At 43.7% G+C, this 143,690-nt stretch overlaps 3 protein-coding genes across 5 annotated transcripts; 2 read left to right on the forward strand and 1 right to left on the reverse strand.

The window, feature by feature from the left end:
• The first annotated feature begins 838 nt into the window (after positions 1 to 838).
• CREBRF (CREB3 regulatory factor) lies at positions 839 to 58,131 on the forward strand. Of its 3 annotated transcripts, none has more exons than XM_058723493.1 (9): positions 839 to 992; positions 21,624 to 21,840; positions 24,032 to 24,157; positions 25,837 to 26,923; positions 33,403 to 33,597; positions 35,405 to 35,594; positions 36,788 to 36,861; positions 42,495 to 42,617; positions 52,442 to 58,131. In XM_058723493.1, exons 2-9 carry the CDS (start codon positions 21,817 to 21,819, stop codon positions 52,555 to 52,557), a joined length of 1,935 nt encoding a protein of 644 aa, XP_058579476.1. In that variant the 5' UTR covers positions 839 to 992; positions 21,624 to 21,816; the 3' UTR covers positions 52,558 to 58,131. The 3 variants fall into 3 exon arrangements, with proteins under 3 accessions (XP_058579476.1, XP_058579479.1, XP_058579478.1); XM_058723496.1 differs by having other exon boundaries at positions 21,624 to 21,825; XM_058723495.1 differs by lacking the exon at positions 839 to 992 and adding an exon at positions 1,889 to 2,547.
• Positions 58,132 to 59,427: 1,296 nt separating this feature from the next.
• Positions 59,428 to 78,409, forward strand: BNIP1 (BCL2 interacting protein 1). Its single transcript, XM_058723499.1, has 6 exons — positions 59,428 to 62,702; positions 64,606 to 64,698; positions 68,424 to 68,515; positions 70,863 to 70,964; positions 71,722 to 71,840; positions 75,165 to 78,409. Exons 1-6 carry the CDS (start codon positions 62,619 to 62,621, stop codon positions 75,359 to 75,361), a joined length of 687 nt encoding a protein of 228 aa, XP_058579482.1. The 5' UTR covers positions 59,428 to 62,618; the 3' UTR covers positions 75,362 to 78,409.
• Positions 78,410 to 124,386: 45,977 nt separating this feature from the next.
• On the reverse strand, positions 124,387 to 127,627 carry NKX2-5 (NK2 homeobox 5). The gene is made up of 2 exons (XM_058723513.1): positions 127,084 to 127,627; positions 124,387 to 125,475 (listed from the first exon to the last, which is right to left on the reverse strand). Exons 1-2 carry the CDS (start codon positions 127,412 to 127,414, stop codon positions 124,835 to 124,837), a joined length of 972 nt encoding a protein of 323 aa, XP_058579496.1. The 5' UTR covers positions 127,415 to 127,627; the 3' UTR covers positions 124,387 to 124,834.
• Positions 127,628 to 143,690: the final 16,063 nt, after the last annotated feature.

Below are 143,690 nucleotides of genomic sequence, written 5' to 3' on the forward strand. Positions count from 1 at the left end.
CGGACCCAGCTGGTTCATTTACTAGCTGCCTGACCTTGAGCAAGTAATCCCACTGAGCCCTAATTTCCCCCTCTGCAAAAATGTGTGTATTACCATTGCGCGTCCCTGTAGGGTGAACTAAATGAGATGATGAGCCCACCACACAGTACACGTTCAGGTCGCTATTGTTATCAACAGGATTAGGGAGCACAAGAAAACCTCAGGCACATGTGTTATGAAGGTTTGTGTAGGCGCTTCTAGTTAGCATCCTGTTTGTACAGTCGTGTACAGGTATTCTCTCTCAAATGTGCACGCAATATAGTTGATCCCAGTGTCTGGGGCTTACGTACGCAATAAGTATTAGTTGAATGAACGAAAGACTAAAGGCAAGGTCAGTCTCAGCAAATTAAGAGGTTCAGATGTGGAGGACATACCTAAAACAGTCGATACAATTCCTCTCCTAAGCTTATGCCCCTATGGTCCCGGAGCCCCCTTCAAGTTTCACTGAATTTCGAATGTAAATGCAAATTGGCATAAACATAAATATAAACGAGTATACGTATATTCAGGCCTCACCGTGTAGCTGTGAGATCAGATAAAACGCTGGATGGGAAAGTCATTGTAAATGAACCTCCCCTACAAACGTGAGTGTGGCTGGGTATCAAAGTCGGCCCACGCCCACGCAGCAGTGGCAGGCGCCAAGCCCCCGCTCCGCCCCCTCTTCCTGGTTTTTCCCGGCAATCCGCCCCTCCGGCGTCATGTGACAGGGGTGCCCTGCCGGGCCGAGCTCCTGATTGGCCCGGCTGCAGAACGTCTCGCGATTGGCCCGAGGCCGGCGGGCCCCCGCCTCCCTCCTCCTCCTCGCCGCGGCCCACGTGAGGGGGGCGAGTCACGCGATTTCCGGGAACCCGTCAGGAAGGACATAAACAAAACAAACCGAGGCAGCATGGAGAGGGGCCGCGGCCCCTGCAGCGGAACCGGACCGAGCCCCTGAGCCGCCCCCACACGCACAGGTGAGCTCCGTTGCCCTCCGCCCAGATCCCACAGGGGTCTGGGCTGGAGGACTAGCCAGGCGAGGGGCGGAGGAGGGCCGCTGGCCTACGAGGCAGCAGCGCCGGGGCTCTGAGCCGGGCCGGCGCGGGGCGGGGGCCGGGACCAGGGCCGAGTCTGGGGGCGCGCGAGCTTCAGGCTGCCGCCTGCCGGTCACGGGGTCCCCGGTTCCCCTCCCCCACCCCCGGCCCGGGACGGTTATATAAAAGCGCGGGGCGGCGGTAGAGGGGACCCACGGGTGGGCGGCAGGGTAGACCGGGGGTGGGCAGCTCCAGGCGTCTGTCCTGCCAGGCCGCCCGGCCCTTCACTGTTGCCTCCAAGCCCGGGGCCGTGGCTGCCGGCAACCGGCCTGTCAGAGAAGCGAGCGGGTGGGAGGGGCCGGAGAAGGGAGGGGAGGCGAGGCTGGAGGGGGAGGAGAGAGAGGGGCGTGTGAGGAAGGGCCGGGTCCACGAAGGTTGGAACCGTGCAGGCAAGAGACTAGGAAGCGCGAGCTGGAGGTGGGGGGGCTCCAGGCAGGGGTGTCTCTGGGGTAGCCGCTCCCCCTTCCCGTCTCCGCCCCAGAGACGGGCGAGAGGGGCCTCCCTCCCGGGATTTGTTTATATGTCTTCTCAAAGCAGCTTGAAGCGGCTCGTAGGCGGAGCCCTCAGCGCGGAGTGGCAGGCCGTTCGGCCCAATGGGGCAGGCTGACGGAGACTGCCGCGCCAATGGGCTTGGGGGAGGCGGTACCGCGGACCCCCCCCCCCCCCCTCCCCCCCTAGTTTGTTAGGCTGTGCCGGGGGGGTGGGCCGGGTGGGGCGGCCATGTTAGATGGGAGGGGACCGGTGGTGGTGGGTCACTGAGAGGGGAGGAGACAGGGCAAAGGGCGAGGGAGCCGGGCCGGGGGCGTTTCGGGTGTCCGAAGGCGAGTCCGATCGGACCAGGAAGTAGCTCAGGGGAGCCAGACCCCGACCCACCGCTCTCCCCTCCCGAGCAGAGGAGGCAGGGAAGTACCGAGGGCAGTCTAGCCGCCCATGGGGGTGGTTCCTGGGACTAGATGGAGCTCAATCTCTGGATTCTCCCTCTTTCTCTGCCCTACCCTTCCTGACAAACACGGCCGCCAAACCCTGTAATTGCTCTCTTCTAATCCAAGAAAGCAAACCTTTTTGCTGTTTTCTGAGCGGGCTTGAGCCTTACGACTACCTTAAGAAGGTACTTGGATAACTAGCGGTCTGAATTTCGGCACAAGGCCTCAGATAGAGGCAGGCAGTGAGGAGGAAGTTCTGCTTCTCTGGATTTTGCACAGAAGCCGGGACTAGAAAAAGCCGAGAAAGTTAAGAGCTGGGTGGGGTTTCCAGGTTTTCATCAGGGTACCTTCTGAAGATCGCCCCCGCACTTGCTTGTCCAGTCTTAGGAGTAATTTGCCCCTCCTGCTAACATAAATCCGTAGCTCACGTGAATCAATTTCATGAGAAAACAGCCTTCAGAAAATTATTTACATTTGAAGGCTCTTTAGGAGTTTGTCTTGTGAATATCCTGCAGGTGAGGAATAGGATCAAGATCTGACTTAACTTCCTTTTTAAAAAGCAGAAGGGAAGACTTTTGTGTAAATCTGGTCATCTGTGGTAAACTGGTTGTCACTTGATTGTACTGTTAAATATTTCCCCCCGTTTTCTTTTTATGCACAATAGCTAGGAAAGCACCAAAGATGAAGGGGGGAGATGGTATGAGTAGTTAGAAAATCAGTTATTTTACTTTGTTTCCTGGTTATTTTGGCATCCCGTCGCCTTATTAAATGCTTGATTTAGCTTTATGTTCACGTCACCTTACAACCTGTAACTGCACTGGTATTGTCGAGGGTACCAGGCTGCGTGTTGATGCATCTTTGGCTAAACACTTAGGGTATTCAAGCAGAGGCTATTCAAGACTTGTCTGTATTTACGAATAGGCGTTGTCTCCTATTGTAACTGGAGAATAATAATAATCGGTAAATAAATGATTTGTCAATTTCTGTATTAATTAGACATGGTAGACTCAGTACTGTTAAGAATGATATGTAAAAATGTAATCCCTGATTTTTTAACAGACATCAGTTCTTAAATACAACTTTTATAGCAAAAAAAGTATTAGCTTTTTTTTTTTTTTTTTCTTATTTGAAGAATGGCATAAAGAGGGGTGCCTGGCTAGATCAGTGGGTAGATCATGCCTCTTTTGATCTCGGGGTCAGGTTCAAGCACTACATTGGGCCTAGTGCTTACTTAGATAAAATAAATGAAGAATGGCAAATAGATCCAGCAGGACTTACTTGACTGTAATTCTTCCCTATGACTTACATACCAACTTTGGGATTTTTAGACTAGTAAGCATAGAAGAGGCTGAATACATCCAGAAGAAGAGATTTTGGACGTTCCACTTACCATCCCATTCTCTGTCGTGACAGGTGAAAGCAAAGTTAGAAAGATTATGGCCTACTTTGTTTACTGGTTCACTGTGTGTGGGCTCTTGGATGCCAGCTTGAGTAAAAGAATAACTTGCATGGTTCCCTGGTGGTGGTTAACTATACAAGTGACAGTGAAAGTCAGTAAGTTTGTATGTTTGTTCTTTTAATGTAACACAGGTTTTAAAAGATTAAGAGTTGAATCCATTTGCTTTGAAAGTTTAGTTTTTAGTCACGATTGACAATTATATGACTTGGAATGAATCAGCAGAGGTTTGCTTCCCTGTGGGTTTTGACTTGGATGTTTTGGGGAAGAATTCTCTTTCATTGTATTCAGTAGTTCATCATCCAGGCTAGGTAAACTCTTAGGCGACATAATTTGTCAGGTCATTAGTCTGATGATTTTAAGATAGGGGTTGACAGACTTTTTCTGTTCAGGGTCAAATAGTAAATACGTAGGCTTCGTGGGCCATGTAGTCTCTGTCCCAACTACTCAGCTCTGCAAATTGCATGAACAGCCATAGACAATTTGTTTGGGGCTGTATTGTAATAAGATTTATTTACACGAGCCGGTTGTGGTTGAAGGTTGTAGTTTGTCAACCTCTGTTCTAAGATATCAGTCACTGGGTTTTAATTACTTACATGTCTAGATATTGCAGCATATATGAACATGCATCAAAAGTAGTAATTGGAACACTTGTAGAATGTACGTATCTCTTGAAGAACTTTTAGAATAAGAGCACATGGGAGCATTGTATTCTATATTTTTATATCATTTGTGGATAGATGTTTTCCTGAAAAGACATTTTAAAGCAAATGTTGGAATATTAAGTCCTATTTATTTTAGAGATGCATTCTGATTGAAAACATTTTGCTTTTTAAGATATGATACCTAAGAACCTTAATACAGTCGAGAGTATGGTCCTGTTGATACCTAAAAGTGCATTTAGGTGATCATGCCTAATAAAACTGCGTATAGCTGTTTGAAGAGATGTCAGTGAATCGTCCACACACTTGGCTCTTATATACATCATGCAGTTAATTTGGAAGCCACACTGATAGTGCCATTGCCTGAGATGTTTGTGAAATTACCTAAATAGGGTTGGGTACTTTTTCACACAAGACCCCAAAACGTACAGATTGCTACCCCTTCCCTTCCTTGGAAAACGTCAAGTGGTACTAAGTGCCCACTGAAGCCGAGATGCCGAAACGTAAAAATACTACACAGGCATATACTTAATTTTCTCATGGGTGGCTTTTTGCTTAGTTTCTGTGTAGTATTTCTCCAGTTTTGTTGACCTGAACTGGATTTCAAGTGCGAACATGACAGTTGAGAAAGGAGAATATATTGATCTCTTAAAACTGATAAGCATCATGTGGCCTATAATCTTTTTTCTAGTTAACCTACTGTTTGCCTGGGTGACTGTGGCTAATCCAGTTTATTAATTTGTGATGGGAGAGATTAATATTTTCTGTCTCACCGTGGGATTGGGAAAGTGTCAGTTACTCTATTCCCAAGCTTTTCTACTTTGAATATGCTAATACTTCCAGCTGCTTGGAACCACCTCTCAAATCTCTCTTCGGTTTTTTTTCTCATAGTTTAATTGCCTCTCAATTTATCTTTATTAGTACTTGTTCTACTCTACAGTATTTATCTACTCATTTATCTCATCTACCTGGTGAGCAACTTGAGATCAGAGTCTGCCTCTTTATTTCTATATCCCCAGTGCCTCACCCTGTGCCCAACATCTTTTAGTGCTTGTGAACTGTTTAAATAAATGAGTAAATCGGCACCTGGGTGGCTCAGTCAGTTAAGCATCCGACTTCAGCTCAGGTCATGATCTCACAGTTCGTGGGTTTGAGCCCCACATCAGGCTCTGTGCTGACAGCTCAGAGCCTGGAGCCTGCTTCGGATTCTGTGTTTCCCTCTCTCTCTGCCCCTCCCCGGCTGGTACTCTCTCTCTTTCTCTCTCTCTCTCTTCCTCTCTCTCTCTCTCCCTCTCCCTCTCTCTCTCAAAAATAAATAAACATTAAAAAATTTAAATAAATGAGTGAATTGCTAAAGACTGCTTATCTGGAAGGCAGTAAGTCAGTCTGCTATTGGTAGAGATGTTGGGCTTAGTTGGAAGGGAGGAATTAATCACCATCAATTTCACTTAAAAATTGACCTTTTAAGAAAGTTTATGTAAAAGCTATTTTGATGATGTCTTAAAATCTCTTGAATTCTTAAAAAATTTTTTCAGATACATTCTATTAGTTAAATTTGTTGAATATTCCTTCTCGACGCATGCATACAGATATGCACGCGCACACACATAAAACCCCTGTGCCTTGTCCTTTGGATTTGTCATTAGCTCTTGGCACACTTGGTCTCTGAGTGTTTGGCAAATGTGAGTGGAACCTCTTATTTCTTAGAGGTTTGTGATAATTGTTCATCTGTATAGCAGTGTTCCTCGTCTTGGGGAAGCACTGTGAAATCGTTCTTGCTACTAAGTCTGGTTCATCCCAGCGGGGACAGTTAGACTCAGAGTTTGTTGCAGGGGACTGCAGTGCTACTTGGTGACTGCAGTACCATCCCGTTCCACTGCCAGCCAAGCCTTACATGCTTTTTCACCAGTTCATGACCTTTCTTCCAAAACGGAACTTTCCTCCCTAAACGACTTTCTAAACCGCTCATCTCCCCACTGATTCCCAGCAATTCTGATCATCCTGCTATTCTGTCCATTTTTTTCCCTCTGCTATTCTGTCCTCTTAACACCAAACCCACTTTTACATATTTTGTTACAAAGTCATGTTTTACTCATTTATCCTTGGGTGTTGTTGACTTTGACAGTTTCCCTGTGAAAGCATTATGAGCGTGCTGATTTTGTCTCCTCCAGTTTTCTTCAGATTCTTTTTGTACACTTATTTTCTTTAGTATATGATGTTCTGCCTTTGAGGGTTTAAGGTGCTTTTTTTTTTTTTTTTAATTTCAGAGAGGAAATTCCTTCTTTGACTACTACACACTATTCCTGATGCAGTTTGCCTTCTCTTTAAGTTTTTGCCATTCACTGGAAATTTAAAGCATTACAAAAATAAAACTTTAAGGGGCATCTGGATGGCTCAGTCTAAGTGTTCAACTCCTGATCTTGGCTTAGGTCATGATCTCATGGTTCGTGTGATCAAGCCCTGTGTCAGGCTCTGTGCTGACAGCGTGGAGCCTGCTTGGAATTCTCTCTCTCTGCCCCTCCCTGCTTGAATGCTCTCTCTCTCTCTCTCAAAATAAATAAACTTAGGGGCGCCTGGGTGGCGCAGTCGGTTAAGCGTCCGACTTCAGCCAGGTCACGATCTCGCGGTCCGTGAGTTCGAGCCCCGCGTCAGGCTCTGGGCTGATGGCTCAGAGCCTGGAGCCTGTTTCCGATTCTGTGTCTCCCTCTCTCTCTGCCCCTCCCCCGTTCATGCTCTGTCTCTCTCTGTCCCAAAAATTAAAAAAAAAAAAAAATAAATAAATAAATAAATAAACTTAAAAAAATATATTAAAAAAAAAAGTTGACCATGGGCGAGTTAAAAGAAAATAAAACTTTGCAAAAGGGTCCTTTATGGTATGGGGAGGAAGTAGGGGTAGGCCATGTGGGCTCTTGTTCAAAAGATTCACTGTAGAATTCCTTTAAACAGCAAGGCTTCTAGCTTCCTACTTGTGATGTATAAGATGTATAAAATTTCCTACTTGTAAAAAGACTTCACAGTTTTTTAAAATGCTTTTTAGGGGCGCCTGGGTGGCGCAGTCGGTTAAGCGTCCGACTTCAGCCAGGTCACGATCTCGCGGTCCGTGAGTTCCAGCCCCGCGTCGGGCTCTGGGCTGATGGCTCGGAGCCTGGAGCCTGTTTCCGATTCTGTGTCTCCCTCTCTCTCTGCCCCTCCCCCGTTCATGCTCTGTCTCTCTCTGTCCCAAAAATAAATAAAAAAAAAAAAATAAAAATAAAATAAAATAAAATAAAATAAAATAAAATGCTTTTTAGTAAGGGTTTTCATCCTTCCTATTGAATGCTCTACTGGAGTTGCTCATAGACTAATAGAGGAGACAGACATTGCAGTTCAACAGGATAGCATTTAGAACAACATGTTCTGAATATATGGAAGAGGGACTACTAACTGCCTGTGAAAGTGGGAGAAACTTCACGGAAAAGGACTATTTGAACTGGGTTTGGTTTTTTTCAATACTTATTTTTGAGAGAGAGAGTGCGCACGCGAGCAGGGGAGGGGCAGAGAGAGAGGGAAACAGAATCCCAAGCAGGCTCCAGGCTCTGAGCTGTCAGCTCACACAGGGCCCGAACCCACAGACCACCGTGAGATCATGACCTGAGCCGAAGTCAGACCCTTAACCCACTGAGCCACCCAGGTGCCCCCGAACTGAGTTTTGAAGACCAGCAAAGGAAGCATTCTAGTCCAGTCAAGGAGGTATAAAAGGGGTATGCGGGGCACCTGGCTGGCTCAGCTGGTAGAGAATGTGACTCTTGATCTTGGGTTCAAGAGTTCAAGCCCCACGTTGGGTGTAGAGCCTACTTAAAAAAATGAAAGATGATGTATGCAATTCGTGGGATAGGCTTGGGTATGAGAAGGCTTCGCCTAAGGCAGGGTCATGGAGAGGGGATAGATGGAAGGGGAGGAGACTACTTGGTGAGATTTAGGAGGAAAGTGCTTTTTTGTTTTCCCCTTGTTCTCTACTTCTCCTGGGCCTGCTCTATACTGCCAGGTCTCTGGTCTGTTTTCTCTGTAGCTCTGACTTTGATTAGATGTTCTCTTTCCCCATAGTTGTTAGTTTTTCTTTTAGTCCTTCATCAAGATCTAACATATCTCCTTTCTCTCTTACAATTTGTCGGTACCAACATACCTTTTATTCTGACCAAATGTGTCTCTTGCCTTTATTTTACCTCCTTGCTTGCATCCCTTTCTTTATTCCCTTTGAGTTTCTTTTCACCTTTTTTTGACTCTTGCTTTTTCTTTTCATTTTGCTTTATTTAAAAACAAAAACACTTCACACATTTTCTTTCTGCTTATTTTGCATTTGAGCAGTAATATATGTCTGAGTTGATTTCCTTTTGGGAAGTCTTGTGAAATCAACTTGTCTTTGATACCTATCCAAGTACTGATTATCCATCTCTATGAATTTCCTTTTATGAAGCATTTTCTTTGTATTCAGAGATGCCATTTCTGATAGGTTACAATGCAGAATATAATCACTTACAGGTTTTGTTTTCTATCTCTTATGCACCTTAAAATTATTCTATGATGAGATCCAATTCATATATCACCTTTTCCTGACGTTTTCCCGAAAGTACCCAAGTAGAGATGGTAGTACTCTTCTCTGTAGTTTTATAGTATTTTCTAAACACCTCTTTTTAAGTCAGCTTTATTGAGGTATAATTTGCATAAAATAAAGGTCACCTAATTTTTAGTTTTGACAAATGTATGCAGTCATCTAATTACCTCTGCAGTCATGATAACAGAACATTCCCAAAAAGTTCCCTCATGACCCTGCTTCACCCCTGGCCCCAATCACTGATTTACTTCCTATCACTATAGTTTTCTCTTCCTGGAATTTCATTTCATTTATTTATTTGTTAATGTTTATTTTGAGAGAGAGTGTGTGCGCGTGCGCGCAGAGGGGGGAGGGGCAGAGAGAGAGGGAGACACAGAATCTGAAGTAGGCTCCAGGCTCCAAGCTGTCAGCCCAGAGCCTGACATGGGGTCGAACCCACAGTCCGCAAGAGTGTGACCTGAGCTGAAGTGGGACCTTTAACTGACTGAGCTACCCAAAGGCCCCTCCTGGAATTTCATTTAAATGCAGTCATAGAATGCGTTGTCTTTTGAGTCTGTCTGCTTTTCCTTAACATAATGGTTTTGAGATTTCATGTCATTTCAAGTATCAGTTGAGTACTTGTTATTGTATGGATGTACCACAATCTGTCCATCCATTTTGGGTTTGCTTCCAGATTTTAGGCCATTGTGAATAAAACTGCTATAAACATTCATGTGCAGATCTTTGAAATACTTCTTTTATCATTAATTATCTTTGATTTGGAGGTCCAGTTGCAGAATGCTTACGAGTAAAAGTCCTGGAGTTAACTGTATTCACAGACAGGCCTTTTGCTTGTGCTGTGGTTTTTCGCAATGTGTTAGCTTAGATACCTCATCTGTAATATGCAATTGGTAGAGATTGGAGCAAGCTGGAGAGCATAGACCAGTTTAAAGGGATAACTCATTTCAGTTTGAGTGATTCAGTTCAAGTGATCTTGCTGGAAATATGTACCCAATGACTCCCCCGCCCCCCAAGAGAGTGGCATTTGTTAACAGGATTCAGAAATTTTATATGAAATTTCCAATTTAAATGCTGGTAGTTAAATTTTTTTAAATAATTTTTTTCATTTTAATTTTTTCATTTTAATGTTTTCATTGTGTGAGCCGAGCAAAACCCGTATGTAGGCATTGATTTGTGGCTCCAGTTCGAGACCTTTGTTTTAAATCTTCAGTTAACTTTGTATTTTGTTTTAAATTGTGTATATTCCTGGTAGAGTGAACTTGGTAGGATCTTGCTCCCTAGTAGCTTAGCATAATAACTTGTGGTTGTCCAACCTCCCAAGTGAAAAACGAATGAATTACTATAAATGAATTTCATTCTTTTCTCTGGTAGGAGGATTATCAGAATTCTGAGTGTCTGATGGGAGGGTGGGATCAGATTCTTTTTACTTTTGGTACTTCTTTGATAGTGGCTGATTCTATTCAAAGTTCTGTTTTCCTGGCAATTGAGATAGTCCATCTCCTTTGGTTTATTCTGAACCCTATTGAGACAATTATAATATAAACTGTGTGTATTTATTAGGAACTGTGTAAGGTATTATGGATATAAAGATAAGTTTTAAATGTTAAGTCCATTCTCTTGAGTTACCCATAATCTATGGTGAAGCTAATAGAACTATAAAAAAGATAAACTGTATGTAATTGGACAATTAGAGCTATAATCTCTCTGAAGAAAGCCTTTCCCTCTTGTAATTTTCTTGCCAGTTTTTTTTTTTTTTAAGATTTTTTTTAAGTGATCTCTACACCCACTGTGGAGCTTGAATTTATAATCCTGAGATCAAGAGTCACATGCTCCACTGATTGAGCCACCCAGTCACCCCTACTTGCCAGTTCTTTATTGTTGTGTTGTGTTTTTCTTTTCTTTTCCTTCTTTATTTTAACTGTTTATTTTTGATAGAGCACGTGTGCACACGGGGGTGGGAGGAGGAGGGGCAGAAAGAGGGGGGACAAAAGATCCGAAGCAGGCTGTGCTGACAGCAGGGAGCCCAATTTGGGGCTCGAATTTGCTAACGGTGAGATATGACCTGAGCCGCAGTCGGCAGCTCCACCGACTGAGTCACCCAGCTGCCCTTATTTTATTTTTAAGTAATCTCTACACCCACTGTAGGGCTCAAACTCACAACCCAGAGATCAAGAGTCACACTCTATCGACTGAGCCAGCCAGGTGCCCTGCCAGCTCTTTATTGTGTACAGAGATGACTAGCTGGCAGCTTTATGAATTACTTTGTAAATCCAAAGATTCTTTTGCTGATTAAACCAGCATAATTGACACTGACCCTCATAAGCCAGGACAAGGATGTTAAATGACCTGTGTTGCCTGTGTATACCTTATACATCCTAGTGCCAAGCAGTTGAGTTTTTGTGATCATTAAGTGTGGAATTTAGACAATCTAGGACTCTGAGTTGAGTTTGGGTTTATACCTTAAGTAGCTGCAACGCCCCAGGATTATTTTATAACAAGGAAGAAATCTTAGGATAAAAAATAGCCACAATTTATTGAGTAGCTATTTATCTGTTTTGTGCCAGGGCATATATTAATGTGAATCACAAAATCCCTGCAAAGGAGATGGGGAATTCTTGTATTTACAAATAAAAGAAGCCAAGTACGAATCTAGAATGAAATTCCAAATACTCATAAAGCAGAAACTTTTATTTTGAATCTAGAGTTTGCTTCTCACAGAGCAAGCCTTTGGAGTACTAGAGCCAAAGAGCCAGCCTTTCTCAGTGTTGAAAGAAAAGACTGCAAAAAACTATTCACAACCTCTTTGTAGCCTTATGCCCATAACCCCTGTACCTGCTGTTCTGTAGTCTTGTGCCAGTGGTGTAGCTCATTTCACACAATAGAATTTGAAGAGGATTTCAAAATTGTTGTATATATTTTGAAAAGTGTCCAATCTGGGAAAGGAGGGAGGAAACGAAGTTTGAAGAAGAGCCCAGATCACTGATAACGAGTGCTGAAGTTGTTAGGGTATGTCCAGAGTGTCTTGTGATGGTTATTCTGCTGGAATCTTGCAGGATGGTTCAAGCGTGTTTGCTTACACCACTGTCTGTTTCTATGCTACGACCTTTAATCCTGCGGTTTCCTTTTTACACTTTGTAGTTCTGCTGAAGAGCTCAGAAGACTAAAGGATTCTTTAAAATTTCAGCGTTTAACCTGCAAAAATATCTTGTTTTAATTAAAAATGGGAGTGGGAAGAGACAGAACAGTGTAACATGTATCCGTCCAGTGCCTTAATTCAGTTGGTTTAAATAAAATTTAATCCTACTCCTTCCTCTTCCCTCTCCTCACTAAAGAAGAATTCTCTCTGGTCTTCAGAATTGACTGGAATTCAAACAATACTTTTTCTGGTTGTGTAAAAGAAAATTCAGGATACAATTTAAAATATTTTTATTATATGACACTACAGTGATTCAAGACTCAAATTAACAAGCTGCTACTAGATAACTTCAGAGCACATACAAGATGATCAATAAATATACAGTGCCCTTGAATATCATGTGGGTCAGGGGCACTAACCTTCCCCTCCCATGCAGTTGAAAACCATGTGTAACTTTTGACTCTCCCAAAATTTAACTATTAATAGCCTGCTGTTGACAAGAAGCCTTACCGATAACATAAACAATTGATTAACACGTATTTTGTATGTTGTATATATTATATACTGTATTCTTACAATAAAGTAAGCTGGAGAAAAAAATGTTCTTAAAATCATAAAGAAGGGAACATACTTTTACAGTACTGTACTTATTGAAAAACATTTATGCATAAGTAGACCCACACAGTTCAAACCCATGATCCAAGGGTCAATTGTATACTAAATGACTGACTTCTTTGTATTTAAAGAAAGTTGCACCTCTGACTCCTTATCCAGAAAGACCTGTGATCTTAGGGGATTTCCCATTCATTGTCCGTCAGCTCTTGTCTGGATGCCTGTCCTGGGAAAGGCATTGCTTTTGGCACTGTTGTGAAATAGAGATGGTCGTTCTCAAAGATTTTACGATCTGATAGTGGAGACAAGGGATTGAGGAGGAGGAAGAGAAAAGCCATTATGAGCAAAGGCATAAAAGGCCAGAGCCTTACTGTTGGAAATTCCTAGTGGAGTGAAGTGAGATTGTGTGTACCTCAAGGGTTTGATGGAATTGGAAGATCAAGCTAATATTAGTGTTATAAAATGGTAGTGGAAGATGGGATTGGAAAGGTAGTTTCATTGTATCTGAGTATTTTGAACATTATCCAAGACATTTCTGGGAGTTGATGAAAATTTTTGAGCACAATGCTAATACAAAGTGGTGGTTTAGGGAGAAAATACAGTGGGACATAAGAACTGGAGAGAGGGGGGAAGGTCTCTAGGGCAGCAGGAAGGTCTGTAGGGCAACTATTGGAATGGTAAATATAAAACGATGAGGCACAAGTAAGAGTTGAGAAAGTGGGAAAGGCAAAGATGAAGAGATGCCTGTGTGCTGGGTACAAGGTAAGTTGTCCGTGTATCTTTGTTAAGGGAACTGGCATGATTTAACAAAGACTTGAGGAGGAAGAAAAGAGGGTTGAGATCAGTGTTCCATGCCTGGATGTCTGAGAGTGGTAGTACTGCTGACAGAATGGAAATGTTTGGATAGGAAGGTGACATGCTCTGTCTGAGGTCATGGGATGTGAATGAACATGGAAATACCTGGTTCTCAGAAGGTAGGGCTCGTGCATTCACATATTTAGGCTGAAGGTGTGGACTTGGAAGTCTTCTGGAGGTGCACTGAACAAGACAGTCTCTATAATGATAGGTTTGCACAGAGGCATTTACTAAATGACCTCAGATAAATCCCTTATCCTTGCTGGACTTTTTTTATTAATGTAAAAATGGTTGGACAGAGGTTAGGGCATGGCAGTGATGTTAATATGTACCCTAACTACTTCACCAACTTGTTTTATCAAATGACAGGGTATAGCAACGTGCCTGTTGTCTGTAAACAGTGATACAGGTATAAACTTGTGAATATTTTGTTGCCAGTGGTAACCAAGTGTGGCTGGGGTTAGAAATGCATTCTTTAGTTCTGTCAAAAACTGTCCCATACTCTTATTCTTGTGCTCTGAACAACTTAATTGACAGGTTTCAATGCTTCAGAAGGCCCCTAATATCTTGTAGTTAATAGTTTTTAGAAACAGAAAGTAGCTCTTCCTGGGGGCGCCTGGATGGCTCAGTCGGTTAAGCATCCGACTTCGGCTCAGGTCATGATCTCACGGTTCATGAGTTCAAACCCCACTTTGGGCTCTGTGCTGACAGCTCAGAGCCTGGAGCCTGCTGCGAATTCTGTGTCTCCCTCTCTCTCTGCCCCTCCCCTGCTCACACTTTGTCTCTTCTCTGTCGCAAAAATAAATAAAGATTTAAAAAAATTAAAAAGAGAAATAAAAAGTAGCTCTTCCTGTTTAACTCACGTCGATCCAGACACCTGCTTTAACGGTCTTTCTTTTTGGATCCCAAAGGGTTTTAAGTAAGCTCCCATATGTTTCTGTAGGTCAAAGATTAAAGTTGGGCAGGAGCCTTTGGAAAGGAATTGAATAAAATTCTGAGAGGTCTTGTGTCTTCCTCCAAAACTGTATTTCAGGGAGAGATCATTTTTGAGATGTAATATCTTTTCTTAACTCCTCAGGATTCTCGGTAAAATGTAATTATTTTAATTAAAATATCCGTATTTTTAAAACTCTCTGAATGTGAGGATCAAAGGGGACTATCGGATTTACCCAGGAATAAAGAGTTTACAAAATGGGGCACCTGGGCGGCTCAGTTGGTTAAGCATCCGACTTCAGCTCAGGTCATGATCTTGCGGTCCATGAGTTGGAGCCCCACATTGGGCTCTGTGCTGACAGCTCAGAGCCTGGAGCTTGCTTCGGATTCTGTCTCTCTCTGTCTCTCTCTGCCCCTCCCCTGCTCGTACTCTGTCTCTCTCAAAAATAAACATTAAAAAAACAATTAAAAATTAAAAAAAAAAAGTTTCCAAAGTGTTACGGTAGGAGGATTACATCTGCTTATATAGGGTCATGATAGGTACTACGTGGCTAGGAAAATGATCTTTTCTCACTCAATATGAGGGAAAAGATACGTCTTCTCTCTCTTTACCCTGCTCTTTTCCTTAAACACCAGCAGCAGCAAGGTTTGGAAAATAAATAATGGGGGTCTTTTGCTAATAATTCCAGACATAAAGTATAACCATTTAGTGTGAAGTGTTACCTGTTTTCTATAGTTTGGAGTCCAGAGAACTGCTGTTGAAAGGTAGAGAATAGCAGTTCACTTGCAGTGTGTTCATGGGATTTATATTACATAATAAAGGGAGAATGTGGCCACCACCATTTGCCCGATGTGTTCCTTGCATAGGCAGTGTATGCTTCCTTAATGGTTTGGAGATTAGTGGATCTCTGATTTCTGCTGTGCCGTGAAACAGGTAGTGACTTGATTCAGTAAGCATCTGAAGAACTGTTTTGTTCCATAGAACTATTTTGTTCACTATTCTGCATAGTTTTCAAAAGGAATTGTTGAGTGGGACATATGAAGTATGGCAGGATGGATGGAATGTGGCTCATGGGTCCTGGTCTGCTAAGGAGCTTGGGCAAACTGATGAACTGTCCCATGGGGAATCCTGTGGGACATACACACTGTATAAACTTAAATTACCAAGTCGGTGGTCCTTCTTTCCTTCCTTCTTCCCTTTCCTCCGCTCTCCTTCCTTTCTTTCATCTTTACTTGGGGATTAAGCTTCAGGAAAAATGGTTTATTTAAATTAGGGGGTCAGGACAGTGAGCCACATCTTAGAATTGTGGATCTAGTACAGTTGAAAGATAACAGAGAGAACCCAGAAACTCTGCACACATGAAAGAAATGATGAGCATGAACCAGCAAAGATTAGGAAATATTAAAATAAACCATGGTACGTGAATTACTTAACAATGTAAATGTGTTGGCATTTCTTACCTCAAAAAATTTTTAAGTATTTTTCATAAAACAAATTTGGCCATTTAAACCATTTTCAAGTGTAGAGTTCATTGGCATTCAGTACATTGACATTCTTGTGTAACTGTTTCCAGAACATTTTCCTCATTCTAGATAGAAACTCTGTACCCATCAAACAATAACTCTCCCAGCCTCTGGTAACCTCTATTCCACTTTCTGTTCCATGAATTTGCCCATCCTGCTACCTCATATAAGTAGAATCATATAATATTTGTCCCTTTGTGTCTGGTTTATTTCACCTAGCATAATGTTTTCAAGGTTCATCCATGATTAGAACTTCATTCCTCTGTATGGCTGAATAATGTTCCGTTGTATGTATTACTACGTGTGTGTGTGTGTGTGTGTGTGTGTGTGTGTGTGTGTGTGTTACCGCATTTTGTTTATCCAGTCATCTGTTGATGGCTGGTAGGGTTGTTCCCACCTTTTGGCTATTGTGGATAATGTTGCTGTGTAAATGGGTGTATGTGTATCTGTTTGAGTCCCTGCTTTCAATTCTTTTAGATATATAGCCAGATGTGGAATTCCTGGATCATATGAATTCATGTTTAACTTGGTGAGGAACTGCTAGAGATTCCCAGCTGCACCACTTTGCATTTCTACCAGCAATTACACAAGGGTTCCAATGTTTCCATATCCTCCTCAATATCCTCCACTTGTTATTTTCTGGTTTTTGGGTAAATAACCATCCTAATGGGTGTGTCAGAAAGCTTTTGACCTCTACTCTGATGAGTGTTGGATAACTCAGAAATGCTACCTCCCACGTGTGAGGAATCAGTTCCCTCGGGTTAACTAAGAGGGAGCAGTGACCTAAGTTAGTGCCATAAAAGGGGAGCTCTAGGAATTCTGACCATCACATATAGTATCTGCTTTTTTATAAGATATTTTCATTTATATGTTCATTTATATTTTTAGCCTTTTAAACATATGTGGACTCTCAGGAATCACGTGAAACCCTCAGGTTCAGAAGGGGCACAGTTTAGGGGCTCTTGGATATGTGTAAGCTGCCTGGGCCCCTGCAGTCAGCTCTTCAGTTTGGCTTTTTAAGTTTGGATTAGTGGTTTGAGCAATCCGAGGGATGAGCTTTTGTAAAAGTCCTTTGGCCTTACCTATCATCTTACTTCACATTCACTTTTTGTCTTGCCTAATGTACATAGTAAGCCTCAACGTATTTTCAAGTGGAGTACTGAAAAAACCTAGGGAAGGACTTGGTAAAAAGGGCTATGAAAGATACTGAGCTGTGGTTGTCTTCGATAAAGTGGTAAATGCTCATAAATCAGTCATGTGCTCCATCTCATTTGTAGGGGAGGGAAACTTTTTCTTTCTTCCCTTGTAGGTTCTTTGGCTGGTCTTATGTAATTAAATTGACACAAGGCAGATTAACAGGAGAAAAAAAATTAATTTCATATGTATGGGAGCTGAAAGAAGCAAGAGATTCAAAGAAGTGACCAAAGCAGGCAGCTTTTATACCTTTTAGACAAAGGAACAATAAATCTGTTAAGAGTTGATAAGACAAAGATGGTTGGGCTTGGTATAGCAAATTAATGAAGAGATAACAAGGTTTATTTATACAACCTTCTTGGCCCTGAATTGCCTATCTCTGGCAATAAGTATGCCTCTATCTCCCAGGTGCAGGGAGGGTACCTTCCACACGAAGACTTTATTTCCTGCTTTCAGGGGGACAGAAGAGGGTCCGAGTATCTTGTACTGGCTCTTTGTTGAGTAACTTTAATTAAAAATAATATACCAGGGTGGCATATTTTGGGGTGGCCTGTCCTGGACCCCATCACATTGCTTCAGAGAGCTAATTTTCTGCTAACGGTATCTTCCTGTGCCTAGAAGATGTTGTTGAATAGTTCCGAACAGACCCAGGTACAGGAAATGTTGGCGAATGCTTCTTTTTAAAAAAAGTTTATTTATTTTGAGAGAGAGGGAGCAAGTGAGCACAAGTGAGGGAGGGGTAGAGAGGGAAAGAGAGAATCCCAAGCAGGCTCCAAGCAGTGAATGTGGAGCCCAGTGCCGGGCATGATCCCATGAACCATGAGATCATGACCTGAGCCCAAACCAAGAGTCAGATGCATAACTGACAGAGCCACCCAGGTACTCCTACTGGCAAATATTTCTGATGGAAGACAGTCTTCTCTCCCTTGAAAAGCCCACAAAACTATATTGGGAACTGGTGAGCCAGAGCTATGAATAAAAGGAACTCATAACTAGGGGAATTAATTTAGCCTTTTCTTTAGGGTGGTGGTGTTGTTTAAGAAGCTCTAGTCTTGAGGTCTCCTTGAGTGCCGGGTAGAGGATTTTAAGATCAACTAAGTTTGGGAGATATCTGCTCTATTCATCTATTGGTGATTTATAATGCACATTAGCACCTAGCACCTTAAAGTTCGCAAGAAGTCCTACATAAAGGTAGTATTAACAGTTTTATTTAATGTTGTGTTTTCCAAACCTCATAACCCTTTTGTTGAGTAACTATTCAACATCTTTTGGAACAAATACTCCTCAGGTCACACGTTGGGAAATTAATTGCTTTTAAAGTACATAACTTTAATATCAAAGCTTTGAGTAAAATAGTGGGTATTCTTGAGAAGTATGAAGGCCTCCTGAAAAGCCCATTGTTACACTTTTCCTCTTGTTACTTGCTCATCTAAACATTAATGTACCCTCTGTATATGGCTCCCCAGTATAGAAGATGATTTGGGAGCAGTGTATCGTTACAGAAGATTCCGTGCAATGGTAATTGGTGTAGAAATCTTTATTCTTTTTTTTCCCTTCCACTTTTCGGTGGGGAATTTTGTTGTTTGTAGTTGTTTCACAATAAATGTTTGGAATGGTATGAAGCATTTGGAAAACCTTGGGAATGAAGATAATTGATTGTGACCCTGGATCATTAGTTTTAGAGACTGAGAGAGTTTATTACTAAAAAGAGGTTCTGCTGCTTGGGGTACAATTGGCTCTTCGCCCATCCTGTTTGCTGCCACCTGAGAGACTGGGAGAAGCACCTAAGGACCTTTACTCCAGGAGTGCGTGCTCAACTCTTTACATGATGGATACCCTCTCTTTGGGAATTGGTGTCCTTAAAACATTCAGCCTTGCTGCCAATAACTGTCACAAATGTTGAGCTTCTGAGATGGACTACTGTGCAACAAAAGAAAGCATTGGCAAAATATACCTGCTGATAATAATCACCTTTCAGATTTATTTTATTAGTACATCCTAACTTAATATCTCATTCAAGTCTCATAACATTCCTGTTACACAGTTAAAGGAGAATAATTGTAATTCCTCGGTCTGGGTGCTCAGTCATAAATTTAAATAACTTGTTCAAAGTCATAAGACTGTTTAGTTTTAATTATGGGATCAAAACTGGAATCCAGGTCTCCTGTCAAGTGCTCCAAACAAGTGGTCTTTTTGCTAATTGCATTGACAGCCTAGTTTTGATGTCCAGTGTTTAAATAAAATTTTAAATAAAAAAAGGTTTCTCCTGCTATGCAAAACTAGAACGCTCTTCTGAAACCTTTCGTAAGCTGAAATGTCATAAGGCGGAGAAGCAATTACCATTAATTATGAGGAAAAATTTTGATCATTCCCAGACCCAAAAAATAACCTCTCCTAGGGTTTCCTGATAACCTTAGGATACACCTTGCTAACACATGCGCAAAATAAATGTAGATAAAGCACAGATGCTCACAGACACTGTTCAAGCTGTGGCAGCTTGATGCTGAGATGCTGAATGTTGTTCCCAGGGAAGGAGCTGGTGAGGCTGCTCTCGCTGCCCTGCTTGTGGTGTGCCACTGCCTCTATAAGGGCCCAACAAATGCTTAACACTATTTTCACCTTTTTTCATAAAAACAAAAGTTTGCTCTGGATTTCTTTCAGTTAGCAAAAACTGGTACTGATGTAGGTCTTTTGTAAAAGTGAGGTGGCATAACATGAACTTCAAAAAGTGGGATATACCTGTATTTGTATCTGTACATGGTTTTGTGGCTCGGAGAATTCAGTGGCCAGGAAACTAGTATTTTTAGTAGTAGTGTTTCTTTCTAGAAATGAGAAACATGAGGCTTAGAAAGATTGACCTACTCAGTGTTGTATAGTTTGCAAGTGAGAACTGCGACTAGAACTTGGCCCTTTTTTGGTCCAGCGTTTCCCTGATAAACCAAGTTGTTGGTAGCTGGTGTCCTTAATAGACGTCAGTAAGTATTTGTTGAATAGAACTTAGTTTTTCTTGAGTTCTTCAGCCCTGTTGCTTAGTAAGGGTAAACTTCAGGTTTTAGAGTATCAAACTTGTCTCCCAGGTCCATACTAACCCAGTTTGTTGAATGCATCACTTGAATCATATTCCTTTTTGGAATCTAAAGCAATAGGTCTAGAAAAGGCAACCGACCCTGTTTCTCACAGGAATCAAGGGAAGAATTTGGACTGAGATTATATATCAGCAGTAGGACCAAGGCAGAAGGAAGGCTGCATTAGGAGAAGCTGGACTAGAACTGGCCTTTGGCAGGAGCAGGGAATAATCTGGTTGGACTGTAGCATTGGATTGAGATGCGTAATTATTGAGATGTTAATTCTGTTTCTAGGCCCAGTCTGGGCACTCGATGGTGTTTCCTAGGCTAGAACAGTAGCGTAAGAATGAGAGCCCACCAGAGGGGAGAGCCCAGCAAAGATCCAGGAAATACAAATGGTTGTCAATTTATTAATCTAAAAAGTGGACCAATTGTTGAATCCCTTGTTGACAGTCTCTGATTTGTTCAGCAGAGGCCTTTGAAATTGATATAATGTACTATTCTAATCCTCTAGTCCAGATGTGTTAACTATGGAGCAGCTCAGCTTAAATTGGCTCTTTACATCAATCCAAGAAACGATACTGCAACTAGGCAGAAATGAGAGCAAAGAGTTGAGTGTAGAGCCGTGGTTCTCAAATTTTAGGGAGAATCAGAATTGCCTAGAGGGTTAAAGACATAACTGGAAGAAACACTCCCAGAGTTTCTGCTTTAGCTGCTCTGGGTTGAAGCCCAAAATTTTGCACTCGTTAACACATCTCTAAGTTGATGCTGATGCTGCTGGTCTTAGGATCATGCTTTGAGAACCACTGATAGGAAAAGTTGATGAAGTGGGTATAATTAAGGCCTTCACAGAGAAGGAAAAAGGGAATTAATCCACCATAGTCAAGACACTGTGCAAGGTGATTTGCAATCATTACTTAATTTAACCCTTGAAACCCCACTGCAGAGTAATCCTTAATCCCTGTTTCCTCCCCGGATAAACATGTTGTTAAATAAGATATAAAAAACTTACTGGAATAATTCTCATTTCAAGGACAGCTTTCACTTATAACTCAAAGAATAATGTTGCATATGCTGTTATGAATGTGATTTTATTTAATGCAGAGGATGATGTGTTAAATTCCGTTGTTGACTGTATTTATTCGTTACTCTTGTAGATTTATAAGAGATATAAAATGTAGATCGGTTTCACAGTAATAATTACACAATAGATGGAATTAAATGTTGAGACATTATCGTTTCTCATACAGAACATAAAGTGAATGGGAACTTTATTTAACATTAGGTATCTTTCAAATCACAGGAAAAGGTAGGCCTCAGTTAATTTTGTCAAGGTGGTTTTTTTTTTTTAATGTTGCCAGTTGGTTATTGACTTACCCTGTTTTAGAAACAAATAGAGGGATGGTGAATTTCAGGAAAGTTACTACCAAGAAATGACCAAATTCTTGAAATTGCAACCCTAAGACTTATTCCTTTAAAATGTTCTTTGTTAATGTCATTTTTGAAAGGTCAACTTGTTTTTAATGGCACTCAGTAAAGTTACTTTGTGTTGTTGTTTGACAGATTCACACAGAATTACTTAAAAAAAAAAAAAAAGCAGTGATCCAAGCATTGAAATTGAAGGCATTCTGGGAAAACCTGGCATTTATTGTGAAAATCGTCTTTGATCTTGAAATTAAAAGTAAAGCTGGAAAGGAATTTACAAACGAGGAAAAAGAAAAGTTTGCCATCGGACTCACAGGATCTGGGCTTGGAAATGCCTCAGGTAAATTACAGCAGAGTAGGTACAAAGTTTTATATTTTCCCACTGCAGAAAAGTCCATACCATTGATTCTGTAAGTTCTCTGAATCTTAACACAACTTGACAAACACTCTCTTTAAGACATTTTACTTACTACCTCAGCTAGTTTTGAATACATGTCCTTCCTTCCATTGCTTCTATTTCCTCCTTTGCTACCACTTTGAAATGTAATGAGCTTGACATGGGAAACGTGGTGAATGAAAAGCTGGTTAGAAGGGGGACAGGTCTGCTGGCTTTACGGAGGCTAACCCAACTCCCCTGAAAATATCAGTCTGCCACAAAAAGCCCACTTCCGTCTCGGTGTCTACTTCCTGATTCCCGTTTGTTCCTTTGCATGTATGCCTGCTGAATTGAAAAGTAGTTAAGAGGAAATGGTGAGATATTTCAACCTTTCTCTCTTTCATACACACACTTATGTTCCCATATATGTGTGTGTGTGTGTGTGTGTGTGTGTGTGTGTGTGTGTGTGTGTGTGTACCTCCCAGAAAACATTTCTGAATGATTATATCTATTTATATTATGGTAACTACTTAGAATTGATTAGCTCTGGTTTGGGGCGATTTCTGAAAAAACTAATGAAGCCCCCCCTTTTTTTTTAATGTTTATTTATTTGTGAGAGAGAGACAGTGTGAGTGGGGGCAGGGCAGAGAGAGACAGAGACACAATCTGAAACAGGCTCCAGGCTCTGAGCTGTCAGCACAGAGCCCGACGTGGGGCTCGAACTCACAGACCACGAGATCATGACCTGAGCCGAAGTTGGAAGCTTAACGGACTGAGCCACCCAGGTGCCCTGCCCCATGAAGCCCTTTTAATCCCCATTGCACATCCATACTTCTTCCTGTCCCCTTCCAGTGGTTAGTTCTTACCCCCTTACCTCTTTCTGTTTGTTCAGTGCTGAGGAGAAGCCTAGAAATAATGAGAGGGCAGGGACTCTTAGGTGGCTTTATGTGGGGCCAGGCAGAATTACACCTTGAACACAGAAAATAAGCAACTTGGTAGGACTGTCCAGAGGCTCAGAGGCAGGCAGCAGAGGCAAAGAAAGGGGATTTGCTGGTTGATATTAAAACCAGGGGCCTGTCTCCACCCCAATCTCTGTGCCAAGTAGACTACCTGTACTTGTTTAGAGTTCTTTCCCATTCACAGTTTCATTTGCTCTTTACTGAATACTTGAATTTAGAGCTATAAAACAGTTACTTTGAGCATGTGGCCTGGTAGGGTTGGGGAAAATCAGAGAAAGAAAAGAATGGGTTGGGAAGTGCCAATGAAGAAAAAACATGATAGGAGAGTGTGTAAAAAGGCCAGTCCGTGGTAGGTAGACGCTATATGAATAGAGAAATACAAGCAAATTGGCTAATATAATTTTTTTACGTTTCAGCAAAAACTTGGAGAAGGACAAAAAAGAGAGAATTTTTATTCTTTCCCATCTTCTTCCTTCATCCAAGTTAGATTTCAAAGTTTGGCCATTCACTTGTTTGGCCACTTTGGAGTGTGAGTCCTCACTTCACTCTGGAGTGATTTATATAGATGTTGAAATGGAAAAGGGGGATGGAGAAAAGGAGCATCAACTCTGGGTGCCAAGTTTTTTCCCGCTAATTTTATTACAGAATGAATGGTACCCTTTTCTGGAATCAGGATTTTTTTTGGCAGGAGGGGGTGGGGTATCAGGATAAAGGTTACTGAGCTCATGCCCAAGTGTCTGGTCTCACCAGTAGGATTTTTGGATATTTGGCTGTTCCTATCTTCATCACGTTCCTGGATGCACTTGTTGCACTACAGATGCCAGAATTCTCTACTCTTCTCTCTAACTCGGGGAGTTAGAAGAGGGAGTGTTGTTAGAGATAGATTTGAAGAAATGTCATATAGCTGAATAAAAGTACTCATTAAGTAGTGTAGGCTGATTCCAGTGGCTAAATAAACTTCAGTTTTTAGAAGTTAGATATTATTAACAGTTGCCACTATTTCTTTTTCTGTTTTTAATGCATCTTCATTATTTTCCTAGTTTAAGGTCACAATTTAATGCTAATTAAATCTCTTAGATGCACTAAAAAGTAGAAAATATACAAAATTCTGAAAATAATAAGTTAGTAGGCACGGGAGTGGGGTGTATGTGTGATAAATTGGCCTTGGAGTAGTCTTTAACTTTTCTAAAATTAAAATCACTTTGTTGTAGCCTAGTGTAAGCGGAATGGATCCGCCTTTTGGGGATGCCTTTCGAAGCCACACCTTTTCAGAACAGACTCTGATGAGCACAGATCTCTTAGCAAACAGTTCAGATCCAGATTTCATGTATGAACTGGTAAGTAACACTTTCTTGGATTCTGCTTTAATTGATTTGGGGTAAAAATGTTGTGGTATCTTTTTTTTTTTCATTTATAAATGCCTGAAAAGAAAAAGAATGTCAAGTTTGATTCTCGTGACTGTCAGTCTAGTAATTGTAGACGGCTAAAATTGAAAAGAGTAAAAGGAAGGCAGGTGGGTGAGGGGATGGGTGAAATAGGTGAAGGGGATTACCATGAGGAGCACTGGGTAGTGTATCGAATTGTTGGATCACTGTATTGTATACCTAAAACTAAAATAACACTGTATGTTAATTATACTAGAATTTAAAAATATGCATTATAATTATAAAAAAATAATTCTATACATACACACATGCACACACATAAAAGAAAATAGAGGAGAATTTACCTTTAGATAAGTCCAGCTTTTGTTGATGAGGATGGGAAGCTTTTTTGATATGCCTAACTGCTAATGGGCTCTTCAGCTGGGATATTTAGGAATGATAACATTGAGCAAAGCATCTGATGCAAAGAATGTGAGGTAAAAATAGCAATTCCAAACAGTATACTTATTACTTATTCTCGAGGTAAATAGACACCTAAGAGTACTAAAAAAATTTTTTTTTGAATTTTAATTACATACCATTTAAGCAACATGGAAGTATATAAAAACTGAAAAACTAAAACTAAGTACACAAACCAGCTAATTTACTACAGATCATTGAATTGTACACTTGATATAGGTGAATTTTGTGGTCTGTAAGTTGTATTTCATTAAAGCCATAAAAACACGCAGAGACACACATATAAAAGCAAAAACAAAACAAGAAAAGCCCCAAACAAATGGAAAAATCAAAACAGAACAAAAGCACGCCGAAAAAGTGAAAATTTCCTTGTTTCCTTCCTGAACCTCCCTCCACCCTCCAAACTTTCCTCCCCAAAGATAGGTACTCCTAACAGAGTTTTTCTGCTTATATATAAACATATGAGTATTTTAAGTTGGGTGACATATTCGTAGATACGGTATTCTGTAACTTAATCCTTTGAACATAAAGACTCATGGTGAGCAGCCTTTTGTGTTAGTACATTAGACCTTAACTGCATTCTTTTTAATGACTGCATAGTCTCACTGACCTATTTTAAAAATCCTATGTCTGTTCATGAGGAGTATCATACTTGTGAGAAGTAATATAGTCCCCATGCGCAGGTGTTGTTGTTAACAAGGTCTTACTGAAAATCGTATCTTTCTGTGGCTGAGTTTCAACTCTTCTTTGGTTTGCTCTTTGTCTCAATATTAAGTTCTCATTTAAGAAGACAGATCCTTCTGTGATGAAGGTAAGGTCTTCATTATTTGCTTTGTAATTGAAGCTCGTTTCTAAGGAGTTCCTCAAATCCTAAGTCAAAGATCAGGAAATGTAAAGCTTTTTCAGGAAGAGTGTTTATAGTAAAGTTCAAGAGCCCTTGATATTTAGACCATACCTAAGCCTCCCAAGGGGCATATTTTCCTTTTTTCCTTGCGCCGGGAAATGATATTGTATGGAATGGTAAAGTGACCTGTAAATAGCCTTTATCTTAAAATAGAACAGACCAGAGGTCAAGTACTGATTTATCAATTTGATATATGGATGTGAGGATGGAGGTGAATGTTTCTTTCCTAAAATGTGGTGTGTGATTTTTTTGTTTTAACTTTTCTCAGGATAGAGAGATGAACTATCAACAGAATCCTAGAGACAACTTCCTCTCTTTGGAGGACTGCAAAGACATTGAAAATCTGGAGTCTTTCACAGATGTCCTGGATAATGAGGGTGCTTTAACCTCAAACTGGGAACAGTGGGATACATACTGTGAAGACTTAACAAAGTATACCAAACTAACCAGCTGTGACATCTGGGGAACAAAAGAAGTGGATTACTTGGGTCTTGATGACTTTTCTAGTCCTTACCAAGATGAAGAGGTCATAAGTAAAACTCCAACTTTGGCCCAGCTTAATAGCGAGGACTCTCAGTCTGTTTCCGATTCCCTTTATTACCCTGATTCACTTTTCAGTGTCAAACAAGCTCCTTTGCCCTCTTCATTCCCTAGTAAAAAGATCTCAAGCAGAGCAGCTGCCCCTGTGTGTTCTTCTAAGACTCTTCAGGCTGAGGTCCCTTTGTCAGACTGTGTCCAAAAAGCAAGTAAACCCACTTCAAGCACACAGATCATGGTGAAGACCAACATGTATCATAATGAAAAGGTGAACTTTCATGTTGAATGTAAAGACTATGTAAAAAAGGCAAAGGTAAAGATCAACCCAGTGCAGCAGAGCCGGCCCTTGTTGAGCCAGATTCACGCAGATGCGGCAAAGGAGAACACCTGCTACTGTGGTGCAGTAGCAAAAAGACCAGAGAAAAAAGGGCTGGAGCCTCTTCAGGGTCACGCCACTCCAGCTTTGCCTTTTAAAGAAACCCAGGAACTATTACTCAGTCCCCTGTCCCAGGAGGGTCCTGGGTCAATTGTAGCAGGAGAGAGTAGCAGCCTTTCTGCCAGCACATTGGTCTCAGATTCATCCCAGAAAAAAGAAGAGCACAATTATTCCCTTTTTGTCTCCGACAACTTGGGTGAACAGCCAACCAAATGCAGTCCTGAAGAAGATGAAGAAGACGAGGAAGATGCTGACGATGAGGACCATGATGAAGGATTTGGGAGTGAGCATGAACTTTCTGAAAATGAGGAGGAGGAAGAGGAGGAAGAGGATTATGAAGATGACAAAGATGATGATATTAGTGACACTTTCTCTGAGCCAGGTATGGTAATGCTTGGAGGCTTACCAGAATGACCTTTCTGCTATCTTGAGATACGGGTATTTTCTTTGTCTTAGTTTGGGGATCAAATGACTTACTATCTTGGATCAGATACGGAATTGCTTTTTTCTATTCAAGCGGTTCTGAAATAATCACTGCTGCTCTTACAGGCTATTCTTCAGGAGCTTCTTCTTAATTTATCTTCTGTTAAGGGACCTACTTTGTTACTCTCTTCAGCAGCTGTGCAAAGATACCAAGAATAGATTGACTTAAAAATATTCCTATTTATACACATGTACTTCTGTTACAGTCGAGGCAAGTTAGGAGGGCCCACAATGGTAAACCAAGTGACGATGGTTTGTGTTACTTATGCTTGTAACCAGCAAGGCCTCCTTAGTCAATAATGTAAAAAAGAGCTTTTTCTTTGTGTCTGCCCCATCTTTCATTCACAGTGTTTTTCCATTTAAGAAAAATACATGCTGTAATTTAAGGCGTATGCAGGCTACTCTGCTTTATTGATGTACAACACATATAAATAAATGGGAGAAAGAAAAGAAACCTGTGGGAACTGGTTCCCTTCATTCAGCATTTACATGCTCGGGCTGTTGCCACTGTTGGCTTGTATAGTATTTATGAAAATGGTATTGCCAAGTGGCACACAGTTTAAACTGCACAAAGAAGTGAAGGTCTTCAAATTTAAGCAAAAGTTATTTTCTTCAAAAATAATGTTGATACTAGTACATAAAAAAACGAAGTTAGTTTTTAAAGTTTATCAGTTGTCAGAGAGAGCCCTTTTGTTATGACTGCTGGAATTTCTAGCAGTATAAACATTAATATTTAATTTTCAAAAAGGCTTTTAAGCCACGGTAGCTGTATGGTAGCCCTTGAAGCACTATTATTGCCGAAAGACTTTCCTTTAATGAAATCTTTCTATCGTAACAAATGCTTAGGTGTGTGTGTTTGATACAACCCAGTTGTTTGACTTGGGTGGAGTTTCAAGTGAGGAAAGGGTCCTTTAAATTTAACGTGGAGGAAAAGGGCTTGTGCCTTTTTTTGGTTTGCTTTAGAACTCTGTGTCGTCTAGATAGAACACTTGTTTTTCTACTTAGCTGGAAAACTTTCCTGTCAACAAATTAATGAAATCTGCTTTGAGGGTCACCTAGCTGGCCAGTTGGTAGAGCCTGTGACTCTTGATCTCGGGGTTGTGAGTTTGAGCCCCAGGTTGGGTGTAGAGATTACTTTAAAAAAATGTTTTTAATCTTTTTTAAAAAAAAATCTTGCTCTGAGATGTTTCAGGGAAAGTTGTCTTTGTAGCTAGTGGTAAGTTATATAGCTCCCTCCCATGGGGACACCAGAGTGCTGTTTATGAGTGGTCATCAAGGTCTATAGATCAGGCCTATTGCTTTGAGTTCCATACTTAGGATCAGGGTAGGAGAGTAGGTGAAGAGTGAGATAAAGAGATGAGTAATAACTAAGGGAAATGGAAAGCGTGGGGAAGGAGAGGCCTTTGCCAGTGGGTACTTAAAGGAAAATATAAATCAGAGGGAGTCAGTCAATCCCACCATCACCAAGGACTGTACTGTCTGTCTGACTTCTGGTTGTAGTTTTGCTTTTCTTTGGCTTTCAAGTCCACTTTAAATTCACCCTTTATCTTTTAATGTGGTTTTACCTGGATAAATGCCTTGAGAGATGAGTAGGTCCGCAAAGAGAGATCACTTGATGAGTTGACCCTCGTTTCCATTTTCTCAGCCTTTTGACTCTCGTAGGGAGGGGGGACCAGTGTTATAGTTGGTGTTGCCCTCATGCCACATTCTCTTGCCCTGTCTCCTGTAGAATTATCCTGATTTGTGAGCTTGCTGGTGTTAACCAACACTACTTTGAAACAGAAATGCTTTGGCTGGCACTCAGCAGGGTAAAACTGTCCTCTTGGCTCTGTTTAACAATGCTAAATGTTTGGATGGCATTTAATTCACTCATTTCCAGTTGACTTGAAGTAAAGCCTCTTTGGTTAGTATTACTTGGACAGTTCTCACAAATGGTAATGAATGACATGATTTAACCACATAACCAACACAGTTTTGTGGTACTATTTGGGCTTTATTCACATTTGCTAGTGAAAATTTCCCTTTTTCTTGGAAGAAAGAGCTAAACAAGTGACTTCAGGAATGCAAAAGTGAGTTACTGGTAAGAAGCAGGAAGACATTCTTTGAAGCAGAAAAGTGGGGATAGTTGTAGTTTCTTCAGAGTGCTAGTTTTAGAGTGGGTCGATTGGTTTAATTTGCAGCAGACAGTTACAAAGGCCCTTTTGTGATGACTAGCTCACTTGATGCTGTTTCTTGGCAGTTGGCTACAACAGTGCCTGAGCCTACAAAGCTCCAGGAAAGGTGTAAAATGGAGTTCCAGTCCCTACTTTGGCCTTGCTCCCAAGTTTTAATAGAGCCTATTCTGTGGACAGGCTGTGACTGTTTGGGGTCATTGGGATTACATGGTTGTAATAATAAGAATTGGGCCCCCAGAAAGAAAGTTTATTTTGTAATCCCTCCTAAACATTTTCACGATTGACTTTACTGGTAGTCTGCACTAACCAACGATGTGTGATTAGAATTTTACAGAATAAACGTGGCCTTTTGGATTTCCATCTGATAATCCTGTCAGGAAGGAGTGAGTCAGATCAGTATGGTGATCCAGCAAATGAAAAGAAAAGGGAAAAGGCTTCATGGAAGTGTTGCATTAAACAAACACTTGATTTGTTAAAAGAAAAATATTTCTGAGTGCCTACTTTTGTGTCAGGCACCGTGTGTATTAGGTATTGGCTATCTAGAGATGAACAAGGGAGACGTGATTCTTACCTTCATGGAATTTAGAGTTGAGTGGGTTTGTTTACTGTTACGATTTCTCAGTCTTTTAATCCGCTTGTGTGTAGTGTGACTTGGCAAGAGAGAGATGCAGGATGAGGGTTTCTTAAAACTTATTTGACCACAGAACTCACTTGGGGATGAAGGCCTATCTTATGGTAATAGTGTTTCTGAGAACATACTTTGAGAAATATTTAATTACCTTAAATGCTAGACCTATGATCTGGGAATACAATTTTTCTGCATTCGACTTGCTCATGGTGGTCTCTGTATTGCAAAGTGGCCATCTTTAAGAAATCCATTGTGTATGTATGACTGTGTGTATGTATGACTGTGTGTGTGTGTGTGTGTGTGTGTGTGTGTGTGTGTGTGTGTGTGTTATGGTGAATTTGTGGTGTATGTTACTAGAAAATGTTAATACGTTAGGTCAATACGTTATTGATGGCCCTTCAATGTTTTTTTGGAAAAGGCTGACCGTATATAAATAAATAAAACTGGTAACTAATTTGAGTGGACCGAAGAAATGGAAATCTTCATCATTCTTTGAATTTAACACAGGATATATGTGAAGAAAAATCCATTGAGACCGTTTAACTAGACAGATAGGAAAAGAGAGAAGACCAAGAGGAGCTAGACTCCTTGAGTCACGGGACTTGGGTCACCAGTTCCAGGTCTGCCAAGTCACTTAAAGCCTCTATGAGCCTGTTTCTTTGTGTAAATAGGGTTAAAAATGTCTTTTTTTTTTTTTTACCAGGCTCTTAGAAGTCTCAAATATCTGTAAGTGAAATGTGTAGGTACATTAAATGAGATAGACAGTGTTTTGCCAGAAATCCAGGCCACCTGAAGAGAACTGCTAAGTAGGGGAGAATATCAGATAAATTGCCAGAGGGATGGGTTGCCTGAGGAAGCTGTATAGGAAAAAATTTCTTTTCTACTTTGGGCTAGGGTAGATTTCAATATGGAACACTAGTTCTTTCATTTTTTTTATTAAAGTATAGTTGACATCCAATATCCTATTAGTTTCAAGTGTGCATCGTAGTGATTCATTATTTTTATATATTACAAAAAGATCTCCATAAGTCAAGTCTGTCACCATACAAAGGGTGTTTTTTTTTTACTTATTTTTTTTTAATTGTATTTATTTATTTATTTATTTATTTATTTATTTATTTTTTAAACGTTTATTTATTTTTGAGACAGAGAGAGACAGAGCATGAACAGGGGAGGGGCAGAGAGAGAGGGAGACACAGAATCTGAAACAGGCTCCAGGCTCTGAGCTGTCAGCACAGAGCCCGACGCGGGGCTTGAACTCACAGACCGTGAGATCATGACCTGAGCCGAAGTTGGACGCTTAGCCAACCAAGCCACCCAGACGCCCCTATTTATTTATTTTTAATGAAAGTATGGTTGATATACAATGTTAGTTTCAGGTGTATAATATAGCGATTCAACATTTATACACATAAAATGATCCCCACAATAAGTCTAGTTACCATCTGTCACATACAGTTATGACAGTATTATTGATTATTCCCTAAGCTGTACTTTATATCCCATGACTTATTATAACTGGAAAAATATACATCATAATCCCCTTCACGTATTTCACCCACCATCCCGTCCCTCTTTGTATCTTGTATACGGTTTGTTTCTTGTATCTGTGAGTCTGTTTCTGTTTTGGCTTGTTTGTTCGTTTGTTTCGGTTTTTTGTGGAACACTAGTTCTTGACATTGGTAGGAAGTTGGGAGTGTTTTTGTTGGTCCACCTGCCTGTGTTGAGGTGTTCCCAGCCATACTAGGTTAATACCTATGGGCTGGTAGTTTGTTCGAGCCGGTAAGCTTTTCTTGGTGAAAACACCATTTCTGGTGGCACAGTATTGCCCTTGCGCCTTTTCCAAAACTAGGTTGATAACTGGAACGAGATAAAATCCTTTAATTTGAAGTGTAACGGTGGCACAAATAAATAGACCAAAGCCATTGCTCTATGTATCTAACACAGTTTTTAAAAATCAGACTTCTAGGAATGATTGTGTGACTCAACTTCTGGATCATGTCTTAAGAAGAACCTGAAGTTCACTGTCACATCCCTTGCCATATTGTTTTAAACTACCACGTGTGCAACTCTCATGCTGTTAATGCTAGCAGTGCTGCAGAAGCTTCTCTTGATTGTTGCCCTGAAATCATTCTGGTCTCCAAATTGATTCTTTTTTAAAAGGTCATGTTTATTGCAGTGTTTATTTTATGTATTGTCATACATAAAATTCAGCCTTCTTTAAGTGTACACTTCTTTGAGTTTTGACAAGCGTATGTACTGGTGGTTGTGTAACCATCAGGATATAGAAGAGTTTGATCACCCCCCCAAATTTCCCTTGTGTTCCTTATAGTCAGCCCCTCCCTCCACCCCCAACACCTGGAAGCCACTTTCTAGTTTTGCCTTTTCTAAAATGTCATATAAATGGACCATATTTCTGATTAATCTTTTATTTATTTATTTTGAGAGCAAGAGAGAGCAATTGGGGCAGGGGCAGAGAGAGAGGGAAAGATCGAATCCCCAATGTGGGGCTCAAACGTAAAAACTGCGAGATCATGACCTGAGCCAAAATCAAGAGTGGGATGCTTAACCAACTGAGCCAGCCATGCACCCCTCTGATTAATTCTTAATCTGAAGGAAACCTGGTAAAATTCTCAAATTCTAACTTTTTTCCAAAATGTGCAAATGTCATCACTTTCTAGTGTCAGTTCCAGAGGAGTGATGATTTTAGGAGGGAGAGTGGTCATTTTGCTTGGCCACAAGTGCCCAAGTTTTCCTGGCCACGTTAGGGTTGTATGTATCTTGTGTGGGGCCCATCTCCACTCCCCTGCATATCTAGAAGTAGTGATGTGGAATACACTGAGATGGACATTCTCTGAACGTATTTTAGATTTGTAGGTCATTCTGCGTGAGGTCTGACCAACAGTTCCAGCAGCTCAGTGTTAAGTATGTTCTGAAACTCCCCATTAGTAAGGAAAATAACGTCTTAAAAAGTGAAGTAAATGCAAATTTCTTCCAGTAAAATATTAGACTGTGCATATATGTTTTTATTTGAGAGTCTATGCAAGAATTCTCATTTTTGTACTTTTACAAAAAGGTTAGGGTCAGAGGTAGGAAGAAAACCACTCCTGCCTTACAAAATTGTGTCTAGTAAGAGACCATCATAGAAATGCACACCTGTCTGTCTGGGAATGTTTTGGATGCATAAATTTTAGGAGAAAGACATTAAAAATCACAGTGTCATGTCTTAGTACCATTATCTAATGGTACATTTGACATTCCTGTAGCTATATTTCATCATTCTCTCAGAGCCTATGTGAAGATACAAAAGATGTCATATACTAACTTATAAGAACCAAAGAGAAATAGAAGGCGAGTGAACAGTATAGTTATCTGTGTTTATTAATCTCAATATTTTATGAGTTAGAGATTTCCATATTAAGTTATTTTATATGGTCTATTATCTTTGACACACCAGTGATGTTTTCAGATGAAATGAATCAAGTGACAAATAGATCTTTTTATTTGCCCCTATTGCTATATTGAAAGTTATGGAACTTAAAAAATTGGGGGTGGGGGGGATTTTTTTTTTTTAAGGTTATGAAAATGATTCTGTGGAAGACTTGAAGGAGATGACTTCAATATCCTCTCGGAAGAGAGGTAAAAGAAGGTACTTCTGGGAGTATAGTGAACAGCTCACACCATCACAGCAAGAAAGGATGCTCAGGCCATCTGAGTGGAACCGAGATACCTTGCCAAGTAATATGTATCAGAAAAATGGCTTACATCATGGTAAGACGGAATTACAGCCAAACATTTTGTGTCACTTTATTTTTTTTTAATGTCTTTATTTATGTATTTTGAGAGAAAGAGCGCTCAGAGGAGGGGCAGAGAGAGAGGGATAGAAAGACTTATAAGCAGGCTCCATGCTCAGTGTGGAGCCCAATGCGGGGCTTGATCTCACAACCAGGAGATCATAACCTGAGCTGAAATCAAAAGCTGGATGCTTCTGAGCTACCCACGTGCGCCTCGTGTCACTTTACATAGAGACCATAAACCATAATGCTTACTAAGTGTACCTGCGTATTCAGCCATTCCTAGCAAAGTGGAGAGGGGAACAGGAGAGCTGCTATATTTACTTATTACTGCAGAGACACTCGCAAGTAGCCTTTACCAGTTGTGAGAGCTGTCACCTAAACGGAGGAAGGCCTGTGCAGAAACAACTTCTAGTCATCTCCTGTTCTATTTATGCTACTCAGGAAATGACCAGGAGACTGCCGATTCCTGACCTGCCACGGTTGCTATAAACCAGAAGGGTTGGGGAGAAAGGGGCTGGGCTCCCAGCATCTTTATCTTCTGTTCTTGCCCAATCTCCAGGCTGAAATGTAAACAGGGAGATTGGAATCAAAATGGTAATAGGAAGGGGCGCTTCACTGGCTCAATTGGTAGAGCATGCAACTCTTGATGTTAGAGTCATGGGTTTAAGTCCCACATTGGGTGTGGAGCCTACTTTAAAAAAAAAAAAAAATGGAGGTGGGAAGAAAGGTGGGAAAAGAAAGGAAAGGGAATAATTGTAGAGAAAAGCACTGGAGAGAGGAGAGTTGAATAGTAGGAGTCAGGAGAAACTTATAATCATAGGCAAGCCAAATTTCCAATGGTGAACAAAGGAAGATGTAGTTAAGTAGAATTTCTTCTTTTATTCTGTATGATCTAAAACCTGTACTGAAAACGGGGAGGGCACTAGTAAGTTTGGCTCTCAATAAACAGTTTTAGTAATCTCTCATGCTACAGATTTATGTTGCTAAGCAATTTTGACAACAGGAATTATATCAAAAGTGTATCTGTGCCTCATTTTCCCTTTCCACTGGCACTCAGTCTGTATTCTACTGTTTGTCAGGGAATATGGGCTTCAGATCGGTTTTCTACCAGAAATGAAAAGACAGGTCCACTAAGTAGCTCTAGGTAGCATGTGCCGAGTACTAGGAAAAGTTCTTTGGTGTATTGTAGTTCACCCCCCATCACTCTTGCCTGCAGTGATAGGGCAAGACCCCTGAGTCTTCTGTAATGTTATTTATCGAACTAACCAAGGAAGAGCTTTCAAAAAAAGTGGTCTTTATTTGCTGGCCTTTTGAGTCCAGCAACAAGGTATACATGTCTGAGAATTTTTCAGTCATAGCATCAAAATATCTTGGTTTGAGTAAAGTCTCCAGAGTCTTTTCTGGGTGTATATTCTACCCTAGCCCTGATTTTTGGGCTTGGTGAACTTGCCCTCAAGTCCTGAGGTTTGAGATGCTTATTACCACCATGCATATAATTAAGATTCTGACACACCAGGGCTAGAAACTCTAAGGTGCATAAGGACTTGGCGAAGACTGGCTCTGTGCCATGTTTCCCCCATTTCTTGCAGTTACAAGGTGGGAAGGAGAGGAGGCTAGCCCCTTTAGCATAGGCTGTTAACACGCTGAGACTTCTGAAACATGCCAAGACTTCTAAAAAAGAAAAAAGGTGGAGGGAGAAATGTGGATTTAAAATATGGCTGTAGAATGTGTCTTTTGTTAAATACAATGATCTAACTTAAATCTCTTTATACCATCTATAGGAAAATATGCAGTCAAAAAGTCACGGAGAACTGATGTAGAAGACCTGACTCCAAACCCTAAAAAACTACTCCAGATAGGCAATGAACTACGGAAACTTAATAAGGTGATTAGTGATCTGACTCCAGTCAGTGAGCTTCCCTTAACAGCCCGGCCAAGGTCAAGGAAGGAAAAAAATAAGCTGGCTTCCAGGTAAATGATAATCATGTTCACCTGTGTGAATAAAGTCTAGGAGGTGAGGTTATAGATTCTAAGTGAGCTTTTATGGATGACCGTCAACCTCTTATTCAGATATATGTTTTTATAAATACTACAATAAGAGTATTATAATTTTTCCTTTGAAAATAAAAGATGGTATTCATACTTCATTTATGCTTCATAGTACCAAGAGATGGTATTATGCTTTTAAAGGGGAGAGGTGAAAGGACTCTCAAGTGCATTATATTACAGCAAGGAAAAGTTTTGTCATAATTTTAATTTTTGTTTTGTGGTAAGTCAAATTTTTTACTGGGATATAATTTACTTGAGGTAAAATATATCCCTTTTAATGTACACTTTTTATGGGTTTGACAGACACCCAATCACATAAACACCACCACAATCAAGATAATGAATATTTTCCATCACCTTAAAAAATTTCCTCATGCCTCGTTGTAAAGCGAACTCCTTCTCCCACCCCTAATTCCTCACAACCACTAATCCGTTTTCTGTCCCCACAGATTTGCCTTTTCTAGAATGTCACATAGATGGAATTATATGTAGCCTTTTGAATCTGGCTTCTTTGATTTAGCATGAGGAATTCGAGATTCATCCATGTTGCTGAGTAGTATTCCTCTGTAGGGATACACTGTAGTTTATCCATTCCCTAATTGAAGGGGCATTTGGGTTGTTTCTGCTTCTTGCCAGTAATGAATAAAACCACCATAAACATTCACTTACAGGTGTTTGTGTGAACATAAGTTTGCATTTCTCTCTACATGTTCAACTTCATAAGACATTGCCAAACTATCTATTTCTGAAATAATAAAGTAAATTTTACAAAACTTACTGTTTTTCAAAGTAGCAGTAAGTAGTGTTTACATCCCAATTAGCAATATATGATGGTTCCACTCACTTTACATTCTTTTGGTATTGTCAGTTTTTGTTTGTTTATTTTAGTGTACTGATCATAGCTTTATTTTTGGATGTGTGGTAAAATTTTTTAAAAATCAGTTTGGATTAATGACTGTATTGTGTGTTTTTTGGAAACTGAGTTCCTTGATATAAACATCAGTAGGCAGTGATTCTCGGTTGCTATTAGAAAATAGTTTGACAGCAGCAAAAAGAAGTATATTCTGAATGTTCACTTAAAAAATAAGTGAACTAATTGCTCCTTCCTTTCACAGGGCTTGTCGGTTAAAGAAAAAAGCCCAGTATGAAGCTAATAAAGTGAAATTATGGGGCCTCAACACAGAATATGGTAAACCTAAACTTTTAAGAATTTAATTAACCTCCTGTTATTTTGCCAACCACTCTCTTTTTCTTCGGTTTTGTTATTTGCTTTCCCTGTATTCTGCCAAGTTTTAGGCCAGCCTCCTTTTTGTTCATCCATTCAGTAAGCTACATACTCTTATTCATTCATGTTCTCCTTTTAGTGAGTGTATCTGTGGCTCCCCATGCCAAATTTCCTCTCTACCCTAGAGAGCTTGTATACTTGTGACCACAATAATCTCCTACTTCCATTTTACAATCGTATTGCTGGGTTAGCCAGTTTTATTGACTAATGTCTATTTGAGTGGATAATTGAGATCTGTGTTTTACAAATTTGATGGCTCCTTAAAAATCATCTGGGTACATGTTAAACTATAGATCCCTAGGCTTCTCCCCAGATCCAATGAATTGGAGTCTGTGCAAGTAGAACCCAGGAGTCCATATTTTTAACACTACTCCAGATTACTCTAGGCAACTATCTTAGCACATATTTGGGAACTGTTGGCTTAGATCAGTGCCCCCCCGTCTTTTACAACATGGCACATGTAAAAAGTTATCATCTCTAAGACATCCTGGAATATAACAGAGTAGGCTGCTCAAGGGAGGGGAAGCCCCTTATGGACTGAGAGGATTATTATTTAAAACACCTGGAACCCTTTTTCAGCACTCTAGAGGTTTGTAAAGCTCTGGTCTTGATCTTCTGTAATAAGAACCATTCTTCCCTTCTTCCTTGCTCTGTTACTAGTCCTTAAGGCGGGTATCATAAGAGTTTGTATGTTCTTTTGCCTCTAAAATTATGTTCTTCACCGGACAGCTCTTGGGCTACGTTGTATCTGAAAGTGGATCAGTGGCAAAATGACCAGTTGTTATTTGTTTCCAGAGATTTTCTGAAGTCAGCACAATGTCTGGCACATAGGTGCTCACTAAACTTTGTGCAGTTTTCTTAATCCTTTATCTTGATTATCTTGCTTCCACTTGTGAGGGCAGAAAGAGGATTTCCTACTGTGAAGTTTACAACTTGTGAAATGAGCTGATGGTTTTATTTATAAATGGCCACTCAGGAACTCTCATCAGATAAATGAGTTAGGTAAAACAATAGTTGGTTTGTTAGAAAAGAAATCTACTCATTTTCCTATTATTCTTTCTTGCTGTTGAAGCATTCTGACCTTGAGCTCTGTGAGTACATATACACATAATTATTACAATACCATAGGCATTCATATTTTCATTTTGGAACCCAGATGACTTACACTGCAGGGAGATATGATGGGCCATTTGGGAGCCTTCTGGCTCTGTTTCCTTGGACACTTGTAGGCATCTATCTGTGTGTTGTTCAGTTTATGTATTTAACTATAAGTTTGTGTATCTGTGTGCCTGTAGATTTGTGCATTTGTGTATATGCTAATTTACATCTCTGCACACATGCTTTGGGTCTGTAATGTAAGTATATTCTGGATTAGGGAACATCTGGGGAATTGCTAAGGGCCAGTTGGAGTGTTTCTGGATGTGTTCTATCTCATTGATTTTTGATAGCTGCCTTAAATTTTTCTTATTTCCAAAACTAATAAACCCTCTGTTTTCATGTAGGAATAGGCCTGTCTTTAAAGGTTATCATTTTCTTCTCAGTTAGTCAGCATGGAGGAAGAGGATCTTCTCATTCATTTATTTCTCTTCCCCTTCTGCCTTCCTTCTCTTCTCCAGTTTCTGGGAAAGAACAGCCAGCTGTAACTATTGGATTAGAAGTCATTTCAGAACCCCATGAGATGCTCTCATGTAGTCTGCCACATGTAGTTTGAAAATTCTTCCTAGGGTTTCTGGTTCATCCCTCAAGAGAGTGGTGCCCTTGATTCCTTGAGATATTTGTCGGTCAGTCAGTTAACTGTTTTGTGGAACACTCATTACTCCCCACCCACCTATTAGCTGAGTAGTTCCTGGAATTTGTGATTCAAAAATCTGTGACATTTGAAAAAGAATTTGGGATTTGGAACTATAGGTTGCCAACCTTAAATTAAACTTTATGAAAAATATATTGCATTATCCTTATCTGTTTTTATTTATCTGTATTCTGAAGGTCTTAGTTATTCTGCATTGTATGTTTTGTACTACATAGAATTAAGCACAGCACAGAACCCTTCCTTCATCTTCCCTAGCCCCTTTATTTTAGGATTCAACAACTTATACACTTAAGATGTTAAAATGGAATTTACTTGGCAGTTAGAGGGAAAAGGATTAACAATATCTAAACACAGGAGTTAATGAATTCATCATTTCTGCTAAAGATCAAGCACCCAAATATAAAAGACCACACTGAGAGGGACATCCCTAAGACATCCCCAAGTGGAAAATGAACCAAGTCATGGAAAACTGAGATAGCCCCAAGAGCTAACAAAGAGCAAAAAATTTTAATTTTGATGGACTCCCAATTTGCCAATTTTTCTTTTTATATTTTATATTTTTTGTGTTCTGAGAAATTTAGCCAACTTCAAAATGCAAATATTTTCTTGTATGTTTTCTCCTAGCATTCCTATAGTTTTAGGTTCTACATTTAGGTTTATGGTCCATTTTAGGTTAATTTTTATTTATGGTGTGGAGTGAGAATTGATGTTCATTTTTATCCATATGAATATGCAGTTGATCAAGCACCATTCATTAAAAAGATTTTCCTTTTCCCATTCAATTATTTTTTCATCTTTGTCAGATCAGTTGACCCTATATGTATGAGTCTGCTTCTGGACTCTGTATTCTGTTCCATTGATCATTTGTCTACCTTTATGTGAATACAAACTATTTTGATTTCTGTAATTTTATAGTAAATCTTAAAGTCGGGTAAGTTTAAGTCCTTGTTAATCCTACAATTTTGTTTTTTCAAAATTATGTTGGCTATTCTGTGTCATTTACGTGACCATATACATTTTGGAATCTCTTTTTACAAAAAAGCTTACTGAAATTTTGATTGGGATTGCTTTCAATCTGTAGATCAATTTGCAGAGAACTACCATCTTAACAAAATGGAGTCTTCTAATCCATGGACTTGGTATCTCTTTCCATTTATTAGGTCTTCCTTAATTTCTTTGTGCCTTGTTTTATGGCTTTCAGTGTAGAATGCGTAACATCTTTTGTTCTGTTACTGGCTATTTAATATTTTTTGGTGCTCTGTAAATGGAATCGTTTTTGAAATCTATTTTCTTAAATTTTTTGTTTTAATGTTTTATTTTTGAGAGAGAGGGAGAGAGAGTGCAAGCAGGGGAGGGGCAGAGAGAGAGGGAGACACAGAATCCAAAGCAGACCCCAGGCTCCCAGCTGTCAGCACAGAGCCCAACACGAGGCTCTCCGTGAGATCATGGCCTGAGCTGAAGTCAGCCACTTAACTGACTGAGCCACCCAGGTGCCCATGAATTTTTACTTTTAAAACTCTTTGCTGCTAATATATAAAATGGATTTTTATATATTATTCTTGTATCTTGTCATCTTGCTAAATTTATTAGTTCCAGTGTAGGTATGTAGATGCCCTGGGATTTTCTTTTTTTTTTTTTTTTTTTTTTTTCAACATTTTTTATTTATTTTTGGGACAGAGAGAGACAGAGCATGAACGGGGGAGGGGCAGAGAGAGAGGGAGACACAGAATCGGAAACAGGCTCCAGGCTCCGAGCCATCAGCCCAGAGCCTGACGCGGGGCTCGAACTCACGGACCGCGAGATCGTGACCTGGCTGAAGTCGGACGCTTAACCGACTGCGCCACCCAGGCGCCCCTGGGATTTTCTGTTTAAGGAGTCATCATCTGCAAATAGGGATGGCTTTATTTTTTCTTTCCTGTGTGTGTGTGTGTTTTTTTTTAATGTTTATTTTTGAGAGAGAGAGTGAAAGCAGGGTAGGGGCAGAGAGAGAGGGGACAGAGGATCTGAAGTGGGCTCCATGCTGAGAGTAGTGAGCCTGATGTAGGGCTTGAACTCACAAACTGTCAGACCATGACCTAAGCCAAAACGAAGAGCTGGATGCTGAACCGATTGAGCCACCCAGGCTGTTTTTTCTTTTTTTTCTGATATTTTTTCTTTTTTTCTTTTCTGATATTTATGCCTTTCATTTTCTTGCCTTATTGCAATATCTAAGACATTGGATAGACGTGGTGATTGTCTTGTTTGCAATCTCAGGGAAGGGAACCTTTCACCTTAAAGTATGATGTTGGTGGTAGGCTTTTTTGTAAGATGATACCCTGTATCACTTTAAGTAAGTTCTCTTCTTTTCCTAGTTTCATTTATCTTGAATGGTGTTGAATATTGTTATATGCTCTTTTTTGCATCTATTGGAACAGTCATGTTGTTCTCCTTTATTCTGGTAACATATCATATATTTACCTCTTAATATGGTGAATTACATTAATTGATTTTTGATTATTAAACCAACCTTGCATTGTTAGAATAAACTCTACTTGGTTATGATTTAGTTTCCCTTTGTATATTAGAGTCTACTACAAATATTCTATAAGATTCTATTACAAAACTTTAAGTTGGATTCTGTTGCTAATATTTTGTTAAGAATTTGATGTCTATATTCAAGAGGGACATTGGTCTGTGATTTTTTTTGTAATATCTTTGTCAGGTTTTGGTATTTGGACTATTTTGTCTTTATAGAATGAATTAGGCCATGATCTTTCTTCCACTTTTCTGAAAAGTTTGATAAGATCAATTTTGTTTCTTCGTTGTATATTTGATATAGTTTTCCATTAAAACCCTCTGGGTTTTCTTTTGGGAATAAATTTTGGATAAATTAATACTTTTACTACAAATAGGGTGTTCAGATTTTTCATTTCTTCTTGTGTCAGTTTTGTTAAGTTGCATTTTCAAGAAATGTGACCATTTTTTACCAAATTATTGAATTTGTTGGCATAGTATTTTCTTATTATTCTTTCAATGGCTCTAGATTCTTAAGTGAATGAATCCCTTTTTCATTCCATGTCAATCCAAAAGGTGGAACCCCTTTTTCATTCCAATCAATCATATAGGTGATTGATCTATTTAGCTGGGGTTGGTTGGGGGTGGGAGTGGATATCAATTTTGTTGATCTTTTTAAGGAACCATTTTGGGCTTTGTTACTTTTCTCTCTTGTTATGTTTGTGTTGTTTTATTGATTTCTGCCCTTTATGATTTCTCTCCTTCTATTCACTTTTGGTTAACTCTTCTTTCTTTCTTTCTTTCTTTCTTTCTTTCTTTCTTTCTTTCTTTCTTTCTTTCTTTCCTTTTTTCTTTTAAAGCTTCTTAAGGTGGGGATATTTGTTTTTAAAGTTTTGTCTTTGGAGGACTTGAAGGACTTCATTTGATTTATTTAATAAACATGTATTAACATCTATGATTTGATATACAGGCACTATCATAGGTCTTAAAGCCATGAAGACAAGTAAGGAAATTGCTTATAGGATAGTAGACATTGATACATGTCTACAGTGTGTTATCGAAAATGGCATATCATTTGAAGTTAGTCCCTTTGGATAAGAAAGCTTATAACCATTACTACTTAATATTTTCTTACACATTTTCCATTTTTTAACCAAATAACTGTTACTACATAATAAAAAGCAAATTCTTCCATGTCAGTGACGTGTTCCAAGTGTCTTGTTCTGTCTTACAGATAATTTATTGTTTGTAATCAACTCCATCAAGCAAGAGATTGTAAATCGAGTACAGAATCCAAGAGAGGAGAGAGGACCCAACATGGGGCAGAAGCTTGAAATGCTCATTAAGGATACTCTTGGTAAGAAGAATATTGGAAAAATTAATAACAGTAACATGTAGTGTAAGATACATGATTTAAGGAGATACTAAGTTCTTTTAAGGAAAACCCCAAATGCTTTTATTGTAGTTACTTTTCTTTACGAGTTGTTTTGTCTTTTGAGATTTTGCATTCATAAACATGTATTGCTGGTTACCACAATTTGTTATTTATACTTCATTACTGAACTATTTTAACACTTAGGAAAGATGAACTTCTAGCAACTTTACCTTTTGTGAGGAAAGGAAAGATCCCTGAGCTGTCAAGCCTGTAATTTGTACTTTGGTGGAGGTTCTTATCTGTACATTTACTCAGTAGTACATTTCACGGGATTCTAATAAGCTTAGTTGTGTGGTTTTCCCTGGACAGATTATACAACATGGGGAGGAACAGAGAGGCAGGCATCCAGAAATCAAGTAGAGGAATACCTGATGGAGGAAAGAGGGAGATAATACAGACATGAGAACTCTAGAGGTGCTGGAGCTTAGGGGCCATAGGAGCAGATCACCTTGGGAGTAGCATCCCAGGACACTGCAGCATAGTGCAATCTGTGAGAACCTTGAAGCATCATAAACTTGGTTCAGCTGTTTCATATGTTCTTTAACAGTATTTATTCTAGGACGGTCTTTTAAAAACTGGTTCTTATGTAGTCATTATGTAGAGTGACATACTTCAGCTATCTGAGAATTTTCTTCCAGTTCATTTTTCCCCAGGATGCTGATTGTGTATTGAATCAGGTCACTCAAAAGAATTAGAGCTTACTTGTTTTTTAAGTTTATTTATTTTGAGAGAGAGGGAGAGAGAGAGCAAGCAGGGGAGGGGCAGAGAGAGAGAGAGGAAGAGAGAGTATCCCAAGCAGGCTCTTCACTGTCAGTGGGGACTCCAGCTTGGGGCTCGAACTCACAAACTGTGAGACCATGACCTGAGATGAAACCAAGAGCCGACCGTTTAACCGATTGAGCCACCCAGGTGCCCCTAGAGCTTTCTTTTTAATAATTATTTAGTTCCTTATCTGAATTCTAGAGTAACAAACACTATAAATCATTCTATTTTGTTAAAACTGTAAATATCTCAGAATTTTTTTACATTTCTGTTAAGACAATTTTTCTTACTTTTAGTTACTATAAATTCATTCAAAGTGTTTTCAGTGCCTGCTCTATGGCCCAGTGTGGGGGGATATAGGGTTGAATAACAGACTTGGTCACTAGTCTAAAAATGGAAGACCAAGAATAAACAGAAAAAAATAACAAATTGTGGCAATCGCTGTGAAGAAATCAAGATGTTTCCATGGAGTGAAGTGAGCAACAGTTTATTTCTATTTATTTATTTATTTAATATAATTTATTGTCAAATTGGCTAACATACAGTGTGTAAAGTGTGCTCTTGGTTTTTGGGATAGATTCTCATGGTTCATTGAACAGTTTATTTCTATTTATACAGAAATACTTCTCACAGCTACCAAAATGATTGCATTTTCTTTGATTAAAAATAAATGCAGATTGAATGCTTCCATGCATGTGTCCACAATGCATGTTTCTGATGGTCTTTGAAATTATTAGTTTCTCTTTGTCAGCATTGTGTTCATACTGAAGGTAAAATATTCTAGTATATTTGAAAGGCAGTTTGGAAATCATTGGTAAAATTAGCAATGCATATAGATATTAGCAAAATAGCTTCATAAAGTTTGGCAACATTTATACTTGAAGGCCAAAGGAGAAGGTTTGTAAGTGAGATCAAGGGCCAGGAAAGAGGGCTTCCTCGGGTGTTCGGAAGGGATAAACAGCTAACATTTACTGGGTACTTACTATGACCTAGGACCTGTCTGCTAAGGTTGTTTAGTCATTTACTTTCACAGTTCTGTGAAGGAGGTATTATTACTCTAGTTTTACAAATAGGAATTAGAAAACACAGCAAGGTATTAAAGTATCTTATGAGTCCCACAATCAATAAGTGGCCGAACCAGGAGTAGAAGTTCTTTGAGTTCCAGTGCTCACACTGCCTCCACATACCGTCATTGAGCCCTATCATCTGACTCTCATCTCTGTAGTCTGACCTGAATAGTTTATCATTGGCCCCCTAATCGCTTCATCCAGTAGGCCTACTTGAGAATTTCTTTTTCTTGACACTCATTGTAACATTTGGCACTTCTGAATATTTTTCTGGAAACATTTTCTTTATTTTAAGATCTGCATGCCTTGTTTCCTATCTTTTTACCAAAAAAAAAACAAACAAACCAAAAAAACCCAAACAAACACTAGTGGTGTCTCTGTGGCTCTGGCAAAACCAGTGGTCTGAAAATTAAAGTCATGTTTCCAAAAAACAGAAGTTTGTTTATTGTAGTGGTTAAAATCAGAGTATTTGAAATCAGTTCTAGATTGAACTCCTGGCCCTACTACATACTACATGAGGACCCTACGAAAGTGACTTCACTTCCCTCAACCTAATTTTGTTCATCTATAAAATATGGACAATTGTGTGGATTAATTGAGAAGAGTGCATATAAAACACTTAGCAACCTGCTGAGCACATAAATTCTCAATATTCCATAAGTGTTAGCTGTTGATGTTACCATATTACATCTTAACCATTTAGGTTTTTTTCTTTTTTCTTAAAAGTTTTATTTCCACCTTATTCCTAAAATCCATCATTCATATTTTAGAAAATTGAAGAATTTTTTCATGACAAAGTCAATTAAAATTAGTCAAATGCTTAAGTTGCATGTTCACAACATATTAACCTGATAATTATTTGTGATATAATTGGCTAACAAGATAGATCTAATTTTTCTATTTAGGTATTCCAAACAGTATAACATTTCAGTGATTATTGCTTATCAGTAATTAATAATTCTTTTTGCTAAGTTTTAGGAAATGACCTATAGTTACTAGATAAGTTCACAGAATAGTAAAATGAATATGTAATTATTATATTTACAGAATTACCTTTTCAAAAGTAGAGTTGTACATATGTATCAAAATAGAGTAATGCAAAATGAAACAAAACTAAGAACTGTATATTTATACAGAAAATAAACAGTAAAGGGGTTCTTGGGTGGCTCAGTTGGTTAAACGGCTGACTTCAGTTCAGGTCATGATCTCGTGGTTTGAGTTTGAGCCCTGCATTGGGCTCTGTGCTGACAGCTCAGAGCCTGGGGCCTGCTTCCGATTCTGTGTCTCCCTCTCTCTCCACCCCTCCCCTGCTTGGTCTCTCTCTCTTTCTCTCTCTCAAAACTAATAAACATTAAAAAAAAAATTTTTTTTAAAACACAAAAAACCCAAGATCACCTCAATTACCCAAAATACAAGATGAGATTGAAAAACTACCATTCATTTAAAAAAATAAAAAAATAAAACAGTATGAAAGATCAGAAGTTTATTTTGAACAAAACTATATTTATGTAGAAAACACTTAGGTGAAGAGTGGATTCTAACTATCAATATTTTCCTAAACAACCAGTTACTTTTTACCTCGTGTAGATTAATTCAGTATGCAAATAGGAAGTCCTGGTGAATTTACTTGACTTTTTCTTCAAATGGATTGATGCTGTTTTAAAATTTTATGTATTCTTTCAGTGCATTTCTGTCTTTAATGTTCTTTAAAATAATTTTCAGTTCTTTTATTAGGTAGAGGGAGGAACTTAATATTACAAGTGAAGATTCTTTTTACCTTTTTAGTTTTTAATTTAAAGGCCTTATATGTTGATAAATGTGTATATTCTCTTTACATCTCAAAGGTCAATTTCAAATTCCTTGACTCACATTATCTTTCCTTTAAAAAAATTTTCTTTAATGTTTGTGTATTATTTTTGAGAGAGAGAGAGAGAGAGAGAGTGAGCACGAGCAGGGGAAGGGCAGAGAGAGAGAGGGAGACACAGAATCTGAAGCAGGCTCCAGGCTCTGAGCTGTCAGCATAGAGCCCCACGTGGGGCTCAAACTCACAAACCCTGAGATCATGACCTGAGGCTAAGTCGGATGTTTAACCAACTGAGCCACCAGGTGCCCCTTTCCTTGAGTATTTAAATATGCTTCTCCGTTTTTTTGGTTTTTTGTTTTTTTTTTTGGCATAAAATGTTTCTGTTAAAAAGCTATTAATTGCCCTAATAATTGCCTAGTTTTTTTTTCTCCTTATAGGTCATTTGCTATTTTTGCCAAGTTGTCAACAGGATTTTTTCTTTTTTTTTTCTTTTTTTAATGTTTATTTTATTTTTGAGAGAGGGAGACCACTAGTGGAGGAGGGGACAGAGGATCCAAAGTGGGCTCCACACTGACAGCAGTGAGCTCCACACGGGGTTCAAACTCCCGAACCCACGAGATCATGACCTGAGCCAAACTCAGATGCTAAACCATCTGAGCCATCCAGGCACCCCATTCTTTTTCTTTAAATCCCAGTAATTTCACTAGACTTTGTCTTGGAGTTGGTCATTTTAGGTTGATATTGTCATGTGTGTACTGTGCTCTTTCAAACATTACTATTTGACCTGTTTCCTTCCTTTGTTTTGTTTTTATTGTTCAGGGAATTATTATTTGTGGGTTGGACCTTCTTTGCCTAGCTTCGGTATTTCCTATGTATATTTAGTTTTTTATCAGTTTTTTGCTTCTTAATTTCTTTTTTTATTTTAAAATTGTTTCTTGTTTGCACCTCCATGTCTCTTGAAAGCATTATTGTTGTGTTTATTTGCTGCTCTTGTATTTTTTTTTGTTTTTTCTTAATTTCAGAAATTAATTTTTCTTCCAGTTTTTTTCTGAGTTCTGTCACCTTATTTCTGAGTTTTTCTGTTTCTGATTTATGTTGTCCCTTCATGTAACATTTTCTCTAATGTGTTTTAGTTCATTTTGAATATCCTTGCGTTCGTTCTGAAATAATAGTAGGGTCTGACCATTTGGGATAATAATAAAGGATATATATGGTCGTTTTGTGGTCATATCTGCTAGGATATTCATTGTTTGTAGGAATATTCTTCTCTTTTTTCTTATAATAACTTTATATGGGATTTTTGACCTTGATATTTTTCTATTCATTTGTATGTGAATTTGGTTTTTCTGAACTTTGAAAGTTTGGTTCACAATAGCTTTCCTGACTTCAGGCTTTACAGAGTCCTCTGTTTTTGTTAATATAAAACTATGTTTTGTATTCATTTATGAGATGGTGTATAGTCTAGCCACAAGAAGGGGACACAGGAGAGGAGCAGGAAGAAAGCTTATCCTAGAGAAACAAAGTCACCACATGCCACAAGGGGGCCACATGAAGGAAGCACTAAGGGAGAAGACTCAACAAAGCAGGTAGGGAAGAGACAGAGAAGAGAGAGAGACATGGAGTGGGAGAAAAACAAAGGAACCTGGGGACAAGTGCCTTTATTGGATGCTGAGGTGATATGCAAAAGCAAAGGGTGGGAGGCAATTTTTTTGGTACATTTGTGTGTCACTAGCCCACAGTCAAGTGAGGGCAAGAAGAACTTGTGGCAGGGCAGGTGCACAGGGCAGCTTGCTTTCTGAAATTTCTTGTTCTCTGCTCCTCTCCCATTTTATCTGCACCGTCTCTTTCTTTCATATCTATTGTTCCTGTCTTACTCAATTTTGATTCTTACCAATCCTGACTCTTCTCATGCAAGGGAGTCCTGGTTGGTCAGTTTTTAGTTCACAGAGGCTAGACTGCTCCAGCCCCTCAACACCTTACTGCGGGCTCCTTGCACTCACCTTGCACTCACTATTCATTTGGACAAAAATCCCTCACGGCTTCAGCTGTGTTCTCATGTTGGTTTCCTGTGGCTTCCAGTGCATACATAACCTGTTGGCTATTTTATGCTTTTGTTCTCAGGTCCAATTACTCCCTTTTGACTCATCCTACACAAATGTTGGTAATGTTAATACCATGGAGGTCTTGTCACTTTTGATAGTTTGTTTGAACCCTTTTGGATTTTGGGGTTTGTGGAGATAACTTGTCACTTGTTAATGTTTTCCATGGTTTTTCTGCTTAATCTCTTTATATGGGGAACTGAGGAGATTAAAAATCTATACAGCTTTGTAACAGTCTTTTCAGAATTCCCCTCTGGAGCCGTTTAAATAAATTGGAGTTTCTTTTTCTTAAAGATTTGGTAGAATACTCTTTGAAACTGTCTCATCCTGTGTGGTTTTTTGTGATTAACTCTTTGAAAACTTTCTGTGTTCTCTCTGATAATTTGTATGTCAGATTACAAGCTCTTCTGGAGTCAGTTTTGATAATTTATATATTCCTAGAAAATTACCCACTTCCTCCATGCCCTCAAATTTATTAAAATTATCTTCATACTCCTCTGTATCCGTGGCTAGTGCTTCATTTTCATTTGTTTATGTCTACTGTGTTCACCTTCACTTCTTGAATTGGTTAATTACAGGCGGTTCTGCTCCCCCACCCCACCCCACCCCCGCCCACCCAAACAAACCAGCTCTTGAATTTGTCAGTTCTTCTTATTAGATGTTAGTTGCTTAATTCACTTCTTTTTATTCTTTCTTGTTCATTATATAATTAAAAACCTTTGAAATTTCTTCTGAGTGCTGCGTTAGCTATATCCCAAATTCTGATGTCATATTTCATTGTTTTCTGAATACTTCGAAATTTTATGCTTGATTTACTCTGTGACCCAAGAATTGCTTGAGAGAGATTTAAAATTTTCCAGAAGGTAGATATTATTATTTTCTAGTTTTGTTATTAACTATTCTTTTTGTGTGTGTGATTTAAGATTTTTTTAAGCTATCTAACATATGATTACATTTATTTATATTTGTTACATTTATTACAACCTTTTTAAATGTTCTGTGGGCACTTGAAAAACAGATACATTTATTATGTTAAGACTCCCATTATATTGGGGCACCTGGTGGCTTGGTTAAACATCTGACTTTGGCTCATGTCATGACCTCACAGCTTGTGAATTTGAGCCCCACCTCTGCTGTCAGCACTGAGCCAGCTTTGAATCCCCTACCCCTGCCCTGCTCATGCTCTCTCTCTCAAAAAATAAACTTAGTAAAAAAAAGACTCCGTTATATGTTGGTTAGGTCATCTTAAGTAGGTCTCTTTTTCCTTTTCATTTTTGTAGGGGTGTCCATTTACTCTATGTAAAACTGAGAATGAGCACCCACCACTAATGTATTTCATTTTTTCTCCTGTTTTCCGAGGTTTTGCTTTTGAATGCTGGAGTGCTTGAATGGGAATCCTTACCAGTAGATCTTTATTATGAATTGTAATCTTTACATCATGAAGCATACTTCTTTTGTCTTATTAATAGCTTTTTCTCTGAATTCAGTCTTGTCTGATATTGTAATCATAAATACAGCTTTCTTATTATTTATATTTGCTTAGTATACCTTTGCCTACTCTTTTATTTTCACTTTTTCTGAATCACTTCATACTAGACACATCTCTTTTAAAAACATTTAAATTCAAATTTAATTTTGATAAGCATATTATAAAATTCACTTTTAGATTTTTATATATACCATATAGTCCTTTATTTGTCAGACTGGGAGTTTTTCTTTAATAGGTGAGTTGAACTCATTTTTTATTTATTGATACATGTTTGATTTTAGTTTTCTCATCAAAAACTCTGTTAGCCTTTGTTCATATGGCTTTTGCCTTTTTATATCATTCACTATATGATCCATTATTATAGTTTTAGTATGTGTTCTTTGATAATTTGTAAGCTCTGCATTGTTATCTTGTGAGTTGACTTTTTTAGTTATAACATATATATTTTTTCCCTTAACTTTTCATTTAAGAAAAGTAGAAATAGGACACTGAACATCTGCTTATCATTCAACTAGATTCACCAGTTGTTAATATTTTGCTGCAGTTGCTTTATTTGGATATCTACTTATTTTTATTCCTAAGTATCTGAAGGTAACTTCTAAACATACCCTTCATCCCTAACTACTTCAGCGTGTATTTCTTGAGAACAAGGACATTTTGAGAATAAGGCACAATACCATTTTCACATCCAAGTACTTCAACATTAATATAATATCTATATGGAGTCCATATTTAAACTTCCCCATTTGTCTCAATAATGTCCCTTAGAGCCTTTTTGGTTTTGATCCATTAAGTATCATGCATTACATTTATTTATATCATTTTTCTCCTTTAATCTAGATCAGTCTCCCAGTGTTGTGTTTATTTTTTCCTATGAAAAATCTAGGTAGCTGTTCTTGTAAAATGTCCCAACATCTGGAGTTGTCTGTTTCCTCATGATTACATGCAGTTAAATTTTCTTGGCAAGAATCTTCATAGGTGATTATCCTTCTCATTCCATCAATCAAGAGGCACATATATCAGTTTGTCCCATTATTGGTCATGTTAGATTTAGTCACATGATTGAGGTAGTGTCAATTGTCTGGTTTTTTTACAGTATCTTTTGACTTCTTCCTGGGAGCAGTGACTAGATATTTTTCTATTTCCATCTTGTTTTAATCATTTATTTTCTCATTACTTTTAAAACGTGCTTATACCTCTGTTATTTGACTTATTATTTTTTTTTTGAGTTTTTTTTTAATGTTTATTTATTTTTGACAGAGAGAGAGACAGAGCATGAGCAGGGGAGGGGCAGAGAGAGAGGGAGACAAAGAATCTAAAGCAGGTTCCAGGCTCTGAGCTGTCAGCACAGAGCCCGATGCGGGGCTCAAACTCACAGACCACGAGATCATGACCTGAGCTGAAGTCGGACGTTCAACCACCTGAGCCACTCAGGCACCCCTGTTATTTGACTTATTGATTTGAAGTATCTTTTGACTTCAGCTGTAGGAGATGAGGAAGATGAAAAACTCAACATACACTGTCTTCTACCTTTTTTTCCCTCTTCTCTTCCAACTTTTGTTTATTCATTCACTTCCTTTAAAATGAAGAAAAGTTGGCAGGGGCACCTGGGTGGCTCAGTCGGTTAAGCGGCCGAATTTGGCTCGGGTCATGATTTCGCGGTCCATGAGTTCGAACCTCGCGTCGGGCTCTGTGCTGACAGCTCAGAGCCTGGAACCTGTTTCAGATTCTGTGTCTCCCTCTCTCTGACCCTCCCCCGTTCATGCACTGTCTCTCTCTGTCTCAAAAATAAAGGGTAAAAAAAATTTTTTTTAATAAAAAATAAAATGAAAAGGGAACATAAACTTAATCCAGTAGTTCTAAAAATTACTGAAAACATCCCTCAGATCAGAGTTTTCAGTTACATGGGTGAAATCCATCCATGGGATGCACAGAGGCTGGAGAAGTTGGAAGAGACTGGCTGAAAAAACAGAGCAAACATGCTGGGCTGGGGAACAACGCTTGTTGGTGGGTGTGGGTTTGGGCTTGGACTATTTTTTGGAACCTATTACCTGTCATCTCCACCACTTAAACATGGTGATTAACCATTCTTCATTATTGGTTTGACCTTTCTATTCTAAAAATTATAGGCTCTGGAGCACCTGGGTAGCTCAGTCAGTTAAGCATCTGACTCTTGGTTTCAGCTCAGGTCATGATCTCATGGTCTTGGGATCAAGCCCTGTGTTGGGGTCTGTGCTGAGCATGGAGCCTACTTGGGATTCTCTCTCTCTCCCCCCGCCCCCGCTCCTCGCCCCCCCCCCGCCCTCCCCTCCCCCCATCTCTCTCAAAATAAATACACATTTTAAAACTGTAGGCTCTAATCTGATGAGGAGATTGAATTTCTATAGTAGCAAGCAGCTGAGTACTCATCTAGGACTGGTATCAAGCTGGGGGCCACCCCTGACCCTCAGATCTGCCTACTTCTCACCTTCCATCTATGCCATCGCCATTTCTGTGCCTAAGTGTGCCTTATTTCTTTTTCCTAGGTCTCCCAGTGGCTGGGCAAACCTCAGAATTTGTTAACCAAGTGTTAGAGAAGACGGCAGAAGGCAATCCCACTGGAGGCCTTGTAGGACTAAGGATACCAACATCAAAAGTGTAATCAGCCTCATTGGACCACTGGTCAGAAATGTCTGTGTTTGTCACATTATTCATTGTAAATTTTCATTCTGTTTTGCATGTCAGTTTAGCATTATGTAAACATTGATTAGGTTACATTGTTTTAAGAACTAAGTAGCATAAGTGAAGCATGATCCAAAATACTTGATTATTGCATTTTCAGAGCATAAACCATGGTTAAAACTGCTACTGGCGTCAGAATTGGAACGTGTACATTTAAGTAAACGTTTAGATACAGATTGCAAAAATCTGTTAAAGTCAAACAAGTTTTGGAGGAGTGAAGATACTAGTAAATGCCAAATACTGTGGCAGGTTTATGCTCTGAACCACACAAAAAAATTGAGGAAGCATTTTTTTAAACAGTCCGTTTAGATTGTTTTTAGAATTATTCCTTTTGTTCTGATTTTTCCACAACCATTAATCTCACTTGTACATGGCACAACCCAGCACTCATGCCCATGTGCCATATTAGAAGTTCATTTTCCGAGCTCAATATGGTATATATAAATATATATATAGATATATATATAATGTCTGTGCAAGTAAGAAAAAAAAGCATATTCTTTGTGCCTTGTATTTTGGGGAAACTATAAAACTGGTAATATTTTGTATGATGAAAACCCTACTGAGGAGAAACAAGATATATAGATGGAGAAATTATGGGGTTTAAATGTTTTTTTGTTCCAACTCTTTTTCAAATTTTTTGAATGTATATAGGACTATGTTGAAATGTAGATATATGCCACAGAGTCTGTGTATTGTATAAAAAACAAAACAAAAAAACAAACAAAAAAAAGATGGCTCTAGAAAACTCCTATTTCGGTACTTGACCGGAAGAAGACAAATACTTGCACATTATTGCGATTGTTTTATTTTTTGTACCAAAGACAAATGCAACTGATATGGCAAACTGCCAGTCTAAGTAAAGTTTTGCACAGCTTACATGATACTGTATGAATGTATGAAAAACAAAGGAAAAAAAACCCAGAAAAATGAAAAGGTCAGGGTTAGGGATCTTACTGAACTGTGAATCTTATTTCTGTTTGGGTCCAATTATCTACAGAAGGAGCATCCACACATACAGATATTATTTTGCCGTTCCTCTCATTCGCTTCCATAGTAGATAAGTTGGTGGCCATTTAGATGTCTGTAAGTCTTTTTATTTCTGCACTTATTGTAGGAAATTTTAATATATTTCATTTTAGTAAGCTATTGGTAAAATAGTTTTTGACCTTGAAAATTAAAGTTTATTTAGCTTATTGTAGTATACTTCCACCAAACAACCAAAATACAGATTATTTTTATTGTATTATATATATATATGTAAAGAAAGAAAAAAAAAGCTAAAAATATCTAATTCTTTAGTTGCCACTTTTCCAATCAATGTATTATTGTGCATGTAATATTTTCAAAGATCAACACAAGCTTAAGACAAAAACAATTTATAGATTTTTATATTTTTGTACAGGTATTTTCAAACTAGCTTCTTCAAACTTACATGTGACTTCTTCTATGTTTCTAGAACTGAGAAATAATTAACACGTTTAGTTTTTAGGTGCTCTTTTTTGCTCACATAAAACAGCTTCATTAGTCAGTGTTTTAACTATGTTAAAGCTTTACCTCTTGATGAGAAATTTCTTGTGTCAAGGCAGCATTATAAACCTTCCCCACAGATCTTTCCATTCTGTCTCTCTTACTGTTGATTCTCAAATCTTGTGTTTTGAAGTCTGAAAACTGGTGGCTTAAAAACTATACTTAAAAAAAAAAAAAAAAATCCTATCTAGCCCAGAAAAAATACCAAAAATTTCAGACCTAGCTGCTGGGAAAGTATCTATTTCTCCAACCATTTCTCCGTTACTCCCTGGAGAATTTATTCCTTAATTATATTTTGTTTTTACAGTGTGTTTCCTTTTCTTCTACTTTATTCCCCCAATCCTCACCGCTATTTCTAAGCTGTAGCATATGAAGCTATAGCTTATAAAGGCTTGATTCTAAAACACACAGTAACAACTGAACTATGTCCTTATATGCTTCTTTGACATCATGAAAAGGAAACTCAGAAAAGGATTAACACCTTAGCTGAACTGTGATACACAAGATTTTCCTGTGTGCTTGGTGGAAATGTACCTGGTCAGTGCATTCATGCTCAACAGGCGATAAGCTCAGATCTAATGGTTTAATAGAACGTAAGCTCATTGTTTAAAGTTTTTCCTCTTCAGGTGGGAGAAGGCAGAGCACAGGCTTATAACTTGGAAGTATCTGAAGTTTTGACAGAGTGTGTTTAGTAGATTGAAACATGTTCCAAAATATGGCAGTTTTGCAATCAGGTGAAAATCACTTCATGATAGAGATTCAGCTGATGAGGTTTATAAAATTGCCCCTTTCTAGCTGCTCTGTTAGGAATTCTGGTTTTTGATACTTTTTTCCTGTCTGCAAACCAGAATTTGATTTTTTGGTCTTGCATTTCAGAAAAAAAAAAAAAAAAAGACTTTGAATCTGTTTAGTAGATTCCATATCCTTGCATTTCAGTGTTTTATATGTACTACTTAAGTTAAATAGTTTAAAAGCTTTTAAATAGTTGAGCTTTTTAATGTTGACACTTTATTTTGTACCTATTTATATATGTATGTATATCTTAGAAAAGCACTTTGTTAAAAAAAAATTGCATTTTATATGATTCCTGCCATTTGCTGCTAAATCTGGGCTGGTCAGAATGCTGCAGCGATACTTGATCTAAATAAAAAAACCTGGCAGTAAAATGTAGAGTGAAAGTTAAATCCTCTTGCTGTTTTAACTTTATCATAAAGATGACATAGGCAAGCTGTGCAGCTTTACATTTTAACCAGGGGACTCTGTGGCATTTAAAACCGTCTAGAAATGGTTGTACTTTAATGCCAGTAATAATCTGCTTCCTCTATTGTCATTAAAATATATACGTTTAGTGTATCACACAACAGATCTTATAAGGGTAACGTAAAAACCCCAACAATTGTACATGTTCTGTTTTTGAAAATTGTGGCATGTATTTTTGGGCGAAGATCATTAGAGAAGAGCTCTCTAAAGGTTTTCTGTGTTCATACATGGTATACAGATAGCTCATAACGAAGTCCAGAATCTTACTTTAAGTGAAGGCATTGTGAATTCACCTCAAGTAAACCCATTGTTCCAAAAGCAATTATAAACTTTGACTCGAGTACTACTATGATTTAAGAAAAAAAATACAAAAAACGTTCTTCCTCGTTTCAGATACACTGGATTCTTTATAGAGTTTGTCTCCATATGAAAGCATGCTGTCCAGTTGTTCTTGTTAAGATCTTGTCTGAGTTTTGAATTGGGTGCCACACTTTTTCAGTCAATATGATTGCTTGTCCTACTGTACCATGTATGATTCTTGTCCTTTCCTATATCCTTCATGACAGATTATGATGTGGCTTTATATTGTGCCTTACTTGTACATTGAAACTGAACATCTTCATTCCCTTCCACTTCCTAAATCTTTCACTTTGACCTTTTTGGTAAGAGAATCAGAGCAATTATAAACACATCGTGAAGGATTTCAGATGGGTATGGTTTCAAATTCCCTCTCTTCACAGTTATTTTATATTTGTATGGAAGACCAGTTTTGAATGGTCTTTAAATATGAGAGGGAAAGACTTAGCAGTAATTTCACTACATCCCTTTTTTCTGACTTTCATGAATTTGTCCTACATCTTCTTTCTGATGCTTGACTTTATTTGCTCCGTAGCAATAGTCTGCATTTAAAGAAAGGTGTGTTCAGTTCATCAGCTTGAAATTGACTATTTCATCTTTCCAGAATTTTTTAGGAGAAGAATACCCGTTTTGTTTGTTTTATAAAACAGATGACAAGTCTCTTTAAAAGAAACAGAAGTACAGTACTTTTGAAATACAATGCTGTTAGTTTGGATTTCTTTTTTTATATATACTATTCATACAATTATCTGATGTTTGCCTTCATTAATAAAGCTGTTAGTTTATTCACCAAAATGTCAAGAATGGATGTGCTTTTCTTTATTCCATACATTTAAAAATATTTTAGCTGCTAAGATTTAGTTAACTTTCTAAGAAACAAATTCAAGTTGCCTTCAGCAGGAATTAACAAAAGCTTATGTTCCCTTTCTTTATATAGTCTTCCTAAAATTCTGTTCAAGTATTTTCTAGTTAATTATGTAAGAGAATGTTAGCATCTCTCCAAATCTTGAAACTTGAATTTTGAGAATGCATTGAATTATGCTTTCAGTGTTAAAGTAAAAGGTTTCAATTATCCTTCTAGTGAAGTCGATTGTGGAATACCATTTCCCATGGAACTGAGGCCATTTCCACAACTTTGCACAGAATTGCAGTCTTGTTCTTCCCTTGGATCATGACAAATAAGTCTCACACAGTGCCGTAATACTTGTGGATTCTTTTGTAATCTTTGTAATCTTAATAAGGGCATTATGAGAAGATGACTCCATGTTTTTTTAATATTTCAAACACATTGGGATGGAACAATGAACGTCCGCTGTAGGAACAGTTGTTTCGTTTTAAGGAATAAGCATGTTGGGAAAAGATGATGAAAATGTACTACTGACAGTTTTACACTTCCATAGGCGAGTGGGATTATGTGTTGAAGCATAATCCTCATGCTTAGTAAACTGACTGAAATTGTAGAAATTACACCTAGGAACTGAATGATGCCAAATTGCCATTTTTCTTTAGAAAAGAGAGGTTTGGGTGTAGTAGTGAGGGACTAGAACCTTAAAACTGCTTCCAAACAGTTATCTTGGAATCGAAGACTTGGTGACTAGCGAAGAACACGAGGGTCCGGTATCTCAGTGTGCCAAGTTCAGGTGAACTAGGTTTGCCTCTTTCATAACCATGTAAACACAACGGTGTGTAGGTAATTAAATTCTGGGTGTATGGGAGCGGGACGGACTACTGTGTCTTGCCCTTCGCCCTTTGTTTTTTTCGGAACCAAATAACAGAAATGTGTATGTGTGTACTGTATCTGCCTTCTCCACCGCATCTTTATGACACTGTATTCCGCTGCCTGCTTTTTTTTTTTTTTAAACTTCTTTCCCTAGGATTTGTCCTCCAACTTAGCATTTGTGATTAACAGTTGATACTAGGGCTGACCGCACATGAGAAGTCACAAGAGAAGAGCGGAAGGGCAAGAATTCAGAGCATTCGTTCATACAATGTGGCAACCTCTTTTGCGTAGTGGCGTAGGATCCTGTTTGTAATGCTATCATAAATATTCTGTAGTTTTGTTTCCCCATTCCCCCAACTGGAGCTATGAAACTTATTGGATTCAGTCTTGTCTTTTGTCTAGAAAGAATTTTATCTTGTTGACGCATGAGCTGTTTAAAAATTATTCTATTAAATGTTGGTTAATAGTTGTGCAGTTTTTCTTTTCAGAAGAAGAGGCAATTCAAATGTTGCCTTTGTTTTCTGTCACCTTCCAACCCCCCAGCACTTCTAGTCAGATACAGATTCATCAGTGTATGCAACATCCTTTGTAATTTAAAATAAAAAAAAAAGATGAAAAGGTTTTGAATTGTTTGCCTCATGTTTTTGCCCTTCCCTTCTCTGTTGCTTTTCTCTGTCGTTTACCAAGGTGGCTAACCATCTCCTTGTCTGCAAAGAAATTGCAAACTAAAGACAGCAGTGAACTGTGGATTGTGCTGCCCCTCTCTTGGTGTAGGGCATAAAGAGCTAACATTTTGGACACTTCGGGCTTTTTCAGTACTCTAGTGAAAGTTAATTATTATGGAAAATTATTTGTTGATGAAAACATTTGCATTCTTCATAGTTTGGAACATAGTTTAGTTTACATGTATTTTTCGTCTTTGATTCTTCAGGCAAGCAAGGGAAATAAAATGTTTCAAGTCTCTCCTGACTTAAACATTTGTATGTGCTTGTATGTTTAATCAAAGTACGTCTCTGAGATAGGCTGGGTATATACACAGAGCCTTAAGTGAGGGGACCTGAGTGAACACCACCGTGGCACTGTGTTCCTTCAGCCAACAAACATTTGTTTAGCCCATGCTCCGCCAAGACTTGTGCTAGGTACGGACTGTAAAGAGATTAGAGAGACATCCAGGAACTCCTGAGGTTGCTGAGGGGAGGCAGCATGTGAACAGGATCGTGGAACAAGACAAGAGCTGTTACAAATGGAAAGGGTTCTGGGTACGTTATTGCCGAGGTACTTGCAAGGATGCGGGTACCACATCCAGTAGGGTATGTTAGGGAAGAATTGACAGGCTTGTGTTCGTGATATCCCAGGACTCTTGAAAAAAGCTCTTTTTGCTTCATTCAAGGGATATTGGGGCCATCAGAGAGCAAAGTGGACGTGGCCTCTCAGGGACTGGTTCTGCTTCAGGACTTGACCTCCATCCCAGGAGCCTCTGTCATGGTCTGGGAACTTTTAAGGAGTTGGGCGAGCCAAGTCAGTATAGTCCTTAGGAAACCAAACCTTTTGTGGGTAGCACCTAGTTAAATGGGTTGTTCAGTTGTCCCTCCTCACCCAGTGATTTCAGAATCAGGAGAGCTCTTTAGCAAGCAAGAAAGACATAAGTTGGGAAATGCTTTAATATTCCTGCTGAAAGGTTTATAATAGGAAGAGGGTGTTAGGCTGGGAGCACCTCAGTGACTCTGTTGGTTGATTGCCCAACTTCGGCTCCAGTCATGATCTCACAGGTCGTGACTTTGAGCCCCGCATCCAGCTCTCTATCAGCCTGTCAGCACAGAGCCCGCTTTGGATCCTCTGTCTCCCTCTGTCTGCCTTGTCCCTGCTTACGCTCTCCCCAGAATAAATATTAAATTAAAAAAAAAAAAAAAGTCTAGAATGCTGGGGGTAGCATTCATTAAACCCCTGCCAGGTGCTTTCCTGTCAGGTAACTCTGCTCTCCATGGCGCAGTGAGGTGGGTGGTTGTGTCCATCTTACAAAGGAGAATAAACTCCGTTGAGGAGACTCACCTCACACCCAGCGTGTGTGATGGCCCCAGTTCAAACTCCTATCTGCTGACTGCACTGAGAGATGATCCGTACTCCTGAAGGGCCAGGCCAGGTTACAGGCAGTATATAATAGTATCTGTGTAGGAGGGAGATAATAGGCATAGAATCTGAAGCCAGAAAGAACTAAAGCTAAAACCAAGCAAATGTAGTAACCAAAAGTTAGTCTCAGGATGTGTGGATAGAGGTGATAGCAAAACAGTGTTGGCCAAAGCAGCCTGTGATCGAGAGTGTGGGTCACCACACTGTACGTCTATCCCTCAAAGATGGCCTCTAGATTAAGGGCTTAGAGTTGGGTCTCTTCGTTAGAAGGGAGCATGTTGGAGGTGGAGAAAAGGGGATCTGTGTTTTCTTCTCTAATTGCTATGTAGAGAATTGCATGGAGACTGTCAGTTGCATAGAGGCCCAAGGTCATGCGTCCTAAATAGGGAGCTTCTATTTGAGGATCCAAAACTTTTGAGTGATCTGAAAAATGTCAGTTTCTTTAAAAGATTCTAAACTTAAAACATCACCAGGAATGAACTTAAAATGTACAGGGTCTAGATAAAGAAAACTTTAAAATAATATGAAGGACATAGAAGAAGACATGAACAAATGGAAAGAAAGACCCAAGTTTTTGAACTGGAGCAGCCAACAACATGAAGCTGTCAGTCCTCAAAATTAACAAATGTAATGCTATCTCAATAAGACATACCAATGGGGTTAAAAAAAAACAAAACACGTAAGTTCATATGGGGAAAAAAATAATAGCTGGAAGATGATGCTGGGGGAAAAAAAGATTGGGTGTTTAATCCAAACATTAAAACACATAAAACTATAAATAAAACTAAAAAATTTTGGTGCATAAATGAATAGGCCAATAGAAGGAAAAGTTTAGAAACAGATTCAAACATAAGAATTTATTATGGTAAATGTGCCATCCAGAACCAGGAGAAAAAAAGATGGATTCTTCAGAAAATAGCGTTGGAACAACTGGGAAACTCTGGAGAAAGAAAAGTTGGCTCTGTATCTCACACCATATTTCAAACTGTATACATAACAGGAAATGTGGGCAATTCCTTTAAAATCTGTGGGAGGGGGTGGGGAGAATGTTCTAACTTGGATCCCAAATTCAGGAGTCATAAATGAAGATCGACAAATTCTATGTGAAACAAAAATAAAAAATTGAAACCTTTTTAAAGTCAAAAACATCATAAGCCAAGTCAAAATGCTATAGACTATGAAAAAACTCATCTCTAAGGGCTAATCCTCCTAATACATTAAGAGCTCCTGGAAACTAGTATGAAAAACCAACCACCCAATAGAGAAATGAGTGAAGTAACTACAAATAGCACACAATCTCATTCATAATAAGAGAAATGCACATTAAAAGATGGCATGTTTCACTTAATCAAATTGGGAAAAATCCTAGCACACCATGTTGGTGAGGCCATGGGAACGCAGGCATTTGTACCACCTTGCTGTGGAAAACTGACGTAACCTCTATGAAGAGCAATCTGGTGGTTTGTATCTAAATTTTAAAATGCACATATCCTTTCATCTAGCACTTCCATTTGCCCTGGGCAGATCATCCTGTGCCTGTTTCTTCATGTGTAAAATGCAGACAATTCTACCTCGTAGGGTTGTTGTGAGAATTGTTAGATAAAACACATTAAGAACTTTGTACAAAGTGCCTGGCACATAGGAAGTACTCCAAAAATGTCAGCAATGTAATAGCAGCTAATGCACGTTGAGTTTTTAAACATATGCTGCATTTACTACACGGTGCTTGGTGCTTTTCATGTATTACCTCATTTAATGCTCCAGCCATCCCTGTGATTATCACCAGTTAGCCTCAGGATTCTGAGGCACAGAGATGTGGAGTGGGTCGTCCCGCAGGATTCAAGCAGGGTTGACTCCCAAGCTTCCCTTAAGGGAAGGTGCGCGGAGCACTGGAGTAACACAGATGGGCAAGCCATGTGTTGGTTTTTGAGGGAAGATGTGGCTCTCAGTTAAGGCTCTGCCACTCTCAAGTTGGGTAGCCTTGGGGCAGGATGTTCAGTTTCGTTTCACTTTTGACCTACTCTTAGTCCATCTGCCAATCCGTAAAACTGGGGTATAACTATTTCAAGTGTGGTTGAGAGGATTAAACTAGGCATTCAGGTCTTCCTAATTCATGCTTGCTGATGTGAACAAAAGTACGCAGGGTGGGAGCAAAAGGGGAAACGCATTCTGAGAAGAGGGAACAGCACATTCCAAAGCTACAGATCTAAAAAGAGCCTGAGGAATCCAGGAGTGGGATGAGATGCGGTGGCTGATGGCCTTGAAGACCAGCTAAGAAACTTGGACAATTTAATAATAAAAATAAAACAAAGAGCCACCATTTTCTGAGAGTCTGCTCTTAATTATTTCCATCAAAACTACTTCAGCGAGGTAGATTTAATAAATCCAACTGTACACAAAAGGGAACTGCCAGGAGCCACAGAAGAGGTGTAAGCTGGGAGGTGGCTTGATCAGTTGTGATTTTAGAACCCTTAGACCAACAGGAGGTGCTCTAAGAGAACTGCCTTGAATCCCACACATTAAAAGTATTAATAACATTTATCATTTTTGCATTTATTCCACAATTTATATTCACTGTAGAACATATGAAAAATACAAGAAAGTTTAAAGAAATATAAAAAATTGTTAATTCCACCCTCTAGAGAATCCCAAGTGATACTTTCCTTCCAGTCTTCTCCCCCCGCCCCCACCTTTATGCAAAAAATATGTAGTGATTAGAATGGCTCTTAGATAGAAGATGTGGAGAGGTCAGTGTTAAAACGCCCTTGATACTCCTTCTCTTCTTCCTTTTCTTAGGACCACACCAAGGGGAGAGCAGATTCCCTCCGCGTTTTCAGGGATACTCCCCAGGACTCATCGCCGCCACGGTCGCTCGCCTCAAGCCGGTCTCTAGGGGGCGCTGCTGCAAGACCTGGAGCGGAAGGAAGGCGATGCTGAAACGCGGTTAAATTTGGGCACCGCCGCCGCCCGTAGTCGGCGTCCTCAACATGGCGGCTCCCCAGGATGTCCACGTCCGTATCTGTAACCAAGAGATTGTCAAATTTGACCTGGAGGTGAAGGCGCTTATCCAGGTACTAATTCCCGGGACCCCTGTCGGGCCCCAGCAGCCCTAAACCCAGGCTCCTCTGGCCTCCTGTAAGCTCGGCGGTCTCACTCCCAAGCTTTCCCCGCTTGGTCAAGTCTCCGAGGTCGTTGGCCCAGTCCCAGGGCCGGCTGCTCCCTCCCTCCCCCTTTGGTCCATCTCCTCGACCATTGGCCTTGATCCTCTATCCAGTTGCGGTTGTCTTGCCCTCTTCTGGACACTCTCATGCTCCCCCATCCTGACCAAGCTTACCCTTTGTGACCCCCACTGGTCCCTCCCACTCACACTTCTCGACCCGGACCGCCACACAACATACCTGTCACCTTGGGTGGCCCCGCCTTCTGACACCGCCCTCCCCACCAGTTGGTGGCGTCCTGAGAGCCATTGGCCCCGCCCACTCCTGCTCCTCTGGGTCTGGTGCCCGGTGACACCAAAGGCCGCCTGACACGGGAGGCACCAGGTGAAATGAACGTAACCTAGGCCGTAGTTGTGACTCTGTAAATGAGGAAATCAGGTAAAATGCCAAGGCCTGGGGCAAAACTGCGACCCGGACGAGGAAAGTCAGCCTAGAGAAGGGGCTTAGGGAGTCTCTACAACTTTCTTTAACTGATGGGGTAATTGAGGTGTTTTGCCTTAAGCTATTTAAGGTAGAAGGCAGCAGAGCGATGAACCAATTGGCACAGGCAAGAGTTAGGAATGTAGAAATGATCCCTTGAACTTAGCAAAAAGAAACCAAGAGTTTTAAACCTTGGTTTCAGGCAAGTCATTTCCATTTCCAACAGATGCTTTTAAACATTAGATGTAGACTCAGAGTTTGCAAGTAACTGTGGCAAAAACTGAAGGAAAGTCGGACTCCCCATGGAAACCAGATGCAGGATAAACCAAATTAGTGCTTTATCATGGTGCAAGAAGTGGGGTTTAATAAGTCAGAGAACAAGTGAGGAAACTTGATGCAAACATTTAAACTTCTTCAACTTCACTTCTTCTCCATACACACTGCAGTACTTCTGGGCTGACTCTGGAAAAATAAGCGTAGGATTCATACAAATAAAACATTTTCACATAATCTAAATTGGGTAAGCCCCTCTTGTACTGTCTGTGTTTGGGTTCTCATGATTGCAAATGAGAAAGATTGATTATACGTAGATGTACTGCACTCTTACTGTGTTCCAGCTCCCCTGCAAAGTGCTTTACATACATATATGGTTTATGTGGTTGGTAATGTGGTGAGGAAACTGAGGCATGGAGAACTCAATGACTTTTTGTTACACAGCTAAGAAATTGCTCCAGCCAGAATTTGCATCTGCATACTCTGGCTCCAGGACCTGCTCTAAAACCTGACCCCAGGGCTTTTGGATGCCCAGAAACCAATTCTAGATTTCCCCTCGAACATGTCTGTAGAAACAAATTCTAGATCTCCCCTTGAACATGTCTGTAAACACCGTGATTTATATATAATAGATGGTTTGTAAAATCAGGGTGAAGTTAATCTTGTCCTATGATGCCAGGAGTTGATCCTGATTTTCAAGTTGGAAAGTTCTAAAGTTATAGTGTCACTTTTGGATGTCCGTTCTTGTTGGACATACAAGCTGCTTTAAGCCATTTATCCTGATCCTGTGATGTTTTGTTGAAATCAGGAACTAATAAGTCAGGACAGCTGTGTTTCTTTTTATACTTTTGTATTACCTGCTCAGAATTACAGAAATAGGAGAGAAATGTAAATGATAATGTTTTTGCTTGTGTTGCTGAGGTAAACAGCAAAGATCAGGATGAATTAACAGTCAGTAGGCCAGCCTTAGTTGTGGTCTGAGCCAGTCTTCTCACTGTACAGATGGTATCATTTCACTTCATTGCCTTGAGAAAGTCCCTCTCACCTTTTCAATGTCTCCTAGGATATTCGGGATTGTTCAGGACCATTAAGTGCACTTACTGAACTGAATACTAAAGTGAAAGAGAAGTTTCAGCAACTGCGGCACAGAATACAGGTGAGTAGCTGCAGAAGTAAGATATGGAGAATGCGTCACAATGAGGGGGCTCCATCCGGGAGCCGCCTGAGCGCTGTCGGGTTTCTTCAGTAGACATTTAGACAGTGAGGGTAACTGTACTAACTTGCTCTCAAGGTAAAAGTGAAGAACTTTTGAATGTGTTGCTACTGTCTCTTGTGGTGTTTTGTTTGTTTGTTTCCTGCTGCTCTTTGCCCAGCCTCTTCCTCCCTGTTTCTGAGGTCTCCAATCACATCATATGCACATATAACACTCCTGAATCCAACTATGGCATATGTGCAATCTCAAAACCAGTGGAGCGAGAAGGACCTGTTTGCATAGCCTGTTTGTGCTGCTGTGCCCTAGAGAGAATAACATGAGTACATGGGCCTGCCCATCGCTGGGTGGGTCCTGGGGCCCTTGGTCTCACTCTGTGGTACTGGAGTTTAGAGATCTGCGCTTTTCCTGTGACCTGGCCCCACAGGCCAGCCAACAACTCTTGTTGCTTAACAGAGGATAGTCTGTTTCAAAGCTGGTAGCAAAACTGGCCATTTGGACCTGAGAAATAGTATGTCTGGGCCCTGTGTATTGCTTTCCTAAGGGATTTTCAAGGGAAGTTTTGAAAATAAGTACTTTCTGCCATAAGAGTTCACTTTAGAATTTTAGCAAGGTCACTGAACCTAGCTGATCTTTTTTTGCCTCCGTCTGTAGCACTGATTTATAATTGAATTTTTATTTTTGAAAGGCTGTTACTTTCTCATGTATGTGTATACATTCGATGTATGTATGCCCATGGGTGAATATGGACACTCAGTGAAAAGTCCCATGTATGAGTGTTATTATTCTCTGTTCCTCTCCTCCACACAGGTAACCACATTTGTTACTTAGGTATCTTTTTATGGTGTATCTACTCAAATACTAAAAAAAACCAAATATATTTTCTTATTTCCAGTTTCTCCTATAAAAGGTAGCATACTAAAACACCACTTTTTAAAACTTAACAATATCTTTTGGAAATCTTTCCATATCAGTATTAGAGTGCTCCCTCGTTCTTTTTTTTTTTTTTTTTTAATTTTTTTTTTTAACGTTTTTATTTTTGAGACAGAGAGACAGAGCATGAACAGGGGAGGGTCAGAGAGAGGGAGACACAGAATCTGAAACAGGCTCCAGGCTCTGAGCTGTCAGCACAGAGCCCGACGCAGGGCTTGAACCCACGGACCGCGAGATCGTGACCTGAGCCGAAGTCGGCCGCTTAACCGACTGAGCCACCCAGGCGCCCCTCGTTCTTTTTTTATAGTCCTAGTTTTCTAGCCAGTTCTGTATCAAAGGGCATTTTATTTGGACTACTTCTCTGCTTTTTGGTTTTTCGTTTGTTTTGCTTTTTAAAGCTAATGCATTCCCTGAAAGACCTTTCTTCGACTCTCATGATTTCAACTCTGCAGCCACACCCACCACCCTAAGTATTTTCATGTTCCTTCTGTTTAAGTATCTGAGTGCTCAGTGCTTATTTCCTTCACTAATTGAAATTACTTCACTGATACATTTACATATTTATTATGTCCCTCTCTCCCATAATCACCTCCTTGAGCACCAGAATATCCTGGCACCTAGTAAGGACTTAATAAGCACATGGTCAGTGAATGAATAACCCCATCCCAGTTTTATCTGCATTTCCTGAACATTTATACCAGGAAATACATACAAGATTCCTGTTTGACGTTTTTAGCTCTTTATGAATGACTACTTTGTGTATTTGCAACAAGATTGTGTAGTACTGGGGAACTGGCCTCATATCCTCAACATATGCCTCAGCTGGGCATCGACTGACTATGTGTAAATACCTGTGTGAATGTCTTTGTGTATGTGGTTCTCAGACTGGAATTTGAGAACTATTTTACCCCTTTCTTTTCTTCCACAACTATTTGGGTCTCTATGACAGAACTCCCTTTTATGAGGGACTCATACTATATAAGTATGTATAAGAAACTATACATTTCTTCCTTCTTTCCTTCCTCCCTCCCTTCTTCCTACGCATCCATTCTTCCATTCAGTGATTTGGTGCCTAATAATGTGCCAGGCACAAGGAATATATATAATGAACACTAGATAAAATCCTGCTTTCCTGGAGTTCACGTTCTGGTAGGGAATCTAGATTTTTTTTTTTTTTTAATGTTTATTTATTTAAAAAAAATAATGTTTATTTTTGAGAAAGAGAGACAGAGTGTGAGCAGGGGAGAGGCAGAGAGAGAGAGAGAGAGACAGAATCAGAAGCAGCCTCCACACTCTGAGTTGTCAGCACAGAGCCCGACATGGGGCTTGAACTCATGAACTGTGAGATCATGACCTGAGGTGAAGTTGGACACTTAACCAACTGAGCCACCCAGGTGCCTGGGAATCTAGATTTTAAGTAAATAATTAAGCGAGTAATTTACTGGCTACATTCACAAAACTTGCATTCCTTTACATTCTTTTTTTTCTCTGACTCAGCAATATCTGGGACCATTAACTGGAAGTTATCTCTGAGCTAGTGAAATGGTGGATACAGACACGTGTTCCTGACCAGCATGTGCAAATTAACACATAAATGAGTATATAAATAAATGCGTATATAAATGCACTAAAATGTTGATGTTTTTAGCATCAGTAGCTTGATTGGAACTGGAACTTGTTTTAATCTGTAAACAAAGAACATGGCTTGATTCTTGAGGTATAATGACATCTTTCATTAGAGTCTGCTACTTCCATCATGTGAAGTTCTTGGGGGGTCTCAGACTGCCAGTTGTTGTGTCCACTGCCCCTCACTGAGGTGGACCGTTTGTCTCCTGGTGTTTGGTGATTCTGGGTTGTGAGCAGTCCTCTTCAGCCGACCTTATCTGTGGGACTTTTGTACAACCTGGACTGAAGGCAGGTCTTTTCAGAGGTTTTTGGATTTGCTTTTGCTATGTCTCCTGGGGTCGTAAGTCTGGAAGCACTTTGTATGTTCATTTCTCCTCGGTGAAGATTCCCAAACCATTCAGAGAGGAGGAATTGTTACTCCAGATCAGCTTGAGTGTGGCTCCATGCTTTTAAATTCTCAGGAGATATTTTGTATCCTAGCCAGAGCCCAGGGCAGAAAAAGGGACAAGCTTCCATGCTGTCTCTCGTGCTGGTTGACAGACGTTTTCCTAGTTCACCTTTTCACTGGAGGGATATCCCTTTGTAGGTCCTGGATTTGTGGCTCCCTGCCTCAGATAGCTCAACGCTTTGTTTGGCTGTCCATATATGGGCTTTAAAACCTTCAAATTGTTTGCTACCAGTATATTATGAAATAGGTACAGAGATGGAGAATGAACATTTAGACACATATAGCAGTTTGATGTTTGCATGTATCTCAAAGTGGGACCAAGGGGCTCCTATTTAGTAATTTTTCCCCCCTTTTGATTCCAGTCATGGCCCGGACGACAGGAGTAAATGTCCTATCCCAGGGCAGTTGTGCCTCACTCACAGTCTGACATCTCTGGCTCTTAGTTTCCTTCTCACCTTGGGGCCCTGGGGATTGTCCTTACTTTCTTGCAAACTCAGCTCTATATTTAGAAGGATGTTTGTTATATGTCACCTGGCATTCCTGAGTGTTCTCTTTTAGGAGTGTTTTTAAGTGCTATCATATAACCTCCCTAGAAAGAGAAGTGCTCTTTGGTTTTTATACTGGCTTTTAAAATCATTTTAACATAGAGCTATTTTCCCCAAAGGAGCTTGAGCAGTCAGCTAAAGAGCAAGACAAAGAGTCAGAGAAGCAAGTTCTGCTCCAGGAAGTGGAGAATCACAAGAAGCAGATGCTCAGGTAGGTGGGGCCTGTGCTGGGTCACTTGCTCTGTGGGAGGCTTGTGCAGAGCTTTGCCTAATAAACCTGGCTTCGTGATTTAAATGTGTCATTTATACACAGACTGTCCTCTCTAGATGAGTAATTCTCAAAGCAGGGGCAGGTAGGGGCTATTGGTAGGTCGAATTGTGTATAGTTTACAAAAGCGTGTTTAACCATATACTATATTTTACGTTTTTAACACAAACCCAAAAAATGGTTGCTCATGTAATACAAGGTCCTTTTTCTTTAAGGATAATTGATACCAGAAAAAGCCCACCGAAAACGAACCTACTTAAGATGAAACAAAATTTAGAAAGTTTTAAATGGGACCTTATCTTAAAAATGAAACCAAAAAGATGTAACTAAGGTGATGTTATGTTAAATAACTTGGAGATGATCGTTATAACTCATGTGCTAACCTTTAATTATATTACTGAGGTATGTGCTCTTTCTTGGTATTGAGTTGGGGGACTGTCCAACAAAATTGTCTGATGGCATGAAACCGTACCTGTCCCTTCACATTTGACCTTGGTACCATATCATACAGAGGATTATTGTTGCAAAAATATCGGAGGGCTCCATCATCTGTCCCAGTCCTCTGGTAGCCAGGTCATTCTCTTGAAGCCTCTGCTGGTCATCGCCCTCCTAGGTGTTCTCTTCCTCCTTGTTAATTGCTCTAACTCTGCCAGAGCTGTATTTGTCTGTGGTTTTGCTTCTGATTTGGATAATTATCCAGCATTATCCTTGCTGAGAGCAGCTATGTTTATAATACCCAGCAATCAGGAGAAGACTGTCTGACAAAGATGTGGGCATGGTAGAGACTGGTGTAAGCAGGGAGGGATGTGTGCGTGGTGACCGGTGTTAAAGTGCTTGGCTCAGTAGTAGCACTGTGTCATGATGGCATTTGCTTCCCTTGGCCACCAAGGATACCCAGGTTGTAAACAGTGAGTAAAGAGGACCCTTGTATAAAGTATAGTAAATTACACGAGGTGAAACAGGCTCAGCACGGGTCTGAGAATGGCCATCCATGATGTGGAGGTACAGGTAGGGAGAGCAGGCAGTAGATGAATACTTTGGCAAGCCGTGTTGAGACAGCAGTTGTGCTTGCCCGCGTTATTGTGCTTATCACACCGGTCAACAAATCCTTTGTTTGCTTGTCTTTCTCCCCAAGAAATGTGAGCCGCTTGAGGGCGGCCACTATGGCTCACTCATCTCTGTGTCACAGGGTCGAGCAGAGCTCCCTTGCCCACAGTTTGAAAATGTAATTGATTCTTTTTAAATACCAGGTGTGAAATGGCATAGCAGGTGCTGTTCAGGTGACAGAGAACTTGTTTTAATGTTTTAAGCACAGAGGTGCTATTAGAAAAACACCCTCTCAGTTCATGTGCCCCATGCTTGACTTTGTAAATATCTCAGGGGTTAGCAAAACTGATGTGATCCAGCTGCCTAAGAGTTCCAGTGCTTGAGTTTGATTCTCTGAGGGGCCCAATTAACATTTTTATAGTCCATCAACAGAGGTTACACTGCTAACCCCAGGGAGCTGTTCACCAAATTTGAGTTGTCTCTCACAAGGGAGATCAGGTAAAGAATGTAAATAAATCGTGTCAAACTGGGCTCTGCTAATACATTGTGTTTGTATTGTTCATGATCGGTCTGGGTGTGTAAAAGACAGCACGTCTTAAAGAAATACCGAGCAAACCCTAAGTGCTGAATCACTGTATTGTTCACCTGAAGCTAATATTACACTGTATGTTAACTGGAGTTTAAACAAAGCTTGGAAAAGAAATACTGGGGAAAACGGTCTTTCTATGATTTTTCTACTTCTTATAACACATATTAATTGGCTAATGGGCCAGAAACTGTTGTTCTAATTACTGGTGATCCAAAGATGAGTGAGACATGGTTCTCAAGGAATGGAACTAACCAGTTCACCACAGGAAGTGAACTAACACTTCAAGACGGAGCCTTGAAGTGTTACAGATGTGACTTGACAGAACAGGGCCTTGTATGTCCAAGGTGGATTTGAACTCTGAAACCCTTGCTGGCTGTAAACACAGAAGTGCCATGGCCAAACTCTTCCCTCTGGCTGCCCTGGAAGGAAAGGGACAGCTATGGGCAGTAGGGCAGTAGGGGGACATCTTGCAGGCAGCCTCCAGGGTCCAAACCAGAGGTGTTGGAGCCTTAGCTGGGGCAGCTGCTGGGGCAGCCAAGAGGGAGAAATGTCGGGAGGTGGAGATGGGCTCTGTGGGCCAGGCCTTCCCCATCACTCACTTGCCGTGACTTGATCTGACTGACAGAAACTCATGCGAGACCCTTCTGATTCCAGCAATCAGACCTCATGGAGGAAGGCTAATCTCACCTGCAAAATCGCTATTGACAATCTAGAGAAAGCAGAACTTCTCCAGGGAGGAGACCTCTTAAGGCAAAGGTATCTTTCTTTTTGTCTTTCTGGGCCCTGATAATGGAATTGACAAGGTGCAAAACCCACTGTAGGCAGCCCCTTCTTGTTTTCAATGTAAAACTGGTACTTAATTTTATTATATAAGTAGTATTTTTTAAAGTATGAAAGAAATATATGCTTACTTGTAGTAAATTGATAAAGAAAAATATGAATTATAAAATGAGAATAAGCTGTAATCGTGTTACAAATGTTGTGATGTATTGTCTCCTCCCATTATTTTTTTTTACAAAGTCAAAAATCGTACTGTATATAAAATTTAGTATCTTGCTCTTCTTCACATCATATAACACAAAGACTTGCTTGTTGTTTTAGAAAACTCTTTAAACGAAGTTTTAAGAGTCCGTAGTATTCTCTTGTATTAACTAATCCCGTTTGCATGTGTTTACATTTCTAGTTTGTCAGTATTATAAATAATACACAAGGGCACGTCTTAGGACATAAGGCTTTGTCCACATTTTGGATATTTCCTTTGGAGAGATTCCCAGGGATGAGATTATTGGGCAAAAGGCACGAACATTTCTAAGGGTCCTGATACCTGTTGCCGAATTGCTCTCACAGAAGGGTAGCAGTCTTCAGCACATCCTTGGTGGCATTGACTGCGATCATTGATATTTAAGTATATATGGTATCTTGATAAATAAAAAAATGGGATCTCATTTGAAAATGGGGTTTTCTTCGCAGTCAGGCTTTTGTTGACATTCCTCCTCCCACTGTGGATTTTTAGGAAAACCACCAAAGAGAGCCTGGCCCAGACGTCCAGTTCCATTACGGAGAGCCTCATGGGGATCAGCAGGATGATGTCCCAGCAGGTTCAGCAGAGCGAGGAAGCCATGCAGACGCTAGGTAAAGCCAGACCTGGAGTTAGAAGCTTCTCCCAGAGACACCAGCTCCAGAGCCTTTGCCTTGGCACCTGCCACCAGGCTCTTCCACCTCTGCCCCCCACCCTAGTCCCGAAGCTGGCTGACGTGGTGGCTTCTCACTTCTTCGACAGCGTGGTCTTGCCCAGAGTGGGATGTGTTGCTCTTACTTCTCTTTTTGGGTTTCATGGTTGTACTAGAAGATCTGCACACCACTGTCAAAATGTTTCCCCAGCAGAAGCACTTCCAGGGTCTCATGTGAAAGGCAGAGATCTCCAGGCCCTCTTCTGGAGAGTGGCTCCCAGCAGGGCCAGGGAAGGGGCCTGGGAGTCTTGTATTTTTTTATCTGGCATTCTGTGGACCCGTGTGGCCAGGCAGGCTTGGGAATCACTGCCTAGGGAGATGTTTAGTGTATCGGCTGCCGACGAGGCTGCTAGGTCCTTGGCTTACAATTATACCCCCCAGTGTTATTTTCACTGTGAAGTGCTTTTAAAAGATACAGTCAAAGGCCATAGAAGAAGCTGCTGGAGCATCTGGTTCTCTCCCAGCAGCTTTCCCATAGTGCCTCTCTTGTAATGCAGAAGAGAATTGGCCCTCTTCAGGGTCCTCCATATAGGAAAACAGAAGAAGAGAGTTTACACTTTGAAACACTTTTGGCAGATTTCACAGAGACAGTAGAGAGCATGGTGCAGAGGTCCAACGGACCCATTCCCCCAGCTTCAGCAGCTGTCTGCTCATGGCCAGTCTTGTTTCGGCTCCGCCCTTCCGTGCCCTCATCTGGATTATTTTGAAGCAAATCACAGACATCATCTATAAATATCTCAGTGTGTCTCTCTGAAAGATAAGAGACTCGTGAAACAAAAAACAAACAAAACCAGAGCACGATACCATTATCACCCCTAAACAGTATCTGTCATTTTGAGCCACATTTTTTTTTCAGTGCACTATTCAGTGCACACACAGGCAGAAAAGCACAAGGAAAGCAAGCAGTCCCCAAGGTCAGTCCCTCTGTTTGAAACGTATCTGGGCATTTAGGCTCAGAACCAGCCGGTCACCTCCTCTACATGTGTGCTGGGGGTGGGGCTCAAGCCTTGGTAGAGGCCTTGGAGAACATGCCAAAGGGGGGGCTGCCTGGCCTTGTTAGTTGAGGGCTTTTCTGCTTTGATGCAGGTGACGGACTGCGCATGCACATACCGGAAACAGATAATGTAGTTAAATGGTGAGAAGGGTACAGAGATGCCGATGGCCTCTGGGGTTTTCAGGGCTGTTCTTGGGGCCCATTCTCTCCTACCAGGAGAGAAGCTGTTGAAGAAAAAAGAATCCAATGTTTTAATTTTTTTTTTAATGTATTTATTTTTGAGAGAGAAAGTGCATGCTCGAGAGCGAGTTGCGGAGGGTCAGAGAGAGAGGGAGACACAGAATCTGAGGCAGGCTATGGGCTCTGAGCTGTCAGCACAGAGCCCAGTGTGGGACATGAACTCACGGACTGCAAGATCATTACCTGAACCGAAATCAGATGCTTAACCAGCCGAGCCACCCAGATGCCCCAAAAGAATGCAATTGTTAATCCTTTCGTTGTAGCTCAGAAAGTCAGCTTGATTTAAAAGCCTGTTAGGACTACAGTTTTGTTTTGTTTTGTTTTGTTTTGTTTTGTTTAAAGCATATTAGGGATATAATGGAATTTGCTGAAATTGAGTGGGGTAGTAGTGTGGGGACAAGAGTGCCAGGGAGTTAGCAGTTTGGGGTATGGGTGATGGGCACAGGGCATGTCATGATACTATTCTGTCTATTTTGGCGATGCTTTAAAATCCTCTATGATTTTTAAAAAGAAAGGCCTACTAGCTTTTTTTCTGAACAAGTTCTTAGTTAGGTTTTTAGAATGGCAGCAGGCATAGAGAAAGAGGACCAAGAGGGATTTTTGATATCTGAGTGTTTATTTTCACCCCTCATCTGCCTGTATATAAATGCTTCTCTGTTTCCTCTGGTAATTTCTTTTACTTACTTATTAACTTTTAATTTTGTGAGAAGGTAACATATATTACATGATTAAGGAGGAACCTCTGGGCCAGCACTGTCCAACAGAAACACAATGTGAGCCACATATGTAACTTGAAATTTTCCAGTAGGCACATTAAAAAGGTAAAAAGAAACCTTTGAATGTATTTAACCCATTACATATAAAATATTACCATTTCAGTGTGCAATTAATATGAAAAATTATTGATACTTTACCTTCTTTTTTTTTTTTTTTTTTTTTTCATGCTAAGTCTTTGAAATCGTGTGTGTTTGACACTTAGGGACGTCTCAATTTGGTTTAGCCACATTTCACATGCTCATATGCTGCATACGTCCAGGGGCTGCCGTGTTGGGCTGCCTCGTAGACACCAGGTCTACTCCCCAAGGGCAACCACTGTTACCACTTTCTTTTATATCCTCCTGAGGTCTTCCAAGCGTGTCTAGCACAAGCAGATTAAATACTGTTTCTACTCCTCTCTCTTCCATAAGTGGAAATTTTCACATATGCTCTTTCACACCTCACTTTAACAGCATATTTTATTCTGTGGATGTTTTGATGATGCCTTGCTAGGCTTTGTGGGAGAACCTTGCCAGGTATACTCAAGTGTCAGGCCCAGATACCCATACTCAGAAGTAAATTTGACTCCTGGATACAGTGAGCCTTCAGGGACATGTACCTCCCCTTAGATTTCATACAGTGGCCAGAGCACAGGTGCGTCATCTTTAAAGCTACAGCAGTGTCTCAGGACTGAAGGACTGGTATGTGTGTGTGAGGGCTTGTGGCAAGGCCCAGCCCAACTTCTTCTGATCCCACAAAGAGCAGATCTGACTGTCAGGGGTGCGGGCGGAATGCACTTTGGACAGTCTTGGTGACTCCCAGCTTCTGCCCCCGTACCATACATTGCCTGGCCACAGTCACCCAAGTTCGTTTTGGGACTGGTGGTTCACAACACCTCCCTGCTTCAGAAAACTGAAGTTGGTGGTCAGGAAAGGAACTCGCTTCTGCTTTTTTCCCTGGTGATGTTCATGTTGGAGAACACCTAGTTATGGCCCTGTGACATTGTATATAAAGTCACATCGCTCTAAGCTGGATGAGACCTAGAGAAGTGCTTTCCTTGTAGTATCCTTATTCTTTGCTCCTCTGGATTGTCTCTGCTCACATCTTTGCTTCTGGCTCAAGGGAACTTGCTATAGAGTGCAGTGTTATTTAGTGGTAACCCAGCCAGCAGAGCAAAGTCTTTGGTTTTGGTGCTCTACAGTCTCTGAGTCAGGCTTCCTCCCTCTTTTGTTTCAGCCAATTCTTCCCGGACTATCCTGGATGCAAATGAAGAGTTTAAGTCCATGTCAGGGACCATCCAGTTGGGACGGAAGCTTATCACAAAATATAATCGCCGAGAGCTGACGGACAAACTTCTCATTTTCCTTGCCCTGGCCCTTTTCCTCGCTACGGTCCTCTATATTATAAAAAAGCGGCTCTTTCCATTTTTGTAAGATAGGGAATTACCAGCTTTTGCCCTTTAAAGTCCGGTGTCAAGATCTGGCCATGCTACCAAGCTCTGGTAAACCAGTCCATGCCTCCACAGTCTGCTCCAGTTGTTCTGCAGGTTGGATAGAGACACAGAGTTCCCCAGGTTCCTGCAGGTGGCTGGCTGGCAAAGGGCGAGCAGACCAAGGTGTCATTGAGACACCTACAGGGACACAGGGACTCCACAAGCCGTCGCAACAGTGCTTATGGCTGTCGCATGGGGCATTCAGAGGCCAGGCTTCAGGCTTTGATCCTCCTGTCTCTCCTTCTCCTGCTGTGGCCTTAGTGCCAGATCTGGTAGAAGGAAGAGAAGGGGGGGGGGGGGAAGGAGGATAAGGAAAACTCACGTCCATTTCTTGAATAAACTTGACTATATTTAATAGAATGAAACGCATTTGGATTATAAGGTATCCTTCTGGGAATTTGTGTCCTGCTTTTGGTGTCCAGATTTCTAGGACATGAACTTAGATCATTTATTTGTTCTCCCAACAAAGGATTATTAGGCAGCAGTCATATGCAATGTATTACAGACCCTGCCGACTGTTACAAATAGATTGGTAAAGCAGCTGTGGTTCCTCCCTCAGGGAGCAAGGAGAACAAGATCTCATAGGCTCTAAAAAAGTAAGTTACAGAAAGCCCCCACCGGAGGTGGCTGACCCATCTGAAAAGGCTGAGGCAAACAGTCTTTTCTTTCTGTGTACAGTGGTGGGCCTGGCCTCTCAGTGTGCAGCGTCTTGGGGGCTGGCGCATGTCTTTCTCTTTGAGGTGCAGAGCTAAATATAACGATGAGAGGGAGGCTAGTGATAAGCGGAGTCCTGTCTGGGCCTGAGTTCTGTCGAGGCCTGGGGGATCCTAGGGCTCAGGCTGGGAGATGTTCGTGTCCTTGTGCTATAGGCCTGGCTGGCCTCACACATGAAATCCCAGCCTCCCCACTATTTATAGCCCCAGAGGCCCTGGGATGTGTAACATGGAGGCAGAGGGGAAAGTGAGAAGAACATGGACTTTGAACCTTGGTTTTGAGTCTTGGCTGTTTAACTAAAGGACCATGTGACTCTGGGCAAGATATCTTATGTCACTAAGCCTCAGTTTCCCCACCTGTACCATGGGGGTGATAGTCCACATAGACATTTGTTTAGTCAACATGAGACTCCAACAAGAATGTGAAGTAACAAGCGCAGCTTCTGTCTGACTGAGCGGTGGGCTTCCCAAGTGGGGCCACCTCCAGGGCTCTGGACCCTGAGGTTTCCTGCAGCAAACAGGGGCTTCGGTGAAAGCTGGCCTGGGCATCACAAGTTCTGTTTAGATCTGTTTGAGCAGAGGATGTCAACAGTTAAGGCTTTGGCTTCAGTTACGAACTGCCAAATCTTCATGGGACCAAGTACTTAAGAGATTGGCTGCACACCTCAGACTGACTAGTTTAATGAGTAGGTTCTAAGTTAAAGTGCGTGCGTGTGTGTGTGTGCGTGTGTGTACACACTTCTATATATACATATATCATACTTAAACGATTTCTGGCCTCAGAAGACACTCACTGCAAATTGTGCATGCATGTGTCTTATTTATAGTCAAATTAAAGCTGAGAATAAAGCACAGATGGGAAATTCCCACTCAGATTCCAGCTGTAAGTGCAGCAGATGGATGTTATCAATTTAGGATTTTCTTGTCTTAACATTTTTCTTTACCACTTCCCACTAATTGTCAACATCCTCCTTCCAATATGGGAATGTGTGGGCGCTGTACTCCTTAAAAAATCTCCCTTTGACTTTATTCTTCTGTAACTTGCTAGGTTGAATTTGAAATGTCATCAATAGCATTGTATCTTGGAACCGCATTCAGCCACCGGGATTCAAAGTCATCCCCTAGCGGGCTGGCTGGACGGAGAGCAACCATCTCCATGTTCAACCATGAGGGGGCAGTGTTCACATTTGCTCTGTGGTCTGGCTGTGTGTATGGCTTCATCAGTCCATAGGGAACGCTCTTGCGGATTTTTTTTTCCACGTACCAGACTTTAAAAACAAACAAACATACAAATGTACAAAGTTTATAGTTTTTAGAAGATGTTTCATAGATGATTTTCATTTTCACTGTGAAAAGTAAGGCCAGCTTGTGTTCTACAGTTTGGTTAGGTGACAGTCAAAGAATTAAAAGTATAGAGCAGCTGTCAAGAGGTCGTCCATTCAAGTATTTACTGAGCACGTACTTTGTACCAGGCACTGTGCTAGGTATAGGCAGTGAATAAAACAAAGATTCCCTGTTGTTGTGGAACTTACAATATGTGAGAGAGGGCAGGCAGATGATAAATAAGCCATTCATTCTGTTAGACAATAAGTGGTCTAGGAAAGAGGGAAGCCCGCCAATGGAGACAGGAATGTAGGTGTGGGGATAGGTTTGCAGTATTAAGTAGGGTGGTCAGAGCTGGCCTCACTGAGGAGGTGAGGTCTGAGCAAAGGCTTGTTGGGGAGGGAGACCCCTTAGCCATGCGGACTGCTGGGGGAGATGGGCTCCGGCACAGGGACCAGCTGGGGCTGGAGCAAAGGGCTACAGTGGGAGCACCTGCGATACTGTGGTTGATAGTAAGAAATATATATTTGATAGTAAGAAATATATATTTGGTGTCCCCAGTCAGGGACACAGAGCTCCTAAAACCCTTGGACTTCCCTGCAGTGAGAGCGGTAAAGGTTTCTTTTGTTACGTGCATGAGGCGACTTTTGGAAAGCACTAAAGACAGGGCTGGTTGCCAGTGGACCTCAGAGGAGGGGAGAGGGGTTGGAAATTAAGTTCAGTCACCAGTGGCCCATCATTTAATCAATCATGACCGTCGAATGAAGCCTCCACAAAACCCAGGAGGACTGTGTTCAGAGATCTTCTGGGTTGATGAACACGTGGAGATTGAGGGAGGGTGGCACACTTAGGGCATGGAAGCTCTGCATCCTTTCCTCGTGCCTTGCCCTATGCGTCTCTTCCATCTGGCTGTTCTACCCTTTCTTAATAAACTGGTCATCTAGTAAGCAAAATGTTTCTTTCATTTCTGGGAACCTCTCTAGTGAATTAAGCAAACCCGAGGAGGAGATAGGTGTTCATGGGAACCTCCCATCTACAGCCTGTTGGTCAGAAGCACAGGTGAGAGCCTGGACTTGTGGTGGGCAGCTGAAGTGGGGATTTGGGGGGAAGTTTGTGGGACTGAGCCCTTAACCTGTGGGATCTGATGCTGTGTCCAGATAGTGTCAGAATTGAGTTGAATTCTAGGATACCCAGCTGGTGTCAGAGAATCGCTTGTTGGTGTGAGGAAGAAACACACACATCAGAACTGGGTACAGAACTGGAACATGACTGATGTTTTGGAGAATAGCAGGGAAGCTAGTATGGCTAGAGCAGGGTGTGAGGAGTCCTAGAAAAGTAACAGGAAATCGGAGATACTGGGGGACAAAATCATGAAAAGCCTTATAGGTCATCAGAATGACTGTCCTTGTACTCTGAGGGACATGAGGAGCCAGTGGAGCAGGGGAGTGACTTAATATGACTTACGTGTTGATAACAAAGTGAACGAGACAAGTGCAGCGCCAGGAGGCCAGCTGGGGGGACGATCGCAGGTGTCCAGGTGGCAGATGATGGTGGCTTGTACCTTGCTGAGCAGGAGAGGCAGTAAGAACTAGTCATATTCTGGATATATTTTGAAGATAGAACCAACAGGATAAGATTTCTTGAAGGAACCAAAGCAAAAAACTATGAAATTCTTTTTTTTTTTTTTCTTTTTCTTTTTAAGAAATCTGTGTACCCAGCATGGGGCTCAAACTCACAAACCTGAGATCAAGAGTCGTGTGCTCTACCAAGTCAGCCAGCCAGGTGTCCCAAAACTATGAAATTCTTGGCCTAAGTAACAAAAGGAGGAAAAGATCAGGAGTTGGGTTTTAGACCCATTGGGCTTGAGATGATCTATTAGACCCTCTAGTCAAGACGTCAGATACACACGTAGCTATGTGTGCATGGGGTTTGGGAGAGCAGTCAGGGCTAGCTGGGTAATTTGGAAGAGGCACGTAGATGGGATTTAAAGCCATGAGGTTGGATGAGACCACCCAGAGATTTGAGTATAGACAGAGAAGTAACAACTACGAAAAAAGAGGAACCTGCAAATAAGACTGAGAAGGAATGCCCAGAGACAGAGGAGGCACTTGTACTGGTTAGACTTCTTAGGGAGTCTGTTCATCATTTAATCCCCCAAACAAGGAGACTTCCCGATATACAAGGATCTGTGTTTTTCATCATCATCTTCATCGTTATCATTGTGGCTGCCATCATCATCAAAAAGCATCTGATATTTATCGGGTTCCCGCCGTGTGCCAGGCACTTGAGGACCGCACATAAATGTAGCCCCCCTGCCTTTAAGGACAACCCAGAATGACGGTGGTGCCTGTGCACTGGGGACCTGTGGAGGGACAGAGTGTTCCCCTGGACAGGACATGGAAGAGCATGCCATCCCCCTGAGCCACTGCTGTCCTCTCCCCTTTACCACCCAACTTCTGTGACAAGCCTCCATTTCCTCATCTCCCACTCCAGTCTGACCTCTGCTCCTATCACTCTCCCAAAAACAAGCCTTGCTGAGGCCTCCTCCAGACTGTTCATCTGAAGGATGTTGGCCTCCACCTTCTCTCATCCTCAGCAGTTGTTGACCAGTACCTCCTGCTTCTGTGACTCCACACTTCCGGTGTTCCTCTTGTTCTCTGAGAACTCCTGTTCATTCTTTTTTCTTCATCTCCCACTCAGCCTTAAGTGCTGCTTAGAGCTTCTGCCCTTGCCTCCCTCTATATATTCTCTCACAGGCAAGGACCTCCATGTCCCCCACGGTTTAATAATCATCAGGAGAATCACTGTCAATAATTCCAAAGTTATTTCTCCACCACAGACTCTCAGGTGAGCTCCAGGTTCCTCTGTCGTCTCCATTCCTCCACTCCTCCGCTTGAGCTCGACCCTGACCTCTCTCTCCCAGGCTCTTCTCCAGCCTCCCAGTCTTCCCGGACACACCTCCCATCCCCCTTCCAGGCTTCCTGTTCCCTTCACCAAGGCCATCTGCTTGACACCTCTTCCCACCCGCCCAACGGAGGAGACTTCATTCAACGGTCAATATATTGTTCTGAAGGAAGGCAGATATCTTGTGTTGGCAAATTTAGGTGGCCAGAAACTCTCTGCCGGAGGCAATTTGGCAGTGTGACCCAATTTGGATATTTGTCTAAGGAAAACTGTAGTCTAAAAAAAAGATAGTAAAATGTAAAATAGGCTCAGTTTTCTTCCTTGACTAATGGTGGTCTCCCCTGGGGCCCTGCCTGAGGGTTTGCCCAAGCTGTGTTTCTTCCCTAAACAAGGGCAGCATAAAAATAGCTGGGGGCTAATCTAAGAGATACCAGCCAGGAGTCTCAGCAGTTGTCAGGAATGAAGGGCTGCAGGCGGGTAGGGGGGGGAGAGAAGGGGTGGGTGTTATCTACCCCACCAACCCCCCCCACCCCAGTCCTCAACAGCAGAGCCCCAAGGGCCCATGGTATTGGTCACCTTGCATTTTCAATGGGCTACAGTGCACCAGCCCAGAATCTAATTGCAGTCCTCCCGGCCATATGCCCCTGGGCAGGGATTGCCCCTTTGTCATTTCCTCATCTGGAACACAGAGGCAGCCAAGAGCATTGACCTCTTAGGGGTGCTGGGAGATTGAAGGACAAAAGTCCCCCGAGAGCTCACACAGTGCCTCACATGGTGCCTCTCACACTGTCACTCTAATGGCCACTGCATTCGTGGCATGACCTCATTCCCCTTTCTCTTTGGGGCTTTATTTTGGGTAAATGGTGGTTAGGTGAAGAGGATGCTGGGATAGGCAAGGAATCAGGCCCAAGGATGGAGTAGAGTTTCTCAAATGGCAGAGAGCTAAGTGGGACAGAGCAGTCTGTGGCAAATTGGTCGTCTTTCCCAAAACATCAAAAAAAAAAAAAAAAAAAAGTCAGAAGAATTAGCTCAATGTAAAGTGTTCTGTTTTTTATTAATATTAAATCTTTGCTCTTCTCCCCCCACAGTCTCATTCACTGGCAAAGAATGCTCCCAGATAAAAATCCATAATGTAGCAAGTTAAATATGGTCTGGAAAATGAGGAAACGGTCAATCAGTTTTAATCCTGACAGCTTGACTGGTGTGAAAAACAAGAGGGTTCCTGACAGAAATGCTCTAGTTTCTAAGAAAGGAGTTTTTAGTGTGCAAGAGATGGCTGTGCCATTGCCACCCTCTGAATAGGTTCGCAAGCCAGTGGATTCGAGGACCAAGGGGAGGTGCGTTGTTAGACTGGGCAAGATCCTGGCTGCCTCCCTGAATGACCTCCACCCACTGCACCCCCAGTCCATTCCAGAGTCCTACTGGTATGTGCTTCAGCTACACTCTGTGCTGGGCACTAAGGATAGAAGCATAAGATTCCGCCTGCCTTGCGGAACCCACAGCCTGTTAGAGACACAGCTGGAGCTAGATAGTCACCCCAGAGGTGGTAAGTGTGCCCTGGGGAGCACAATGGGACAACCCCTTTAGACAGCTTAGAAGCAGCAAATAGTAGTTAAAATAAAATTAACAATGGAGCAATCATAATGAAATCCAAAATGAGGTTAATGTATTGAGTGCCAGGCACTGTGCGTTATTTCCTTTAACCCAGGAATTCTACCCATAGTTGGTTGTTACTACCGCTGAGGCAGTTGAGATGCAAAAAGGTCCAGAAACACACCCAAGGTCACACAGCTAGTAACTGGTGAATCTAGGGTTCAAACCCAGACAGCTGGGCTCAAGAGTCTCTGGACTTCTCCCAACAGTAGGCATAAGAGAGGCCAACAAAGTTGTAGGGGCAGAGACCCCTCAATACACATCCCACCCAGCAACCAAAATGATGTAAAGGAGAGGGTAGAGATGGAAGGATTTGAGGGCGCAGGGTTCGCAGATCCCTGTGTGAGGATACCTGCTGAGCCTGAGGTCGGCACTAGGGGTTCAGGAACAGGACAGTCACATAAGCAAAAGAAAGAATTGACTGGTTCACGTAATGGTATGTGGCTTTCGGCACAGCTGGATCCAGGTGCTCTACCAAAAATGTTAAGAACTCGTCTCCTTCCGTCTCTTCTCTGTTTCCCACCACTTGGCTTTCTTCTGAGTGGATTCTGACCAGGTATCAAGTCTCCCCCTTCCTCCATGGGCAGCTTCAGACTTCCATCCACTTAGCTTGGGATCCCTAGAGAAAGAGCCTTTCCCCTATGAGTTCCTAAATATCCCTTGGTGGGACCCTGCACTAGTCCCTGTGGTGAGAAGGCCGGGATGTCCTGATTGGAGAGGCCCGGGTCACGTGCCCAACACTGGGGGGGAGTCAGCCCCTCTTTGACCAACAGCAGAGCCAAATATGGGAGGGGGTGGTTCCAGCTGCCTTTCTGCTAGCACAGTGGTGCACGTGCAGTAGGCTTTATGAAGGTTGGGGTTACTTCCTTTGTAGGAGGAAGCATACTTGGGCCAGAGGATTCCCCTTTATGAAAGCATTACATATTAATTGCAGTGAAATTAGAAAACATATTTAACCCATGCAAACTCCCCCTCCCAAAGACAGGAATTTATAAACCCATCTAGAGAGAATTGCTGGAAACATTTGGGAGGGCGTTCTATGTCTCTTTTTCTTTCTTCTTTTCTACCTTCAACAAATACAGGATCATCTGGTATAGCCTGTTCGTTTTTTGTTTTTTTTTACTTTAAAAATAATTGATGATGATATAATTTATAATAAACTGCACATAATTAAACTGTACCATTTGCTGCATTTTGATGTGTGTACCACCACAATCCAGGTAATATCCATGAGCCCCAGAAGCGTTCTGGTGACCTTTGTAATCTTTATTATTATTTTTTTTCCTTTGTAATCTTTAATGCAGGTGCTGCCAAAGCGAACACGTGACTCTTTGTCACCTGTTGGCCGGCACTGCCCCCCCACTGCTCCCGCACTTTGTCCAGATGACCGCTGATCTGCTTTCGATCACAGTAGACTAGTTTGTACTTTTCATCATGTTACATGAATGGATCATATCATATATACCACGTGGGGGATGTGGCTATTGGCTTCTTTGCCCCAGTATAACATTTTGAAGTTCATTTGTGCTGTCAAATGTGTCGATAGTTCATTCCTTTTTGTTGTCGGGTACGATTCCATTATATGGGTGCGTCACGGTCTGTTTATCTGAGCCGGATAATGGACTTGCACAACCACGTTCATAGCAGCATTATTCACGGTAACGTACAGGTGGAAATAACCCAAGTGGCCCACCGATGGAGGAATGGATAAACAAAATGTGGTAATACATACAATGGAATATTACTAGGCCTTAAAAAGGAATGAAATTCTGCCACGTGCTACACGGATGACATACTTTGAAGACATTATACTAAGGGAAATAAGCCAGACATGAGAGGACAAATATTGTGTGATCTCACTTATAGGAGCACCTTTCCCAAATTCATAGAAACAAAGTAGAAGGGTGGGGCTGTGGGCGGGGTGGGGTGGGGGTGGGGGAAAAATGAGAATGGACAGTAGGGAGTTACAGTTTAATGGGGACAGAGTTTCAATTTAGGAGGATTCAATTTGGGAAAAGTTCTGGAGATGGATGGTGGCAATAGTCCTACAATGGTGTGAATGTGCTTAATGCCACTGAATTTTATACTGAAAAAGTTAAAATGATAAATTTTATGTTATGTGTATTTTACCGCACACAAAAAATTGTTTTAATGGCGAGGGTGGATTTCCTGGGACCCCAGTGGAGCGCCTCCAGATGTGAAGGTGAGCTGTCAGAGCCTGGACAGCTCTGGGACTGAGTCCTGAACAAGTCCTGAGCCCAAGCACTCTGCCCCTGCTGCCTCCCGTCTCTGCTCTTCTCTGGAAGCCTTCACCCCCTCAGCCTTTTCTTGGCAGGACACGTGACCACTCACTGCTCTGGCATTTAAGAAGACGGAGAGAACTTTCCCCCATCTAGGAAGAAAGATACTAGGGAAGGATTCATGGAACGCAGACACCGGAAGCCTCACAGTCATGTTTAAAAACTCCCTCGCTTGCCCCCATATTATCACCTCCAAGGGCATGACCATTCTTTACCAAAGTGAAATTTCCTTTGTCTCTCCCTTTTCCTACTGCCACAATTGGGCTTTACCTAGTTTATTGGAATAACTTTCTGGATGGTCTCCTTACCCTAGGCTCTGAGGGCTGGGCTTATTTAAGGTGAAGAAACTTAGCACATTTCAAGAATATGAGGGTGAATGGAGAGGAAGGTACACAAGGTCATGGAGGAAGTGAAAAGAGAGGGTTCACCTTGGGAAGGGGGTTCAGGTTCTGCTCTAAGAACACTTTGAGGGAGTATGTGCACACGTGGAGACATCTGCTGTCTCTGGTTTCTCTTTCATGAGGGTTCAAGGTGGGCTTAGGGGTGCTGAGGAGATGAAAAAGACAGGGACTCATGGGGTGGTGGGTAGGATGGCTGGTGGTATTGGAGCATTGCAGAGGTTCTGGGAACTTTGGTTCAGGAAACCCCTGTGTAATCACTTTAAAAGATGTTTGCAAATTTCTTGACATTCTTTTCATCAAGAGGTATAGTCTTAAGTCCTCACCTCTTGAATATGGACTGACTGTCACGATGTGCTTCTAACAGTACACTGCAGTGGCAGTGAGGCTGTGTCATGTCTCAGATGTGACAATATAAGGCAACATAGCATCCATCTGGCTCTCTGGGGACACTCACCCTTAGAACCCAGCCACCATGCTGTGAAGAAGCCAAGGCCAAACAGGGAGGCCATTTGCTAGTGTTCCAGCCCAGCTGAGGTCCCTGCTGACAGCCAGCATCGGATGCCAGGCACGTGAGTGACTAAGGCTTCGAAATGACTCCGGCACCAGCCACCATCTCACTGCACCTGCGTGAGAGGCCCCAAGGAGGAAACACCTGGCTGAACCCCACGGATCCCCGGAACCCCGAGAGGAAATAACAATGGGCGAATGCTGTTGTTTTCCGCCGCTGTGTCTGGGGCGATTTGTTAGGCAGCAGTTATTACCTGGAAAGTGCTGCCAGATCTGCTTCCCTCGCAACATCGGTTCCTTTGGTTGATTTTGTCCCTGTTGGATGAACATTCATCTTGTGATGGTGAAGTGATTCATCTGATGGTAAAAAGTGGTACAGGTTCATCTGCGAAAATTTGGAAAAAAGCAACAAAGTCTAAAGAAGAAAAAAAAAATTACCTGAAAACCCTGCTAGCCAAGATACTCCCCAGCACGTAATAGGCATATTATGTAAATAATATGTAAAATTATGTAAATAAATATTTCCTGAGTAAGTGAATGAACCTGATGATTTGACCCCTCTCCATTTTTGGGCATTTAGGTTGTTTGCAGGTTTTTGGATGGTAGGTTTCTTCCTTTCTTTTTTTTTTTTTTTTAGTTTATTTATTTATTTTGAGAGAGAAAGAGAGCAAGCAAGGGAAGGACAGAGAGGGAGAGAGAGAATTCCGAGCAGGCTCCGTGCTGTCAGCACAGAGCCTGACCTGGGGCTTGAACTCACAAACTGTGAGATCATGACCTGAGCCGAAACCAAGAGTCAGAAACTTAGCTAATAACCCAGGCGCCCCCAGAATGGTAGGTTTTTGACCTCTGGAGTTTCCTGTGCCGAGCAGGTTGGAAGCCAGGCACAGTGAACTTGTTCGGCAAGCCATTCTAAGGTTTGCAACCTCAACATTTGTCTTTCCCAGGTAGAAAAGCATTTCCTGGAACCTTCAGCTTCCTCCCATCTAGGGCATTGACTCGCCCCAGCTTGGAAAAGAGATTGCAAACATCTTCCTTCTGGAAAATGGATTTACATAGGAAGGTGAGCTTTCAGGGGTAATATTTATTTCCATCTTTCAGTCGCGCTGCTCATGTTCCTCAGCGTCGTGCTGACTTCAAACACTTTATCCAGCAAGTATAGGTATTGCCATCAGCCACTCTCAGGAACAAATGTGGTTGTGTAATCCCAGGGCCTACGAGCAATGTGGCAGCAACTGAAACCAAACTATTAACCACTTTCTAAACCAAAAACTGAAAAGCAAATAGCAGAGGTACTTTTGAGCAGATAATATTAGTGATCCAGAATTTTATCAATCTTCTAACCAAAATTCACCCAGATCCTTCTAACTTAAAAGAGTCCCCTCACAAGGTTAATGTGTTTCTTTGTGTATTTAACACACATAACATTGCTTTCTTCTCTAGTGTTCTTGCAGTGATGTAACTTGTAGAAACAGAATGGAGTTTAAGCAGGGGGTTGGGGGGGCTCCCCAGGTAACCAGGAGTATTTCCCTCCTTTCCTTAGGGACTGGGGAAGTAGGTATAGCTAAGCACAGATGAAGTTATTTGGTTGTAGTAGGGAATAGTCTGGGGGAAGGACCCACACTCTTTTCCTTTGGGCAGGAAAGGGATGTCTCTCTCCCTCAGCCTCAGCGTTGAGAAGCAAATGCCCTGTGGTGGGCATCTGCTATGTCTGCCTCTCCCACATCTATTTCCCTTCATCTGGGAATACCCCACCCCTGCCGGTTTTTCTTTGGGGAACTACCCTTCTTCACTCTCAGTCCACATGGTTAGGGTGGAGCTCACCCAACCCTTGATGCCAGGGTTGGAGATGTGACCTGGACAGTGAGGGTCAGATTAGCTAAGTGATTGTCTCATATAACCAAAGCCAGGCCACCAAACATCAGTCCTCAGACACTTGCTGGAATTATCCAGAAAGAATTCTGGAGATTGCTAAGATTTCTGGGATTGCTAAGCTCATAGGAAAGGATCCTGGAGTTACTATGTTTGGGGGATCCTGTTCAAGAAGAGAGCTGAGAGTCAGAGGGACAGAGAGACAGCATCCTATTGACATAATTTAAGACCCTGGGATCTAGCCATGCCTGAAACCAGCTGTATTTCTGGTCTCCCTATGTAGGTCATCCAAAAATTAACTTATTTTACTTTGGGTTCTGTCACTTGCAACTGAAAGGATCCTTACTCATACAGCCCCTGCATATTAGAGGAGGGAGAAATTAAGAGGGAAGGAACTGGCAGGCCAGCGCCCTTCCCAAAGAGGCTTCTGAACAAGGGCCCTCCACATCAGCATGGCCTGAAGAATAACAGTTTTTATCCAGACTGCTCCCTGCGAAGGCCCAAGCCCCGTAGGCCTTGTGGTTTACTTTTACCACCAGTTGTTCAGTTAACTGTGGACTGGTCTTAACCCAGAGCTGGGATTAACATTGTCCCAAAGTCTGGGATTTGACCCTTATTGATGTTAAGCCTGACCCTTGGCTTACGACAGGTTTCTGCCCCAAGACCAAGCCCTACTTAACCACAGGGATGAGTGCTTAAATCTGACCACTGACCAAGAATAAAGAAACTGGGTGTCAAAAGCTTTACCAACCCCAGTGGTGTTTCCTGTTTGGGTTGCAACCTGATTACCATCTCATAACTTCCCCACCTTTGTTGGGGGGCCCCCAGTGCCCAAGGCAGAAACTCAACCTCCTTCCCACCTCCTTTGTCTTTACCTCTGACTAGTCATGAGTTCCCCACTTCCACAGAAACACTTAATATGAAGAAATGTGACCGGATTCAAAGTCCCAAGAAGTTCGTACATTATAATTGCCAAGTGAAAGAAAAGAGAGGTTCTTTAAACGTAGTTTTGACCATTGTAAATTTTTAGATATGGCAAAAAAAAATTTCTAAACGTATTTTTTAACTGCTTATGAAAGCAAAATTTGTTGTTTTTTGTTTTTTTAAATACTATTTTTAAGTTTATTTATTTTGAGAGAGCACATGTGTGGGCATGCTTATGAGTGGGGACGGGCAGAGAGTGGGAGAGAGAATCCCAAGCAGGCTCTGCCCTGTCAGTACAGAGCCCCACTGGGGGCTCAATCTCACAAACTGTGAAATCATGACCCTGACCCGAGCTGAGATCAAGAGCCGGACTGAGCCACCCAGGCACCCTGTGAAAGCAAAATTTCTTAGCAATGGTGACTACTAAGAATTTGAAGCATTCGTCATTAAAGCAAAGATTGCAGGTGGCCGTGAGCCTAAAGCCTGACACAAAAGTTACATTCGTGGAAGGAAATTCTCATTCAGATTTTTGAAAATATTTCATTCAGATTTCCTATTAAATAGGTTTCCTGCTCTTCGTAATTTATTTCTAAATCAGTTACATATTATGAAAGTGTGGTGAATATTTTCACTAAGCCCCATAGAGACAGGTCTGAAACCCCTCTTGTGTTGCCATAGCAACGTTACCATCTTGGTAAAACAACTTTCTACCCTTTGGTATGTGTGAAGTATTTCTTTAAAAAGTCTGACAACTAGGAATCCAGAAGCTTGGATCATCCTTACTGTCATCACTTTCTAGTCCAGACCCAGCACACTATTTTCATTTTCTCCTCTGTACCCATCTCAGGCTCCTACTGAAAAGCCCACAGCTAGTCCACCAGTAAAATGAAAAACAAAACCACGTCAAGCATGGACTTCAATGTCATTGCATGTAGAATGGAGGTACAATGCCTGTCTCTTTTCTACTTTTCAAATTGGTTATGAGAATAGCATGATTATCCCTTGAATAAAACTGACACGTAAATATTCTCTCATATGCAAATTCTATATGGAAGGAGCCCCATTTCCAAAAGCCGTGTGAGAACAAGATGATTTCCCTTCAGAAAAAATGACTAACTGTATGGTGTGTTAAAACACAAAATCCAAAGTCTTTGCAGATTGGAACTCCTTGGGAGACGTGCGCCAGATAACAGAGAAGCTTAAAACGACATGTTCACTTGGGCATTTATCCCAGAGAAATGGAAGTTTATATCCACACAGAAACCCACAGACAAGTGTTCACAGTGGATTTAATAGCCCCCAAACCAGAAACAACTCCAATGTCCTCCAGCTGGTGAATGGCTGATCAAATTCTGGTGCATCTTTACACTAGAACACTACTCAGCAGTAACGGGGGGCAAACTGTCCATATGTGCAACGACCTGGCTGGGCGTTGTGGGAATGATGCTTAGTGAAGAAAGCCAATCTGAAAGGCTGCATGCCCTATGAGTCCATTTATGGAACATTCTCGAAATGACAAAACTACAGAGGTGGAGACCAGATTAGAGGCTGCCAGGGGACGGGTGGAGGGGGTTTTGGCTGTGAAGAGGTAACGTGAGGGGATTCCTAGGTGGGGATGGAAAGGGTCCGTGTCTTGATGACCGTGGTGGTTACACCAGTCTATCCATGGGATAAAATTACACAGAAACACACACACACACAAGTGAACACGTAAAAACCGGTGCGGAGGAAGGTCGGCGGTCTAGTTAACCGTACTATGTCCACATCAGTCTCCTTGTGATGTTGGGCTATTGCTCTAGAAGATGTTACCACAGGGGGAGGGCTGGCTGAAGGGTCCGTGGAATCCTGTGTACTATTTTTGCAACTTCCTGGAAGTCTCTAATTATTTCCAAAGTTTTTAAAAACCTTAAACATTAGGAATTAATGCAGATAATACTTTTTTTTTAATACTTTAAAAAAAAAAAGGCTTCTTGCTAGACTCAGGTTCAGTTTACTTGTGCTTGACTCGCTAAGTACTGTTCAGGGGCACAAGTCCACGTGCAGAGTATCATGTACCTTATGTGCTTGTGAATTTGACTTGTCTGTTCCCCCCCCCCCCCCCCCCCCCCCCGCCCAGTAAAGATCAGGCTGCAGCTCGTCAACTGAAATGAGATGTGGCTTTAATTCCTAGACTCTCAGTCCTCACAGTCATCCATTTGGTTGGGGACCAGAGGTCACCTGGCGGAAGTGCATCCCTCTGTCTCACTTCTCGCCTTCCTGGCCATGGCTGTGGGTCCTTTTAACAGAGTGGCCCCTCCAGGTGTGGCCCCCATGACCCCTGTCTTCCCCTCACCGGGTGCAGTGCTCACATGGGAGGCTGTCCAAGGCTCCCATCACTGGCTTCAAAGGCGGCCCTTTCAAGGAAACAGAGCTCAGCTGTCCGTGCCCTGTGAATAGTTATGAGTTGGGGCGGGAACTCTAGAGAATCACAAGCAGCTCCGATTCCCATGCTTAGGGCCACTCAAACCACCTGGCTTTGAAGCCCCAGCTGGGGTGTCTGTGCAGCTTCCAGCAGAGCAGAGTTCAGGGAAGGAAAACAGATGGCTGAGTCATTAGCGGAGGACAGGGGACAGCATCCTCAGGCCAAGAATCCAGAGCTCCGGATGGGCTTCAGCATCCCCTGGGGTAGCTCCGAGCCTCTGGAGGAATAACCCAGGGGTGCCACCAGGCTCAACAGCACCTTTGAGGAGTTGGAAAGTTGTGTCCCTCTAGGGGGGGTCACGGGTCCTCTCGCCCACACAGTTGGCCAGCAAGTGGCACCTTATGTGAACATATTCAGCCAGTTCAAGGAAAGCTCAGATGGCCAGAGGAGAAGGCTGGAATGCAGGCTGGGACAGGCTATGAAGGACTTAGATTTTCATGCCAAGGGATTTGAACCTCATTCTGTGCTTGAGTGGAGGGCCAGGTGTCAGTCAAGTGAGGCATACCCCAAAACCTAAGCCTGAGGGAAATCTGGTTTCCTACCTCGTGGCTGTAATTGACCGTGGTAGTTTTGAAATACAGCCACGGATTTGTTGGCACTTCTCTTTTGGAGGAGGAGTCTATGTCTCTGTCCATAAACTCCATGCCCTTCCTCTCAAAACTCCAAGGGCTTGGGACTCTTTTGATGAAGGGAGTACAGTGGAGGTGATTCTCTGTGACTTCCAAGGTTAAGTGATGAAAGGCCATACAGCCAAACCTCGTTCTCCTGAACCCTTGCCCTTGGAAAACTGAGCTGCCGTGTAAGAAGTTCAACTCTCCTGAGGCCAATATGGTGTGAGGCTCCCAATCCACATGGAGAAGCCAGCGTAGATGCTTGGGCTGTCAGTTCAAGTTGCGGTCAATCTTGGGGTCATCCCAGCGTAGGTGCCAGATAAGTGAGTAAAGAAGGCTCCAGGTAATCCGAGCCCCCAGCCATTGCAGTCTTCCTAGCTGGGGCCCCAGACACCATGGAGGGGAGACACGTCATCCACACTATGCCTCATCTGGATTCTTGGCCAATAGAAGAGTTAAACAGTTGTTCTGTTGTTTTTGGGGTGGTTTGTCACATAGCAACAGATAACTGGAACATTACTGATAACCTGAGTAAGACAGAGATCTTAACCTCAGATGCTTCCACTTGGGCAAGGCATGAAGTAAGAATGTGAGCATGGGGCCTAATGAGGGAGGGGGGGGGCAGTAAAAACACTGTACCTGGCGAAAAGCACCCACTTGATGGCGCTGGGGTGAGGCCTTTGTGACATTTGGATTAAACCAGTAACACCTTGGTCAACGTGAACCAAGAGTTGGAGCACACTGTAAGCTCCAACCAGCGTCATCTGGGGGCAATCTCAGGGAGGCCCAACTATTAGAGGGGACTGTAGATGCTTTTTTGAAGCAGAAGCCTCATCTGTTGTGTGGCGCCCACCTAGAGAAACAACCTTGTGATCACTTCAGCCAGGAGGATAGGAAAGGGCCGCCCCTGAGGCCTCACCTCACAGTGCCCCCCAGCTCTATCCATCAGGGAGGGGTGGGTCCTCACCTTCCCTGCTCTGGTTCCAGCCTCCCCCACAAATGCCTCTCCATGATGGTGGTGCCCTGGTCCTGTCACCTCCCGCCCAGGCTCTTCACCCCTACCCCTACCTCTGGGCCTCCAGGCCTCCACATGTGTCCCTAGGCCCTAGCATGGTGTCTGCACATAATAGTTGCTCACTAAGAACTTGGTACATGAGTGGACGGCTTAAAACAATAGACAATTATTGTCATACAATTCTAGAGGCTAGAAGTCTGGGATCAAAGTGTTGACAGGTCCGTGGTCCCTCTGACAGCTCGAGGGGAGAATCCTCCCTTGCTTCTTCTAGCTTCTGGTAGTTACCAACAATCTCTGATGTTCCTTGGCTTGTAGATGCATCACTCCAGTCTTGGCCTACACCACCACATGACCATCCTCTCCCTCTGTGTCTTCATGGTCTTCCCTCTGTGCACATCTGTCTCTGTGTCCAATTTACCCTTTTAATAAGGAGACCAATCATACTGCCTTATGGCCTCCCCTAATGACTTCCCCTTAATTAATTACATCAGGAATGGCCCTATTTTCAAATAAGGCCACATTCTGAGGTACTGGGTATCAGGACTTCGCATATCTTTATGGGGGGGGGGGGCGGCACAATTCAACCTATAATAGCTTGGATAACATAAGTCCACCCCCAGATAAGGACCTACTCCCAGGATGCTGATGAAAAGCCCTCTGAGCCAGCAGGATGAGAATGAGAACCCAGTCTGAGGGGTTCACCAGGTGACCAGTGGAGCACCCATCCGGGAGGACTTCTCAGGCACCCTAATGCATCAGCTCTCCCATGGGCTTACCATCGCGTGTAGAGGTAACCCCTTTTCTTGCCTTTTGGCACATCTCTTCATAGGGCAACACTTACTACCACATGTCATTATTTTATTCACTATAAGCTCCAAGAAGGGTCCTCGTATATCTTATTAACTCTTCTTTCCCCAGCCCCAGCACAATGTCTCAATAAATACTGAGTGCACACATGAATGAATAAATGAATAGTGATTCACTGGAGGGGAAAAGGGGTTTCAGAAAGCTCCCTTTGAATCACTGTGGAGGGGCAGAGGCTGAAATTGAGGGGACCAAGGAGGCGGGCGCAGCCCTAGGCTGTCACATAGAAAGCATTTGAAAATTGATTTGTGGAGGTTTCAACCCGAATGCAAAATTGCTGCCTGTTCCTTCCAGGAGAGGGGTACCTTTGTGCGGTGATAATGGCACCCCTGGGAGCCAGGGAGGTGCTGGGCAGGGATCAGCACACGCCTAGTGCCGTGAATGGACCGGTGGGTGGGAAATACAGGACAGGATGAAAGCAGGCGGCAGCCCACCCTGGCTCCCTCCTTTCTAATTGTGTGCTGGTCAAATATGACCCAGCGAGGCTTGTTAACTCACCCCTTTCCAGACCTGTCTTGCCCCTATACCTTTCCTTTCTGGTGTGTGGCCAAGGTGACCAGGGACAGTGACAGCAGAGCAGACATATGCCCTCGGCAAGCCCTCTTACAAGGAACAGTCATGCTAGCCAGCTGCTAGCCCGTGAACAGATACCGAAAACGTTATCATATCTTTCTGTTCAAACCACATGATGTAAAGTCCACTCAGTGATTTACAAGCCCTTTAACTAGTGTTTCTCAGTAAGTGCTCCCACATCCCAGTGTCCACACATAGCAGCTCCATGAGGCAGGACCTCATTGCCCCAGTGACGCACGGGAACCCGAGATACAACAGAATGAAGTGTCTTGACCAAGATCCGACAGCTCAAGAGCAGCAGTCGGACTCTCTGTGCCCAAAGCCTGTCCTCGACCTACACTACAACCCGACTTCCAATTCTACCCAGTTGGGATTGTCCACGAGGAATCTCAGCTTTGGGGCCCAGGACTGAAACTACCTTAGTTAGGCCCAGTCTCCCGCTTGAGACAGAGACCCATGGAAAGTGGGGAAGGGAACTGATGTTTGTTGAGAACCTGTATTATCCCATTTTTATACTCCCAATAGCATGGCACATGGGACTTTATTAGTCCCATTTGACAGTCAGGGAAATCAAGAGGTTGTTTCATGATGCTAGAGCATCACAGGATAATAACATAGGTCAGTGGGTGCTTTTGCTACTACCCCATGGTCCTTTCCAGAAGAAGGCCTCCCTGTACCTCCCTGTGTCCTCCCCCAGACAACAGATCCTTATGCATCCCATGGGCCCTGCTTGCCTGTGGCTGTAGAATGTGGTCAGTCCCCCCACCCAGCGCTGGGCTCAGTGGAGATAAGAGGATGGGGATTGTTGGGCTGGGTTGGGGTGGATGCCATTTAGGGATGGGAACATCCCTATGCCGGCCAAGGCCCATCTGGAGAGAAACCCCAGCTGACCATAGCCCTCAGGAGCCTTTCCTGTAGATTCAGGGTGAGGATACTCTGCAGATATCCAGTAAGGTTGACAAGACCCTGAGATGAGACACCCTTAGAGATGGCCCCTGAGCTCCAATGGCCTACCCAGTTCACCAGATGTATATTTTACCCAGTCCTGGGCAGAGGGGAGGGGAAGGGAGGAAGGGAAGAAGGAGAGGGCAGGTACAGAGGCTGAAACACAGCCTAGGCAGTCTGGCATCGGCTCCTACAAACTATAAAATGAACCCAAGAGAGAAAATGTTGAGCTTGGCTGGGGCAGGTGGCCAGAGGCGTGATAGGGGAGGCATACTTTGCCTTAGATTTGAAGAATGAGGAAGACTTACCAGGGAGTTAGTCTAGGGAGGGCATTCCAGACAGAGGGAAGGGTGTACACAAAGGGCACAGGGGAGTGACGGATCACGGGAGGGCAAATTTCTAGGCATACAGGTGGGACATGAGGCTGGAGGGATGAGCAGGGCGATTAGATGACAGAGACTGCTCATTCCCTCCTCTTTGTATTGTAACAATTTTTAGATAGGCACGAACATAGATATCAGCTTACCTACATTTGGCAACCTCCCTCGCAGCTAGGTAGGTGTGGCGAGGCAACTATTTTCAGATAGCGGGACAAGAGTGAATGTTCTAAGTGAAACTTTCAGATTGTGCCCCTCTCTACTTTTCCCTCATCCCCCTGGCTGGAATGCAGCTGGGATGGTGGGGCCATCTCAGACCATGAGGTAGCTGTTGCGTATTGAGAACAAATTACAGAACAGGATAGAAAGAGCCCAGATTCCCAATACCATCAAATCATAAGTTGGAACAAACTTTGCATGAAAGAGAGATAAACTTGTAATTTGCTGAAGCCATTCTAGTTTGGGGGTGCCTTGTTATAGCCGCCTTTTATCCTAACTTCATTATACCCCGCAGAGAGGTTTAGTTCTCTCCCCAGAGCAGCGGATACAAACTCGACGACTTATAGAGGCCAAGCAAGCCATGCAGATGAGGAAGGCAGACTGGGTGCTTCTTTTCACCAAAAAATACCTTCTTTCCTGTTTGAAATACAGGATCCTCGTCGCCTAGCTTTAGTTTTTCCAATTTTGCAAGACAAGGACATAAGAAACCTTTCTCTGTCCTCAACGCCGCCGTAAGAGAAATAGCTGGTGCCGCCTCCTTGTTGGGGAACGATAGGGGGTGGTGGGGACTGTGGTGAATTGGAGAGCAGATGCTTCAGTCAAGGGGCAGCTGCCACCTGGCCTCTCCTCGTGGCTGCCACGTGGGAACATGAGCGCCCGTGGCCGGATAACTCCACTTTTCAAATTTAATAATCTGAATTGTTAAAGTTCACAACATTTGGAGGCACCTGGGTGGCTCAGTCGGTCAAGCATCCGATTTCGGCTCGGGTCATGATCTCACGGTTCGTGGGTCCAAGCCCCACGTCGGGCTCTGAGTTGACAGCTTGGAGCCTGCTTCAGATTCTGTGTCTCCCCCTCTCTCTCTCCCTCCCCTGCTTGTGCGCTCTCTCTCTCTCTCTCTCTCTCTCTCTCAAAAATAAATAAACATTAAAAAAAAGTTTGGCACCATCTGTGTAGCAGAGGAAAGGAGCCCAGAGCCTCCTGAGAGAGCAGCCAGCTGAGAGACCTCACATGGGAAGAGCTTGGTCGGATGGACGGTCGTTCAGCTCTGCAGCACCTCCAAACGGTAGCACGAGGCCAGTAACATGAGGCCACCTGGGGCCATGAGACGTGGGACAAAGAGAAGATAGTCTGGAGCAGCACAGAGCCTGTCTTCAGGGTCGCTGTTACACTGTTACGGTAAGGAGGAACTGCCAAGGAGTTACTTTCCGAGCTCCTAGAATAATCTTTAAAGGCGTTACAGGGGCGCCTGGGTGGCTCAGTGGGTTGAGCGTCCGACTTCGGCTCGGGTCACGATCTCGCGGTCCGTGAGTTCGAGCCCCGCGTCGGGCTCTGGGCTGATGGCTCGGAGCCTGGAGCCTGCTTCCGATTCTGTGTCTCCCTCTCTCTCTGCCCCTCCCCCGTTCATGCTCTGTCTCTCTCTCTGTCTCAAAAATAAATAAATGTTAAAAAAAATTTTTTTAAAAAGGCGTTACATCAATATTCATGAAAATCACATTCATTGTGCTCATTTTAGAAGAGAAAGAGAGAGAACCCTGCATGGGCAAAACATTCCAGTTTACAACCTCGACAACTCTAGTGACTGGAGAGCATGATGGAATTTCGAATGAGGACGTTGTGGGGAGAGATTTGTGTGGAGAATGGATTGGAGAGTGAGAGACAGGGTCGGTGGCCCAGGCTGGTAGAAGGCAATGGAGCCTGACTAAGGTGGTGACTGTGGGCACAGAGAAGGGCAGGCCAGAGCCCAAGGCCACCGCCAGCGGGGAAGTGGACCGCCCCCCCTTCCCTGGCTTGCATCTGGCTGTGCTTTGGGAGGCCCTCCGGCTGGCTCTGCAGTGGGGGCTTGGGAAGGTGGGTGCGGGGTGGGGGGTGCTGGCCCCGCAGAGAGCGACCTCTCTCAGGAGCCTCATCCCTGATGTGCTGCAGCCCACCTAGAACATCAGCAACCCAGTTTGGACGCTTCACAGGAGCTCGGTGTGGGTAGGGCAGCATTTCCCACGGTGTGGTTCCCACAATGTGGGGCACAGGACCCTGGGGCCATGAATGACAATTTCATTGTATTTTTTGATGCGTTTATTTATTTTTGAGGGGAAGGGAAGGGGTGTGGACAGAGGCTCTGAAGTGGGCTGTGTGCTGACAGCAAGAGCCCAATGTGGGGCTCGAACTCACAAACCTTGAGATCGTGACCTGAGCCGAAGACAGACGTTTAACCGACTGAGCCACCCAGGTGCCCCCATGAAAGGCAGTTTTAGATGGTGCACAGAAAACATTTTAGTTGTCAGTAATTTTGTACTGACTTTCACGTACCTTTGGGAAATGGAACTGGCATATCAAAGCTGTGGTTCCCCAGATATTGTTGAGGATTAGGCAAGTAAAAGCAGTGAGTCACTTAAAGCGAACTTAGGGAACACGTAAAGTAAATAAGCACCCGAGCGCCAGGGTGAGTGGCCGTGGGAGAAACGGAGAAGGTGAGGCGTGAGGGCTGGGGCTGGCTGCGCTGGCGGTTTCCAGTTCAGCCAGCCATCTTTCATTACCTTTGGTTGTCTTGTGTTTGCTAGATACTGGCTCAGTGTTTGCACACACATCGGGCTACTTACTGCTCACAAGCCCGCCTGCTCAGTCTTTTTGTCCTCATTGGAGGATAAGAAAGGCTAAATGCCAAAGGCTGGCCTGGACTCTAAGCTCCGTGTCTGGCTGTTTTGGGGACAGTTGTGACAGGCAGGCCGTTACTCCACAAACAGCTCTGAGAGGCAGGGCTGGAGTAGGGGTCCCCCTGGCTCAGGAGCTGGCCGTGGCCCTCAAGGAAAGAACGTTCACCAAGTGTTGAGCACTTGCTAGGGCTGTTCTGAGGACCCTCGCAGGGTCAGCCAGACTTTGTTTTGTTTTTCAACATAAAAAGTGTTTTTTCAGTTTTTCAAGGAAATGCGTGATCATTCCAAAAATTCAGAAAGAAGGAAGAAAACAGACACACATAATCCCACCAGAGATGATCAGTGTTAGTGACAGACAGACATTTGGGTCCAGGTTCCTAATATCAGAATGCAGGGGAAAGCATTTTCTCTCCATAACAGAAGTGTCTCCCCATAGCCACCCCCCACCCCTTTCTGGTACCCCATCAGGTTGCCTCCCAAACATCAACAACGTTTGACAGGTCCAAGGACTTTTCTTCATCTGATAGAATGTTCTGGTTTCTACCCCTTGGCTTCTGGTGTCCCCCACTGTTGTGCTCTGTAGTCTCTCTTCCCTTCTGGCCCTCTAACCCCCGTCTGTCTGTGCTCCGAGGCCACTAAGCTTGGCCTGACGGCTTTGGCATGGAAAACACCTGACTTTCCAGTGCCATCTGAGGAGGGCGACGCTCCTAGCCCAGCTCAGAACAAAACCCAGCGTGTTTCTGGTAAAGAGATTAGGAACATAAAAAGGAGCAAGTGTCTGGGCACGGGAGCTAATTGCTTGCGCGGCCTCGCCTGCTGCAGGCCCTGCGGCTCACCCCGCACTTGACTCCGGACCGCAGGTCCCAGAGGCTGCGGATGAAAGAGCAGAGGCTGGATTCCAGCATCTTGATTTCAGCCCGCAGCTTGGACAGCTGTGGGAAGCAGGCCCCCGCTTCCACAAGGGGAAGGCGGCCCAGCCACCTGGTTGGCGGGAGTCAGGGGCATGATTAGCTTCTTCTAAATGCCGTGCTTCAACCAGGTTCTCTGGCTTTGAAGATGATTCCTGCAGGACCAAACAGTTCATTTCCTTGTGGGGAAACACTGTCAGCTTGAAAAGCCATCATTCTCCCGGGAGGCCGGGTGGCTCTCTCTCCTCATCTATAAACACTGTTAAGGAGGGGCTAGGTTTCTGTTCTAACAGTTCCTTGAGCTTTACGCTTAATGGGGACAGGGTGGCACAGGGAACAGATGGGCAGTGAGGCCATCGATGGCCCCGAACAATTTGGTCTCGTCGTCTTGTGTGTTTTATTTTAAACAATGCAGCTGTGCTCTCTGCCGCTCTTTCAATAAGGGCACGCCGTTCTCAGTGCAGGCGCCACACCTCCAGGGAGCATCCATCCGTTTGCCGTGTATTTACTGAGCAGTTACTGTGTTCCAGGCAGGGTGAACCAAACGGAGCAGTAGAGTCCGGAGGATAAAAGAATGGGCTCTGGGCCAAGCCTGCCTGAGTCCTGAGTTCAGTCCTGGCTCAGCCCCTTACTCTCCATGTTCCGTTCACTAAGACTCCGGGCCTTGTCCGTAACAGGAAGGTAATGATGGAATCTGTCTACGGGGTTACTGTGAGGATTAAATGTGATGTTGCAAGTGCAGCCTGATGCTTCGTAATTGCTCAGTGAGTACTGACAGTGATTGCATAGTCCCTGCCCTCCATGGTGCTGATGGTCTAGAAGGGACAACAACAAAGCAGTGCATCTGCAAATGTGTGGAACCGATGTCATAAGGGGCGCTAAAATAGAGGACACGGAAGCACTCAATTTAGTCTAGGGCTCGGGAAGGCCCTCTCGGAGAAAGCCACCTGCAGGAGCGAGTGATGCTGCTGGAGAGGTGGACAGGCCTCATTGCCCAGACAAGGAGTTCGGGATCCCCTACAGGCAACGGGGAATCCGTGGAGGGTCTCGTGCAGGGAAGTGACAGCCTCCAACTTCTGCCGTGTGGAGACGAGACTCTAGGGAAGTGGATTTGTTTTCTATTATCACAAACTCAGCGGCTTCAAACAATACAGATTTATTATCTTACAGTCCTGGAAGTTGGAAGCTCTCAAATCAAGGTGGCAGGAGGGCTGTGTTCCTTCCAGAGGCTCTAGGGAGCCTTTTCCTTGCCTTCGCCGGTTTCTGGAGGCTTCCTGCCTTCATCCTCCCCCAGGTGCGTTCACCACAACCTCCGCCATGATTGTCACATTTCTTTCTTTGACTCCAAGCCTCCTGCCTCTTGTAAGGACCCTTGGGATGACAGTGGGCCACACAGTTGGGTGCCAGTCCGCCCATTTCAAGACCCTGAACCTAATCATACCTGCAAAGGATTTTTTTTTTTCCTTATAAGGTAACATTTTCACAAGTTCTGGAGATTAGGCCATAAACGTCATTGACATCATTGTGGGAGACTGTTATGCTGTCTAACACAGGGGGCAGGAATGGAAAAGAGGAGACTGGTTGGGAGGCTACTGTGATCATGCAGGCGAGAAGGAACGATAGTCCGGACCAGGTTGGAAGCCGTGGAAGTGGAGAGAAGTGGGTGGAATTAGAGAGATTTACTGGTTGCCCTGGCAGAGGAAAAATGAAAGATGGACTAGTGTTCTGGCCCTTAAAGCTTTCATCTGGAATTGACATGTTAATATCACTTCTGCTCACAAGTGACATGGCCGTGCTAACTTTAAGGTGGTGGGGAAATGCACTCATGTTATGTGCCCCTCAGGAAGATAGTGTGTGTGAACCAGCCTCGTGACTGCCACATCTGTCATAGAGACACTGGAGCTAAGGGCCATCTAAGGCAGCATTCATCCAGCTGGCTTCTCATGCCCCTTGAAATAAAATCCCAGCTTCCTACAGTGGCTTCATGTGAGTTAACTATACCCAAAATAATGCTGTGAAACAATCCCTTCCCACCAATCCAGTGGCTTAAAACCGTCAGGTTTTTTCCAACATCTTTGGGTCGGCTGTAGTTTGACTGAGGTTGGGTGTGCTTGGCCCAGGCTCTAGGTTAGGTCCAGGCCTGCTCCAGGTGTCTCTTATCCTCCTTGGACCGGTGGGCTGGCAGAAGCCCAAGATAGTAAGCCCCACCATGAAAGCATATGTCAAACCTCTGCCAGTGTCCTATCTGTTAACATCTCATTCATCAAAACAACTCCCCTGGGCAAGCCCAAAGTCAAGGGTCAGGGAAATTCATGTACAGACATAAATACCATACAGAGCAGTGGAGACTTATGACCAATCTGCCCCATGTCCATAAGGCTGACTTCTCCAACCCCACATCATATTCCTCCACCCATCCACTGAGCCAACCATCTAAGTGCTCACTAAGCTCCGACCAGCTTGTTTCTCAAACATGCCAAAGTAATTCCCACCTCAGGGCCTTTGCACAAGCTGCTCCCTCTGCCTTGAACTCTCTTCTCCAGATTCTTCCCTGGCTGCTCCATCTAAAAACTCAGAACATAACTAAAATGTCACTTCCAACGTTCCAACGTGTGGCCTTACCAGACCACAATGCTTAAAACACCTCTCTCTGTCCCTTACCCTATCTCACCCATCCAAAGCACCCTCTGTCACATCACCCAGCCGAATTTTTTCTCAGTACTACAATCTCAGATGACTCTCTCTATGCATGTATTTGTTCGTTTATTGTCAGCCTTCTCACCAGAACCAAAGATTCGTGATGGCAGAGATATTGCTCACTGTTGAGTTCCCTAGTGCCTTCCACATGTTTAATAAATATGTACTGGAAGAATTTCAGTGGTGCCAGAGAGGAGCAGAGGGGGGAAGTTGGAAAAGGTGATGAGTAAAATGCAGACAGTCCTATTTCTTATTCCATCAGCAGAAGTGGATTTCTTTATGTTGAAAGTCAGAATTGATGAATCCACTTTCATTCAGGCAGTACACATTTATGACACACTTTCAGGGATGAAGGCTCTGTACAGGGTGAACCTCCGCTTTCAGGGATGAAGGCTCTGTACAGGGTGAACCTCTTTTCCCTAGAGGGCCCGTGATTTAGCAGCAAGACAGAATTGCAACAAGATGAATAAATGCTCTGACTGTTACAGAAAACAAGTGCAGGAGATTATGAGTCTGCAAGTGTCCTTCCTTCCTTCCTTCCTTCCTTCCTTCCTTCCTTCCTTCCTTCCTTCCTTCCTTCCTTCCTTCCTTCCTTCCTTCTTCCTTCCTTCCTCATATGTGAGCACCTACTAAGTAGTGTGTTCTATATTAAGCACTGTGAGCATAGAGATGCATCAGATTTCCAACAGTAGCCACCACGTTACAAAATCTGCGTAACAGTAGGGAATGCTTCTCGGAAAGGGTGGGCCACATGACATGGACCTTGATGGATGAGTAGGAGTTTACCAGGTAGAAAGGAGGAACTTCAAACATAAGAGTGAAAGTGTATATAAGAGAAAATACTGTTTTTCATGCCGTGAGAACAGGGGGGTGGGTTGGGGTGGGGTGATCACTCTTGAAGGAAGACTCATGCTAGAAAAAGGGCTATTTAACATAAATGGAGTCCAAACTGAAAACAAATTCTGAAAGAAAAAAAAAAAAGATTAGTTTGGGACTTTGTCTTGAAGAAATGAAAAATGAGGAAAATAAATTCATCTAATAGTCAACAAAAGTTGTTATATTGACAGTTGTTTTAATTCTTACAGCAAACCCAAATGGAATCAGATGTTGATTTGGGGAAAGATGGACTTATTCTGGCCAAGTTCGCCACATCCTTCACTTTGCATTTGACTTCAGAGCACGGGCCACAACTTGGGCGGGTTTCCCCAGTGCCTGTCTTTGCCCTCTGGTGTGTTGAATCGCTCCCATTTGGAGCTGACCCTCTCAGCATTTTCCTGTCTTTGTGTTTTTTTTTTTTAATTAAAAAAAATTTTTTTAATGTTTATTTACTTTTCAGAGAGAGAGAGAGAGAGACAGAGTGTGAGCAGGGGAGGGGCAGACAGAGAGGGAGACAGAATCCAAAGCAGGCTCCAGGCTCTTAGCTGTCAGCACAAAGCCCGACACGGGGCTCAAACTCATGAACCGTGAGATCATGACCTGAGCTGAAGTCAGAGGCTTAACCAACCGAGCCACCCAGGCGCCCCCTGTCTCTCTTTGTTGATAGTTGTTTGCTCTCCTTCCCTCCCAGCCCCCAACTGTCCAGGACTGAGCTGGTGTCCATGAGGTTCTCTGATGCCAAGGTCCTCAACTTCATGACCTCCTGCATCTTTTGCAAGAGTTACCTTTTCATTTTGCTCTTGATTTGCATTTTATTTGCACCATCTCATCAGAATGCTGGTCAGGCAACCCACAAAGATACTAGCAGGATTACCAGTGGCCTTGTTGGGGACCAGGGGATGGGTCTAGGCAGGTAGGACACTTGTGTTAGGCTGGTCAGGTCCTTAATGATACGTCTGCTTCCCTGTGCCTCAGTATAAGGACTTGCACATTGCAGACCCTCTGAAGTTGCCGTGTCTAGGGCCTGGGTGAGAGGACGCAGGCTGAGGCTGGGAAAGGAGAGAGGCAAGCCCTGGCAGCTTCACGTGCCTGATTGTCCTTGAGGGCAACAGGAGCCCTGAAGAGTATAAACGGGGTGAGACCAGGTCAGAATGGACTTCAGAAACCTCCTCCTCTGAGACAACCAATTGGCTTGGAGGGGGCAGGGAGGGGCACGGAATCCGAGCCAGACTGAGGCAGGAGCTGCCCTCCTCCATGGTGGCTGGTGGCCCAGGTGACTTTGTGCACGATTAGGCCCCTGTTTTGCATGAGCTGGACTTGAAGGACAGATGCCCATTCTTGGCTGAGAAGGGGCTCTTCTGGAATCATGGACTGCCAAAATAGGAGATATGAAAAAGAAGTTGGAAGGGTGGGGAGGGACTCTTCTGGATATGGTGGCCAGAGAAGCCTCTCTGAGGAGTCTTAATCCTTAAACAGGAGACCAGAAGGTTGAGAAGGGGCCAGTCAGACAATGGTATGTGGAAGGTGCTGATGGCAGAGAGAATAGCATGGCAAGGGTCCTGAGGCAGGAAGGGGCTTCTCTGGTTCAGGAGACAGACTGCAGATTGGTATACCTCATGCAAGAAGGGGATGGGCTAGGGAAAACAGCAGAAACAGATAGGGGCTGGAGCAGCAGGCCCAAGAATTCTGCCCTAAATTTAAGGAGAAGTCATTGAAGACCTTTAATTAGGGGAGTGATGTGATTCCATCTGATTTGTGTCTTTGCAGGATTCCGTTGGCTAGAGGCAGGCAGAGGGGAGCAGGGATAATGGAGCCTGTGGCTAGAATCCCAGTGGGACCAGGTAGTTGCTTGGCCCAGGGCCGTGGAAATGGAAATGGAAACAGCGAACAGATGTGAGATATAGTTTAGAGGGCCCCCCAGCTGGGCCTTCTGATGTCTGCCCCCAGATCTGTCCACCTCTCACCTCTGAGGCAACAGAGTGTTGGACACAGCATGGGTTTCAGAGTGAGACAGGCCTGGGTTACACATACTCCAGAGTAGAGCCAGCCTTCCCACCTTTCTGAGACTTTGTTTTCTTATCTGTAAAATGGTGATGACATCCTCAAAGAGTTAAATATAGAATCACCATATGATCCAACAATTCCACTCCTAGGTATAGACCCAAAGGAATTGAAAGCCAGGGGCTCAAACAGGTACCTGTGTACTCCTGTTCATGGCTATATTATTCACAATAGTCAAAGAGCGGAATCAACCCAAGCGGCCATCCACACACGAGTGAGTAAACAAAATGTCGCGTATCCATGCAGTGGGATCCTATTCAATCATAGAAAGGAACGAAATTCTGAAACAAGTTACAACGTGGATGAACCTGGCAAACCTTATGCTAAGTGAAATAAACCAGCCACAAAAAGACAAATACCATATGTTTCCACTTATTTAAGGTATGTAGAGGAGGCAAATTCATAGAGACAGAATGTAGAATAGAAACGACCAGGGGCTGGGGTAAGTATGAGTGGGGAGTGATTACTCAATGGGTTCAGAGTTCCTGTTTCTGAAGATGAAAAGTTCTAAAAATGCATCGTTGTATGACATTGTAGGTGTGCTTAGTGCCATTGAGTTGTACACTTAAAAATGGTTAAAATGGTAAAATTTTATTATGTATAGTTCACCACAATTAAACAAACAAACAAACAAACAAACAAACAAAAACATGGTGCACCTGGCTGGCTCAGTCAGAAGAGCATGTGACTCTTGATCTTGGAGTCTTGAGTTCAAGCCCCACATTGGGTATTGAGATTACTTAAAAAAATTTTTTTTAATATGAAATTTATTGTCAAATTGGTTTCCATACAACACCCAGTGCTCATCCCAACAGGAGCCCTCCTCAATGCCTGTCACCCACCCTCCCCCTCCCTCCCACCCCCCATCAACCCTCAGTTTATTCTCAGTTTTTAAGAGTCTCTTATGGCTTGGCTCTCTCCCTCTCTAACTTTTTTTCCCCTTTACCCTCCCCCATGGTCTTCTGTTAAGTTTCTCAGGATCCACATAAGAGTGAAAACACATGGTATCTGTCATTCTCTGTATGACTTATTTCACTTAGCATAACACTCTCCAGTTCCATCCACGTTGCTCCAAAAGGCCATATTTCATTCTTTCTCATTGCCACGTAGTATTCCATCGTGTATATAAACCACATCTTCTTTATCCATTCATCAGTTGATGGACACTTAGGCTCTTTCCATAATCTGGCTATTGTTGAAAGTGCTGCTATAAACATTGGGGTACAAGTGCCCCTATGCATCAGCACTCCTGTATCCCTTGGGTAAATTCCTAGCAGTGCTATTGCTGGGTCATAGGATAGATCTATTTTTAATTTTTTTAAAATTAAAAACTCCACACTGTTTTCCAGAGTGGCTGCACCAGTTTGCATTCCCACCAACAGTGCAAGAGGTTTCCCCTTTCTCCACATCCTCTCTAGCATGTATAGTCTCCTGATTTGTTCATTTTAGCCACTCTGGCGTGAGGTGGTATGTCAGTGTGGTTTTGATTTGTATTTCCCTGATGAGGAGTGATGTTGAGCATCTTTTCATGTGCCTGTTGGCCATCTGGATGTCTTCTTTAGAGAAGTGTCTATTCATGTTTTCTGCCCATTTCTTCACTGGATTATTTGTTTTTTGGGTGTAGAGTTTGGTGAGGTCTTTATAGATTTTGGATACTAACCCTTTGTCTGATATGTCATTTGCAAATACTTTTCCCATTCCGTCAGTTGCCTTTTAGTTTTGTTGATTGTTTCCTTTGCAGTGCAGAAGCTTTTTAGCTTCATGAGGTCCCAATAGTTCATCTTTGCTTTTAATTCCCTTGCCTTTGGAGATGTGTCAAGTAAGAAATTGCTGCGGCTGAGGGCAGAGAGGTTTTTTCCTGCTTTCTTCTCTAGGGTTTTGATGGTTTCCTGTCTCACATTCAGGTCCTTTATCCATTTGGAGTTTATTTTTGTGAATGGTGTAAGAAAGTGGTCTAGTTTCATTCTTCTGCATGTTGCTGTCAAGTTCTCCTAGCACTATTTGTTAAAGAGACTGTCTCTTTTCCATTGTATGTTCTTTCCTGCTTTGTCAAAGATTAGTTGGCCGTACTTTTGTGGGTCCAATTCTGGAGTCTCTATTCTATTCCATTGGTCTTTGTGTCTGTTTTTGTGCCAATACCATGCTGTGTTGATGATTATAGCTTTGTAATAGAGGCTAAAGTCTGGGATTATGATGCCTCCCGCTTTGGTCTTCATCAATATTACTTTGGCTATTTGGTGTCTTTTGTGGTTCCATACAAATTTTAGGATTGCTTGTTCTAGCTTCGAGAAGAATGCAGGTGCAATTTTCACCATGATCAAGTGGGATTCATTCCTGGGCTGCAGGGCTGGTTCAACATTTGCAAATCAATCAATGTGATACATCACATTAATAAAAGAAAAGAAAAGAACCATATGATCCTGTCAGTCAATGCAGAAAAAGCATTTGACAAAATTCAGCATTATTTCTTAATAAAAACCCTTGAGAAAGTCGGGATAGAAGGAACATACTTAAACATCACAAAAGTCATTTATGAAAAGCCCACAGCTAATATCATCCTCAATGGGGAAAAATGAGAGCTTTCCCCCTGAGATCAGGAACACGACAGGGATGTCCACTCTCACTGCTGTTGTTTAACATGGTGTTGGAAGTTCTAGCATCAGCAATCAGACAACAAAAGGAAATCAAAGGCATCAAAATTGGCAAAGATGAAGTCAAGCTTTCACTTTTTGCAGATGACATGATACTATACATGGAAAACCCAATAGACTCCACCAAAAGTCTGCTAGAACTGATACATGAATTCAGCAAAGTCACAGGATACAAAATTAATGTACAGAAATCAGTTGCATTCTTATACACTACTAATGAAGCAACAGAAAGATGAATAAAGAAACTGATCCCATTCACAATTGCACCAAGAAAAAAAAAATTTTTTTAATGAAAAGGAAACAATAGATGCCTCGAGGGAGCTTGTGAAGAGGCAGAGAGCCCCCCAACCCATCACCTGGTGTGGACCCAGCACGGGTGGAATGAATTAGGAGAGGGCTCCCGTCCAGCATGTGGGGACCACAGGCACCGAGTTCAGGCAAGGCAGCCCCCCGGGGAGCAGGGAGGAAATAACTGAGGCAGAATGTGTGATGTGGATCACGGTAGTTATCAAAACAGAAGGTGGGGTAATAAAACACAGAAATTGTGGCTAGAGCATGCCAGTGGGTCAGAGGGTGGTAGGGCTCAGGTTTGGATCCAGGGCGGGGTTGGGTTAGGCTTTGAACCGGCTCGCCTGGAGCAGCGCGAAGGCGCTCCCCAGAATCAGGTCAGGGGATGCCTCTATCTGCTGGAAGGAGGAGTGGAAAACAGGGAAATGCCATTTGCTGCTTGTCAGGTGGGCAAAGATGAAACCGCATTCACATTCAGTAACACCTTCGGCTGGTGCCACGTTCTCCAGGGCAACTTGGCGTCACGCAGGCTCGAGTTTTAAAACAGTGTCTAGAGGTTCTACGAAACGACAAATCATTGAAAGGGAAAGATGATGTTGCCTGGTTCTCTCTGAGTGGCATCATGGGTGAATTTTACCTCTGCATTTTCTAAATTTGCTGCAATGAAATGTGTTAATTTTATAGTAAGGAATACTTTTTAAAAACAACAAGTTTGTGTTTTAGGGCAGTTTTAAGTTCACAGCAAAATTGAGTAGAAGGTACAGAGAGTTCCCAAATATCCCTTGCCCCTACACACATGTGGAGCTTCTCCCACTATCAAGATACCACAGCAGCGTGGAACACTCATTATGGCTGATGAGCTGACACTGACAAGTCATTATCACCCAAGTCCATAGTCTACCCTAGGGTTCATTCTTTGTGTGGCACATTCTATGGGTTTGGACAAATGTACGATGACACGTGTCAGCATCATACGGAATAGTGTCACTGCCCTACAAATCCCTTGGGCTCCTCCTAATCACCCCTCCTCCCCCAACCCCTGGCAACCACTGATCTTTTTACTGTCTCCATGGCTTTGCCTTTTCCAGAAGGTCATAGAGTTGGAATCATGTAGTGTTTAGCCTTTTCTGATTGGCTTCTTTCCCTTAGTTATATGCATCCAAGGTCCTTCCGTGTCTTTTTGTGGCTCGATAGTTTATTTCTTTTTAGGAATGAATAACATCCCATTGTCTGGATGCACCACAGTTTATTTATCCATTCACACATTGAAGGACATCTTGGTTGCTTCCAGGTTTTGGCAATTAGGAATAAAGTTGCTATAAATACCTGTGTGCAGGTTTCTATGTGGACATAAATTTTCCACTTCTTTGGGTAAATACCAAGGGCACGATTGCTTGGTATCATGAGTATGCTTCATTTTTTAAGACACTGCTACACTGCTCCCAAGCGGCTGGACCATTGTGCATTCCCACCAGCAATGAATGAGAGTTCCTGTTGCTTCACATCCTCACCAGCATTTGGTGTTGTCAGTGTTCTGGAGTTTAGCACTTTTCCTATTTGCAGAAAGAGTGATGTCCCTCCCAGCTTTTCCTTGGCCACCCCAGGGCCCACTTGAGGATTCCATGCTCCACTTAGTGGTAGGTGCTGGTTGACAAGGCCAACTGGCTCATGATGCCCCCTTCTCTGGGAACAGTTGCAGTGCCCAGGGCGGGCCCTGATTTCCCTCTGGCCCAGTTGATGGCTCCAGGGATAGAAAGCCTCTGGCTGCTCTCCTCAGTACCTGACCACGGATGGAGCTTCCCAGGCTGCAGCCATTGGGGCCCGGTGGCTTTTTAACAACACCCTCTAAAGAGGGCTGTGCTGTGAACTCCTCCTCCGGGTGGGCCTTCAGGATGCACTGGTTCTACACCTCCTGGACCTTGTTGTTTGGGTCCCCCTTCTTGGATTTGACGAGCTCCTCTAAGAACTGTTCAGTGAAGGCCTCTTTTGGGCTTGTTTAGCCAGAATCGGCTCCTACCATGTGCTACCACAGAACCTTAAGCCAATACCATTTCATTTCTTGTAACTGCAGGTAAAAGGTAAAAGATACTACAGAAATTTAAGACCCTCAAAATGCGGCTGTCATTGTGAAACATATGCCTTCTATAGTTGTAACTTGAAAACCCTATTCCCTACAACCCAGAAATTACACCGCTAGGTATTTATCCAAAGGATACAAAAATGCTGATTCGAAGGGGCACACGCACCCCAATGTTTATAGCGGTGCTATCGCCAATAGCCAAATTATGGAAAGAGCCCAAATGTCTATCGACTGACGAAATGATAAAGAAGATGTGGTAGAGGCACCTGGGTGGCTCAGTCGGTTAAGCATCTGAATGCGGTTCAGGTCATGATCTCGCAGTTCGTGAGTTCGAGCCCTGCATCGGGCTCTGTGCTAACAGCTCGGAGCCTGCAGCCTGCTTCGGATTCTGTGTCCCTCTCTGTCTCTCTACCTCTCCCCCACTTGTACTCTGTCTCTCTCTGTCTCTCAAAGATAAATAAACATTTAAAAAATTAAAAAAAAAAAGAAGATGTGGTACATATATACAATGGAAAAGTACTTGGCAATCAAAAAGAATGAAATTTTGCCATTTGCAACAATGTGGATGGAACTAGAGGGTATTATGCTAAACGAGATTAGCCAGTCAGAGAAAGACAAATAGCATGATTTCACACATATGTGGAATTTAAGAAACAAAACAGATGGACATAGGGGAAGGGAAGAAAAACTAAGATCAAAAGAGAGGGAGGCAAACCACAAGAAACTCTTAAATACAGAGAACAGACTAAGGGTTGCTGGTGGGGTATTGCGTCAGGGGTAGGCTAAGTGGGTGATGGGCATTAAGGAAGGCAATTGGGATGAGCACTGGGTGTTATAGGTAAGTGATGAATCGCTAAATTCTTCTGAAATCTTTATTAACTATATGTTAACTAGCTTGGATTGAAATAATGTTAAAAAAATTTTTTTAAATAAATAAAAATATTAAAAAAAAGAAAAACCCTACTAAAACACATAATCAAGAAACGTTTTGTATTAATGTAGCAGTTGCCAGAATAAAAAAAGTTCTTGAAGCACTGTGGCAAAATATCATCATTAAAGATCTCAGTCTAATAATAGTGATGGTTGCACAACAATCAAAAAAGAAAAAGAAAAAAAAAGAAAGGAAGAAAGGAAAAGAAAAAGAAAAAGAAAAGAAAAAAGAAAAGAAAAGAAAAGAAAAAGTGTTGCCAGCTTTCTGAAAGCTGAGGAAAGTGCTGTTCCACTTATACCCAAGGCAACAGGAAGATAAAGACCTGGCAGGGTGAACCCAATTCCTCACATACAGAGAGAAAATCAAGGAGTGATTTGTTAAAAAGCAAAAATCCACTAGAATCCAAAATTCTCAAACATTTTGTTCCCAGGAACACTTTACACTTCTTAAAAATTATTGAGGACCCCAAAGAGCTTTAGTTTGTTGGTTGTATTTATTGATGTTTATCATATTAGAAACTAAGAGTGATAATTCTTGGGGCGCCTGGGTGGCTCGGTCGGTTAAGCGTCCGACTTCGGCTCAGGTCATGATCTCACGGTCCGTGGGTTCGAGCCCCGCGTCGTGCTCTGTGCTGACAGCTCAGAGCCTGGAGCCTGTTTCAGATTCTGTGTCTCCCTCTCTCTGTGACCCTCCCCCGTTCATGCTCTGTCTCTCTCTGTCCCAAAAATAAATAAATGTTAAAAAAAATTTTTTTTAAAGAGTGATAATTCTTAAAAATACGTATTAACTCATTTAAAAATTACAATAAGCTCATATGGGGTTTGAGATAGAAGACAAGAGAAAAAGCAAAGAAAGATGTAAATACGTGGGCAAGTATAAGCAGACATTGAATGTAAGACATGGGTTAAGAAAAAGGAGGGGCTAGAACCCTAATACCAGATAATAGTAACTTATACATGAGGAGCGGTGAAATGGAGCTGAAGTGTGTTAAGCTCCAGGAGGGTGGAGGTTTTGATTAATTGTAGATTTTCCCAACTACATTATATTTCTCGACTTGGGTGGCAGTTACATGGGTATTGCTTTACTACAGTAAGTAAAATAGCACATATGTGTTTTATGCCTCATTCTGTCTGAATGTTGTATCGAATCATTTTTTAAATGTTTAGAAAAATTTTACAAAGCCCAAAAGGATATCTGGTGACGAACTGCATCCTTGCACAGATACCTGATGCATAAACAAGCAAATACATGAGACTCTTTTTTTTTCTTTTTGCCCCCTTTACATAAGTGGCAGATTTTAGACTCACTGGTCTGCACCTTGCCTTTTTATTTATTTTTATTTTTTATCTTTTACTCGTGCAATATCAGGGTTTTATTAGCTTTTAATTATTTTTATTATTTTTAAAATATTTTTAAAATATAATTTATTGTCAAATTGGTTCCCACACAACACCCAGTGCTCATCCCAACAAGTGCCCTCCTCAATGCCCATCACCCACTTTCCCCTCTCCCCCAACCCCCATCAACCCTCAGCTTGTTCTCAGTATCCAAGGGTCTCTTATGGTTTGCCTCCCTCCCTCCCTGTAACTTTTATTTCCCCCATTCCCCTCCCCCATGGTCTTCTGTTAAGTTTCTCAAGATACACATATGAGTGAAAACATACGGTATCTTTCTCTGACTGACTTATTTCACTTAGCATAATACCCTCCAATTCCATCCACGTTGCTGCAAATGGCCAGATTTCATTCTTTCTCATTGCCAGGTAGTATTCCATTGTATATATAAACCACATCTTCTTTACCCATTTGTCACCTTGCTTTTTAAAATAATTTTTGGAGTTGGCTCCATTATCAGTGAAGCACCTTACTCTTTGTATTATAAGTACATACTGTTTCACTGCATGGATGTACCATTTATTTTGCTGCTTATTGGTGGATATTTAGGTTGTTTCCAATTTTTTTGTCTTGAAAATGATATTACGGTGAACACTTTATTAATATGCCATTTTAGTTTTCCCACACTAAAACTCTGTATCCATTAAACGCTGTATCCATTAAATTTCCCATTCCTCCTCCCCCCAGCCCCATGGCAACCACCATTGTACTTTCTACCTCTATAAATCTCACTACTCTAGGTCCTCCTATGAGTGGAACCATACAATATCTGTTCTTTTGTGTCTGGCTTATTTCACATCGCATAAGGTCTCCAAGGTTCACTCATGTTGTAGCACGTATCGAATTCCCTTCCTGTTTAAGGCTTAATTATATTTCATTATATGTATATATAGCACATTTATTCATTCATTCACTGATGAACACTGGGATTGCTTCTCCTAGCTATTGTGAATAATGCTGCTGTAAACATTAGTGTGCAAATGTCTGTTTGAGTCTCTCCTTTTACCTCTTTTGGGTGTATATCTTGATGTAGAATTGCTGGATCAAATGGATATTCCATGTTTCAGTTTTGAGGAATTGCCATACTGTTTTCCACAGGTGCTGCGCCATTTTACATGGCCACGTTTCTCCACCTCCTTACCGACACGTGTTATTTTCTGTTCTTTTGATAGTAGCCACCTTAATGGGTGCAAAATGGTGTCTCGTTGTGATTTTGATTTACATTTCCTTAATGATTAATGATATTGGAGCATCTTTTCGTGTGTTTATTGGCCATTTGTATGTCTTCTTTGGAGAAATGTCTATACAAGTCCCTTGCTCATTTTAAAATTGAAATCCTACAGGGGCGCCTGGGTGGCGCAGTCGGTTAAGCGTCCGACTTCAGCCAGGTCACGATCTCGCGGTCCGTGAGTTCGAGCCCCGCGTCAGGCTCTGGGCTGATGGCTCGGAGCCTGGAGCCTGTTTCTGATTCTGTGTCTCCCTCTCTCTCTGCCCCTCCCCCGTTCATGCTCTGTCTCTCTCTGTCCCAAAAATAAATAAAAAATGTTGACAAAAAAAAAAAAAGAAAGAAAAAAAAATTGAAATCCTACATGTTTTGTGGGATTTATTGTTTCATTTTATAATTGAGTGGCCTTATGGAGTTGCACTGGTGCTGACACACTGCTACTGGGGGATGCTTGGGGGACTTTGATCTAATGGCAATGGTTCTCCAGGTACACATTTGCAAGAATTTCTCTAGAATGTGTATGTAGATGTGAAAATGCTGTTTAAATCAGGCCTACTTTTTAAAGTTGTCAATTTGTTAGTCATTATTTTTTATTTTCTGAGGACTTTTGATTTCTTATGAAACCTAGGCCAAGTGATTTGGATAATGACCCTGATACAGTGTTGTGGTGCTTTTTGATTCTTTTAAACAAACTCTTTTGAAACACAGACACTTCTCCCTTCCTCTTAAAGACTTTCTTTTAGACTGGTCAAGGCTGGACATCTTGGACTTTAGACTTGGACAAGGCTGGACAGCCTTGGACATCTCCAAGGCTGGACATCTCTTGACTCTGGGAGAATCAAGGCTGAAGTCCTTGGAAGTAAGACTCATACCCCCAGATATTCTTCAGGTTCCAGCACAGACCACAGCTGTGTTGCCCAAACTCTGGGATCAGTCTGGTTTCTGGGGCCTCATCCTGGAAGTTGGGCTGAATTGGAATCCCCAGGGCATGGGCTTGGGTGTTGTGTTTCTGATATCTCAGAAACATCTCAGCATGATGGTCAAGTTTGGGAGACTGAGGATGAATGTAAAAGCACTTCGTGGTCAATATTTAGTCTACATTATGCCAGGAACTGTCCCAGACCTTGAGAATCCCAAACCCCTACCCTCATGGAACTTCCACTGTAGCAATGGAGACAATGAGCAAACGCACCATCATTTCTAGGAAGGATAATGCACTCCTTTCTCTCTGTCTGGCCGTGATCTCTAGCTCATAGTTACCAGGCCTCTTGGTTCACCAAGAGGGCCTCCGCCTACTGCTGTCTCTATTTTTTTTTTTTTTAAGTTGGCTTCACACCCAGCATGGAGCCCAACGTGGGGCTTGAACTCAAGCCCTGAGATCAAGACCTGAGCTGAGGTCAAGAGTTGGATACACAACATACTGAGCCACCCAGGTGCCCCTACATATTTATATTTTTAAACTTTGATTTTGTTTCTGATGTTCATTATAGTAGACTTCGAATGTAAAGAAATCAGAGTTTGTATCTTACGTTGTATATAAATTGAATCCTATGCTTTTGAAGTAGTATAATACCAAAAATAATCATTTCCCTTTTTTTTAAAAATTTTTTTTCAACGTTTTTTATTTATTTTGGGGACAGAGAGAGACAGAGCATGAACGGGGGAGGGGCAGAGAGAGAGGGAGACACAGAATCGGAAACAGGCTCCAGGCTCTGAGCCATCAGCCCAGAGCCCGACGCGGGGCTCGAACTCACGGACCACGAGATCGTGACCTGGCTGAAGTCGGACGCTTAACCGACTGCGCCACCCAGGCGCCCCAATAATCATTTCCCTTTAGGTGCAAAACTTGAAATACGGAGGCACCTGGGTGGCTCAGTTGGTTAAGTGCCTGACTTCGGCTCAGGTTATGATCTCACAGTTTGTGAGTTCAAGCCCCACGTCGGGCTCCGTGCTGAAGGTCAGAGCCTGGAGCCTGCTTCAGATTCTGTGTCTTCCTCTCCCTCTGCCCCTCCCCTGCTTGTTCTCTCTCTCTCTCTCTCTCTCTCTCTCTCTCTCTCTTTCTCAAAATTAAATAAAAAGCATTTTTTTAAATTAAAAAAAAAAACTTGATATATGAATTGCACTTTCCATTTAATCCTACTGCAACCTAGGCTTGAATGATTTGAAGTCCTAAGGAAGCCTTCCTCGTATAAAATTTAAGATTACCACCGGCCAGGCACGTGTTGTGTTGGCGTATTTACTTCCCACTTCACCCCCCCCCCCCCGCCCTGGTTTGTTGTGAGGGAGGGGGGAGGATAGCAGCCTGTAGCTGAGTGACTTGATTCACTTCGCCTCTGTCCTCAGTTGATTCACTTCGCCTCTCTGTCCTCAGTTGAAACAGTACCTGGGTTGATTTCACAGAATTGTCAGCGGGGCCGAATGGGCATATGGCTTGAAAGGGCTCAGTGCACAGCAGGCTAAATAACATTTGACAGCTGGAAAATGTTGATCATTAGACAATATAAAGAATATTTATAATAGCATATAATATAAAATAATAAGTATACACTATTTTTTTTACATACCTGAGACCCTCCTGGAAACAGTTTTTATCTTGCTTTCTTTCACTTTGAAATATGTCTTGGGCAGAGCCTCCTTATTCTAAGGCTAAGTCCCTAAATTGAGGACATTATGATTGATTTTGGGCGTGTATTTTAAAATTGTGAAATATAGCATTTTACATACGTACACAAAAGAGTGTTATAATTTGCAAAATTTAGTTGACCATGTAAGATTTATGCACTTCACTGTAAATCATATTGGAAAGTTAAATAATAATAAAATAAAAATAAAGAGCATATATATGTGTAGTTTAAAGAAGGATGAAATGAGCTGAGTACTCATCACCCACACCAGGAAATAGGCCATGGCCATACCCGACAAGTCCCCACTGAAAGCTCCCCCCGGTTGCATTTCTCTCTCTCTCTCCCCCTGAGGCAACCACTCTTTGAATTTTCAGTTCATCATTCACTTGCTTTTCTTTATAGTTTTGACATCTAGGTGCACATCCTAACTAATACGTCATTTTGTCTTGCCCATTTTCACCATTACGTAAATGGAATCTCATTGTCTGTATTCTTTGGTGTCTTGCTTCTTTTGCTCACCTTTAAGCACTGATTCATCTCTGAGATTGATTCATGTTGACAAGTGTGGCTGTGGTACCTACATTTTCACTGGTGTATAATATTCCACTATGTGATTCTTCCATCCAACTGCTGATAGGCATTTGGGTTGTTTCTAGTCCATACTGTTACACACAAAGCTATTTTGAACTTAACCACATAATTACATATGTCTCTGGGTGCATATATATAAGAACACCCCTGAGATATGTGCCTAGAAATAGAATTGCTGGATCTAGGGGAGGCTCTTATTCAGCTTTACTAAGTTGTGCCAAACTGTCTTCTAAAGGCTTTCTACTTGGTAATGCCTCTTTCAGAGGGATACTTCCCAATGATGCTTATTTTCCCAATTTCTGCTACTAATGGCTAATTTTTGCCAGTCTGGCGGGTGAATTATAGTACCTCATCATGACTTTTTGTTTTTCTAATTAATGAATAGATTAATTGTATTTATATATTTTGCGGACATTTGTACTTCCTTCTCCATGAAATTCCTGTTCATTTCACTTGTCCACTCTTCCCTTTTGAATAATTTGTCTTCATTTATTCATTCATCACATTTTATTAACCATCTACAAGTGCCAAGTACTCTTCTATATGCTTGGGATACATCACTAAACAAAAAAGCACATTAAAAGGTGACAAGGGTTAAAGGAAAAAAAAATAGGGACTGCCAGGAGGATGTGTGTGTGGGAGGGGGTGTGTGTGTGTGCAATTTTAAATAGAGTAGTCAGGGTCAGCCTTATGATAAGGACATTGGAGTAAAAACTTAAAACAGATGAGGCATTAGCCAGACAAATATCTGAGAGAACGTCATTCCAGACAAAGAGAACAGCCAATGTAATGGCCCTGAGGCAGGGGTATGTGCCATGTTTGTGTGACAAACAGCAAGGAAGCCAAAGAGACCTGGAGTGTGGTGTTGAGGAATCGTGTTAGGATTTCATTATATATTCTGCATACTCATGTTCTGTTGGCTATGTGCATTGCCAATATCTAATGGAGACAATCTTTTCCTTTAAGTTTATGTGTTTTGGTGTTATATTTAAGTAACCTTTTCCTACCAGAAGGTCACAAAATTTTTTCCTACGTTGCCTTCTAAGTGTTATATAGGTTTCATTAATCTTGATTTAGTTTTCATGAATGGTGTGAGGTAGGAGTCTAATTTCATTTGTTTTTTTGTCTCACGAAGCACTCTCTTCTAGGAAAGTCCACCCTTTCCCCACTGATCTGCAAAAATAATTGTGTTATGGGGGCACCTGGGTGGCTCAGTCGGTTGAGTGTCCGACCCTTGATTTTGGCTCAGGTCATAATCTCACAGTTCATGAGTTCGAGCCCCGCATTGAGCTCTGCACTGATAGCACGTGGATCTTGCTTGGGATTCTTCCTCTCTCTCTGCCCCTCCTCTGCTTGTAGTCTGTCTCTCAAAATAAATAAATAAAAACTTAAAAAAAAAAAGTAACTGTGGGGGCGCCTGGATGGCTCAGTTGGTTAAGCCTCCAACTTTGGCTCAGGTCATGATCTCCTGGTTTGTGAGCCCGAGCCCCATGTCGGGATCTGTGCTGACAGCTCGGAGCCTGGAGCCTGCTTTGGATTCTGTGTCTCTTTCTCTCTGCTCCTCCCACACTTGTGCTTTGTCTCTCAAAAATAAATAAATGTAAAAAAAAAAAAAATCCACACGATCCATTACTGCATTATGGATCATACATGTATAGATATGATTCTAGGTGCCCTGTTCTGTTCCATTGGTTCATTTGTCTGCCCTTGTGCCAAAACCACACTGGGTTAACTACCATGTTAACTGATGGGGAAAGAACCTCCCCCCCTTGTTTTCCTTATTCCTTATTGAAGAGCATCTTGGCTTTTCTTTACAGTTCCATGTGAATTTTCTAATCAGCTTGTTAAGCTGCATTATACACATACGCACTACTACCATTTTGACTGGGATTACTTAGGGACCTTTTAAACCATCATTTCTTTATTGACATGTTCTAAACCTCAAATCTTCCCAATGGCTCTTGGATCCTTATCTAGGTGGCTAGGAACTCTAGATCATGGAAGTAAGTCAAATAACCACCAGTGAGGGCAAACATGATGATAACTGAGCGTCATATTTGCCTGGAGTTGGAGAAAAGGGGAAACTGTTCTTTTTAAGTTGTTTTTTTTTAATTTTTAAAAATGTTTATTTATTTATTTTTGAGAGACAGAGCACAAGTGAGGGGAAAGGCAGAGAGAGAGAGGGAGACACAGAATCTGAAGCAGGCACCAGGCTCTGAGCTGTCGGCACAGAGCCCGACATGGGGCTCAAACTCACGAACCATGAGATCATGACCTGAGCTGAGGTCAGACGCTTAACCTACTGAACCATCCAGGTGCCCCTATTCTTTTTAATTTGTAAGGAGAGAGCTAAACTAAGGTCATTAGCAAGATATATTTCCTATTGTTGAAATTGCATGGGGATTTATGGAGGGCTCCAGAAGAACAATAATGAATGATAACTGTTGCATTCATTGCAAATAAGAACTCCTTTCTATATAGCAGCTTAAAAAAAAAAAAAAAAAGACCTCTCCTAAAAAGTTGGGGATAGAGGAAACCAGTTGGAGCCAATGCGAGTCAATGCTTCAATCGAGATTTCTGTAAATTTCTGGAATCTGGGTGGGGTGAGGATAATTGGGGGGCGGGGTGTACTGGAAAGAAGAGGGTTTGGTGTTAGAACTCAACTTGACTACTTCCTAACTGTTGGAACAGGGCAACTGACAAAACCTTTTAAAGCCTCACTTTCTACATCGGTAAAATGAAGCCCATGATGACCAATTAATTGTGGGGGCTTTGATGGCCTCACACAGACAGAGGGCCAGTGGAAAGCCTGGCACACTATAAATCCCTCTTGAGGCTGGTTTCCCTCTACTCCCCTTCCTGTGGGACCCCAGGGTGGAGCTTAGAGCCTGGAGGAACGGATGGACTGTCTCTCAATAATCCCCCCAAATTTCTCTTCTCTCCTATGCGGTACTGGCAGGCACTGGGTTGTATAGCCCACAGGGGTGGCTTTGTGGTCTGGGCCAAGACAAGTGTGCCCCAGAGTACCTCTCCCAACCTCAACCCCCTCGGTTCTACCTCTTTCTGCCCTCCTCCCTGCTCCCAGGATTCCCGACACTGCCTGGCTGGTGCACAACCACTGTATCACAGCAGACACACGGAGACCCTGGGATGAAAGAGCAGGACCTAGAGAGGGGAAATCTGACTCCAGTTCCTCCCAGGTCCTCCAGGACCAGACCCTGGAGGGTGTGGGGGTCTCTGTGAGCTGCAGTTCTGCAACTTGCCAGATGATGCGAATCACCTGGTTACAAATTCGGTTTTCCAGGCTCTGTCCCTGGGAGTCCAATTCAAGGGAGTCAGGGCGGGCAGGGGTTTGGGTTTGTTGCGGCCTCCAGCAGGTTGTGTCCTCTGGCAAGTTGGACAACTGCTGAGAATGGTTTAAAGAGCCAGGCTTCTACAGGCGTCGTCTGATTCAAGCACGGGCTCCCCCCAGTCCACACTAGCAGAGTGGCCTTAGAGAGGCAGTGTCCTTAACTTCTTTGGGTTTCAGTTTCCTCCTTGGGAAATAACAGAATGAGATTTGCGGGGTTAGCACTTAGCCCTAGGCCTGGCACAAAGCAAGCACGAACAGATGTTAGGCAATAATATGTATTGTTATCCCATGCAGCTGTGGGTTGCAGCAGGGTAAGGAGCCTGTGGTGGCTCTGGGTGACCAGGCTGTGAGGGGTGCTCATTTTCCACCCTGTTCTGCAGTAAAGTCTCCTGAGATGCCGCTGAGTGGGGCGAGGGGCCTGGAATCCCAGTTGCAATGCCTCCCTCACTAGGAGATCTCGGGTGGGTCACATCTCTCTGTGCTCTTTTCCTCTCCTGCCCCAAGTGAAGACGAATTGCACCCATGTCATAGGCATGTTATGCCTGGTACATAAAAGCCTTCAAAGAATCATTAGCTAATATTATTACTGTACTCTTTAATCAGTTGACAAACATTTCTTGTTCCCCTCTCTTTTTGAAAAAATGTTTATCTACTTTTGAGAGACAGCGTGCACGAGAGGGGGAGAGGCAGAGAGAGAGGCAGACAGGAGCCTAAGCAGCTCTGCACTGGCAGCAGAGAGCCTGATGCAGGGCTCAAATGAACTCCCAAACCGCGAGATCATGACCTGAGCTAAAGTCGGAGGTTTCACGGACTGAGCCGCCTAGGCGCCCCCTTGTTGCCCACTCTTTGAACTGGGGGTGGGAGGATGCTGTGCGCTCAGGTTTCAGAACCAGCCTCCCTAGGTTTTTGTTTTGTTTTTTGTTTTGTTTTGTTTTGTTTTTTAACCAAGCTCTGGCACTGACCAGCTGTGTGACCTTGGGTGAGTTACTCCTCCTCTCTGAACCTAAGAATGATTTTTCATCTATTTCCTCAGCAGAAGAACTCAAACGTGTGAAAGAGGATTAGATGGGTCCATTTTGTAAAGAGCTCAGGACAGTGCCTGGCAGGTGGTATTGTGCCAACTGTGATAAATAAATGAAACCCAAGCCACGGGCCCCCTTTTCCAGGAGCCCAGCGTGAGGGGCAAGTAGGTAAGACCTGGGACTGCGCCTCCCGTACAGGGCCTTGAGCCTGAGTCCTGAGTTTGAAAGACGTCCCAGAGGAGGCAAGGGGCGGGGTAGGTTTCCTGGCTGTTGCCAGGGTCCGGGGTCTGCAGCGATCCCTGCGGGTTCTGTGCCTCCTTTTCAAGACAGGTATTGAGATACACAACATGGTGTTGATTTAAGAGGTGTCTGTACAAAATAAGAAAACAGGAGCTATTCTGATTTGGCAAAAGCTTTATCTGTTAGCTGGGAATAACGCAAGGAGGCGAGAGGACCTCCGGGCAGAGTGCGGCTTCACTGGGAAGGGCGGGGTAGTCTGGCCTCTCTTTCCGAGTGAGACCCCAGCCGCGCGTCTCCTCTGCCAGCCTGCGCCGGGGCGGCGCCGCTCTGTGGCTCTGTGGTTACCACTCCATCCGAGCCCCGGAAGCCAGCTCTTTTCCTATATCACCTTGTAGCTCTCATTGTTTTGTTTGCTTTAACTTTTTAAAATATTTATTTATATTTGAAAGAGACAGCGTGAGCGGGGGAGGGGCAGAGAGCGAGGGAGACACAGAATCCGAAGCAGGTTCCACGCTCTGAGCTGTCAGCACACAGCGCAACGTGGGGCTCAAACCCGCGAACGGTGAGATCATGACCTGAGCCGAAGTACAACGTTTAACCGACTGAGCCACCCAGGTGCCCCCTCTCTCATTGTTTTTTTAACCGGGGCGTCCTTCTTTGATTTTTTAAAAAATTATTAAATATAACTAGTCCCCCGTGTGCTTCCCCTGGTGTTCCGGAATGCGGAACCTGCCTGTGCCACCCCAATCCCTGAGCACTTTGCCACCTCGGAGGTGGCCCGCACTTCTCATCTGTTTCTTAATTTTCTGTCCTGGTTCAATTTTCTCGCTGCGCGCGTTTGTGTAATACTTGAAAAACAAAACGGTGCGGATTTAATTTGGGAAGGGATCGCTGTGTAAACGCGGGCGTTTAGGACTTCTGACCCTGCGGGTCCCCGCCCCCTGGCTTCCGGATCCGACACCCTCGGCGGGCGCTTCCCTGAGCTCCACGCACTACAGTTTACCGCATAATGAGCCTGAATATGAAGCCTGAGACTCTTCATTGTCCTGGTGAGAGAGTGGGGTCGGCTCTGTGCCTTGGGCAGAAGCAGGGTCCCGCTGCACCTTTCTGGAAGAGAGCCACCTAACGTGGCAGGCTCGTGTTTCTTCACCATGGAACCCCCGCTGCCACTCAGTACAAGCCTGATGGGTTTCCCAGCTCCACGCTGGGGAAATGTATGACCTTGACCATTACCGTAACCTCAGGCCCTCAGTTTCATCGCTTGCAAATTAAGATGGATTAGAGAACTCCTATAAAGCATTAATTTAGTCGGGAGTCCCCGCAATTGACAAGCCCAATGCCAGCCAGGTATTGTTATCCGTTTGTGACAGACATTGTAGTCACTCAGCTGGTCCCTGGAGGGACAGGACAGAGAGAGAGTCATCATAGAAAAATCCCCACGAGGGGTGCCTAGCTGGCTCAGTCCGCAGAACATGGACTTTTGATCTACCGTGGTGAGTTCAAACCCCAGGTTGGGGTAGAGTTTACTTAAACTAATTAATTTAAAAAAAGAAAAATCCTCACTGTATAATGTTAACTGAAAGAAATATTCTCTCTAATGTTACCGTAGACCTGTGTAAGATGAAAAAGGCCAATGAATGTGTAGGACCCCAGGAGGTTGTGGGCAAATACACTGATCTGATTAAGAGCTCAAACATGCGTGAATTCCAGATAGAAGAATTTTCGTGGGTGTGTGAGTTAGGCCGCCTGTGGGCTGGGTATGCATGGTAGGAGAGTGCCATCAGGCTTCAGAGCTGGTCTGGTGGCCTGGCGGAGCCTCAGTGTGCCCCTCTATGAGATGGGACCAAGGCACGCATCACTGAGAGGGATAGGGAGCCCCAACACGCTGGAGGTAAAGGCACAAAGCAGAGTCATAGGCCCAGAGCAAGGAATGCTGGGACTGAACTGAACACATCCTCCTCCCCGCGGCACTGGCCAGCCTGGCTTGGACCTTAGAGCAGAGGGAATAAATCTGGGGGCCCAAAGCCAAGCCCTGAGCTCAGCCGTTTCCCCTTCTTCACAAAGCCAAGTGCAGAACCCTGCGATGATGATGGATTGTGTGCTCCCCGTGGCATCCAGCTCAGCACCTCGCACAGCTCCCAGAAAGCAGTAGCTTTTGGAACCTCTTGGCATCTTCCCGTCTTCCACTGGCGGGGTGTGGCGGGTCTGAGGGCAAAGAGACTTACCCAAAGAGACGACAGGACAGGCATTGGCAGTGCTGCATGGGCCCCAGCACGTCAGCAGGAGGGCTCCTGGTTGGCTTGGCGAGGCGACTCTTCCCGGTGCTAGGGCACATGAGTCGCGTTGGGTCCCTGAAGGCTGCAAGCAATATTTTGGCTGCGACCAGGAGTTCTACGCCAAATGCCTTAAGCCCCAAGAGGCCAGCCCAGCAATTCCTGGGGGGAAATCTCAGAAAAACCTATATTCCACTAGAACTCAAAGCTCGGACTCCTCCCCGCCCCCTGCCCTTTCATCCCCTTTTAGAAGCGCAGTTAGTTCCTCCAACCCTGGAGGCTGGAATCAGAAGAGACGCACTGGTAGGAGCTGGGCTCAGAGCAAGGTATTCTTGTCATCCACATTTTACAGACAAAGAAACCAAGGCGTGCAGCGAACAAGTCTCACAGTGAGCAGGTTTTTAGCTTAATTTCCCCGAGCCTGTTTCTCATCTGTAAAACCTGGCCGGTAGCATTCACAGGTCACGACTATAGCAAAATTCGTTAAATGCGGAGAAGAGAGGACGGCAGTGGGGTTTGGGTGGGAGGTTCCCTGACCCTGTGAATTCTTGTGGCATAGCCACAGCTGGAGTGAGCGAGGTGGACAGGACACCTCTCCGTGGAGCCTACCAGCTGGTGAGGCTGGGGCCACGGGTCACTGGCCCTCTTCCTGGCGGGGCTGGGGAGTTCAGGGAAGCTTGACAAGCGCTTTTCGATTCTAGGTTTTCCCATCTAGAAACGGGACTGTAAAATGGACTAAGGTGTTCTTTCAAGCAGGATGAATTATGGTGTGCTCCAACTGCCTAGGACCCAGGTCCTTTTGCTCTCCATTTAATGCCCAGCCCCTCAGTTGTGCCGGACTGGTAGGGTTCAAGGAGGTAAGTTTGGGAGTTCTGGCGAGGGTCCTCTGTGAAGTGAGACCTGGAGTAGAACCTCTACCACAACTGGCTGTTTACTCACAGGCAAGTCATTAGACCTCTCAAGGAGCTGCCCAACTTTAAAACCGGACCTCCTTTTTGGGCGTTATTGAAGATTACACCAGAGGATGCCAGGAAGTATCTAACAAAGGACCCAGCATGAGTTGTTTATCATCATCATCATCATCATCATCATCATCATCATCATCAATTTGCTCAGTGAATGCCTATACCTGCAACTCTAAACCAGACGGGACTCACGCTCTGCTTTCTAAAATTCAGTTGCGGGGGGCAGGGCGGGTAGCTCAGTCGGTTGAGCCTCAGACTTTGCTCAGGTCATGATCTCACGGTTGGAAGCCCACTGCCGCAGACTCTCTGGAGTCAGCGCGGAGCCCCCTTCGGATCCTCTGCCCCCCCCCACCCGCCCCGTCTCTCTCTGCCCCTCCTCTGCGGGCACGTGCGCCTTGTCTCTCAAACATAAATAAATATTTTTAAAAATCCCTTCAAAAGTCAGTTTCTCGAAAGCCGAAAGAAGCACACATGCGGATCAGCGCACTCTCTTTAATGAGAAGGGAATTCTCATTTCTTACAGCAACAGGTAAAAACATAAATACGGGTGGGTGGGCGGCGGCAAGGCAGCAAGGGCCCGGGCGCCGGGCCCAGGCTCTAAGAAAGGTGCACCCGGGCTCCCAGTCCCAACTGGCCCGTGTTCAGCCGGTTGGGGGTGCCCGTGGCCGTTTGGAGGGCACTCAGGGGATGACGGCTGAGGCACCAGGTTGCGGGATCGTTCGCCGCAAGCTCTGTAAACGCGGCCACAAACTCTCCCGAGCATGGGGACAAAGGGGCATAGGGCCGAAAAAGCTCCTAGGCCCCTGCGGGAGTGAACGTGAAATCCAAGGGACTCGGAGACACGTCAGGGGGTCCTCCCTCCCCCGAGAGTCCGTGTCCCTCTTTAGAGATGGGATCGGTCGGGGCGCCCCAAGTAGGGCCCTTCCCTACCAGGCTCGGATACCGTGCAGCGTGGACACTCCCGAGTTGCCCTGCGGAATCCCGGGGCTCTGCACCGCGTTCAAGTCCCCGACGCTGAAGTTCACGAAGTTGTTGTTGGTGGCGGCCGTGGCCGACTGCGCCGGGGGCGGCCCGGCCGGGTAAGCAGCGGCGCAGCTGTAGCCAGGGTTGCAGGCCGCGCTACTGTAACCCGGGTAGGCGGGGTAGGCGTTATAGCCGTAGGCGTTGAGGCCCACGCCGTAAGCCGGCGCGTAGGGCGCCGAGTCCCCTAGGCACGGCTTGCCGTCGCGCACCAGCACTGGCACCGCGATCCTGCGGGCCGGCGGCGGCGGCGGCGGGGGCAGCCCCACCAGCTCCAGAGTCTGGTCCTGCCGCTGCCGCTTGCATTTGTAGCGCCGGTTCTGGAACCAGATCTTGACCTGCGTGGACGTGAGCTTCAGCACGCTGGCCAGCTGGTCGCGCTCAGGCGCGGACAGGTACCGCTGCTGCTTGAAGCGCCGCTCCAGCTCGTAGACCTGCGCCTGTGAGAAGAGCACGCGCGGCTTCCTCCGCCGCCGCGCCCTGGGTCGTTCGGAGCCGTCGGCCTCCGGCTTCTCCAGCTCCACCGCCTTCTGCAGCGAGCACAGCTCTGCGGGGAAACAAAGGGGCAGAAGGACGCCGGGTCAGGTCGGAGCGGCCCGATCCGCGATGCGCCTGCGAGGTAATTAGCCCTAGCGGGTGCCACCCCCGACCTGTCTGGAGCGCCCAGCTTGGCTGCGTCTCCTCTGCTGCGTGCACTGGGCGCCACCGACAGCTCGCTTTCCGACCCCCAGTTAGCATTTGTTGAACGCTTACTATATGCCAGGCATGGCTCTCGGCACTGGAGAGCAAAACACCAGAGGTCCTTGTCCTCGGGGGGGGGGGGGGGGGGGGGGGATTCACATTCTAGTGAGGGAGACAGACTGTGACTTAAGATTTCAGGCTGCAAAGAAAATAAAACCGGGTGATGCCCTGGGGCGAATTAGATTAAGGCTACTCTGGCTTGAGAATTTGAGTGAAGGGAACCAAGGCCTCACCCCAGGATCGTTCACACTGTCTCAAAATTACAGAACCTCGAAGAAACTGAAGGGGAAAAGGTGTTGGTTTGCTGGTCGAAGCCGCCACGGGGCTTGTCCGGCGCCCAAGAAACCGCGGGTGGGCAGGCAGCCTCGGAACCTGCCCGGCCCGCCTACTCGAGTTGGAGTCGAATTGGTAGCGGTCAATGGAATTGACCCGCCAGCGGCTGTCTCCGGGCCTTCCCTTTGCTCCTAGACAAACCTCTCTAGCCCAGAAAGATCCCTTCTCGGTTCATGGCGGCCCTTCGCCCGGCGCCCCCTGCCACCTCGGATTCGCCCTGACCCTGTGTTGGAACAAAGTCTCCCCAGTGTTTCCCTTTCTGCGGCAGGGCCAGCCTCTCCCTTCTCCCCGATCCTGGGATGGCATTCGGAGCGATGCGGCCACCTTCCTCAGTCATCTCCTCCATTGCCTCGCGACTTTACCCCCGCGGCATTTCCTAACTTTTTCCAGGAGAGAACCCCTGGGCCCTGGTCGCCTGGGGAATTTGTGCCAGAAAAATAAAGCTGCTAATCAGATTCTTGAGGGTCCGGCAGTATCTCATTTTAAACTCAAGGCCTTTGTTCCCAAAGATTCCACTGTCCTGGCACAAAGGAGGAAAAACCCCACAAACCCGGGTTACCGGTGGGCTATAGAAGGTCCTGGACCTTTCTCCAGTTGTGAGCAGCAAAAGTATGTCTGTTGTGCAGAATTTTAACTTGTGTTTAGGTGGTTTTGGCAGATTCTGAAAAGACCTTTAAAAATCCAAAAGAGATTTAAAAAACGACAACAATCCTAACAGAATATCTCTTTCTCTGTTCTGTGTGCCACAAACCGATAGCTAACTTCGTTGAGTGAGGCTGCTGCCTCCTGCGGCTTTGTTAGGCCAAAAAAAAAAAAATAAAAAATAAAAAAATATATATATATATGTTTCTTTTGTCTCTTGTTTCTGATCATCTCAATCCAGCATTTCTTTTAAACCTCCGATTGGATGCGGGGCTCAGGGGCCCCGGCGACGACCTTGTCTCTCAGGCTCAGAACCCCCTGCGTTCGGCCCTCTGCCCAAGCACTCGCGTCTCCTCCACCCAGGCCAGAGTTTCTCGGCGGCGGCTGGGGACACAAAAGCGACCCCAGGAGGGAGCAGGGTCTTGTGTTTCCTTCTCACCTTTCTTATCTGCTCGAGGATCCTTGGCAGGGTCGGGCTCGCCATAGGCACGCGGATAGAAGGCGGGGGCTCCCGGGAAGGCAGGCGCACACTTGGCGGGCGAGGGCGCGGGGCCCAGCTCGGCGCGCAGCTCCGGGAGGGCGGGCGCCGCGGCCTCCGGCCCCGCGTAGGCCTCGGGCTTGAAGGCGGCTAGCATGCAGGAGGCGGGCGCCAGGGTGGCCTCCAGGCGCGCGGAGAGCTCCCCGGCAGCCAGACTGCGCTGCTGCTGCTCCAGGTTCAGGATGTCTTTGACCGAGAACGGCGTGGGCGTGAGCGCAGGGCTGGGGAACATGGTGGCAGCGCGCGTCTCACAGCGCCAGGTGGGCGGCAGAGAGCAGCGCTGCCCACGGCCTTTGGCAGCCTCCCTGCATGGTGCCCGCCACCCGCCCGCGCACCCGCCTCCCTGCTCGGGTTGTGGCCAGGCGGCAGGTAGTGCGGAGCACAAGGGGCAGGAGAGGCGGGACCAGGCCAGAGGAGGGGGACTCAGGCTGCCATTGGGCCGGGGGCCCCGATGACAGGAGCGATGAGCAGTTTCGTGTCACCTAATATAGTCATAGGGCTAAAAAAAAAAAAAAAAAAAAATCCTGTTCAGCTTTTTAAAGGGGCCGCGAAGCATTTGGAAGGCTCTCCTATTGCTCCTGTAGCCTGAGATTTCTCCACGGTACTAGCCTGAAACCCCCACTGAGGCGCATATACAAGAAAGGACCTAATTCTTCTCTAGATATGGAGTCTGGGCCAGGTTGGGTGGATCTGGGGGTTGAAGAAATGTTCCTTGGCACCGAAAACGGAATGCAGGAGTGAAGGATTGGGTGGGGAGCTGGGGGAGGTGGGGGGGGGGAGTCACTTCCAGGAGTCTTAAAGACTTTTTTATGCAAGGGAAGACTTTGTATAAGAAGAGAAGCACCGGGGAGAAAGTTTGCTCTGGGGTAATGGCAGGAGGGGGAGATTCTGGGTAATTTGGGGGTTCTGTTTGGCTTGACTTACAGGGTGGTCATGCCCCAGTAGTGCCCCGTACCCTAGGAACGCTGGGCAGTTGTGGGGTTGTGGGTGGCCACCTTCTATGGTAGTAGTGCAGGTTATATACACACACAACTGCAGGGGGCGTCAGTCACTATCAGCCACCTCTCAGAGATGACCATCCCCTTAATAATGAAACAAATCCAGAATCCCAGCGGTCAGCTCAGCTTCCCAGACGAGAACTGTCTTCTAGGGCGACCGAGCTCCCCAACCACCTAGTTTCTCCTTTCCTGGAGCCCACTATTCCTGCCTCCTACTTTCCCCTGTCCTTCCTGCCTAGCAGCAAGGCCTCTAGGCCTCATCAGCCCCAGCACCTCAGGCTCCAGCCCAGGTTTAGTTCTCAGGCAGGGATCCCTGGAATCCATCGTGGAAGGGATTTCTCAGACATCTCTGTGCTGGCTTTGGCTCCCAGGAGGGCATCCCACGGCAGCGGCAGCGGGGCCAGGAGCATGGGGGAAGGGCTGGGCACACGGGGTGTTAATTTTTAGCTCCAGGGTCAGTTAAGAAGTGATCTCCATCCGACAAATCTACCAATGTTTCAGGAGTGCAAGTTACCTACCCGGCCAGACCCTGTGCTGGTCCACCTCATCCTAGTTTCTTGGGAGATCTGATGAAAGCTTGGGCTATCCCCTCACCCCCAGAATACTGCAGAGAGGCGCTCTGTTTTGTGTACAGTTTCAAGATCCAGGCAGGCAGAATGGCCCCCAGGTTAAGGTCGCTGCCTTAACTTTATCTCGAGTTGGTGGTGCTTGTTAGGAGAACCGCATCGATTTTCACAAGGCATAACCCAGACTTATGCCAGGAAGGCGCGGGCGTGGTGCGGGGACTTGGTAAGAATGGAGACTTGGAAGGCTCAGCTTTTAGCAAAGTACGTGTGTGGGGACTGGGGTAGAAGTGCTTGGAGTAGAAGAGTGGTGCGCAGGGGCAAAGGCAAGCCAAGGACATGGCATACAGCCGAGACTCCCGAATTCACACTCGAAGCACCGAGGCAACGCACAAGTTTGGTAACAAGAGGGACAAGATGGTGTATGTCCGGGACACGGACCTTTGGGTGCTCAAGCGGGGCGGTGAGCCGTATGGCAGCGCCTCAGGGAAGGGTGAGATCAGATTAAGCACAGGCCTAACATTGGTATCTTTACGGGGGGGGGGGGGGGGGGACGTCAAACCCGCCCTCCCAGGACCTGTGGCCTTCGGGTTAGGGCGAAGGAGAGTGGACCCCCGCGAAGCTCTCCCGTGATCTCGCAGCTCTCAGACCCGACTTCCAGGAGCCAGGTGCCAGTACCAGGCCCAGGCCTTCGCGGTGGAAATCTATCTTCGAATTTTCCAGCCAGGGTCGACGTGCATTTCTGGAATCTTTAATTGGGTCTGCAGAGAGATACCTTTTTCAAATGTGTGGAGGGCGGGGGTGGGGGGGGGTGGGGGGAGGTGCTCTCAAGCCTCAGAAACCCTTGGCATTCACCCATCTCCCAAGGCCCCAACTCGGGTTCTTCCTTGAGGGACCTGCAGACCAGTGGCCTCTCTTCTGCCCTTCCGCGCAACGCTTTTGGTTATCGTCCTCAACTAACCTAGTTTGGGGGCCTACCTCGCCTTTGAAGATTTTGGCAGGGGGGGAGTGGGGAAGGATGCCTATCGCCTAGGCGGTGACGTCTGGCAAACGAGCCACATCCGATTCAATTAAATGTCTCATTCAAAAGAGCTCCAAGCGAGGGTCCTGGGAGCGCTGTTAAGTGAATAGGCTGGTCGGGCGGTTTGCGATGACAGTTTGAAAGATTAGTGTGAGCCAGCGCCTGAAATATTACCGTTTAATGGGGGACATCGAGGCTGCATCCGGGATCCCTGTTTTTAGTTGTTTTTTTTTCTGTGTGTGTGTGTGTGTGTGTGTGTGTATGTGTGTGCGCGCGCGTGTTTAAGAGATAGTTCTGCAGGAAGAAAAAAAAACACCTTGGCATTTCCTTTGCAAATCAAGGCGGTTAAGATTTATCACCTATTTTCGGGTATGGTTCCCAGGGCTGACAGATAGACCTGTGGGTCAGGTGTCATGAAAAGGGGAGGAAAGAAAACCTTCCCTATTTGGACGAAATCAGTGGCTTCTCCACTCCCTATCCAATTGTAGTTTCCCTCGGCTCTAAAACAGACCTTAGCGTTACCAGAGAGAGGAAATCCAGCAAAGAAAAAAAAAAAAGGGATAAATACCAGCAAAATGGAAACTGGGCGACCCATGCTGGTCTCCACAGAGAAATGTCCAAGAGCAATTGCTAACTTTTCTTTGCAGTCCTCACTTTCTGAGTGACTAAAACTTTTTGTTTTCTTTAAATAGAAGTTACAGTGGTTGGGGGTGGGGAGGTAGGAAACTTGATTCTCCAGACTCACTAGGGACACGTCTTCCTTCCCAAGAGCGGCTGACCCAACCTGGCCGCCTCTCTAAGCCGCACTTTGGCCAAACTAGCAGGACAAACAAACAGCTTTCAGCCTAGAGAGAAGCAGAGAGAGAGAGAGAGAGAGAGAGAGAGAGAGAGAGAGAGAAAAGGAGGCAGAGAGGAGAGATCGAAAAATCTATCCATCTGTTTCCTCGCCTTTTAAAGAGTTGGGGCTTTAAGATGAGCCAAATTCCAGATGACTTGAGCGCATTCTGCGCGCATAAAATATTATTAATTGAAAAAGCGATCGGCACGGCCCAAGCCGGCCCCCCTTTCCTGCAATCAGCAGGGCCGGCCGCAAAAGGTATATATGATTAATTGAAAGATAAGCTGGAACTATCACCGGGAATGTCATTAATGCGCCGGGGAGACGTCCATTGGAGACAGGCGGCGTTATCCGCGGCTTTATCTTCAACAACGCCTCGCTCTCCGCCCGCGCCGGGGAAACAGATGGGGGTTTCTGTCTGGGACGCTCGCCCCATGTTTATATTTTGGGAAGAATCGCAACTCGTGGGAGTCCCCGGCGGGCCCCCTGATAAATGAACATTAGCACTTTTTCGGACTACTGTATCAACAAAGGGGCTGCGGCGCGGCAATAATTGGCGAGAAAGCAAACAGAGGGCCGAGAGCGCGCCTCTGCTCTTCGTCCGGCTGATGGATGAGCAGCGGCGGCTGCGGCCCGGCTCCCGGCCCTCAACCCGGCTCCCCGCTCTGGCCGCGGGGCCCCTCCGCTGCCCTGGCTTCCTTCCGGGCCCGGGGTTGGGGGTGGGGGACGACTCTGAGGGCTACCGCTCCGGTCCTTGGCTTCCGAAGCGTCCGGGAGGCCCTCCGCGCCCACTGGATGCTTCCTGCAGGGGGGCGCGCCTCACGCTGGTGGCTCAGCCCGGATCAAATCCTGGTTTTGCTGCTGTTTTTAAGCTCTCACCGAGTGAGGCACACGATCTCCAGCGCTGGGCAGAGGAGAAAGAGGCTCAGAGAGGTGCCCTGACTTGCTCAACGTCCCACAGATGGAACGTGACAGTGCTAGGATTCGGACGCAGGACTCACTACAGGATTGTGCATATTTTCTTTTATTGCACGTGGCTGCCTCCTAGAGTCACATCAACTGGAGAGGAAGCAAGACGCTGTCCTCCCCACCCTCGTTCACACACACACACTCGGGCAGCTGGAGAAGAGGACCAGGCTGATGCAGGGTTGCCCGAAAACCTTCACCGACTAGAGGGAGGGGCTTCCCTCAATAAGATTGGCTGAGAGAGAGAAAGAGAGGGAGAAATTTAAGTCTCCTCCCCCTCCTCCTCCTCCTCCTCCTCGGTAACACCTTCATTGAGATTTAATAGATATTTAATCATATACCATACAATTCATCCCCTTAAAATATACAATTGGGTGATTTTTTAGTATAACCACAGAACTGTGCAATCATCACGCAATTAATTTGGGGACATTTTCATCACTCCCAAAAGAGACCTGTAGGCTTTAGCCATCAGCCTCAACCCTCTCCCCCATCTCCTACCCCCTCAGCTCTGGACAACCACAAATCAGTCTCCTTTCTGTCTCTAAAGGTTTGTCTATTCTGGACATATACAAATGGAATCCTTTTAAACGTGGCCTTTTGTGACTGGCTTCTTTCAGTTAGCATAATGTTTTCAAGGTTTACCCATGTTATAGCACCTACCAGGACTTTGTTCCTTTTTATGGCAGAATAATATTCTATGGTATGGATATATACCCATTGTTTCTCTATGCAGCAGTTGGTGGACATTTGGGTTGTTTCCACCTTTTTGCTATTATGAATAGCATAACTCCCAGCTCACTTTACCCTAAAATCTAGAGCTTTAGAGGATGGAAGTCTCTTCTCTCCTCTCCCTTGATACTTAACCCTGTCCTTCCATGAAGACTGGCCTAGAAGGCCCTGTGCTCTGCTGATGTTGTCTTGAAATTCTTGACAAGTTTTGAACAAGAAGCACTACATTTTCATTTTGTGCAGGGCCCTGCAAATCATGTCGCTGGTCCTGTATCTGGGCAGTCTGAACAGAGCCCTGGAAATGCTATCTTCATGCTCCCCTATAATCTGTCTGGCTTTTGCCCTAGGATCAGCCTCTGCTAGCTAGCTAGGACAGGCAGGAAGTCCCCTGAAGTGCTTTAAGGGCTGTCTGTCCGAAATTGCTTAGCCATAGGAAGGGCCTGAGGCCCACAGAAGGGGGAAGCAGAGAACAGACTACCTGGCTGGTGGATATTATGTACATCTATGTATGAGTGTATGAGTGTATCTCTCTGCAGGGGGGCGGAGGGAGGGCAGTGAGGGGAAAAGCTAAAAGAGAGGGCCAGAATATTCCCCGCCCCCCCTCCCCCCCAGCCTCCAAGTGACTCCTAGCCTAGTCACTATGGGATGCTGGACATGATTTCCTGCATCTTTTCACCCACATCGACTGGGTGCCCCCCCCCCCCCCCCGCACCAGATGCTGGGATTGCACAGCCCAAGTCACACAGACTCTGAAGGATGCAGAGTTGTACCAGAAAGAGTACCGGACCATGAGCCAGTACTAGGTTCTGGTCTTGCCTCTCTCACTGATTGGCTGACCCTGAGCACATCTTTCTTCCCCTCGCTGGTCACCAGTTTCATGTTTTTCTTTTTGGTGTTATTAGTTGCACCTAAGGTCCCTCCTCAGCTGTGCTGTTCTGGGAAGCATCCCAGGTTGTTAACTGGACTCACCTGGACAGTGGGTCTGGTGACAAGGCATGTTGGTGATTGTGAAACTCCTTAAGATGGGAAATAAGGGGCACCTGGGTGGCGCAGTCGGTTAAGCGTCCGACTTCAGCCAGGTCACGATCTCGCGGTCCGTGAGTTCGAGCCCCACGTCAGGCTCTGGGCTGATGGCTCGGAGCCTGGAGCCTGTTTCTGATTCTGTGTCTCCCTCTCTCTCTGCCCCTCCCCCGTTCATGCTCTGTCTCTCTCTGTCCCAAAAATAAATAAAAAACGTTGAAAAAAAAAATTTATAAAATAAAGTGAAGTGGTGTTAGAGAGAAATGGATTATTCTTACACCAAATACTTTCAATTCTGGAAAGATTAAACATTTAGACATAAGAATCGAAACCCAAAAGTGCTATAGATGATTAAGATAATAATTTTGGAGTGTTTGTATATTTGGGAGGGTGGATGAGGAGAACTAGAGATCTAGAAACCATAAAAATAAACTATATAAACCTGATGGCATAAAAAGAAACTTGTGCACAGCAAAAACAAAAAGAAAACATAAATAGAATCAAAGAGAAAAAACATACAGGCTAAATACTAGAAATAATGACAACAAAAAACTAATTTCCACCATATGGAAAGAGTTCCTGTAAATCAATAAGAAAATGACTCAAGAAAACAATTGAAAAATTGGCCAAGAGTAGGAGAACGTTTCTGATAAAATGGAAGAAAGAAAGAAAGAAAGAAAGAAAGAAAGAAAGAAAGAAAAGAAAGAAAGGCAAATTAAAACACAAAGAGGCAAATGTTTTCACTTGTCAGACTGGCAAAGATCAAAAAGTTTGATAATTACCCTTCTTAGTCTCTCTTTTGCATTGTTGATTAGAAATGTAAATTGATAAATCTCTTTGGAATAATTTGGTACTATCAAAATAAAAAAAGGCATAAGCCCTTTGGACTAGTATTCCCACATCTAGGACTCTATTTTACAGGTATATGCAAACAAGAAAAGTATTTTTTGTTGCAGTTTTAATCTTTTAAAGAATCAAAACATTAAAAAAACCCAATATGTTGACCTTAGGGGAATAGTTAAAAACAAGTTATGTTCAGCAGTAGAACAGAATACTAGCAGCCATGAGAAATAGTTAGTTACATTTATATGCATCTCTATGGATATATTTTGAGGTACATTAAAAATCAAACCTGGTGGCAGAATTTGTATTTTATAAATGGCCATGTGTACATATATGCAGTTATATGGATTTTTTTTGAAGGATAAAGAAAATGGTAATGAAAGCTTCTGGGGAAGAGAACTGGGGGAGCGGGGTCAGGAAAAAAAAATGACATTTTCCGCAGTACATCTTTTAGGACAATTTCTTTCTTTTGTTTTTTGTTTTCTTGTTGTTCACCACAAGCATGTATTGCCTTAAAGAGATTTTTAAAACCACAATCAAGATAAGCCCCAAATGTAGTGAATAAAGTGGTAACCATCTAGGCTAGAATCTCCTGTGGCACATGTTAAAAAAAATGCACATCTCTGAGCCTTCCTCCTGAACTTTACTAATCAAAGGTGTGTACAGTTTGAGACAGGCAGCCCAAGTAGCAATCCAGTGAAATCTCCATGGAGGGACTGGAGCTCAGCCATCAGCAGTAAGAAATCTGAGGCCGGTGGTTCGCAGAGCCCCAGAGAGAGGAGAGCGGGACGGACTTTGTCCCACACTATCCAGGGACAGAACCTCAATGGTCCTGACCGCCACCAGCAAATTTGCTCTCATGATGTGCCCCTAACCTGTCCCAGCAGCAGAGCCAAGTCTTGGGGTCACCGGGAATGCAGCCCCCTCACATTACTCAGTGCACTGGCTCGCTGGTCGAAGGTCCCGTGGGTCGATGGCTGAGTGGGGCAGCAAATGAAGTTGGCTGGTGGACTTGGTAACCCCACCCAGGCCCTGTCCCCAGGCCAGCTAGTTTTCCTGGCCCCTGGTCTCTGGCCCACTGTCCATCTGTCTCTTGAGGGACAGCCTCCAAAAACCTTTCTGAAATAGCTCTGAATCCGAATCAGATCTGGAATCTATCCTAACAAGGCCAAGTGACTTTCCCCTATCTTCCAGGGCAGTAAGTGGAGATATTTCATACCTAGTTCCCCCAAACAGAGGTGGGATCCTTGCAGCTCCTGGTCCCAGACTGCCTGCCCTGTGGGGAGTTGGGCCGGATGGCGCCCTGAGGCTGTGGGTTTGGTGGACTCCCATCTCTCCGGCCAGGAGGCCCCCTGCCCTCCTGCTTAGCCTTTGGGCGGCTCTGCTCGCACCCCAGGCAGGTCCGGAGCCCTCGCGGTTTGGCCTTCCCTTGGCAACACAGCCGGTTTCCTCCTCTTTGCTCTAAGCGGGATAGCGCACTGCTGCTCCTGCTGCTCCGGGAGCCGGAGGAAACCCTCCCTCATGCTCCTGTGGCTTTCTGTCGCGTGCGTCCGTGGCCGGCCTGCCCTGAGAGTCCTCAAGGAGATGACAGCCACTCACATCACACATAAGCACCGGAAAAGTTCTGGGTGTTCATTTTTTGTTGGTGTGCTAAACATACGACCAAAACCCAAATAGAGCAAATCTGAACACTAAAGATATTGCCCCTTCCAAGATATTTTCTGGGCTTGGACAGAGCATGCTTTTTTTTTTTTTAATCCCTAAAACAGGGTGTACAAGCATCTCTGTTTTTTGCATTTGTTGGTTTAACAATTGCTTTATATTCACATCACCCAACATTCTATTTATGTATTTTGAATAAATATTACACCATGAAAACAATGACAAAACCCAAAACAAACAGGTAAAAAGGATGCAATGTAAAGTGTCCCATGCCTTTCCCCCAGCTACCCAGTTTCCTTCCCTAAAGGCCAAATTGTTAGTGGGTTTATTTATTTTTCAAACCACCTTTATTAAGGCATAATGTACCAAAAACAAAATGAACAGTTCAAATGTACATACGGTTCCATGAGTCTTGACACAGGGAGTAAACCCCTGTAAGGACCACCACATTTAAGATACAAATACATTTGCATCACTCAAGAAGGTTTCCTTGGGCCTCTTAGTTAATTCCCATCCCCATTCAGGCGGTCACCAGCTTTTAAAACATGTATCTTTCTAGAGACATTTTCTGCAGATTTCAGTATTATTCCTACCTTGCCTTTGGGGGGGGGGCATCTACATTTTTCTAAGAGCAACTCCTTTCCGTTTTTTGCCATTGACAGTTTTCTTGTTAATATGTTTGCATAAGCCACTTTTTTGTGCTTTGGGGAGTATGTTTCTAAAACCGAATTTATCTTGAATTCGTAGATATGACCCACTTTAAAACTCGCGTTAGGATCTGCCAGATCCGAGGGAGTCGTTTTCAAACTTCCCTTGTAGTTTTGTGTTAATTTGGCGCTTTCTCCTCGGTGTTCCGCCTGGTGCCCCAACCCCCACACCCCACCGCTACGAACCGCTTCAGCGAAAACAGCGCGCAGAGGCCAAGAGAGCCGGGACGCGCGAATCAGTCCCTCAGGATCCCGTCATTGAAGGTCACGGCTGGAGAAATCAGATGACACTTGAGTCAGACGGATAACGATTCGGAACACAAAGAAGAGGAAAACGGATTTTCTAGGGATGATCCGTACCTGCCTGGCGTGGGTGCAGCTTGGGGAACTGCGGCCTTGGAGGAACCCTGGGCGTGAGCGCGCAAGGTTGGGGAGAAGCGGCGCTGGGCGAACGGTCAGCCGTTTTTGTCCAAAGCGCGGGGGGCTGGCGATGCCTGGGGCAGCGTGGCTTCCCGGAGGGAGAAGAGTTGAGCCCAGATCTGTGCGGCGTCCCTGGCTCGCGTAGACAACCCAGGCCGCGGCGCCCGGAGCTTCAGCCCTGGGTTGCTGCGGCCTGGTCTGTGTTGAATTTCAGCTGGAAATTAAGCGAGCGATCGAACCTTCCTGTGGCCTGCCGCCACCCTTCCTTCCTCGGCATCTTCTTTTCTTGTCTTGCCTTCCAACCTGCTCTGCGGAAACGCCGCGAAGTTTCCACGGTCAGGTGGAGCACATTGCGAGTGCGTAGATGGCAAATTGCTGTACGGGGAAAAACCATTCGATACCGTCCCTTCGGTCCAATCAGCATTTACCCAGAGCCTCCTCTGGGCACGGCTCAGGGAACCCAGAGGCCAGCAAGCTGCGGGACTCCGGAGCACATTCAGTGTCATCGGGGATATCGCCCGGGGACATTCTGCGGCCCCGGCAAATGGGCGAAATGCGGGAATTCGAACACAAAATGGGCGCGCTATAACGGGTTGTGTGGACCCAGCTCCATACTTTAAGGGAACACTTGACGGTTGTAGACATTCAAGCCCTGAACAGGAGCACAGCGGAGCATTTACGTTGCAGACGTGTGTGGAATCCACTCACAGCGACCAGTAACTTTGCATGTGCTTACTGGTGTGCTTTAAATATGCTGAAACGACACGGGTACACATTTGTGCTTCAAGAGCACAGCCACTTACTTTGTGTCAAAAAATTTCAAAGGGTACAGAGGATGATCCTGTGAAATGGCCCTTCCTCCCCTCTGCGCTCCCGCTGCCCTCTTGGCACGCACGCATTTGTGCAGTCTGCGGTGTGAACGTGGCTCTCCTCTCCCCGCAGCCTAATTGGACGTCGCTTGTGCAGACCCTCCGATGTGTGTGGAAGGCTGTGGCCTTGTATCTCTAAGTCGGGAACATCTTTTGTCTCTCGGCAAGAAGCTTTCCTCTGGGAGAGATAAAGTAATCGATAGGGTCTTTTAAATAGCTCCGCGTTTCCTGTCGGGAGAGGAGTATCAGCGCGCACACCAAATCTGCTCTGGTATGTCACCTTATCTCCCGTCCCCGCTGTTGTCCCCAAACGCCGCCTGTCAAGGGAGACGCCACCCGCATTAGGACCCAGACTGGGGCCCTTCCGCTCGGGGTCACACGCAGCGCCCTTGGCCAGGCCCTGCTGCCCCTGCGGGAGTGTGGGAGGATGAGGAGAGGAGGAGGGGGCCAGCACGAAGGTGCGGGGGTCCAGAACTCCCAACCCGGCCGGCCGAGAGGAAATACCCGGCTGAAATCGATGTGTCTAGGGGAAGCCTTGGGATGCAAGACTCGCTTCGCCGGGAGAGGGGACTTCTTTTCGTTTTTTACCTAACCACGAAAATAGTTGATCTGGGCTATTAGGCTAGTGAGAGCAGGCGTCAGCGGCTATGGGCAACCTTGCTTGCTGGCATCTGGAGGAAAACCAGGTTTAGCATTTGAGGAGGGCTGTCTGGCCTCTGGGCGACTCTTGTCGGGTGGAGGAGCGAACTCCCGAGCCCTAAAGGCTGGAGAGACTACCAAATCCAGCCACCCACCGTCGGAACCTCTGGCTGCTTCACCTGCTCAGCCTGCAGCAAATCCGACTTGGAGCTGACTCCAGCCAGGCCCCAGGCCAGGGTGCAACCTGAGGCTGGTCTTCCAGCCTTAGTAAAGGCACTGTGGCCAACCTCAGTGGACCTGCCCCTGGTGGACCTCCCACAGGGATCTTCTGCAAGCCAGAGGTGCACAGAAATGTTTCCAGGTGTGGATGGACTCTGGACCTCTGCCACATTGAAGCACTGTTACCCACCTCTCCTCATTTTTCTCCTCCTATATTGTAGTTGGCTTTACCCAGCTTTAAAAACATTTTTTTAAAGAAAAATACTCTAAACAATACCAAAAAGCTTTCAACCCCCTCCTCCTCCTTACCAACCATCTTAAGCGTGCGCAAAACCACCAACCATCTGGATGAGGTGGGATTCAGCTTCCCTTTATTTCCAGCCTCACAATGACCCACAGGGATCCTTTCTCCTGGGAAGCTGGAGGGGGAAAAAATTACTTCTTGGCTTCAGTACAGACTTGCTTCCTTCCAAGTTGCCCAGGATCATCTGGATTATTCCAACTGCTGAGAGAGGACCACCCACCAAAATGCATCTAGAGGAAAATGCAGGCCTTGGGAAAATTTGGGTTCTCATTGATCAGGGTTTATTTATCTAAGTAGGAACTCCTGTGGGGAAATTAAGTAGGGGAAAACATCACCTTTCTCCCTCACAGGGAGGGGGCAGCATTTCTGAATCTTCTTAGCCTTTAAGGCCCTGGTCTAGGCCTTCCTATTCCTTGTGAGCCTTTCCATATTATCTCAGCCTTGACTGAAAAAATACTGAATTTGATTATTATCCACACACAAAAAAAATGTTGGTGGCTGTGGAGGGGAGACTCTAGCTGTGTTTTCTGGCAGGACAGCTCACATGTACCATGGGCTGTGTTGAAACTAGCAGGGTGTGCATTAGACCCTGCCATGCCGCCTTTGAACCGATGGCTGGATGTCCTTTATCTCCTGGCCGTTGGTGTTGCAGTGCTGACCTAGTTATTCTGTCCTGGGTAGACCAGGAGCTAGCCCTCCATCATGGGGAGGATGCTTCCCCCATTCCTTCTGGACAGGGACCTTCATAGAGGGCTTCTTCTGAATGAACACTTCAGTGCTTTGTTTCTTTTCTTCGAGCAAATGTATGGGGTGACAGATGGGGGAAGTTGGGGCATTTAGAATGAAAAACGGTTAGAATAGCCAAGGGAGGAAATCAGTATGACCCCCAGTACCTTGCCCTCTCCCTCGATGTGGCAGTCCACTTCTAGGAGCTCTCTGCCCTCTTCCTAAGGGAAAGCTGTACTTCCTGTTCGTTAGAAGTGGCACCAGGTGGCTCTGGGGACAGGTCTCAATCAGTTACAGGATCCTGAGCTTGACAGTGACTCTGGGAGTTACTTGGGAGTAAGAAAGTGATAGACCCTGGGGTCACTTAAGCCCCTGACCCAGTCCAGCAGTGCACATAGTCCCCCTCACTGAACAGGAGTGTGTGGCCTTCCTAGTTTGGGGGAACATTTTATTCCAGCAGAACACGGAGGTGCACAAAATAAAAACGAACAACAGCCTGGTGAATTTTCACAATCTGAACACAGCTGTGTAACCAGCACTTGGTTCAAGAAGTGGAACATTACTGGACCTGGAAGCCTCCTCCTTTCCCCCCAGGATAATCGCTATTCTGAGTTCGAACAGCACAGAATAGTTTTGCCTGTTTTTGAACTTCACATGTATCTAAGCGCACTGTCTGTAGACTCTTCGTGTCTGGCAACTTTCACTCCATATATGTTTGTGAGATTCGTCTGCATTGTTGATGGCTGTGGCTAGCTCCTTTTAACTTTTGTGTAACAGTGCATTGTATGAACATACAACTATAGTCCCATTCTCTATTGAGGCACACTTGAATGGTTTCCAGCTTCTGATTGTTGTGAATAGTGAGTGCAGCTATGAACACTTTAGTACGTGTCTTTTGGTGAACATATGCACACATTTTTACCGGGTATAAATCTGGGAGTGGAACTGCTGCGCTGCAGGGTACTCATAAATGCAGCATCAGTAGATTCTACTCAGCAGTCTTCAGGTTTACAATTGTTGTGCCAACTTACACTCGTACTGGCCGCGTAGGAGGTTTACAGTTGTCCCACATCTTCACCAACGCTTAGTATTGTCAGTGTTTAGTTTGCAGCCATTCCGGTGGGAGCGTTGGGCTATCGCAGTGTGCTTTTACTTTGCCTTTCCCTGCTGAGTAATGAAATTGAGCACCTATTCCAATGTTCATTGGCTTTTGAATATCCTCTTTTGTGAAGTGCCTGCTTAAATCTTTTGCCTTTTTCTTACTGATTTCTGGGAATTCTTTATATATTTGGATATGAGTCCCTTGTTAGATATATGCTTCTTTTGAGTATCATCTCCTAGTCGGTGGTTTGCATTTTTACCCTCTCAGTGCCGGGGCGTCCACTGTTGGCTCCGGTCTAGCGACGTGTTTCTGACCTTGAGGTAGTAGCATGGCTAGTTTTTATATCTGGAGTGTCTCTGGCTGAGGTACCTTCTTGGGCTGTAGGCAACCAGTCCTTCTGTCCATGGTAAACGTACTTTGAAGACAGAAGCTGGGTCCAATTCTGCTTGCTTTCCTCACAGGTGCTAGAGCATTGTCTTTTCTGAGAATATTTCAGTCATCTGTTAAAAAGGGGAAATCCCAATAGAAAGAAGCCTTTGGATCTGAAGGAGGAGCTGAATTCATGATCATATACCCTTTTTCATACCTAGTGCTAGGTCAAATATCTACAGAGCAGTTTAAGCAGAAGAATTTATTTATTTATTTAATTTATATTTTTTATTAACATTTTTAAATGTTTATTTTTGAGAGACAGAGAGACAGAGCACAAGTAGGGGAGAGGCAGAGAGAGGGGGGGAGAGAGAATCCCAAGCAGACTCCACACTGTCATCACAGAGCCGGACACAGGGCTCAAACTCACAAACTATGAGATCATGACCTGAGCCAGAATCAAGAGTGAGACGTTTAACTGACTGAGCCACACAGGTGCCTCTAAGCAGAAGAATTTAAGTTCCGTGAGTTGTTCAAGCATAGTGTAAATGTTACAGTGCAGCTGAGACCTCCTACCCCCTTTTATAGTCCTAGCCCAGCCCTGCCTCCCCCAGGGGGTCTTTCCTGATTGCTGCAGCTCAGGAAGAGCCACTGACCTCTTAGAACATGAATGAAACAGGACTATAATTTTGTACATTCATTCTGGAAAGCAGTCTGGGAATCCTCACTTTTAGAATCTTTGCAAATATATATAGTGAAAACAGCATATTATAATTATTTTAAATTATTTTCATTGTTTTCAAATGTCTGTAATCCACCTGTATTTTTCTTGTTTAAATCTATCACCTGCTTGGATCTTCCTGCTATTTACTGAGATCTTAATTTTGTCTTGTTGATTTCTATGAGCTCTGTATATTAGTTAGTAACTCTTCATCATTTTATGCCATATACTTAAAAATTTTTTTTTTTTCCATTTTCCCACTTGTCTTCCTAAAATCTTCATTTGTATTTTTTGGCATCTGATGATAATGTTTAAAGGAGATACTCAAACACTGGTGGGGTTTTGATACCCAATTGGGACTGGCCATGGTTCAATGGCAGAGTGAAGGCTGAGTACGATAGTGGCTTCCCTGAGGCAGTGGGGATTCCAAAGGACAAAGGTCATTCCTACTCTGGCCAGTAGAGCGTGAAGGGCCCAAAGTAGCTGACATTAGAGACTGGCAGAAGTCAGAGCAGTGCCTTTCTTGACATTTCCATCCCAGGCCCTGGGGCTGGTAAAGATGGGATGGAGGTGAAAGGCAGAAGGAAATTTGCAGCAGGTAAACCAACAGAAAGAGGTGAGGAAAGAAGCATCATGGAATTTGGGCTGGGGGGATTTGGGGAGCACCCAGAGCAAAGAAAGGCATCAGAAATGATAGGCAGTGAGTCATGTGGGCAATGATTTGGAGCATAGGCTCTGAAGTAGGCTGCTTGAACCTCAATGCCCTCATCTGTAAAATGGGGATGTAACTCCTGTTTCCTCAAAAGATTATTGTGTGGGAATGAAACAAGATAGTTGTAAACCGTATTTCCTGATGCTTAGCCATTCCTCCCATTGAGAGGTGGGGTCCATGTATGTCCTCTCCCTTTGAATATGGGCAGGTTTGACACTGCTTTGACCAATACAACCAATACATTAGGTACAGTGGCACCTTGTGACTTCTGTGGCTAGGTCAGAAAAAGCCATGTAACTTCTTTTCTATTTGCTGGTGCATTTGCACTTGGAGCCATGAGCTACCATGTAAGAAGTCTGCCTACCCTGAGGCCACCAGGTGGTGAGGAAGCTCAAGCCACATGAAGAAGCCATGTGTGGGCACACTGGTTGAAAGTTGTAACTCAACCAGCCTTCTAGCCATTCCAGTTTAGATGCCAGACAGACCTGTGAGTGATGAAGCCTCTGGATGAATCCAGCACCCAGCAGGCCTACTTTTCACAGCTAAAGCCCCAGACTCCATAGAGCAAAGACAAACTATCCCTGCTGTGCCCTGTCCAGATTCCTGACCCACAGAATCAGTGAACATACCACTGTATTTGGGGATGGTTTGCTATGCGGCCATAGATAACCAGAACATCGCTCAAGCGAAATGGGTTGCCTAATGTTTGCTTGGTAGCAAGTGCTTAAGAAACAGGGGCTCTTAGCAGTATTATTGGCAACAGAGTCACCCCGGAGTGGAGAACAAATGGCCTAAGGGAGAAAAAACAGAGAGGCCTCCTATAGGAAAGTGGATCCAAGATGATCTTAGGCCTTCCACCTGGACTGTGTCTGTATTTTGGCTCCAATCATAGCTCTCCTTCCCCCCTACCTTCCCAGTCCGAAACTGCAAATGACCACAGAAGGAGGTAGTCAGAGGGTCTTGGCATATTCTTTCTTGCACCCCCCCTCCCCACCTTTAAAAATTTTTCTGGAGTGGTGTCATCATGGGTTGTAGGCTGGAGTGGAGCTTGGGGAATGTGGGGGTGGGGAGCAGAGC

The sequence above is a fragment of the Neofelis nebulosa genome, chromosome 1, assembly GCF_028018385.1.
Source record: "Neofelis nebulosa isolate mNeoNeb1 chromosome 1, mNeoNeb1.pri, whole genome shotgun sequence".
In the NCBI taxonomy this organism is placed as follows: Eukaryota; Metazoa; Chordata; class Mammalia; order Carnivora; family Felidae; genus Neofelis; species Neofelis nebulosa.

Coding starts and splice junctions, on each gene's coding strand:
- NKX2-5 (XM_058723513.1), bottom strand. CDS start 127,414: ATGTTCCCCAGCCCTGCGCTCACGCCCACGCCGTTCTCGGTCAAAGAC. Junction 125,476..127,083: donor TCCTCGAGCAGATAAGAAAG/GTGAGAAGGAAA, acceptor GTTTCCCCGCAG/AGCTGTGCTCGCTGCAGAAG.
- BNIP1 (XM_058723499.1), top strand. CDS start 62,619: ATGGCGGCTCCCCAGGATGTCCACGTCCGTATCTGTAACCAAGAGATT. Junction 62,703..64,605: donor AGGTGAAGGCGCTTATCCAG/GTACTAATTCCC, acceptor AATGTCTCCTAG/GATATTCGGGATTGTTCAGG. Junction 70,965..71,721: donor GGAGACCTCTTAAGGCAAAG/GTATCTTTCTTT, acceptor GTGGATTTTTAG/GAAAACCACCAAAGAGAGCC.
- CREBRF (XM_058723493.1), top strand. CDS start 21,817: ATGCCTCAGGTAAATTACAGCAGA. Junction 21,841..24,031: donor CTCAGGTAAATTACAGCAGA/GTAGGTACAAAG, acceptor ACTTTGTTGTAG/CCTAGTGTAAGCGGAATGGA. Junction 36,862..42,494: donor GGGCCTCAACACAGAATATG/GTAAACCTAAAC, acceptor TCTGTCTTACAG/ATAATTTATTGTTTGTAATC.